At 40.0% G+C, this 133,637-nt stretch overlaps 7 protein-coding genes and 3 long non-coding RNA genes across 21 annotated transcripts in view; 3 read left to right on the top strand and 7 right to left on the bottom strand.

The window, feature by feature from the left end:
• Window positions 1-12,974: 12,974 nt before the first annotated feature.
• LOC137130550 (uncharacterized protein C1orf232) lies at window positions 12,975-17,277 on the bottom strand. Of its 2 annotated transcripts, none has more exons than XM_067510858.1 (4): window positions 16,932-17,277; window positions 15,625-15,702; window positions 15,376-15,482; window positions 12,975-14,296 (listed from the first exon to the last, which is right to left on the bottom strand). In XM_067510858.1, exons 1-4 carry the CDS (start codon window positions 17,010-17,012, stop codon window positions 13,933-13,935), a joined length of 630 nt encoding a protein of 209 aa, XP_067366959.1. In that variant the 5' UTR covers window positions 17,013-17,277; the 3' UTR covers window positions 12,975-13,932. The 2 variants fall into 2 exon arrangements, with proteins under 2 accessions (XP_067366959.1, XP_067366958.1); XM_067510857.1 differs by lacking the exon at window positions 16,932-17,277 and adding an exon at window positions 15,806-15,962.
• An 11,110-nt stretch (window positions 17,278-28,387) lies between these two features.
• On the bottom strand, window positions 28,388-32,573 carry LOC137131103 (interaptin-like). Its single transcript, XM_067511930.1, has 2 exons — window positions 32,226-32,573; window positions 28,388-30,790 (listed from the first exon to the last, which is right to left on the bottom strand). Exon 2 carries the CDS (start codon window positions 29,954-29,956, stop codon window positions 28,631-28,633), a length of 1,326 nt encoding a protein of 441 aa, XP_067368031.1. The 5' UTR covers window positions 29,957-30,790; window positions 32,226-32,573; the 3' UTR covers window positions 28,388-28,630.
• Window positions 32,574-32,790: 217 nt separating this feature from the next.
• LOC137131025 (uncharacterized) lies at window positions 32,791-36,255 on the bottom strand. The gene is made up of 3 exons (XR_010914938.1): window positions 36,117-36,255; window positions 35,121-35,230; window positions 32,791-33,861 (listed from the first exon to the last, which is right to left on the bottom strand). It is a non-coding gene; the product is annotated as an uncharacterized lncRNA (long non-coding RNA).
• A 6,914-nt stretch (window positions 36,256-43,169) lies between these two features.
• On the bottom strand, window positions 43,170-47,183 carry LOC137130730 (uncharacterized). Its single transcript, XR_010914889.1, has 6 exons — window positions 46,996-47,183; window positions 45,675-45,692; window positions 45,435-45,464; window positions 45,131-45,178; window positions 44,889-44,945; window positions 43,170-43,781 (listed from the first exon to the last, which is right to left on the bottom strand). It is a non-coding gene; the product is annotated as an uncharacterized lncRNA (long non-coding RNA).
• A 3,608-nt stretch (window positions 47,184-50,791) lies between these two features.
• On the bottom strand, window positions 50,792-76,371 carry dhdds (dehydrodolichyl diphosphate synthase). 2 transcript variants are annotated; one of them, XM_067511439.1, is made up of 11 exons: window positions 76,333-76,371; window positions 72,967-73,062; window positions 55,866-55,929; window positions 55,386-55,462; window positions 54,300-54,416; window positions 54,056-54,198; window positions 53,247-53,363; window positions 53,024-53,125; window positions 52,815-52,929; window positions 52,053-52,160; window positions 50,792-51,523 (listed from the first exon to the last, which is right to left on the bottom strand). In XM_067511439.1, exons 4-11 carry the CDS (start codon window positions 55,446-55,448, stop codon window positions 51,281-51,283), a joined length of 1,008 nt encoding a protein of 335 aa, XP_067367540.1. In that variant the 5' UTR covers window positions 55,449-55,462; window positions 55,866-55,929; window positions 72,967-73,062; window positions 76,333-76,371; the 3' UTR covers window positions 50,792-51,280. The 2 variants fall into 2 exon arrangements, with proteins under 2 accessions (XP_067367540.1, XP_067367541.1); XM_067511440.1 differs by lacking the exon at window positions 53,024-53,125.
• On the top strand, window positions 57,261-76,057 carry ago1 (argonaute RISC component 1). 3 transcript variants are annotated; one of them, XM_067511436.1, is made up of 19 exons: window positions 57,261-57,769; window positions 61,435-61,621; window positions 64,146-64,266; window positions 64,906-65,087; window positions 65,675-65,811; window positions 66,148-66,282; window positions 66,515-66,602; window positions 66,897-67,044; window positions 67,167-67,286; window positions 67,412-67,534; window positions 67,659-67,792; window positions 68,108-68,292; window positions 68,522-68,681; window positions 69,202-69,292; window positions 72,084-72,278; window positions 72,412-72,546; window positions 72,650-72,751; window positions 72,886-73,085; window positions 73,371-76,057. In XM_067511436.1, exons 1-19 carry the CDS (start codon window positions 57,745-57,747, stop codon window positions 73,477-73,479), a joined length of 2,577 nt encoding a protein of 858 aa, XP_067367537.1. In that variant the 5' UTR covers window positions 57,261-57,744; the 3' UTR covers window positions 73,480-76,057. The 3 variants fall into 3 exon arrangements, with proteins under 3 accessions (XP_067367537.1, XP_067367538.1, XP_067367539.1); XM_067511437.1 differs by having other exon boundaries at window positions 57,264-59,559; XM_067511438.1 differs by lacking the exons at window positions 57,261-57,769; window positions 61,435-61,621; window positions 64,146-64,266; window positions 65,675-65,811 and having other exon boundaries at window positions 64,948-65,087.
• A 581-nt stretch (window positions 76,372-76,952) lies between the features above and the next one.
• Window positions 76,953-108,654, top strand: LOC137130833 (protein argonaute-3). 2 transcript variants are annotated; one of them, XM_067511435.1, is made up of 19 exons: window positions 76,953-77,187; window positions 87,245-87,416; window positions 87,716-87,836; window positions 88,664-88,872; window positions 89,788-89,924; window positions 92,288-92,422; window positions 92,530-92,617; window positions 93,043-93,190; window positions 93,381-93,500; window positions 95,361-95,483; window positions 96,277-96,410; window positions 97,012-97,196; window positions 97,505-97,664; window positions 97,810-97,900; window positions 98,027-98,221; window positions 98,632-98,766; window positions 99,329-99,430; window positions 99,678-99,877; window positions 100,017-108,654. In XM_067511435.1, the coding sequence occupies exons 1-19, from the start codon at window positions 77,169-77,171 to the stop codon at window positions 100,123-100,125; spliced, it is 2,583 nt and encodes an 860-aa protein (XP_067367536.1). In that variant the 5' UTR covers window positions 76,953-77,168; the 3' UTR covers window positions 100,126-108,654. The 2 variants fall into 2 exon arrangements, with proteins under 2 accessions (XP_067367536.1, XP_067367535.1); XM_067511434.1 differs by having other exon boundaries at window positions 95,361-95,504.
• On the bottom strand, window positions 88,895-100,107 carry LOC137130836 (uncharacterized). The gene is made up of 5 exons (XR_010914903.1): window positions 99,966-100,107; window positions 99,759-99,854; window positions 96,990-97,191; window positions 92,527-92,627; window positions 88,895-89,891 (listed from the first exon to the last, which is right to left on the bottom strand). It is a non-coding gene; the product is annotated as an uncharacterized lncRNA (long non-coding RNA).
• Window positions 108,655-117,881: 9,227 nt separating the features above from the next.
• On the bottom strand, window positions 117,882-126,943 carry si:dkeyp-97a10.2 (uncharacterized). 5 transcript variants are annotated; one of them, XM_067510548.1, is made up of 6 exons: window positions 126,732-126,943; window positions 123,604-123,663; window positions 121,585-121,950; window positions 119,760-119,999; window positions 118,662-118,758; window positions 117,882-118,360 (listed from the first exon to the last, which is right to left on the bottom strand). In XM_067510548.1, exons 2-6 carry the CDS (start codon window positions 123,653-123,655, stop codon window positions 118,300-118,302), a joined length of 816 nt encoding a protein of 271 aa, XP_067366649.1. In that variant the 5' UTR covers window positions 123,656-123,663; window positions 126,732-126,943; the 3' UTR covers window positions 117,882-118,299. The 5 variants fall into 5 exon arrangements, with proteins under 5 accessions (XP_067366649.1, XP_067366648.1, XP_067366647.1 ...); XM_067510547.1 differs by lacking the exon at window positions 126,732-126,943 and adding an exon at window positions 124,103-126,301 and having other exon boundaries at window positions 123,604-123,660; XM_067510546.1 differs by lacking the exon at window positions 126,732-126,943 and adding an exon at window positions 124,103-126,299.
• Window positions 126,215-133,637, top strand: part of si:dkeyp-97a10.3 (uncharacterized) — a 14,594-nt gene continuing 7,171 nt past the window's right edge. For 2 of the 3 annotated variants that reach the window (XM_067510545.1, XM_067510543.1), the window contains exons 1-4: window positions 126,216-126,335; window positions 126,538-126,595; window positions 130,115-130,462; window positions 131,603-131,869. In XM_067510545.1, the coding sequence (XP_067366646.1) occupies window positions 126,556-126,595; window positions 130,115-130,462; window positions 131,603-131,869 (655 nt within the window). In that variant the 5' untranslated portion in view covers window positions 126,216-126,335; window positions 126,538-126,555. Of the gene's footprint in view, window positions 126,336-126,537; window positions 126,596-130,114; window positions 130,463-131,602; window positions 131,870-133,637 lie in introns of all 3 variants that reach the window. The other variant, XM_067510544.1, reaches the window with a different exon arrangement.

Genomic DNA, 133,637 nt, shown 5'->3' with positions numbered 1-133,637 from the left:
TGATATTTGGATTTTATGACAGCTTTAATTTGTTGTGGCAGTAAAGAGAGAAGGTGATATTATTTGCTCTGACCGGCGAAGGGCTCTGGATACCTGTGACAGAGGCTGTGTGGGTGGAAGTCCAACAAGCCTCAGGCAAACACTCGCTGTAGAGGATCGTCAGTGTTTGTTTTCACCTGCCAGGACTGCAGAGTGGCAGGTTTACACGAGGCTTTGCTCTGAGAAAGAGGAACATTCCCACCGTGGATTCTGTTTTCTCCCCATGTAGTGTCAAAGTATGATGGGAATTTAACAAACAAATTAGAAAAGGTGGTGAGTGGTTTAGTTCTATTTTGAAGAGTGGTGATGAGGCCAGAGGAAATCTACAGAAACCTGTCACTGTGGAGCTCACAGAGTGCACCATCTTTGTTATTAAGTTTCCTTCTGTCATATTGAAAACACAACAGTTTGCTTATATTGTTAAAGGAAGATGTTGTTCATTCAGTTTCGCTTCTTTCTTGTCTTTGTACAGACGTTTTCATTTTAACAGCTCTTTCTCTGCAACATTTTTTCCACAGATTATAGAAAGACAGTAAACATCTCAAAATGGTTTCTTCTGCTGTAGCGTTCACACTAGTTTGCAAGTCACGCTGAGAGCAGATGTTCCAAATAAGAGGAGAAGAGGGTTATAATAAAACTGTGGAGGTAAATCAAAAATATATGCTACGCCACATGACATCTTCAACCGGTTTTGATGATCATATGGGTGAACAGAGCAGTGAACCTACTTAGCCAACTTCATTTCGGTTACAAACGTTCTGGAGGGAAGAATACACCAATTTTTATGTCATCTGAACTGTTTTGGCATCTTGACATGCTTTTTTAAAAAAAATGTGTTTTCTACTCTTGTCAAAAACAAGCAAGTTGAATACACTTTATCTGATCTATTACAGTAACATCCTGGATCTCTTTCTTCACTGTGACAGTGTGATAGGCCACTGACTGGTGAGAAAGCATCTTAATCACACAGTCAGGTCTATTCCTGGTCGTGTGGGAAAACATCAGGCCGACAGCTGGCCCTCAATCCTCTTCTGCATCCACAAAAATGTTCATCCAAGTCCGGTGTTCGATACCCACAAGGTCGCAGAGTTCATTATCCAACCTCTACCATACTGTCTCTTTCCTGGTCACTATTGCACCCCTGTGGTTTTCATTTACTCCCTTTCACTTTCAGTTCTTGATGTTTTCACCGAAAGGGCTAAAAGCGTCTCCTGGGACCATATGTTCACAATGTGGTCCGGGTACAACCATTGACAGGCCGGCTCCTTTTTGGATGGCGGCTTTGATGTGTTCCACACTCGGTTACATTTGTTTGGGAAAATGTGAAAAGTCAAATTACCCACAACTTCAAATAGGATCATAGATTTTACCTTCAGGTCAGCAACGCAGCCATACCAGGTTATAGCAGGAGTCAAGACAACCAAGAAATTCAGAAAGTTAAAGGTAAAAAATAAAGCCAACTGTTAAATACTTTTACAAATTTTAATGTCAGGCCTATCCATCGGATAAAAATTTTTACTTCTCAGAGCTGAGACATCACTTAAAAGTCCCATCAACTGACACTACTGGTTTCAGCATTCACAGTAACTGTTAGAGTTGGCACAGCCACAGATGTGCGTCGTAATTAGGAAACTAAAAGCAAAAAATGAGTATTGTTAAATGATGGTTCTGGAGTTGAAACTTTTGTTATAAAACTCTTTCTCACTGATACACTTTTTTCACGTTTCAGCTTTTTTTAGTACAAAAATAATCTAATCAGACTGCTCATGACCTTTGGCTTTACATAAAAGTACAACAAAGGAGCAACATTAGCGATCAGCAGCACTTGACCGTCCTCCCTGGATGTGTTGGACTCCAGTCGAAGAGCATGTGTCTCCAGCCTCCACCATCATCAAAGCAGACCAGAGCATTTGACCTCACCCTTGTCTTCACCACATTTCTAGGGTTAGCCCTTCCTAATTTAACACCAGGGCAAGGGAAGGCCCATCTTCATGGCGCCACGTTGGGCAGGACCTCCCCTGAGGATTCGGCCAATGATAGTCCCCAAAAACCACAGAGGATCCCCACTTGACACAGCATCTTCTCTGGGACCTTACTGCTTTGTATGAGACAAGGCCTGTCAATCATGAGCAGTATTGGAGTTTTTTCATTTAAATCAACATAAAACCTTGTGTTTTTTTAATCCTTGCTCTATGTTATTATGTCATTGGCAGTTTGACATTTTTAATGTGTTGATTGGATATAGCCCTAACCCCTTCATAAAGTTTTTTTCTTTTTATCTGACTGATTATTAACACTAAAATAAAAGTTCACTTTACAAAATTTCACTTTAATCATTTCGAGTAACAGTATTATGAACAGTATATTACTTGTAGTGAAGGAAATGACAATGAAAAATCTTTGGCATTTTGTGCATCACTTGCTATTTGAAAAACACTTATCATTTAACAATGACCAGTGAAAATCTGGACACAGTTTTTTAATGGGAAATGCAGAATTGCTTTAAAGGTGACTGGAAATGAGTGAGCAATTTAACAGAAGCATAGGTAATTTTAATGGAAGGATAAACGCACTGTAGTAATTACTGTTGAGGTTAAATATCCACAATTCTCATCATAGCTGTGTGAGAAGACCCTTGAAAACGAAAGACGTGCGACCTGCCTGTTGAGCTAATGTGATCTAATGCAGTCTGTTTCCTCTAATTACATCCTTCAGTCCATCAACATGAGCTCTCATGACTTACCGCCAGGATTCAGAGTTACTGTGAGGAATGCAGCAACATGACGTACACGTTGTAGCACATCAGAGTTACGTAAAGGCATTTTAAGTCTAAGTTTTGTTGTTTATTATTCACTATTAGGGAGAAAAACTTAAAGCTGCTGCAAGCTTTGTAAAACTCAACACTAAAGTCACAGAAACATATTAACATTAATGTGGTGGTAATAGAAATCCTGTTGTGGTGTCTGACTGGAATCCAAATAAGCAGGAGAAATTTTGCAGTGTGGACTGAAGTCTTTTGGCTTTCATAAAAGAAAACATTTTCATAAAAACACAGGAATGTTCTCCTCTTTGAAGCCATTTGCTGTGAAAGAATTTCCCTATCATTTTTAGACAGCGTGAGTTAAGGCCACAGCTGAATTTCTAATTAAATGTGTCTAAAACATCATATAAACATCAGCTTTGGGACTGGGCCTGCACCAGGAGAAGTGTGGGTGATCCAAGTGCGACAAATAGTTGCTCCATTAAAGAAGCTCCCCTGGTTTCCAGAGGTGTTGAATGATCGGATTAAGTCTGCTGTAATTCCCCTTGATCATCTGCTAGATTTCCCCAGCTGTGTGATGACACATCGCGCACATCGCCGAGCACTGAAGAGACAAAAGCTGAAAGATGTCTTGGAATTGAGGTCAACTTTCCACTTCCATTAAAAAATGTATTTATTAAAATAGTAATGAAGTTGCAACATAATAGGAATGTTGGAGATCTCTTGGCATCTTTAGTTCTGACTCTTTTGAGATAAAAATGATAGATGAGCGAGATATTTGACATTTCTGCCGCCCTGATGAAAAATGCATAGATCTGCCTCTGACTTTAGGTTTATATTGGATGTGTTCTAAGAGGATGTTTGACACCTTTGAAACCTTCTTCATGACATTTTGCAATTGGGCATTTAATGTATTCTGTCAATATAAGGAAAACCAGGGACATTATGGTCTGCCAAAATGTATTTGTTATTACAAATTAATGCAAATGACTTTATAAAAACAGGGGTGTGTGGGCAGCAAATAATGTTTAAATGAAGAACTAAAGAAATATGTCTACACCAAAAGGAACAAATAGGCCACAAATTAATCGACTGCATCTATTCAAACACAAGACTGCAGCACTTGACTTACTGAATAATAAATCAGGAATAACTTCAGGCAAAAATGATGAGTTATGAGAACAAGATTCAGCAAAACTCTTTTTATTTATTCATACAACTTGAACTGCTTACTCAGCATTTCATGCTTTATGTATTCAATAATTATTTTTTCCCTTTTAGCCCTCATCTCAAAAAATACAATTTCTATAGTGTAATATGTATAAATATTTGTGTGTGGGTGTTTTGTTCCCCTGTGCCTATTCTATTTTACTGTGTTTACACTGTTTTTAAGGCAAGAAATTCATCTTTTCTAAGATGAAAACCCTTTGGCATGATTTTACAATGTGAAATAGTGTCAAACGACATTTTTATTTAGTTGTTTTATTGTCCACATAAACTCCCTTAAAAATGCCAAGTCCCTATTAACAGCCTTGTCCAACAGTACTCTTTCCTTCTGAGAGCCTCCTCCTTATCGTGTGGCAGTGTCTACCCACTATCTCTACACAGAGACAGGCTGTGATGTTCCAGGTTCCCGTGTCAGAAATAGAGATGGACGGAAAAAGGACGATGTTTCTAAAGAAAAGCAGCATATGTAAAAGAGAGCAGGAATTTCTCTTGAGAGGGGGAATCAAAAGAGCGACCGGCCGAGGCAGAGACGGAGGAGGCTTTAATGACATCCTGATGACAGCCTGAACGGGGGTATGCCTGGCTGCTGCAGGAGCGGAGGAAGAGAAGGGTGTAAGACGAGACATATGGGCTTGTGTAGCTGTGAATAGATGGCTGCTCTGTTACCCTGCATATCTCCATACCTGCACTCATCAAATGCACATGATCAGAAACAAGAGTACCCAAGTGTTATTTCCAACTTGACTATATGTACATTATGGTTCATAAGGGGAATGCAGGTTTGATTTTATTTATAGGCAGCTTAAAATGAAAAATGTTGTTTGTGTGCTAAAAGGATTAAAATGTTTATTCCCGTTCCACTCTGCATCAACCTGCATCTCTCACCTGTCTTGTAATGGGACTAATGGGCTTTTTCAGACAGATGTTGTTGAAAAAAACACGTTTCCGTGTGAAAGATAAAACGAGGGAGTGAGAGAATATTAAACCTTTGAAGGAAAACTGTGTTTCTGGAAAGCATAATCAAGCGTTGGTATAATAGCGACCTTGTGTTCACGGAAAGTTCTATTCTTGAAAGCGAAGGCTCATGAGGAAGAAAGTCTCCTGTCAGGGCTGATTTTTGGACAGTGTGCTGCAATTTTAGAAACAGGAATAAGACACAAGTGCTAACTATTTATTAGCACTCATCAAAATGCCCTCAAGAATAGAACAGCAAAGCTGCTAGAGATGGGCATTAATAATTGATCATTTTGAATCATTTTGAATATTTAAGTCAGTGTAGTTAAAAAACTAAAAATGTTGAATAAATTATATGATTGCATTTTATTTTTCACACAAACTAACGTTAAGACACACACAGAGGTCGTGGGCAGACTCAGCAAAACTAAGTGTTATGACGAGCACTCAATGTGTTGTCCCACTGAGTAAAACAAGTGCTCATCCTGTTTGATGAAGCTATGTTTCCATGGTTCTACCAGCAGGATCTCCATTATTTGAATAATCGACTTTAAATGCCTTGATTATTTAAGCTCAAAGATTATTTCTAATGCCCCTCCCTAAAAGCTACTAGTACTTCTAGATATCCTTCTTCTCAGATAACTAGTCATACTTTGGGATTTTTAAATATATTAAAGCACCTTCACATGTAAAACAAACACAGTCCATAAGACAAAGACATGTAACTGTTTTTGTGGCCATCATCCTTTTTGTACATTTTTTGATGCCTGCTCTACACTAAGCTGCAGTCTAGATGGTTCTTACGGTATGCGGTGTGTGTGTGTGTGTGTGTGTGTGTGTGTGTGTGTGTGTGTGTGTGTGTGTGTGTGTGTGTGTGTGTGTGTGTGTTTGGGCTTAGAGGTTGTAGCTACAGGTCGGGAGTAAAAAGCAAAGAACAACAACTCTAAACAGCTGCAGCAACAGTAACTTGAGCCTGACAGAGACTCTGTGGAAGGCAACACAATCGGCTGCCATACCAGCTACCACAACAATACAACACAAGGATACAGTATCCTGCATGGTGGCAACTTTATTTTATGACCTCCCACAAAAACCAGTGATCCAAGACAAAAACCTGAAAATCCAGCTTTGAAAGGCAGATGATTGATGCAGTAGTGCAACCCTCTTGCATATCTCTCCCTTAAAAATAACTCCACAAACTATAATTTCACAGTGTGACACATCTCAGCTGCTGAGTTATATTTTCTATGTCATGTATAGAAATTCCAAGGTCAAATCATATGTTTTGTAGGCTCAGCGCCCCTCTTAGTAGGTGGCCTCTGTTTTGTGGAACTAATCAATGCAGCCAATAACTATAAACATGAATCTAGGAAAAAACACACATATTGATGGACAGTGTGTTGGCTTTAGGTCATGGGACAATCCTCTAAGCCTTAAGCTCTTGTTAGAAAGTGTCAATAGCTGTATAAAAAACAATCTATTTTCAGCAGACAGCCCTACATTTGGAGACAGATGATCAAATTTCAACAAAGATAGAGATAGATGACGGGTGGGAGGGGGTGTGTTTCTCTGTTTGCATGCCTGTGCCTGTGGGAATTAGTGTTTTTGGAGGCTTGCAGTATGGCCAGGGGGGTGGCTCAATGGAGAGATAACCCATCTGCTGGGAAACAAAGTGGGTATAGGGGGCAGGTTCACATTTCTAAAGGAGACCCAAATCCATTACCAAAGAGTCACGAGACTACAAAATCTCTTTAATGCAAAGTGTGGGATGGAAGATTGTAGGTTTTTAAATAATTAACCTCCCGGCCTCCTTTCTTCTCCTCTAGAACAATATAAAACCTTCCAGAGTTGCACTGCTGCACCATTCGAGGTAAAAATCTGACTCTGACATTAATATTTTGTGGAACTGTAATGATATTCATTTCATAATAGCACATCCACCTTATCATTAAATATAAGGATCTATTTTAAACTTCATACCTTTAAAATATTAACATTAGACAATGAATCATCTTGTTTATCAAAACTGTGAACCAAACACCTAATGCAAAGCACTAAGAGAGTTTTAAGCCTTTAGCATACATCCACACATTAACACTTTATGGTTAACAAGGCGAGTTGCAAGACAGAGGTCACAGTAACCCTGAAAAGATTAGTCACCTCCTTCTTATCTCTGCAAACAGTGGAGATGAACACTGCGGAGTGCTTTGACTACATGTTTGTTTTGGGGATCTCCTGCTTTTTTCCGATAAAACTATCAGGGTGCTGTCTGGTGCAAAGGTGCAGCCAGTCTCTTACACTCTTCTGCAGTCATTCTAAAATCTCCAGTGAGTTCTTTTGTTTTTTATCCACGGGGAAACGGTGGAAAGACAAATGTCTGCTTTTTTCTCACCAATCAGAGAAGATCTTGTGGGTCACATGCTGATGCAATAGGGTATTTGTGTATATCTATGAGACAGCTCAACCTTTGACACATCAGTATTTGACGCTCTGGGTGGACTGACTTTGAAACTTGTGCTAATGATAGCTAGATTTCATTTTCTGCGACACCTCTCCATCCAAACAAAAGTTTACATGTCTCAAGACACAAAAAAGTGACGAGTTGTAGCCCCCAGTAATTGGTTCTAGTTTTTCTTTAGGGTGGTGGATTAGTGAACATGCTCAAAAGTAAAGTAAGATATTAGGAAAATTCTTTAATAAGGTTGTACAGTAATGTGTAAAAACCTTTTTAGTAACAATAAACTATACATGAATAATAATGTGTCTCTTCATTGTAAGAAATGTCAAATTTTGTAACATTTAAAATGTAATGTTAACAGATAACAAAAAGCAGGAAAGGTAGAAATTCATCTTTTGGAGGGACAATCTGTTTGAAACAGTTACAAAATTCTAATGTGACAAAACATGTGAAGACACCTTTAATAAACAGTAATTAAAATCCAATATTCCTTTCTCTCTTCAATCTTCACTCACCCCAACTAGTGGGGCTAGACGGCCTCCCACCCTGAGCCTGGTTCTGGCTCAGGCTTCTTCTGTTATAGGGAGTATTTCCTCTTTGTTGGGTTTTCCTTAGTTTGTAGTGTCGTGATTCTGTTTTTATTTTCTATGTAAAGTCAAATATCAACGGAATTAAATTCTTCTTTTGCTTAAAGTTCAACAGCAGGTACCCACCACTTTTTCACGCCGGCAGGGTAGTGCCACCTCTAGCCCCCCTCTGGTCCAGCCCCTGGGCCTTATGCAATAATCACTTGTTTGAAAAGATTCATAAAGTGGCACAAATATAATCCAGGCCTAAGTTTGTCCAGCTATACATTTGTTTAGAATTGAAACAGGGAGTTGCGTTGCTGACATCTACATAGTTTTCAATCAGTTAGAGCCTGATGTTTATGACCCACGGACTTCAGCCGACATTGATAAACAGTGTTTATCAGTACACAGTATCAGAGGAACATAATGAATGTGCTCAGAATGGGAGAAAATAACAATGTCATCAAGATAGACAAAGACAAACTAATTCAGCATGTCTACCAAACATCATTGACCAAGTTTTGAAACTCAGCAGTGGCGTTGGTCAGGGCAAAAGGCAACACTGCTGATACTGACCAAGTGGTAGGCATTCCAGAGGTCTAGCTTGGTGAAGACGGTGGCATATTAATGCGATTCTTAACTATTAAATGGTTTAAACCTCTGTAATCAATGCAGGGACAAAGACTGTCATCTTTCTTATCCGCAAAGAAGAAGCCAGCACCGGCAGTAGAGGAGGAAGGTTGGATTAGCCCTACGTTCAGTGCTTCTCTGATGTTTGTCCTCATCACCTCCTGCTCAGGGGGAGAGAGCGAAGAGACGGACCCGGGGTGGTGAAGCCCCAGGAATGAGGTCTGTGGCACAATCAAAATATCTGTGTGAGAGTAGGGATGTAGCTCGGACCTTGTTGAAAACCTCTTTCAGATCTGAAGAGATTTCTGGCACTTTAGATAATTCAGGAAAAACAATTTCATTTTTTTCTGAGTTACACACTGAACTGTCTTCCGGTTCAGGTGCGGCCTTTGGATCTCCAGCCAAGGAATTCCAATACCACTGGGTGGTGAGGGGAATGAATAACGATAAGTGAGATGGAATTCAGATCGTTATCAATAGCGAGGGTCATAGGGGCAGTTCTGTGGGAAACCTGATGTAATTGTTGTTCATTAAGCGAGCACACCTGGAAATACTGAGGTAAGGGAACTATTTCCACATTGATTCTCTGGGAAAAATGAGTATCAATAAACACAGGGACAGGAGTCCAAATGGGACCAACACTGATCTGAGCTGGATTGAGAGGATGGGAGGCTGCTGGTGATGCCAGAGATCAGCTCAGCAGCTCAGCACATTATCCGGACATTATCCTTCGAGCCCCTACTGCAATGTCCATATAATATGTGTGAGCCTGTGTGTAGCACGCTGCTCTGTTCCGAATCGTAAGGAGCTGTGATCAAACATTTTTTTTATTAGCACGGCTCTTACGTACTGTAAATAAAACAATAATACTAATACCAATATTATCCAGAGTCCATATGTGAAACAGGCTAAAGACTAGAAACCTGTGATAGTTGGTGAAAACCGTCTTAATGTGTTAAGTGCCCAGTCTTTGACAGTCTTTGCCTGTCCTTAGGAGTGTCCCCAGCTTTACTTAAGAATATTTACTGTATATAAGGGACATCATGGTTTTACCCAGTATAGATGGCTCTTAAACTCTTATCTTTCCACAACTGTTGGTGTTTCAGTTTGAGGTAAGGGTTGCATGCCTTCCCCACACCCGTTTCCATGTCCCTGCCTCGGGCAGGTGGGAAAGCTATGTATTTAAAAAGACCTCAGACGTTGTTTATGTGGGTACAACTTTGATCCTGCAGGTAGGTTTTTCCAGATGGGACGGCTTCTGGAGCATGTGAGTCACCATGTCTGCTGAGAAGCCTAACACTGTGTCGTCATACCTGACTGCTGCCAGACACGTCTGACAGTGAGGGCTTTCAGGTAAGAAATGAGTAGCTGACCTTAAAAGTCAAATATTAACTTTCCCGTTTGTTTCATACTTTCACGTGTAAATCTTCTCTCTAATCAAACTCTGATCTTGGCATGTAGAGATGAAAGGTAACCACTTTGAGACCAGAGTTTCCCAGATTTGGCACAGTCTGGTTCCGCTGGCTGCATAATTTATGACTTGCGTTGGCCAAGAAAAGTCACAAAGCGGCACACGATGCAAATGCAACATCAGCTTACAACATAATCACATGGTATGATGACCCAAAGTCATCGCACTGCACTGTGTCGCTAAAATAGTCCCACTGACTTCATGTAACGTTTTTTCTCCTAGTTCTTCAGCATACCAGTCGACTGAGGAATGAGTCTTGTGGATAACCACATTTCCCACAGAGGATTGAGAAAGCATCTACTGATAACACAAATCTAATTTTACTTTTCTTTTATGTTTGTGTAAACTTGCACTTACCATGAGCCTATTCAGAGCCCGAACACCTTTTTGGCTTTAACTTGTGTGTATTTTTTTTCCATTCATCATCACAATTACAAAGCTAATCCCACCACAAAAGAAAATCCTAGGCATAAACAGGATTACCTTGTTATTATCTCTAACGATCGTCTTCCCACAAGATCCACCAGAGAGCAGGAAAGCAATGGGGGCTATGTGCAACAATTAACATGATCACACACACGTCTTTGTGAGCAGCTTTTGTCTGAAGTAATTACAGCTTCTGGAACAGAGCCTCGGACAAGGTGTAAAGCGGCTTAGTCATCGCTGTTCATCAGCGGAAAAAAAAGGAGAGTCTGACTGTGACGTGTTGGCGTAGGAGGGGGGTAGGGAAATGTTTGCGCTACACAAGGAGCCAAAAGTGAGACAAATGGCAAAGGCCACAGGGACTGAGGGGTGAGGTACACACCTGTTGGAAATGAGTACAAAAGATAAAAGGGCTCAACACTTTAGGCCAGTGTCTGAGCATGTGTGCACGAGAGAGCTGGCTTTCTTTAAGGCTGCAGAGTTGGTGGTTTGATCCCCGCCTTCTCGTGACACAATTTGCAGTGTCCTTGACAGTGACTCCAAGAATGGCTCCTAATGTGTGTGTGTGTGTGCAAAAAAGAGAAGATGTAAGTCACTGCTGCATCTGCCAAAAAAATAAAACGAGGCAGATGTGAACTTGTACACACTCACACACACAGCCCTGGGATGAGGTCTTATCAGATAGAGTGAGTGAAAACACCTGTGGGGGTGAACCAAGGCCCTTTAAGATGGGAACATACCACGTGAAATAAGACTGATTATAAATTCAACTTGTACCAATAAATGACCTTTTTGAGATGGTGGAGAGGCTTTATTTGATTTGTTTCTGGGAAGTATTACTTGAGAAAGGCCTTTTAAGAACTTCATTAGGGAGCATTTACTTGCTGAAATGTGTCACTGTGAAAGGGAGAGTGTTGTGAATTATGTATGCACATTAATCATGGTAATCTCCGTCTGATTTACTGCCAGCGAATGGTTTCATTGTACTCGTCAAATGACAATAAAAATGCTGCAAAAGCTAATCAAGCAGAAACAGCTCAAATCCTCTGGTTGTTATTTATTTCCACAAAACAAATATAAGTTGCATATTGTGGCTTTAAACTACAGATTCTACAGGTTTAAGTGAGATACGATGCAGAGATCCACTATACCTATGGCTTGTTTAGTTTTTCCCTGGTAATGATCCAAACAAATTTTTGACCTTTCCACTGATGATAGAGACATATTAATGTCCAGTTGGGTCTTTGGGATCCACTACTGTTTGCCACTGGCCAAACTTCTAAACATCAGAGTTTTATTTTCTACAAACCCCATTTTCACTGAGTGTTGCTCTCTTGGTGTCATAAAACTCCAGTACAGACCTCAGAATTGCACACAAGCATCGCATAGTCAGCAGCATTCACCAGCTCTTAATAGTCCCTGACACAGAAACTGAGAGAGTTACGTAAATATGTCCAAAGAACTGAACATATTGTTGACTCGTGAGTGGGGGGAAGATCTGTTGTGAGTCAAACTGAAGCTGACAACTGTGGAAGACTGGAAAAACCTACAGAGATTTCAGAGTTTCACAGGATCCATGATGTCAGCTTGAAATCTGACTGACACTAAAAATGCATTGGAGTAATGTGTGTGTTTGTGTGTGTGTGTGGTGGGGGGGGCACCTAAAAGAAAAAAGGCATAACCCAAAACTTAGGCCACATTGTCTCACTTATTCTTTTGCTTTTATAAAGGTGCTATGTCAAATTAAAATAGAAATGTCAACTAAGGCTCCTTCATGTAAAAGGAAGGAGTGTTGTATCTGAGGAAACATCGCGCTGTAAGGAAGGACATGGGAGTATATGAGAGGAAAAACGGGAACAGGAAAAAAAAGAGGAGAAGCAAAAGAGATCAAGGAAATAACTTTGATTGACATGTGAGAATGCGAGAGTATTAAAAAATCGTTATTGGTGAAAATTGTTTGGTGTGGGTTTGTTTAAAAGACAAGAGCAGTAAAAAATGTTGTACTGCTAAAAAGGTAAAGAGAGCCCCCTGCTGGGTGGAAGAGAAAAATAAAGAAGGGGGACAAACGTTATTCTGATGTATGTTGTGGATTTTATCTCTAAAACGTTAAAAGTAAGAGCAAAAGAGGATCAGTGGTCCAGGCCAAGCTTAAGAAAAGCAAATACTCAGTGGATTGTAAGATCCAGGTCATCCCCCTAAACTGACAACATTCCCAGACTAAACTAATCTGAAACAAAATCCAGTGACTGTAAAATATGTGTCTACTAGATGTTGGTCATACATGTCACTCCAGCTTTTCAGAGTTCATCAGCTCAGGTGGAGCCAATCAGATGACAAAGGCAGCAAATATTCATTTTAAGAACCAGTTCCTGAAAATGTCGGTCAGTTCATTCTGCTTTTTTATTTTTGAGGAAAGAAAATTACACTTGCTCATTCGGGTTTTGTCAAATCTTTAAGTCGAATTGCTTTTATTATATGATACAAGCCACAAGAATAATACATACAACAAAACAAAGTCAAGATGTGAGAGGATAAATTCAAATGATCAATGTTGCAATTTCACACTTTGCACATTTAAGCTGTGGGTCTACGTCTTGGATGCAACTTCCTCAGGATGTGGGATGAGTTTCAGTGTAAGCTGACAAAGTAAAATCATTTCATACATCAGTTTCACATCACAGTGACACTATCTCACCACACACACACACACACACACACACATTCACACTTTACATATTTCGCATTATTCTGCAGCACATTTTCCTTCCCTGAAGTACAGGCAGAACAAATGTATTTCGTAAATGGTTACTACATATTATGTAATAGTTCTCTTGCACTGCCAAATCCCTCAACTTTAATCCTCTGCCCTCTGAACAGGTTAAGTGAGATAATCCTCAACTAATACAAATATCATTGCCTTTAATCTCATAATCCGGTTATTACTACACAGCAGATTAGGTGGAGTTGCTGATAGGTGTGAAGGGGCATTTACACCTTGTAGCAAACGCGATCCTGTGGTTTAAAAGGCATGTGGGGTGAAAAGATCCCATAATATCCTGTAAACTACATTCTACAGAATAATAAACCAAACTGTTCGTCTCGTATTGTGTTTTTAAATAGTAAAGAAACAGATTTGAGCTGTGGGCTGATCACAAAGCAGAATTAAATAAGTTATAAATTAGTCCCCGTGTGAATGAAAGGCCCGTCAAGTTTTGGTTAATGGCCCAGATAAGAATGAGTTAAAAGGGGACTTTCACAGTAGCTGTGCAGTTTAGCTACAGGACATCCTGAAATTTATTCTTGCCTAAACTTCCTCTGCTATCCTCCATCAAACATTTCTGACCCCCACCGGCCCATTTAAATTTCTTTCCCTTTCTACTGCCCCTCCCTTCATGAAAAGCTAGTTGGTCTTAGTCATGCTCTTGGTCTTCAACTCTGCCAGTTTGTTGGTGACAAAGTTCCACTTGAAGGATGCGTCCTCGCTGCTGCCTCCCCCCAGTGAGACGTATTTGGAGAAGCTGTTGTTGCTCTGTCCTCCACCTCCTTCACCTTCCTCTCCCCCAGTTATCTGACCATCCTGGTCCCCTCCAGCCTCTGTCACCTCCTCCTCACCCTGCTCTGCCGTCGCCTCGTTCGCAGCAGCAGCAGCGGCTGCGGCTGCAGCTTCTGCCTGCTTCTTGACGGCCCAGTTGGCCGCAAAACTATCCCAGAATCCTGCGCGCCGGGTGGGTCGAGGAGGCTCCTCTGGCTTTGCTGCAAGTGGACTGAGAATTCAGTGGTGGAGTTAGATTTAAGAGTTAATCAAGTGAAAGTAGGAGCTTTGAAGGTAGAAACCAAGGTAAATAAAGTTTGACTGCAGGAAAAAACACTGAGGGGTTAGAGAAGAGGCTCTACTACCAGCAGGCTAGTTAAATAAAGTTTAATGAGTAGAAATGGGGCCAATAAAGTCACCATTTAGTTATTAATTAGTTAGTAATTATTGTTAAAATTTAAAAGTCACTTCATACATGATGTATTCATCTAAAGTTTTAACTTGTGCACTTTCTTACATTAGATGACTGATTGATAAAACAATAGACAGATTAAGAGACAAATGTCCCTGGACACAGGCTGTTGTGGGCTGTCCTCACAACCTGATCATTTTGCGTCTCGTCTCAGTCATTTTCCATCTTTTTGCGGACGTTTTTATCTCTTTCTTGTCATCTTGTGTCTATGTTTGGCCTTCGTGTGTCGTGCTTTGTGTTTCTGTGATTATTTTTGGTCTGTTTTGGTCTATTTATATCTGTATGTGGCCTTTTGTGTTTCTGGGACAAGAAATATTAACACATTTTCATTTAGGGTCTCTGGCCTACTGACCTTTTGGGACTCTAGGCCTGTGCCCACCCAGTAATGTACCAATATATAAAACTGTGATGAAGCTTGAGCCAAAATAAAGTTTCCTGGCTTAGCATTTAATACAGCATAAATACAGTTTCTTCCCTGATTGCTGGCTTTCTTCTCTGTAGTAACAAAGTCAGATATTTGGCCAAATATTTAGCTGATTTCTCAAAACGTCCAACTGAATAAAATTGTTTCTAGGAAACGCTTTAAGAGTCACATTTAACATAGAAGTAATAAAATATTTAAAGTAATAAATATTGAGTTTCTACTAAATTTAGTCCAGATTTAACCACACAGTCTAATCACAGTCTCATTAGTTGTGGTCTCATTAGTTGTAGTTTTGGTTTGTCACTGAACTACTTTACCTACACAAAACTCACAGATGGTCCAAGGTACAGAAAAAAACATCCAGTCAGGAAGGAAGAAGCACAGATCTCAACAAAAGCGAAAGATTTCCACTCACTGATCAGCTACCGGTGGGCTCTCAGTTTCTTCTAGGAGCTGGTGTTCATCTTCTTTGTTGAAGAGAGCTGATAGTCTGTTCCAGCTTTTAGCCCCAGCCCCGTGCATCTGGATGCAGACACAGGGTCAAAGGTTAAACTGGGAGTACATTCAGGTGTTCTGGTCGTCTGTGATACCTTATCTCTAGGGTTCATGTAAATATTTTTTAGACATATTGTCCCAGAAGAGAGAGCTGCCAGTGTTCACATACTTTCTTTGCCAGCTGTGAGACAGCGTTGGGACCTTCATCCTCCTGAACTGGACTGGTTTGGTTCTCCACATCTGTGGGCTGCAGCAGCAGAAAAAAATAGTTCAAATTTACATGCAAATGACTTCAGAAGCAAAGGATCTGTGTAAATTAGTCGCCATCTAGTGCACATGATGGATATTACAACAAATGTTTTCCTCTTGCTCAAAAGTGAGTCCTGAGTGTGCTGTGCTGGCTTGAGGACATGACCACTGTTTGAAGTCGTCATGAAGCTGGTCTGAGTAAACCCAGGGGCCCTGGATCGGTCTCACCACTCTGTCAGTCAGTCCGTGGAATGCCAGCTAATTCGGTTTGTTCAGAACCTGTGCAGGAGGATCGAGTTTCTCAGCATACTAGAGATCTGGGTCAGCGCAACCCTGTCCCTGTTTAGCTGGTACTTTTAAAAAGATACTTCACTTAAGTAAAAAAAGTGAAACCATGTTGAATAACTCCTTTATAGATGATAATTATGAAATGATAAATGTAAAATAATTACTGATGCACTGGCTGAGCTGCATGTTACGTTTACTGCTGGAGTAGTTTTATCTACTTTATACATAGTTTAGTTCATTGGTTCCCAGTCTATAGGTCACACTACACACGGGCCTTAAACTTTCGAATGTTTTTTTTGGGGGGGTTAAATATTAGTTTTTTTTTCTTCTTTGACCTCAAAACCACCATGTCACAGTATTAGAGGTAAAACAGTATTTGGAGGAACTACTAAAAACACAGACGTTTAGGTCATGGCAGGCGGCTGAGTTTTTTGTTGTTGTTGTTGTTGTTGTTGTAATGGACAAAACCTGCTTTGATTTTAAAAAATATGTTGTTTTTTTTCTAATGATTTTGTATATGTAAAATATGAATATATCAAATTTTGTATAAAGTAGCGTAAAATGGAAATACTCAAGTATTTGAGACTTGCCACTCTGCCACTGATTAAAACATTTCATGTGACTTTTCGACACAGTGTGCAGCACTTAAGACTCCTTTTAAAACAAGGAACAACAATAGACCTGCTTACCAACACTAACACGCACAGTTTTATTAGTCACTGATGAAAAGATACTCAAGAGGAAGTATTGTATTGTGTAGGTCTAAGCCGCTTAGCAAGCTCATCTGACCCTGTGATGAATAAAATATGGCCAGCAGAACCAAACCTGGTGACCTTCTGACTTCCGTGTCCACTGCCACATCAAATTTGTAATACTTCACTTCAACAGAATTTGAATGATTTTAGGGAACAAAGACGCAGAAAGGTGTCACTTTTGTACCTCTTCAGCAGTTTCCTCCTCATACTCTGGGTTAATGGTCTTCAGCACTTTGCTCTTATAAACCTTCCACATAGGATTCATACTTGCACAAACAGATGTTCGTTCTTCGGAGTAAGACCTGTGAAGAATTCTCTGTGCCTCTTTAGACCACCCCCCACCGAGTCTCCACTTCCAGCTTCAGCTCGTCTCAGTTGGGCCAACTCTGACCACTGTCCATGTGTAAGGCTCAGCAGTTTAGTGGCTCCGGGAACCCGTTCAGCACCGAGGCCCACGTTGTTTCATAGCGTGTCTCCTGCTCAGGTTGTGTCTGTCTGGTCCAGCTAACTGGGCTGACAGCTGCTTTCGTCACCACAGTGTGTCTGTACAGGTAAAGCTGTGGAGCTGTGCTACTTGTGCACACACACACACACACACACACACATTTTCACAAACACACATTCACCGTCACGGTTCTGCCTTTGTTACCTGGAAACAGGTGTAGATTTCCTCATTCATATTTCAAAGGATCTCTTTTCCAGAGCCAGAGGTCCATTGTCAGCCAGCGTCTGTAGGCTGGCTCCTGTGTCCCTGGTACATATAGATACATGCACTGTATTGACATGTTTCTGCTTATGAAGGAAGATGATTTCTATTCTACAGGATTTCTGTGCTCCTCAGTTTTGCTCTGTGCACAAACAAGCACACAGCTGAAGTGCCTTTCTTTAGAAATCTGCCTCCATGATTTGCCATCTGATACATATTTAGCTATGAAATAACTCTACAAACCCACATCCATGCCTGCACTTTATTCATGGAAACAACTATTTACCTCCCCACCATAAAACCCACTTATCTTCCACTATTACCTGGCCACTTCCTCAACATCCTCCTCTCTGCTTTCGATTATTGCAGCAGCTTAACAGCCAAACGCCAATCAAATTTCAGGTACACCAGCGGGGTTTCCTGTGACTGGTCGCTTGGCGACCGGAGGGGGCCCATCTAGTGTGGTGTAGATAAAGAGAGAGAGGCATAAAGCTTTGATGACTGATTGGATTTCACCAGGCCCATAAAACAATACAGATGGTGCTAGAAATAAACAGTGTGTGCTTCTTTGACTCAAGGTATTATCTCAGAAACAAACCGTAATGTTGACGAGCCTTATCCAATTTATCGCCATGGTGATGGAAATTGCAAAACTCCATATTGACAACAATACGTCTGATCCATGCTACACATTTGTGTAAAGCTATATAATAATGTTGAATATACACTAGATATTTGATAAATCCTGCCTCATATCTTTCCTGTTGTGGTTTTGATGAACTTAAAGTGTGACAGTAGTGAAACTGTAATGCTTCATTAGCTCAGCGTGGATTACAAACTCAGTTCCCTATGTGTCTGTCCAAACGGACTGACAGATGTTAGTTATCTGAATAGCAGCCGGCGTGGTTGTGGCTGGTGCAGCTCGTGTTTCAGTGTGGAAAAGACACACCCAGGCCTGCCAAACCAGACTTATCACACCAGCAAGGAGGTTGTTGGTTTTGAAAGCTGTGCAGTGTTTCTTTCTTTTTGTTTATTCGCCTGTGTGTTTTTGATTGAACAAGGAAAAATAAGTAACATAAGCACAAACCCAGTGTAGATTTCATAGGTTTATGAACGTAACATTGATTAGGATTATGGCTTTTCTCTGAAAATAATCTTTATTATTGTTTCTGCCATGTTTTTAATTAACTATTTTGAACGTTTGGCTAGTACATGTACATAAAAGCTATTAAACATCCCTCTGACTTCCCTATATCAAAATATCTCTCTACATCTAGCTGGAAAATGCCTCCAGATGACATCACTCAGAGGAAACAGTACATGACTATGGAGTTTTCCAGAGCTCCCCCCAGATGAAATCATGTGAACTCCTAAGGATGAAAAACTCCTCTGGGTGATGTCATCTGGAGGTTTTTCAGCTATAAGCAGAGAAATAGTATTTAATAAAATCACGATGGGATGAGGTTGATTCAGCATGGACTCAATCTTGATCTAAAGTGCGAGTGTGTGTTAATGTATTATCATCTCACCCTCACTAGAGGTCAGTAGAGGCTCTGCTGGGCTGGGTCAAAACTGCAGCACCTGTCAATGATCATAAAAATTGTTCATGTGTGAGACCTATTTTTGAAATAAACATTCAAAGGTCAAATTATATCTAAAATACAAAGTGGGACACAACACGTTTATGTACTACACTTTCCTGATAGGACTTTGCTTTGATGTTTTCTCCTTGACTTAGATTCTTGCTGCCTTGTACATCACTTGTAAGTCACTTTGGATAAAAGCGTTTGCTAAATGTAAATGTAGATAATCTGGCAGCTTGGTACAGGAACTGAGGAGGTATAGACATGAGAGAGTGAGAGCAGGTGAAACTGATTAACATTTTTGCAAAACTGTATAGTGCAGTGAAACAACAAAGTAGCAAAAGATATAAATACGCAAATAGTGTAAGTTCTATACTTTAGTAAATTTACTCATTTACTTTACGTTTTCGGTATGTACAGGCATCCTTTTCATGTCTGTAGTTTCAGGTGGAGATTATGCAACGCCAATTCCCAAAAAGTTGGGACGATGTGTAAAACGTAAACAAAAACAGAATGCAATGATCTGCACATCTCATCAAACGATAATTTATTCACAATAGAACATAAGCAACGTATCAGATGTTGAAAATGAGACATTTTACCATTTCCTGGAAAATATTCGCTCATTTTGAATTTGATGGCAGCGACACATCTCGAAAAGTCGGAACAAGGGCAACAAAAGGCTGGAAATGTAATTGCCACAAATAAAAAAAAAATAAAGAAGCATTGGACAACTAATCAGGTTCATTGGCAACAGGTCAGTAACATGACTGAATATAAAAGGAGCATTTCAGGGAGGCAGAGCCTCTCAGATGTAAAGATGGGCAGAGGTTCACCAATCTGACACAGAATGTGTCTACAATTTCAGAAAAAAAATTCTCAGCATAAAATTCCCTGAACTGGCCGCCTGCAGGCCAGACCTGTCAGCTATGGAAAACATTTGGCATCTTAAAATGAAAAACTCCAGGACTTTTGAGCAGCTACAATCCTGCATCAGACAAGAATAGGACATTTCTCTCCTGAAACTCCAGCAGCTGGTCTCCTCACTTCCCAGACGTTTACAGGCAGTTGTTATAAGAAGAGGTGATGCTACACAATGGTAAACATCACCATGTTCCAACTTTTTTTGAGATATGTTGTTGACATCAAACTCAAAATGAGCTAATGTTTTCCATGAGCTGGTAAAATGTCTCAGTTTCAACATCTGATATGACGTTTATGCAAATGGTTGCACTCTGTTTTTATTTAGGCTTTACACATTTCCCAGTCTCTTTGGAAAAGGGGTTGTACTAACTAATCATTAATATGTGGTTAAACAATAAAAGCTAAATTAAAACAATAAGCTTTTATTATTAGTTGATCATGATTTTGTGTGTAAAGTGTTAAAGTAACAAATAATTATGGCTGTCAAATAAATGTATTTGCTCCTGAAATGTAGTATGTATGTATGTACTGTATTAGAATAAATGTACTCAGTTGCACCACTGACTCTTTTTTACTCTGAACGCACTGAATGTTGGTGTGAATACACACTTCAGGGCCTCCATAGACACCACTAGCTCACATCTGTGCTCATCATTCTTCTGAGCTGTGACCATCTGAAGTATGTTGACACCTCCCCTTCCACCAGCTCATGTAAACTCGTATTCACGTCACACGTCCATTTAAAACCCTGTTGTCAAACCTCCTTTGGTGCCTGGGAGTGGACAGGAAAATTCCACCACTGTCGAATGGACTTGGTTGACACATGAGAAAAAATGCTCACCGGACAGAAAGCACCTCGGAATAGATGCGACTGTAAAGGCCGAGCCCTAGGAAGATGAAAACTGTCTGGTCTGCAGACACAACATGAGACATGGAACCTGCTGCACTCTGCTCTGTGCTGTGCACAGCTTGGAATATCTGATTAAAATGCAGCAGTGTTGGAAGGTCGAGCCAGAATTTCATGTCAGAAACATCTGACTTTGTCTTTAAGGCTGTGATCAATGTGGTGACGCACACACTTTTCAGCATGCAGGTTAGTGGGTCAGACTGTGGGACAGCTGCTTGTTCAACTTAGCAGGAGCTGTTTGTCCTGCTACTTTGGTAGTTTTCATTCCACTCGTCAGTTTATGTGATGCACTTAGGAAAAACAATGAACCCTAATGCAACAGGCCTTTCATTAAATATTCTTAAAGGACACCTTCACCGATTTTGAACTTGCCTCTTGTGGTTCTGGTTTGGGTAGTAAATGTATATAAATGCCATTAAACTTCCCTTTATCAAAATATCTCTCTACATCTAGCTGAAAAATGCCTCCGGATGACAGCACTTGGAGGAACGTTCATTTCAGATTAGGTCATGTCGTCCAACTAATGATGAAAAACTCCTCAGAGTGATGTCATCTGGAGGAGTTTTTCAGCTAGAAGCAGAACATTTTTTTAGTATAAGCAAGTCAGAGAGATGTTTATAGTACATTTGCACTCTAAACTTAAAGCCATAGGAAGTTGAAAATTGGTGAAGTCGGCCTTTAAACTGAGAAGCTAATGGGTTTGTAGCTCAAGTACTTCAGTCAAATAAATCCATAGCATCACTGTAGTTAAAGGTGGGTTTTGTTGCTGTCAGACAGAAGAACAGACATCAGAGTGGTTGTGATTTAGAAGGAGTTATAATTTTGTGGCCAAGTGCATTTTGTTAACTGTGGACAGATCCAAAGCTAAGCTATAAAACAATTGGACTGACTTTGTCCAACTGTAACATAAGGTGGATAAGTAATATCCTGCTGAGATTTTTTACAGATTAAAAAATAGAATTATGGATAAACGCAAGCTGTTCGATTCCTTATGCTAAGCTGAGTGTCATCTGCTTTATGGCCCACATTCAACAAGCTGAGGCGAGAGTGCAACTGTCATGATGCACGTCTGGAATTTTGGAAGGCTTTTTTGGGCCTTGCTCTCTTCTGCCCTCTGGTCTGTTTAACATACACAAACTACAGTCTCTGCTCACACACACACACACACACCCTCTGTCTCACTCAGCTCCACCCCTTTCTTTGTTCAGTTTCCCTTCTCTCAGCCTGGCACGACTGTTTTACGTTGACCACTCACCTCAGCACTATTTGAGTTCCTTGTTTGCAGTCACTCTTTGCTGGGATATCTTCAGTTTCTACTGTGTTTTTCAGCTCCATGTTCCATGACTATCCCCACCTGATCCCCGTATCACATGGCTACTACTCATCTGTCGTGGTTTGTTATTTTATTCTATAATAATTCACATTTATTAAAAACAATGACATATATTGAACTTCTTATCTCACTTTTCTGTATGAAGCAAATTACAATATCCCTCTAAATTAAAGCTGCATCCTGCTTTGTCTTTATCAAGCATTTATTTAACGAAGTGGATGTTCAGAAACGAGAGATTTGTTTTCCTCCTGTGAGACGTCTTTTCTATATTTCTTTTTTAACTTAGACCTTGACGTCATTTTGAGTGTTTGCAAATCACATGCGATTTGTTTAGGCAAAGGAAAACATGGCATGAAAGGAACTGAATGGTGTTTGTAACATGTGGTGATCTGCATCAATTTAAAAACAACAGTATCTCACCACATACTGAGTAAAACCTGAGAAAGCATCTCTAAATCTCAGATGCTTTGTGGATTTGCCTGAAAAGGTAAATGGTCACATAGACACCAAACCTCTGGAAAATGTCACTTAATTCTGACTTTGACCTGGATGTGTGTGTGTGTGCGCACGTGTGTGTGTGTGTGTGTGTGTGTGTGTGCGTGTGTGCGTGCAGCAAGTAGTGACATAATGCAACAGTGCACATTGCAGAAACACTTCTGCTTGCACGCATTCTTCTGTGTTCGTGTTTTACGAGGCCCTGCAGACATATGACTTGCACCGCTGTTGCTTCCTATCGTGCCAACTGTTGTGTAACGTCCAATAAAATGTCCATTCACACCTCCTCTTGCCATCCAAAATGGGACTTTACTGTTGTGTTTTCATCATCATCTTGGCTTCAGAACCTGGTTTTACATAAGAAGTCTCAAGATTATAAAACCCAACTACTTGGCAACATGCATTACAGTATTCACAATTTTTTCTAGAGCTGAAAAAACTAGAAGGTTGGCTGCGTATATGGTGTTTTTATTTGGTTGTGGTTATCTTCTCATCACGTATTATAGTATGCACGAGTAAACAAACTGACCCTTCTCAAGACTATGTACTTCCTAAATGAGCCTTATTTATTGAATTTTCCTGTCATTTAATCTTGTGCGTAAGCAACATTTTGAGGATTTAAGCAGATTTCGCAGTGTACAGGCCAAATCAACAACACACTATATGTCTTGTAATTTTACATGATAAACCGAAACCCGTTAAAGGTCAAACCAACTGACTAAAGTTGACCTGGGGACCTCTTGATATGCAGTCAAATGCTACCACTGAGCCGACACCACTTCCTTCTTTATTAAGACTGCTACTAATTAAAGGCTACGTTTCTGCTGAGAAGAAATGAAATGGTTTTGTATATTGAATGACAGCACAGTGGTGAAGTGGTGGTTTTTGAATCTGTACACAAGTTGAACTTAAAAGGCCTCAACATTTTAGATTTATGCAGAAACCATGTGGCACATGTGGACTAAATTTGGACTAGGCTTTCACACTTATGTTATCAAACAGCATCAAGTTCCAGTACTTAAAAACAAAATAAAAACGTTAACTTTTTCCGATTGATGCCCAAAGAAATCAATTTCTTAGTCAGGTTTTTGTACTTGTGCACTTACATTTAGAGTGTGCACTTAACACTTCACCCTGAGCAAAGGATTTTAAGTTGTACTTCTACTTGTAGTGGAGTACTTTTCAAAGTACTTGCACTTTGACTTAAGGGTTAGGTTTGTGTATTTCTGCTACCTCTGACCATATGTTCATCCTATCAGCTTTGCACTCTGGCATGGACTGTCCACTTGATGTTCAGGATTACTGGCATGACTACAGAAAGCAGTATGGTGTCCGTGTGTATGTGCAAAGTCAGTTTTGGTGTTGTAATGTAGCACAAGCATCTCAGTGGAATGTGTCTGCAACATGACACAGGTGGAGACTCAGGGGTCAAAAAGATTGACAGGTGAGTCGCGGGCCCTGTGCAATCCACTTGCTAGAGAATAAAATCGAAATAACATGCTTGATTGTTCTGAAGTGTGTTATAATATATATCCAACCCTTGCTAAAAATGTATCTGTGATTGCATGCTTGTTTGTTCACTTTGTCAGGATTTTGTCAGCATGAAGCCTGTTCAAACTGGCTGTGAAGGATTTACCAAGCAGGATTTTGCTGCACGGCTGGAGGCAGTTCCCTGCTGTTTCGCTCAACAGGAATTTAAAGTTCAGATGAAGAAAAAACACAAACAGTCACACAGAGGATTTAAAACTTTGTTGCTGGACAGATGTAATAAACTTAGACATTCAAGGATTCCCAGCAGACAGGAATCTCAAATGATGCCTCCATGTATAGAAGGCTTCAAACATTGAGTAAACAAACGCATGTGTAGCCAACACAAACAAGTAAATCTAACCCCGTGATACAAACCTGCTAAAAGAGAAAAGCAATGCACCAAAAACATCACTGACATGACATGAACCTGTCATGTAATTCATGAGCAGTATCACTTGTATCTATACATGTGTGCAGGAACATGAGTGTGGGCATTTTAGTGAGGAGACATGATGTATTTACACGACAGAGCCATGAATCAGGTTACGTAACAGAGTCAAATGGCCTCAGCGGCAGTCGCTCAGAGCCTAACATCTGCATTCTCATTAGTCGTCAAGCTTTGGCTTTTGTATCTCAAGTGAAGGACAGCTCTGTTGACCAATGAGGAGCCACAAGGGTCAGCTAGTAAACACAATTTATGAGAGTGCAGTGGTGATTCCGGCCAGGTTTGCAGTTTCACAGCTTATGACCAGCAGCAATGTGATGCACCGCGGGCCTCAGCAGGCTCCGTTCTGAGTCTCCTGCTTCGAATGTTCACTCCAAAATTAACCTGGCCTGGCATGAGTTTTGTCACCGAGAAGAGCCAGGGGGAGATTAGATGAGATGGAGGCATTTAGTGCGATGGAGGGATGACAGGGGATTAAAAAGCAACGGCTATCATTCTCCTCTGAATTCTCTTTACTGAAGCCTTGGGTGTCAAGTTCTGAACCAGCTCCTGTTGTAACTTTGTGGTGGGTGTTTCACATGGACACAAAGACGTCAGGAAGCCAAGTTACATGTCGACCAAGTTACAAGTTGATTTTAAAATTGCTATGCATAGAAAAAAACACTATAACACAGCATGCGAGACACTCGAAGCAGACCAACATCCTGACTTGAGGAAAAAATTCCTATTTCCAACACTTAGTAAATTAGTGATTTAAGGACAGTAGCATCCACTGTCCAAATGCTATTGAGCACGATGTTTCTTGTCAAACATGAGCTGACAAACACTCCTCCACTGTTGAGACCTACTGACTCAGGCAGTTCATGCTGAATATTGTCTTTGTTTGTGCACGTACTGAACTTGGCTCAGAGTCAAACACAACGTGTCTCACAGGAGCAACTGACAGAAGTATTGCCAGCAAAGGTGTTATTTCACATAAGTGAATTTCATTAGTTTTGGTTTTGGCCTTCTTGACTTCTTAAACCCTCAGGGATTGTGAATGGGTGGGGTTAGTCTGAATGAGAAAACACTTGCAGCAGGATGTCAATCATCACATGAAACCAGCAGAGGTGGATAATTGGAAAAGACAGGTGCAAGTGAGCACGCAGTACATGACAACTCATCGAAGATGTGGTTTACTGCTGAAAAGTAGTCCACATAGTTTATAGGCATAACATGATATATGTCAAGGTCTGACAATGACATGAAGGAAAGATGATCTTTTCCTGTCAATCACAGATAAGCTCTAAACAACTCAGAAGAAAAGCTGAAGTTGAAAATAGTAGGAGACAAGAAGAAATTTATGTGATGAAATTCCAGAAAAAGAGAGCAGCCATTTACAAAACCTGCATAAAACTAAAACTGCAATTATTCAAAAAACTCAGAAGATATTAGAAAGTGGCCAAATACATGGCCAATTGCTCAAAGTTTGATTGGTCTCTCTGGGCTGAAGTATCAAGTATGAAAGATCACAAGTAGCTGAAGTCTCTCTCCATTTATTTGAATGAGAAAAACCTGCTAAAAAAGTTGAATATTTTATAACGTATAAAGGATATTAAAAAGCTGAATACTAAGCTCCGCACACTTTCTGAACCTGGAAGGCCTGTTTCTGCCTTTGCGTTCCCTCTGGACTCAGAGACTGAAGTACTCATCGCTTGCTTCTTCACACTGTAAAGAGCAGAAATCGGTGAAAGCTACAGCAGCTTCCATTTAAGAAAGGTATTGCAGACATGTGTCAGAATAATGAGTTATAAATAGGACCAAAATACCCTCACAAGCAGAAACATTTTCACTTGACTCTTACTTACTTCAGACTACTATGGCAATTCTTGAAGTGTTTTAGTGTAATTCACAGAATGCACAGCAGCTGTATAATAACACACATCTGAGTATCACAATTTTTGGGATACTAATTTTAGGAGGCATACAAGGAAACCTGTAAGTCACCATTCTTGAAGGATTTCTGAACTGTGTACGGATACATTATTCTGCGGAAAAAGTCCACTGACAGGAAATAATGTCGCCATGAATGGAGGTGCTTGGTTTGCAAACTTTAGGTAAGTGGTATTTGACAAAGCAACGTCCACATGAATTCCCGAGTATCGCACTGCATCCACCACCTTGCCTGCTTCCCACAGGTGCATCCAGGTGCCATCTCTTCCATAAAAAAAAAAAAAAATGCACAAACACCCAGCTGCACATGTAATCTATTGACACTCTCTGACACTCCTGTGTCCATTGTCTATTTATTTTTGTGTTTGTGTCTTTATTTAAAATTTTTTTTTTCAGAGTAGGTAAATAAGCTTTTGCTAATCTGATCACATTGACCACGCTGGCTGTAATGTTGTGGCAGGATGTTAGTGATCGGGCGCGAGATTTATACTCTTCCCATGCAAGCTGTGCAAAAACAAATATTACAGTATTTGGTTTTATTGGGCTACATATTCCATGTTTATTATTTCTGTTAGGAAGTGATTCATAAATCAGTGTTGTAGCCACTAAATTTCTCTGCATTAATTCTGATGAACTAATAAATATTATGCATTGGAAAAGTGTTAACAAATTATAGTTTATTGTTAGCAGGACGCAAAGTCAGTATAAATGTCGAGCAGTCATGTTAGCTGTTAACGTGGCAGCCTGTGCCATGTGGAACAGTTCTCAGCTATATTTTGCAATTATAATACCCTTTCAAGTTAGTTAATAGTAATTTACATTCTAATTTCTTTAAAATAAATATTTGGTTACAGCAAACAGGATTTAATAATGAAACTAGGAGTTGAAAATGTGCCTACTCCAAAATATTTAACTAACTAACCGGCTGCACACATTTCCTTTACCATAGGAGTTTTTCATCCTGATAATCCGCTTCAAATTAAATCCTAATGAAAAAAAGCCATAGGGAGATAGAAAAACAAAGCTGAGTGAGATTATGAGACAGAACATGATGTACTACATCACTGACCTGGGAGGGTAAAGAGCTGAGCTGCACTACAAGTTATAGCAAACCTTTTACACATGGGGTTTGGTCATTGGGGGTCACAAATGTATTAAGAAAATCTGATGTTTGAATGTGGCAGCAGACATACATGAATGCTGCTGATTGTGCTGCAAGGTGGAGACGTCTGACATCTGAGAGACATTTCTCTCACTTTTCTCTCCCTCTCCATTCATTTGAATGAGAAAACCTTGCTGAAAAACGTTGAATATTTTAAAACGTATACAGGATATTAAAAAGCTGAATACTGAGCCGCGCACACATGTCCTTAATAAGCTGAACATTTTGAAGTTTGAACGGGGTTTTAAATGCATGCTGACTTTCTGAACCTGGAAGCTGGGTAACATCACTGGCTTGGGGATCACAGTGGCCCGTTTCTGCCTTTGCATTCCCTCTGGACTCAGCACTGAAAAGACACAAGACACCTCTCCCTCATTTCATTCATTGATTTTGATAAAAACACTGCCGCAGCAAGTTCGCCAAATGTTTGTGTGCTTACAAGCTAAATGCTTCGCCTGAGCTAAAAGCTACTATTGATGACTTGATGCACTACTGCAACTGTATTTCCATATCTGGACCGGACTCAGAGAAATAAGGTCCCACATTTGTCCCCACGCTTAAAATTAAAAAAACATCTTTATTACAACAATATTTGTTTTATTATGACATTTCGAATAGGTGGACGTCAACAATCAAATCTACACAATATAAAATAGGGACTTTTTTTTTTCTTTGTGGGAGGAAACTGGAGCACCCAGAGTAAACCCACACAGGTTGTTTCCTATCAAGACACTTGTGAAAAGGTTGACTTGCACTACACACTGTATTGACTTACAGTACAATGGGTGAGGGAGTGAAGTCTGAAAATAAGGTCAGTCAGCCTCAGCTGAACTGACTGACTTCACTCTCCTTTACTTCTTCTCATTTTACTTTCCCTTGTTCTTTATCCCCCACGATGGTTTCTTCAAACGCAGAAAATGGCGAGCTCTTTTCCACAGCGACTTGTTTTGTGTTGTCTTTGAAAAGACGCCATCAGAGGCGTCGATTGTCTCTGTGGGGTCAGGATTAGGGATTCCGTTGGTAAGGGACCTCTCTTGCTTACCTAGTTCAATCTTGTGCATATTCTCTGCTTTTCCTTCAAACTCACCTTCCTGCTGTTCCTCACACTCAGCAGTTTTTCTTTCAGGAGGCAGATCCTGGTCCGTCTGAACACTGGTTAGAGCCTCCAACGAAACCTCAATGTTCTTCATGGGTTCAGGATCAGAGTCAGCATGACAGGACTTCATGCCAGTCTCCATCTCCTGTTCCTCCTCAGACCTTTCTTCCTGCTGTTCCTCACACTCTGCGGTCCTTGTGTCAGTAGACAGATGGTCCTGAGGTTCAGCTGTGAGCTCAGTGCTGAGCTCGAGATTAGGTGAAGTCTCAGTGTTGAGGACTTCTACATGAACCTCAGTGGGTTTAGGCTCAGAGTCAACTTTGGGGAGGGATTCTTCCTTCTTGAAAGAAATATTGTGTTTAAGCTGAGGCTTATCCTCATTTTGCCTACATTTACATCTGGGCATCCTTCTCTCAGCTTCCATCTCAGCTTCCAGCTCAAAGTTGAGTGACGTCTGAATGCTGAGCTGAGTTTTGAGCTCATCTAGTTCTTTCAGAAAAACTGTTTCCTTATCAGCAGTGTAAAACCTCAGGTCTTCGATCTCGCCTGCCACGTTTTGACAAACAGTGTCAATCTCATCCCTCAGGTTTTGAATTAGAAGCGTGTCGTTTGCCTGTCTATCAGTGTGAGACTTGATTTCTTTCTCAAGCAACTGTTGAAGGTTGTCCACCTGCTGCTTGGCTCTTAGGACAGCAGTGTCATACTTTAAGCTGACCTCTTGGTATGACACTCTGAGCTGATCCAGTTCTTCTTTGAGAGCCTGGGTTTTCTCATTCTGTAACTGGATCTCAGCTGTAAATTTCTTCTGGCTGATTGTATAAGCCACTTTCAGCTCCTCGTAATCTTTCTGGAGGAGCTTCTTCTTCTTCTGCTTGATGTTGTCCCTCACCTGAGCCGCGATCTTTGAGGTGCTAAGAGTCTCCGCATTAGCGTACTTCTCCATCCTCTCCAGTTGACTTTTTAATTCTTTTCCCTTGTTAATGTGCATTTCCTTCAAGGATCTCTGATGAGCCAACTGTTGTTTTGTTTCATCCAGCTGCTGGGAAAGTTGCGTTCTCAAGTTTGTCTCTTTGTTCAGCAGGTCGTGGAACCTCATGACTGCTTGATGCAGCGGAATGTCCCTATCTGCTGTCTCTTGAGAGCTTCCCCTGTTCTGGACTCTGATGAGCTTTCCATGTCCTTGTTGGTAGAAGGACGTAAAACAAAAACTTTCCAAAAGTGCCGTTTGTCTCTCAACAGATATCTTCTGTGTTACTCGCTAATTCCTCAGAGTAGTGTGCAGTGTTCGAAATGATAAGACTGTCTGGAAAGACGTTGCTTTATACAGTGATGTTATTGGGTCGCCATGGAATCGGTGCTTTGATGTTGATAATGTCAAAGTTCCATTTGTGCATATTTACATTTAGAACCTGTCATTCAAATGTGAACGTGGAATCGTTGCTTTGATGTTGATGATGTCAAAGTTCCATTTGTGCATATTTACATTTAGAACCTGTCATTCAAATGTGAACGTGGAATCGTTGCTTTGATGTTGATGATGTCAAAGTTCCATTTTTGCACATTTACATTTAGAACCAGTCATTCAAATGTGAACAAATAGGTTGTTACAATATTAACATTAAAACCTGCTATTAAAGCTACAATAAGCAACTTCATTAGTTTTCTGTCATTTTCTATGTATGTATTTTTATTGTATTCATTAAAAATCAGAGGTCTGTGGCAGCAGATATACATTAAATGCTGCTGATTGTGCTGCAAAGTGGAGACGTCTGACATCTCAGAGACATTTGTTCTCTGTGGTCCGCACGTTGAATGCCAGTCACAACAGTGGCTCCCCGGGCACAGGCAACCCCAGAGTGAACCCACATCCAGCACATGTTGAAGCCGATCACGTGCATGCTGCCATCTGCCAGGGATGCCAAGCTGTGACCTAATGCGTGCACACAAACACAACCATGAGATGCTTTTCTTGAACATTTTATTACTTGCACTAATATTAGCTGCACTGCTAACAATTACACTGTCATAGAGGTCGGCTTTCGCCTTGTTCCTTCAGGGGATGATTCAGCATGATTTTGCTTTGCGCCGGATGTCCTTCCTGCCGCAACTCCCATGTTTATCCGAGCTCAGGACTCGGGACTGGCACCTTGGCTGGACTGGAGCGGTCTGATTCGAACCCCTGTCCTTTTGCATCCCAACCCATTGCCCTACCACTGATCCACCAGGCACTCCACACTGTCTTAAAGGGTGATTTTGAAAATAGATCAGCTTGCAGCAGCAAACAGTGCTGCTTTGTCGTTTTAGATGTCAGTTTTAGCAGCTAAACTCAGATGTTCGAAGCTACTTTTTGACTTTTTGATTCTAACTCATCTTTGGAATCAGTAAAACTATTGTCCAAACATTTCTGATTACATAATGGTTAAGATGGACACAGGACACTGCCTTCATACATTTTAAAGATTAATCATGCAGATACAAGCTGAACATATTTATTATAATTGTTATGACATGGTGTGAACTCAGTGACTGGAAAATTAAAGGTGACGTGAGAATGAGCCTCACAGTCCTGTTTGTGTCTCCTGTTCACACCTGCACTTTCACATTCCTGAATAAGGGTTTTTACAAAAAGCTTCCTTCGCCTCAAGGCCGTTTCATCTAGGAAAGCTTACATGGCTTTGACTGTTATGGCCATTTCGTCTCTTAAACTCCTTTAGCTAAAAATAGTTGGCATAACACAAAGTGAATAAACCCCCAACCCTCATCCCAAATAATGATCCTCCCATGCACATTCCCCACCAATGACTTTATGTCCATCCTTTTGTCTCTGTGGCTCAAAACCAGGCCACATTTTGTGACGCATTAAAGATAAGCCAATGGGCGCCCTTCGTTAGGGCCGTGTCCTAGCATCACTGACAAACCCAAATGATATTTTTGCCCAGTGATGTGCGACGGCAGAGGATTGGGTAGGCGATAGGGAGGAGCTTGTGGCGTGGCCAGAAGGACACGTGGCGCACAACGAGGTCTCAGGCTGTCACAGGGGATCACATCAGCCTTGTGAGCAGGCATGCGCATTTTCTAAATTCCACGCCCTGTAAGACAAAGGCAGAACCTGCAGAAAAACAAATCGACAATCTGCCTCAAACCTGACTGTGTTGCAGGGAAAATGGTAAAACATGTAGCGTGTTTATGTAGCGTGTGCAACTGAGGACATATCAATCTATTAAACAATATGAACTTTCATGAATATTCTTTAAGAGCAAGAAAATGGCTGCCACATATAAATCAACTGTTATTGAAAACGGATTTTTCCAGAACTATACCTTTGTTATTTTACCATCCTGAGAAATCACAATAAGGCACATTACCTAAGCTTGGCGTTCATTGCGTTCTCTTTGGTTTTTCCACTTCACTCTCATTACTTAGGTATTTTTAACGTGGAGAATCTCGGTTGTGCCTATAAACCTTTGATCGTCCGTGTCTTTCCTCATAACACTGAGATGGATCATTCCAAGCACCAGTTTACAACCCAACATGCTGACAGAAGATTTGATGTCCCAGATTGATGTGCAGGTTTTCCTTGCACCCTGACTTTCATTCCTAACATGGCTATTGCCATCACAAAAAGGCCTTTACCATTTGCTTTTAAGTGCATTTAAGTCACAAGCTTTCTACTCTGACACGCAAGCAGCATAGTCCTCTCACCGCATGTTGCTAGTTGGCACGCTAGGCGGTAGGGAGCAGAAAGGCTATCTCACTTATATGGAGACATAACGTGTGAAGAGACCAACCACTTCCTGTTGTGTGCAAATGACACACAACAGATTCTCTGATGCAGGAAATACTGTGCCAGAATCTGCTCAGTTAAAGTTTGCAGATAAACTGTGTAGGATTTATCTAGGCAAGCTTTCAGACAATACCACTAAGCACCAATTTTTATTTGTTTTAAAATATTCACATCTTTATTAAATCATTACAAAATAAAGTTTTACATTCAATAAAAACAAGACAGATTCATGAATTTTGCTTTTAAAAGTATTCACAAGGTGTTCAGATGGTGCAGAAGGGGACTTTAACAGAGTGCTTATCAAAGTAGCCACATGTTATTAATTATTGGTCAAACAAAGGTAAAACACCATGTTAAAAAAAAAAAAGTTAGTGTGAAGGCCTTTGCATCTACTGTAATGTTTAAATATCTGTAGTTGTGCAAATATTCACTGAATCAGACACCAAAAACACACATTGCACAATAACATATATACATGTATATTGACAAGTTGTACTGTTTTTGATTTGTTCACAAAGCTCTGCAAGGTTTCTAGAAGAAAACATAAGAGCGGAATTAACTTTTCTCATATCACATTTCTCTATGCTCTGGGGTTGACATCACTTCATTACAAAGTACAAGTCAACTGCAGTTAGTTACTGTTCGCATTATTTAACGATATTTGGACTGACTTACTGCGTGATGGCAAAATTCAGTTATAAAGACTACTACACCCCCCCCCCACTTCAGAGAAGTATAGCATGTAACTTTGCAATGACTAATGGTCATATTCAGTTGAAAATAAGCCGGTTCGATCACCCACCCAAACTCAATAAATCCATAAACCCAGTCCTATCCATGACAGAGCCATTCCCGACATACGCCACGACGTCCTGACCACAGAAAGTATACAAGAAAGTTAGAAACACCCCTAAAATGGTAGCTGAGGATCCACAGAATTCATTGTTTGAGTGTGACTATTACTGGGAGGTGAGAAAAGTGAAATCAAGTCCAGTCTGCTTCCTCACTCCACCCGATATCCTTCTCAATGGTTAATTCATGTTCTCCGCAATCTGATTAGTCCAGTCTGTTCAGGGTGCAGGCTGGGCCTGGACCTTCTCGGTCATCTGTTTGGCACTGTAGTAAGACATACTCAAGCCAATGATGGCCAGCATCATGGCTATTTGGTTGACAGCACGGTCTTGTGACTGCATCTGCACCTCACCAGCAACTTGCCTCTGCAAAAAAAAAAAAAAACAAAGACAAAAGTCAGAGGTCAGTAGAGAAAAAAAAAACAAAATAGAAAAGGAGCAGCCATTTAGAGGTAAAGGTGCTCAATCCTGATCAGCCAAACTGTAACAAGCACACATTCAAATATTTTGTCCTTCTTCCATGTGACCAAAGCTTTAGCCAGAGCAGTGATTAAACATTCGGGATAGGAGAGATTTTAGAAAAAGGAGGAGAACACAATGTTCTTCACACAAGCCTGCCTGCGTGTAAACCCAGCCACCTTCTTTCTCTCCGGGACCCCTCTAGGGCCTGGGGCAGTGACATAAGAATGTCAGCATTTTAAAAAGGTTCAGAGACAGCTGCCTACACTCTCCAAAATACCCTCTTCATTTACCTGAAGTATACATAACACTATGTCTGACAAGACTTCTGGTGAGACAGGTAGGACAAGCAACCATTTCACTGTGCTAATAAAGCCTACGTATGACGTGAAAGTTTTCAGGACCAGTGCCCTAGACCATTAAATTGGTTAGAGCTAACAGAAATTAAAGAGCAAATTAGCCATCCGCACCTTCAGAAACTCAAAAATGAACAAAAAAAAAAAAAAAAAAACTGAACTAAACAAAAAGCTTGAGCCACGTATTGTGTGCACACATTTAAATCAACTGAAACACAGCCCTTGGAACTAAGATTTACACATCAATTACTCTGCAATAACAAAGCGCATTTGCTGGCACTCTGCATCAAAGCTTATGTAATAGCCACTGACTTTCCTATAGTTAGAAAGTGGCGAAGTGACCCATTTGAACCACTGTAAAGCCATATGAAGGGCCAGTCTTTGTTTTCAAATACACAATGGATCTGACATATGGAGCCTCACTGCTGATGAGCAGATTATGATGATGGCAGAGGGAAACTTGGAAAATTCTGACAATGAGTAGTGTCACCTCTAATTATGTTAGAGATGAAAGTGGGTTATGGGTCAGAGGACAGCAGTGGCCCCGTCCTCGTCTGAAGCCAATTCAGATTAGGAGCAGTGTTAATGCCTTTGCAGCAACACTAATGGACAGGCTGACAGCAAAACCGCAATTTACAAAAGTAATAATGAGACGTGTGAAGCTTCTTGCAAAACAAACTAGAGATATTGTGAACTAAAGTCACTCACTGCCCTCATTAGAAACAAATACTGTGTGTACTGTACGTCTCCTCTGACCTGTTCACTGGAGCCAGTCGGGTTGAATTTAAGCTGCTGAGGCAAAGCAGTTACCTGGAGGAGTCGGAAGTATCCAGGCGTCAGTCTGCCCAGTCTGATAATCATGTCCACTGAAGTGTGAGGTGGTTTTGAGACCGAGGAAAAGCTGGGTTGGTTCACAAGACCTGCAAATAAATAAGAGATTTAACTTCGTTTTCAGAGGAGGAAAATACTCCAGGAAGACGTGATGACCAGAGGCTAATATTTCTAGTCCCGTCTTGAGTGAGAGGAGTCCGGATATTAACTCAACTTTTTCAATAACTTTTTAAGCCACTGCTGCTAAAAGGAGGAAGAGCAAAAAAACTAAAACCATCTGATCCACACATAAGGAAGGAACATCTCTCGCCTGAAGCCATGCTACAAAACTTCATGCTGCACAAACCCAATAAAAAAAATAAAAAAATCAGAATTCAAAAGAATCAACATACACATTCACATCTGGGGGTCAGGTCTGACCTACTTGGCAAAGTTTCTGCCTGGATTGCTCCTAAACCCCCTCCTGTTATTATCTTATGCCTTAACCAGAGTTGGACAGGAGCAACAGACCCTCTATTTGTGCTGCGTCATAAAGTGATTCAGCAAAGAAAAGAATGTTTTTCATTCATATGAGTAACGAATGAGAAACAAAGAAAGAACGTGAAACAAAAGTATGTGCAGAGATAGAGGTTTGTCCAACGCTGCAGGAGAACCCGAGACTATAACATTTTACTTGTGCGGTGATGAGAAAAGGGTCTTAAATGGCATCCGAGCAGGAGTAGATGAAGCTGAAGAGGATGTGCATTACTACCTATAGTGTTCAGTTCATAAACAATCGGGGGGGGGGGGGGGGGGGAGGTCGATCATTGAAATTGACAGTAAGGTTCCAGGGAAGGAAAGGAGGAGGTTAGTGGAGAAGAAACAAAACATGAAGTCATTCTGGTTGGAGTTACACCCCTTCACAAAGATACGAAATGCAGTCCAATCTTAAAACGTTGCTCCTTGTAAAAAAGAACACAGCTTGGGATTCCTCACCTGAAAGTGCCGGTCCAACTTGTCAGCTGGACCTTCTGCTTCCCAACCACGCTGGATATACTAACAGATGCCAAACCGGGAAGAACCTCAACTATTGAGAGCTTCTGCTCTGTGCTCCGCCTTTTTATACAGCCCTGCTCTCACCCAACCAGATCCGCGGGCTCACCACAGCACACACCCACTCTCGCATGCATACACACCACTGTCCAAACACATTACTCTCAGTGGGTCGCTGTTCCAAAAAGTAAAAAAAAACAAAAAACAAACACCTCTGCTGTCTCCTTCCAAATAAAAATAAAACCCTTTGTGTATTTCTGGCTCATTTGGTCAAGGCACAACACATAGGAATAATACAAGTCAAGCCATACAGCGTGCCAACGTGATCCAAGAGCATGTAGGGTTACATAACCAGCCTGATGTGTCCATTTAATCTCAAACTGAGACACAAATCAAATGTCAGAACTCAGTACTGTTCATCAAGAACCTGACAAACATGGGACAATAATTATATTTATTGTAGTTACCTTTTTACTCGCTCCAGTCGCTGTTTGTGTTGTACAATTCATTTTCATCTCGCTGAACAAATAATTGCACTCTCTAAGGATCTTTGCATGAGACGGCAAATGTCAAATTGCATTTGACCTTTCATTAGATTTATTAAACAGGAAATTCAGGGAAATGCAGCATGGGTTTATTAGACAGAGTCACAACTTAAACAACTAGAGAGAGAGAGAGAGAGAGAGAGAGAACAAAACACTAGAGTAGCTCCAAATTTGTGACTAATTTTACTTTCAAACTGGAATTAAGAAATGAACATGGAAAGTTCATAACTGATACTTAGATTATTAGATTAACTCAAGCTTTATATGCAACTCCCAGCAAGTCTGTAGTAGATACAAAATCCCTCTCACGTATGCAGACATAAAAAAGGTGTCAGATATTTTAAGCTGCCTTTCTATATTTACATTAAGTATTGTCAGCATATTTTACACACACACTATCACAGAAATTGTGTGTAAGCTCACACTGCAGCAACGATATGAATGTTTTCGTGTCTTTCTGCTGTTGTCATGTCGGCCAGTTAGTTGACTGTGCTGTTAACGGTTGGAATCGTCGACCTCGCATGTCAGGTATCCTTTGCTGTGAACTGGAACCAATCACTTTGTTGGTCCACAGAAATGTTATGTTGCCTATACAATCACTAGTTGTACACCTGTTTGCATTTGCTGAGTGCTTCTCAAATGCTCTAAGTGCATCACACATACACACTATTTCCACTATTGTTCATAGATTTTTACAGCATGAAGAAAACAAACATCAAGCCACAGGGGATTTTCTGCGCGCAGCAGATAGTGGCAGCTGATTCAGCAGCTGAGGGATTGTTGTGGGGTGGTTCATGACTACATGCTCCAGCATGAGTCCAGGTAAAATTACCTATGAACTCCAGTGAACCAGCATGAAAGCAAGGAAGTCTTTCACATTTGTGTGAGAGGCAATGCTTTGTAAAACAGAGGAACTATACACGTAGATGTCTAGAAGAGAGGTGTCCTTAGTTTGGATTAAAAAATAAAAATAGGGCTGAATTTATTTAAAAAAAAAAAAAAAAAAAAAAAAAAAAAAAAAAACTCTAAACACGCAACTGGTCCTAGTCTAAATTGCAGGGGAAAAAAACCCAACAGGAAAAAAGGGAACAACTTAACATTTCCAACACGACATGCTGAGCATAATGTAAAATCCCAAGGCGGACTGGATCAAATTTTTCTTCACTCTTACAGTGTAAAAGAAAGAAAAAACAAAACGCAAAACACACACGCATTACAGTCATGTGTGCACCAGGCACGTAAAGGTGTCTTAGGTGCAGTGTGTACCTTACACAGAGGTACCTGGTTGCAGGTAAACATGGCAGACTACAGCCTTGGCCAGAAGCAAAACATATTAGGAGCAAGTTGTTCATTTCGGCAGAATTAAATACAATTGATTATCAAAGAAACAGTCATTGTTTTAATTTGGTGCAAATTAAATTGTTTTTTCCCCAAGATAGTTCAGGGACAAGTTAAGTTCATGTAGTACATTAAGTACAGACTGAAGCTTTGGGAATTTCAATGGGGCAGGTCTCAGTTTTGTGAATTAGCATTAAGTTAATTGTTTGTCCATCTGCTAATGAAGCCGCCCACTGAGCTGACACACGAGTGCAAATCTGATCAGGGAAGTAAAGGTGACTTAAATGTCTAGACTGTAAATCAGTGAGATGTAGACGACAACAACGCACCAACTAGTAAATGCAACGAAAGCAGGAAGGGAAACATGTTCCGCTTTAAGTGTCTGCGTCAACCATCTTCATCCATATAATAATAACTATCTAAAGATCAAGAGCTTTTGGCCTGTCCCTTTATTTGGCATGAGTTTTCACACGGGGTGCCCTTCCTGTCGCAAGCCTCCCATTTTATCCTGGGTCACAACCTCCACCAAGGTGGCTGGACGGGAATGGTGGGATTTCAGACCTACGGCATTCTGCATCCCAACTCAAAGCTCAACCACTGCACCACTAGGCCCCCATAATAAATATCAAGAGGTTTATCCAAAAATCAATAGTCTCTCTTCACTCCAAGCTCAAACGGGCTGCTTCAAGAAAACACCTGTAAATGACAGGGCGGGTACGTTTTCCACTGGGCTGCCTGTAGCACCAGGGTACAAAATGACGACCAGAAGGAACAATACAGAGGAACCAAATGCAAAAATCAAACCGTTTTAAAACAAGTAAAGTCTGAATAGCTTAGTGATACACAGTCTATTAAGACACAGATATTGTAGTGATAGAAATAACACAAAGAACGGAAATGCAGCCTCTCCACAAAGTAACAAACCACAGAAACTGTTTTTGGGAAAAAAACAAACAAACATTTTTTAACAGGACAGGGAAACTTCTTGTTTAGGAAAGTTAAGAAAAAAAAAAAAAAAAAAGCATGTCCATTCCTTTTTTTAATCCCGAGTCCAGTTCACAGTTTACAAAACCCAATTAATTCCGGACAGGCAAACTTTATTTCCTATGCAGCTGCTCACCTCACGCTTGGCCCTTTACAACTGCAAAAAAACACGTGGCCAGACTTATTTATTTATTTATTTTTCTTTGTTTTGTTTCTGCAATTTTAAACCGAACTGAACCGCATGATCACAGACACTGTGGACAGTGACGGAGGATAAAAACATTACATGTGAAGATAAAACGGGCAAACAAGCCACGTCAACTTTGCCCGCGGACACACTGGGACTCTTGTCTTTTTGAGCCGGGTCTTACTTGTCGCGAACTCCGCTGTTTTCTCCGATCACTTCTTCAAAGTTCCGAGTGAAAGTGTGCGCGCTTACCTGCAGCTGGACCGGGTTTCTGGACAGATTGTCGGTGGGGGGACAGACGCCTGCGATGAGATAGATAGTACACTGTGTGCACGCTGTAAAGTCTTTATAGGAAGCCGGGACATGTTACTATATGGAAGGGGGTGGAGGTAGAGGGGGTGGGGCACATGGTGTACCGTCCTGCAACATGCCTCTCTGCACGTGTGTCACCTACCGACCCCCTACATCTGGGCGGAATGAGCTCTTCCACTCGGTGCGCTCACCTGTGCAGTGCGCCACAACATTTAGTCTTTTCCCCCCTCTGTTGGTTTATTTCGATTTATGGTAAACTACCAGAACACAGGCTTTTTCTTTTCATACATGTAATGTTTAAAGAAAGCTTCACCAAATAAAACCGATGAAGTCAATGCACGTGCGGGCTGCATTGACCAGACACAAACTTAAAGCTGAAGAAATCTAATCAGATGCCTGAAAAGGTCTTGGTAGGTGTTGGTATTTCTTAAATAGTCACTATACACTTGGAAAATACACCGTGGATTCAGTATCACTATAAGATGCCTTTGGTGTGTCCATCTGAAACCCTCAGCCATCATGAATATAATGTGAAATAATATAATTCAGATTTTTATGTTATTATTTTAATACAAATTCGGAGGTTTTATCAGAAATGACCAAACATTTACGCACACATCAGTACATTGATCTGTGTGATGTGTGTTGACAAGTGATCATTGATGATCATTTACATTTATTTTTTCATAACAATATTACATTTGTTTTTTTGGTGTGATTCATAAAAATAAACATTAATTTCCAAAGTTAGGAAAAATGTCTGTGTGAATTCATGATAAATACATGAGAATCAAAAAGTGCATTTGGAAAGTTTGTCCAAATAAAATAAAAAAAGAGACTATAACAGATTTCAGAGGGAAAATTGCAATAACTGAGCTGTATTATTGAGAAGGGGAAACTTTCAGTCTGAAATTGTACATTTTATAACATAACACATGAAATGAAAGTTCAGTCATGGCCTTGAAAAATGCAGCTGATATAAATAACCTCAGCACAACATGCACTCGGTGCAATTCACAGCACAATAGTCCAGATTCAGAGGGCGTTTTATCCATGACAGCTGCAAAGGGCTCAGAATCATTCAGTAATTGAACTTGGGGAGAGTTGAGACTCACTGTTTATTAGGACATTACTAAAGCAGATGAGCCAAACCGTTTCTGCACAATGTCCATTTGTAGCAGGTCTGAAGCTTTCAACTTTATCACTTGTACTTCGTCAACAACTGTAGTTCCCTAGTTGTTACATTTTCAAGAAATGGAGCATCTTGAGGACATCGTGTACCCGACAGAAAACAATAGTAAAACTTTTCCAAAAGCCAAACGATAAACCAGCCTTTGACCTCATAGCTGTGTTTTGTGTAGGCAGCATTACCTTATCAAGATGTAACACGTGCTAAATGAAGTTCCATAAAACAATTTGGTAAACTTGGTTTTTTGGTACTGTGAGGAACCAGTATTACTGATATCACAAGCAGAGAGAACTGAATAAATCAAACAGATTTCAAAATATTTGAACATGAACATCCTCTGCTGGGGTCTGTATTTTATGTTTGTTTCTCTGGAGGATTAAATTGTTATATTCCAATATCTCATTAACCAACATCTGTAAAGTATTTATTGGTGGGAAAAGATAATAAAATGCCCTGACAGCTGTGTAAGCTCGTTTAATCACAACACATGTGGTGGGATTGCTTTGTCAATTTCTGACATCAAGGACCGACAGAGCTGGAAAATTCATAAATGCCTTCACTTTACTAACTTGTGACCGATGTGTAGCATATGGTTGGACTGTGATCAGACCCATTATGTAGTCAGGCCAATATTATGGCTGTAGAAATTGTTATTCACATCGGCATATGAACAAATTGATCAATATTATACAACCAACTGGAACCAACACCACATAGGCGTTAGTGGGCTTTACAATCTGCTCCACAACAACACACTCTGTCCTTAGACCCTCAACCATAAGGAAACCGTCCTATATGAGCCCACCAGGGTTTCCTCTGTTTCTTGCTTAGGTTGTGTATTGTATTGTAAGGTTCATTGGATTAGGAGGTATACTGATGATGGCATCATATGATGACATCATATGGCTTTGATGATTGCCTTTAGAGTTTGTCACCCAGTTGTCAAGGAAACAATGCATAGCAGTGGTTTGGTTACAAGAGTTCAGCTCGGCTACTGAAGGGAGCAGATGTGGAAACGGTAACTGGAGCGAAGGAAGTGACTACATGGTGGGGACAGCAACAAGGTAGTAGTGAAAGGAGGCACACGGTTCCTTGTGGGTTTAGCCATACTTTGAGAAACTTGTTTGACGTGTTTTTGAGATTACTATTTATAACCTTGTATATACAATCATTCTGTTATCGGCTAAGTTGAGAAACAAGTACAATAAATGTTCAGTATTCATTGTATAACAATCAATGGAGTGAAGAACTGCCTTGTTCTTTGTATGGAACCAGCAGTTCTTTTTGTACTTATAATGTGCTACTGCTCTCTGCTGGTGCTACTAAGTAAAGACACTGAGGGTTTTGCCAGAGGTGCACATCTGGTTCTAGAGTGTTGCATGTTTTAAAGCAGCAGCACCTTTACTTGATTCATTTTTCAAATGTATTGACCGTTGTGGCAAAATGTTTCCCGTTAGTCAGACCCTTTGCTGTGGCAATCTGCATCCTCCTTGACACTTGACTGGAGACAAAAAGCCTGTTTTGTTCAAACAGTTATCTGAAGAATGTCATGTTAAAGTTGTGGTGTTGTATAGAACAAGAAGCCTATGAAAGCAGTTTCAAATCTTTCTTTGTTTCCAGGAGCACAGTGCCTTCAATAATAGTGAAATGGAATCCGTTTGGAACCAACAGATAAGAAAGGCCTTGGTTCTTCAAAGAGAGCGATCATCTCAGCAACACTCAGCTTGTTTGGAGTTTGCCATACAATGAGGAAAAGAACAATCTGGTCTGATGAGGCAAGTGTCATAGCAGTCAGGTAAATGTCATAAAGTACAATATTTCCCTCTAAAGGTGAGCTATGGCCAAAAATGTACAAAGATCGCTAGCTCAGAATGTAGTTAAGCTTTTTTTTTAATCAAAATCTTTAAGCCTAAAATATATGGCGACTGCAGAACAGTACCTGAACCAAACACAATACGCCAATATTCCTTGCATCTACTGTGAGTACATTTGCTTATGTAGCTTTACTTAAATGGTAAATGGCTGCTTAAATAGCCACACACCCCTACTAGCTACTCTCACTCATGTATTAAATGATGGCATTTTCTAGGTCATATTTGTGACGTTCATAAAGCCATCTTTTACATCTAACTCACTGCAAAAAAATTGCACTTGACAAAGTACTTTTGGTTATTTTTCTGGATAAAATGTGTTTTTTATTCCTAAGCAGGTGATCAGGAGATTGTGGCGTATTTGTTAACATTAAAATGTTGCTTAATCTGCTGAAGTACTTGAAAATGCTAAAGTAAATGTGTCATGGACTGATTTTGCATTAAGTACTTAATCATTTTCAAGCACTGAGAAACAGTAACACAACACATTAGACTAAAACCTAGTTACAGTATTAGGTTCAAAGCTTCTGCTACTTTTGCTCTTATTTCACATCAAAGCGGAGGCAAGAAGACATTTTGATTTTTTTTTTATTCAAGAACATTTAGATTACCCACGGAAGTCAGAAAAGAGTCCTTTCCCCCAACAGAAACATAACTTAACAGAACTTTTAATCAGATGACCTGATTCACATCATACCCTTTTTGGGATGTATTAACCTTTTGACCCAATAACAGAATTTCTTTTGCTGTGGCATTTTTACATGTTGACAGTGATTTAAAATTACTCTTATTAGTTTAACATTAAAATACAGGAGACAAAAGGCAAAATTTTATTTTAACAATAATCCTTAGCTGCCTTTATAATGTTTAGAATTAGATTTATAATCCACCTTTTGAAAAATATGTATTACTCAGCAGTATACAATAAAAAAAAGAATTAGACACTAAAATGCCACGGCTACATGATATGGACGGTAATATTTTTAAAATGGATATAAAACGGATATGAATGTGAAAACAAAGTTGTTACATCAAGTGCAAGCCCAAAACAAACCTATAAATGACATTTGTAATATAAAACTTGGTAAAAAATACTTATTTAAAACTGTACAATCACCAAGTACACAGAGTGAGCACATCAACCATTATTCATTTGGCTTCGGCGGCTTCAGCCTTTGGCTCCTGGGTACAGAAAACAAGAAAGCTATGTTACATGCGTTGCATTTTAGGCAGAGTGAAAGTAAATTAACTTCCACCAAAAGGGAATACGTTTTTCCCCCCATCAATATAACATTTATTTGACATTAAGCTAGTACAACTGTATCTTTTTAACAGAAATAATGTTTTAGTGCATAAAAACTATAGTAAAAATAATAAAAGTGATGAAATTTTCTCTGGGTACCATCTGATTTGTCCAAGTCTACCAGATTGCTTGGTTATCTCCCATACGCAGCCTTTTACAAATGTATCCACAGGTTTTCAATTTTTATTCTGGGTAGACCATGATAAGGGTTTCACCCTACGCTTTTTCAACAATTCCTGAGCTTTACCTTGTGTTTTGGACTGTGTTGTTGAAGGAACAACTGACTTTTTATTTTAGCTATTTGACTGATGGTGGAAGACCTTTCTTTAAAAAACCTGATATTGGGATGGATTTATTCTTATTCTGCACGTTCTGTAGAGATCCAGGGCCCAATGCAGCCATACACCCCTAATCATCAGCCAGCCTCCCCATATGTGAATGCAGGAATGGTGTTACTCTATGCATAGGCGGAGTTTATTGTCCTACCGCACATAACTGAAAATTGTGACCAAACCACATAATCTTGTTCCAAAGCGAACTTTGTTCACGTTTTCTTTAGCATACTCCAACAATGCTGTCTTATGTTTAGAAGTAGTGGCTTCCTGCATTCGCTCTGCCAAACAAACCAGACAAAGCTTGATTGGGGAGATGTGGAATTTTATTTTATATTCCTCTAAGACTTTGTCAGGTCCCTTGCTAATTGTCATGGATTCTTATATAGCTCTTTTTACCTCGTCTTGGTCTTACACTTCTTAGAAGAGTCTTATTGTGTAGAGGCTTTAGAGGGACCATTTGTTACTTATGATCAGGAACATTTGTTGTACTAGTATTTGTACTATGATTTAAATAAATAAAATTATTTTTTTCCACATTTGAACATAAGGGGATGCAAACTTTTTTTTATTCTAATGTATATTGGTTTTATTAAGCAATACTGTGTTGTGTTTGAGTTGTACTGGAAGCTTTTCCTTCTAAAAGATACAAACCTCAGCCTTGGTGTTGCCATTCTCAGCTGGTTTGGCCTTCTTTGCTTTGGGTGCCTTCTATAAAGTAACATGACAATAGCTTAGTTTATTTTCACATGCTTAGATTTAATAAACATCATCAAAACAACCAAAACATGAAACCCAGCAGCCCAACTCAAGCAAATTTTATTTCTCTTTCAAGACCATGAATAATAATAAGTCATTGTCAATTCTGTGGAGGTCTATATCAATCAGTTTCATACTTTTGCAGCAGCTTTTTTCTTAGCCTCCACTGGTGCAGGTTTAGGCTTCTGCAAAACAAAAATGACATTTCAAGTTATATAAATATAAAACATCAAGCTACACAACAGTAGGAGACAATTGGCTTCAATTTAAAAAATATAATTGCTAGCACTGAGAATATTATTCCTTGCTTTCAACTGTAACCACAAAGATTGATAATAGATTTAATTACTGAGTCATGTTACAAATATAATATAAGCATACAAAAGACTTTTTAAAAAAAAATACAACTAACTGATTACTAAATCGTTTAAGGGGACTTACCAGGGCCAGCCGAGGGGAAGTTCGTCTTTGCTATAGAGGAGAGAGAAAATAAAACTTGAGTAATAATTATAATTATTACAAAATAATTGTCCAATAATTTAGAGGCCTAAATTGAGGCTTGAGTTGCTTGCCCTGTCAAAATTAGAGTAGAATTAGAGTACTAAAAATTTGAAACATCTCTTAGTGAGCAAACACAATTATACAATATTGTGGCAATAATCTTAATTATTTGTTACTAACCTCGGGGGGTACCAATTGCTGAAAAAAGAGAGAGAAACAATGCTTAAAGTAGAATACCACCACACAACAACCAAAAACATTTCTGTAAAGTTTTAAAATAATTTATATCAAGATTGTTTCGATATTCCTTTAGGCACAAAGTTGACCATAAAAGACCCTATAGGCAATTTCAAAATTGCCTATTCTGAACTTCACACTGAGCTTCCCGCGCTTATTTGAATTCAAATTTGGACGGAGCTGTCACCATGACACCGCTTTGGCGCCTTGACAGCTTCCTTTGTTTTGTATCATTGCGCGCCGACAGACAGCTGTTGGGAAACGGATAAGATTACTACTTTACTAATCTCTCGCTATCCTCAAACTATAAAAGGCACCTAAACTGAAGCCGTCAGAGATTGCATACAAACAAAATCACGTTTACGCTGAGATTTCATTAAGAAACCATTTTGCATTGATTAATATTGGATTTGATACGTTAAATTGGTGATTTTTTTCCCCCTTTCTTAAATGCTACATCTTGCTGCAGAGTCATCTTAAACATCCAACTAAACGCAAAAACAACCCTGATAATAGAATATAACGTTAAGTTACTCGTCGAGATATAAAACACATTCAATGTGGCTGCATTTGCATAATCAATAAGCATGAATGCAAATAAATGCCCGCCTAGTTTGATATTTAACTGCTGTTTAAATTCCAACTGGCTGACGAATTATTGAACCGGTTTAGAATCAACATGCATCGACTTTTCTTATTCAAAACAGTGAAAAAAAGCCACATCCCCTCCCCCACTCCTTCCTTAATTTTTGGGATGTTGTGTTTAAAACATATTTTGACTGCCCGTGCAATAATAGCTACATTTATTAAGAACTCGTTTAAGCGTTTTGACGCGGCGGCCAAATTATTTATAGTGTGTATTTAAAGTTTGTCCGTGCGTCTAACCTGTCAACATTTCCCCCGCAAACGGCAGCCAAGGAGAGAAAACACAGACCGTGCCAGAAAGCTTGCACAGCGCAATGTCAACGCTGCACTAGGGAGCGCTTTGACGCAGGACGCTAAATTATTATGTAAGCTTTAAGTCGTTGTTTAAGTGTTTGGGACAGATATGTTATATTACTAGAAGGGATAGAATTTTTTTTCTTTTCGACGAATGGGAGGATGCCCGCACAGGTTTTCTCTGTCAGACCGCCATTGCTGTAACGTTTGTTAGGGATGATGACGTTCCTCTGATGCACAAATATAAAACACAGCCTATCGTTAACCTCGAGTTTGCTCAAACTAAATGCGCGGAGTTAAAGTAAAATTAAAGGAAAATCCTTACCTTCGTTTTGGCCATGTTGCTACTTGCAAATGAACAGAAATTTCACAAAAATTATAACCGTAAAAACTGGCTTTTTTTTCGGAGAGATAACAGACGACAACCGTCTACTCGGTCTGTAAAATGGCGAATGTATAATGCAAACGAATGTTTTTGTAGTTTATAGACTGAAATATAAGAACGAAACCGGTTTGAACCAGTTTTGGGTTTCGACGTTTGCCATTGGCTGTCGACATGTCACGTGGCTCCAGGCACCACCCATTTTTTAAAGAGGCAGGAGGCGGCTAAACAAAAAGAAAGGAAAAAAACGTATCGACCTGTCCAGCAGGTGGCGCTGCAGCAGTGGGCCCTCGTTCATCTTGGTTGAATTCGAAAATGACGTTAAAATTTACATAATGATAACATAATAGTCGTCAGTGGTGGGGGAGATACTCAAAATTTTAAGTGCACAATAGAAACGAAATGAATCAAAAATACAAATGTGCCATTGTAAGTACAACTCAGATGCAGATAAATATCCCCTATGTATTATAATATTTGACAATATATAATTTCATCACCACATTATTAACATGCAACAGTTTTTTCTCCTTTATTCAGGGTACTTTCACTTACAAGCTGTATATGTTAGTGGATTATTATTTTTTTCTTGAAGTCTATGCAACATTTTATTGTTATAGTTGTTCCAGGTTCCAAGATAGGAAGTGGCGTTCCAGAAATTCAGAAGAATCTCATTTAGCCTGGAAAAACAGTTTAAAAATGCACAAAAAAGCTCTCCGTGATGCCAGAACACCATATTATTCATCATTAATAAAAAAAACAAGAACAACCCCCGGTTTCTGTTCAGACCTGTAGCCAGGCTGACTAAGAGCCATAGTTCTGTTGAGCCTACTATTCCCTTAACTCTGAGCAGCAATTACTTCATGACTTTCTTTATGAATAAAATTGTAGCTATTAGAGAAAGAATTCACCCGATCCTCCCGCCAAATTTTAAAGATAAATCTTCATGTTCAACATTGCTAGAATCATCAATAAGGCCCCAATCCCTGTTAGTCTGCTTTTTACCCATAGATCTCGCTGAGCTAACTTCAATTACCTCAGCTAAACCAACAACCTGCCTGCTAGACCCTATTCCAACAAAACTGCAATAGGAAGCTTTGCCCTTAATAGATACGTTCGTATTAGATATCGTCAATCTATCTTTATGAACAGGCTATGTACCACAGGCCTATAAGGTAGCTGTAAATAAACCACTACTTATAAAACCCTGTCTTGACCCAGTTGAGTTAGTCCATTACAGACCAATATCTAATCTCCCCTTTACTTCTAAAATCCTTGAAAACGTAGTTGCAAAACAACTATGCAACCACCTGTACAGAAATAATTTGTATGAAGACTTTCAGTCAGGATTTAGAGTTCATCATAGTACAGAAACAGCACTGGTAAAAGTCACCAACGATCTTCTCATGGCCTCAGATAATGGACTCATCTCTATACTTGTTCTGTTAGATCTTAGTGCTGCATTTGATACCATTGATCACAACATTTTATTACAGAGACTAGAACATGAAATTGGGATTAAAGGAACTGCACTAGGTCAGTTTAAATCTTATCTATCAGATAGATTCCAATTTGTTCATGTTAATGATGAATCCCCCATGCGCACAAAGGTTAGCTATGGAGGTTCACAAGTCTCTGTGTTAGGACCAATACTTTTTACTTTACATAGGTCTCCTTTAGGCAACAGGGGCGGCTGTAGCTCAGTTGGTAAAGGTAGTTGTCCATGGACCACAGGGTGAGTGGTTTGATCCCCGGCCGTGGCTATATATGTTGAAGTGTCCCTGGGCAAGACACTGAACCCCTAACCCCTAATTAGAAAACAATCCATTGCTATGCTGATGATACCCAGCTATATCTAGCTATGGAACCAGATGAAAAAAAATCTGTTAATCAAGCTTCAAGCATGCCTACAAGATGTCCCACAATTTTTTAATTTTAAACTCAGACAAAACTGAAGTCATAGTATTTGGGCCCAAAAATCTCAGAGATTTGATGTCAAACCATATTGTTACTCTAGATGGCATAAGTCTGGACTCCAGTACTACTGCAAGCAGACACCCTCTCTACTTCTATGTCTAGGCTTAAAACCTTCCTCTTTAATAAAGCATATAGTTAGTTATAGTTATGCTGCTATAGGCTTAGACTGCTGGGGGACCTCTTGTCTCTCTCTCCTCTCACCCTACATTTGTCACCACTGTATGACATTAACTATATTACACTTTCTCCCGTAGTTGTCTTTCTCCTTCTCTGTCTCCCTTTCTCTGTCCTTTTCTGCAGGTGTGCCCGGCTTTGAAGCTGTGTTTTCCAGTGTTCAGCTACTGGTCCTAAATCACTGATAAAATAAAAGCATTAAAATATCAAGACCAAATTCCAGATGCTGACAACTTAGGCAGTCTCACCATTCCCATGAATGGTGGCTTTGTCAGATGTTTACCTCAGGGTTAGTGAATTGTAACATATGAACAATATTTTGTCCTATAACCAACTGTTAGTCTGAAGCAAAACAGAAATGGGAAAAAATAAATTATTTAATGTACCATTGCAGTCATAGCCTCATCATTATTTCATCCTTATAACAGCAGCTTAGTTGATGTGAAAAGCAGATTGCCGAATCATGTATAAGTCAGTTTTTACATTTAATAATTTGGTAAACGCTTTTATCTAAAACAACTTACAGGCTTAGCGCTGCCATTTTTTGCAAAAATAAAATAAATATCTTGGGCCAGTGTTACTAGTTACCTCGCTAGTTTGTTGCCCCGCTTATACATTTATAATATTGTCATCAAAAAAGGACATGGTTTTCAAATATGTTATTAAAGCATTTACTACTTATGCACGGCTAACTGGAGTGTTACTCCTACCAACCTGCCAGATGTTCTGTTGTTGCTTTTGTTGCTCTTTTTCTTTTCTCTCTTCACTTTCCACTCACCCCAACCGGTCAAGGAAGATGGTCGCCCACCCTGAGCCTGGTTCTGCTGGAGGTTTCTTCCGTTAAAGGGAGTTTTTCTTCTCCACTGTTGCCTAGGGCTTGCTCCAGGGGGAAATGTTGGGTTCTCTCTATACATCTTTATAGTCTTGACTTTATTCTGTAAAGTTCCTTGAGATGACTATGTTGTGAATTGGCGCTATATGAATAAAGTTGAATTAAATTGAATGTGTATTCTGCATCTTACTGTTAATCAAAGTAGAACTAATGGTAACTCATTTAAACATTGTTAAGCAGTTATATGTAGTTATTTAGTCACACTATGGGTCCCCATCACTGCATTTCTTTGAGTATGTTAACCAGATTAAACCCATCTATTTTTGTGCTATATTGAAAGTCTCTTATTGATTACATATATTTATAGATATTAGGCCCTGTTAGAGGTGGAGGTTTTATTCAGATTCTTACAATTAAAGCAAATAAAAATATAAAATACTCTGTTACATTAAAAATGTTACAAGTCTTACTGGTAATTTATCAATAGTACAAACTACAGAAAAAGAAAAACTTCAGCATGGCCCATGTGAGTGTGACACGATCCAGGTGTGCGGAGCATTTTAATGTCATACACTTGTTAAAGTAGAGCAGTAGAGAGTACTCCTTTACCTGCTATACACTGTAAGACTATAGCATAAATACAATACTTGAGTAAATAGATGTGATATTTTTCTGTAACTCAAGCTTACACATTAGATACTGAGGGCCGTATTTAGGCAGTGCCATCTGGGAACTCATGACGTGGTATGCAAGGAAAAAAATTAGTCATCGTTTATTCATATCTAACATACAGTAATCGATTTATTCTGTTCAAAAACTAGTTTTAACATCACACTCAAGACCACTGTTTGTGGGGCTCAACAAAAATACAAAACTGTACTGATTTATCTTAATCAGGGTTATTGCTTTGGAAACATTTCCAAAACAAGTGACCCATGAGTTTCACTCGAAGAATATGATCTTTCAAGCAATTGCATGCATTTAACATACAATGTACAATTATTTAACTACATCTTGAGCAGATGTTAGTATTAGAGTTTTTAAATCTACAGTCATAAATATCAATTATTCTACAGCCCCATAGGGGTAAAATTGCCCTCTCATCTTGTACAAATCAGCAACAAATTGAAAGCATTGTCAGTCACTGTTCACTCTTCCCTTTTCCACAGAAGCCCTTTTGGGAAGAGGACAGGAGAGGTTTCCCCCCCAACTTAACATTGTAGGTTTTTTTCCTTAAAAGCATTACTAGGTTAGGACAGCTTTGCTACATAAGTCGGTGAAGAAGGAGTCTCTCTTGTGCTTGAGCAATTGTACAAATTCCTGAACGCGTTCTTCCCGGCAGGCAGTGTAGTGCAGCAGTGCTTCCTGTCTTCTCTGGGCATCGACAGGTTTTCCATTCCCATGATGCTGCAGGTGTTCTGCAACACAGGAACGATCCGCCTCCAACTGCTGAAGGGCCTGATGTTCTCGATAGAGGTCTCTGGCTTTCTGAAATAAAACACGAGTAACACTCCAGTTAGCCGTGCATAAGTAGTACATGCTTTAATTACATATTTGAAAACCATATGCCTTTTATTGATGACAATATTGTAAATGTATAGGGAAACTACAACAGTCAGTACATGCACAACAGACAGCGAGGTAACAAACTAGCAACACTTGCCCAAGATATTTTTTTTATTTTTGAAAAAATTCTTCTTCTTTTTTTTTATTAATGGCATCTCACACTTCTAGTGTCCCATGTGTATATAAACTTGTTGAAATGTGGCAAGGGCAAAAAATGTCATGTTTATGTGTTGCAGTATGACGAAAACCCAGGAAAACTGGATTGTCAAGAGTCACAGATTCTCACTTACAGTAGCTCAAAAGACACCTATGAGGATATCTGGTGTATGACATTACAGGAGAAACAAGTTAAAGAAATACCTTCGACAGAGGCACAAAAAACATTAATTAGCTAACTTCTTGCATATACTTTGCAATGCGGATTTCTATGACAATCAAATCATATCTTTACCTGAATAGATTTGTGATTTAACTGATACTGGAGAATGGCTTCACACAGGTTCCAGAAAGAGTACTCTGGCCACAGAACTGACTGAAACACTAGACAAGAGTGGGAAGTCTGCAGCATGCAAGATAAAAGAAAATCAATGCCTCAGAGGAGAAAGTTTAAGGTGTGAGAGATTATAATGCTTTTGCAGTTGCAATTATTACAAAATGTAGTCTATTAGATCTATACAGTCCATAATAAATGTATTTCTGCTTTGGTGGTTAAAACTTATGCTCATAAAGGTATTTATAAAAAGAAAAACTATCACTAAACAGTGACAGAAAATAAATACAGTTAAGCTATAAAAGGTATTACAACATTATAAAATGACTGCTGATTATTTTATTATAAAAATCCATCATTCACTTCTCATCTATGATTGATGCCATATTTCATATTTTAAAATGTTACTGCTCAACCTTTCTAAAGCCCAAAGATTGGCAAAAAGTCTTAATGAGAAATAAACAAATAATAGACTTGTACATTGTTTGATTCACATTCCTTTCACTGGCTCTTGCACAGACACATTTAAAACTTAAAGCCTTGTTTTAAATATTGTTTTTGAGGTGAAAACTGCCAATGTTAAAGTTTCTTTAATTTGAATTACTAAAAACTCAATATCCCCAATATGATAAACATGAATTTTTTCAAAGTTTAAGGGTGATCGCTTAACAACTCTCATTTTTACTTCCTGTAACTTTTCCATGCACTCACTGTCAAGCTCACCTGCCAAAGGAGGAAGTCGCTGAGGCGCACCTCTCCAGAGGTGCGGATGAGCAGATCAGGATTGGGAGAGTTGTTGCTGTACAGACACTCACTTAGCAATGCCTCTGAAACATCACTGAGTATCACAGAAACACACAGACTGCTTGTTTAAGCAACACCATGCTAGAGTATTTTTTTATGTTCTATGTCACAATTAATGTATTGTTAACCTTGCTTTAATCAGGCCCTGCTCCACTCCCCAAGCCATTTCCCTGACTGCATTAGTGATTTCATATCTTGATGTGTAGGCAAAACAGACATTCAGGAAACATCTGCAAAATAAGCATATGTAGAATTGTAGATAGTTATATGTATGTAATATAATCCGTTTTTTTGTGTAGTAAGGTGGTAAATATGAGTCACTAAAGAAGCAGAAGTATAAATTAAACATACTTATTGTGGGACCTGGTTGTGATCACAGCTTTAGCAATCAGCTCTTGAAGGTCAAGTGGCAGCATATTCAAGTCACCCAGCACCCGGATACACACACCATGCTTCTCCAAATTGTCCCTACAAATGAAGAAAGACAAAAGGCTTTTGAGGAAAAAAAGAAAAAGAAAAAGTCCACATTTTCCATCCAAAGACAAACAAAGGTGCCTCCACACAGAAAGTTATACAAAGTAACTGGTGAGTCAAAATTTTAAGTAGAGACATTTTGTACAGTGTCACTGAGTGTTTTGAAAAGTGCCTATAAATAAAAATTATTATTATTATTATTATTATTATTATTAGTAGTAGTAGTAGAATAAAACATTTTTGATATTAGGATTAATTGATACTCTCAGATTACTCAACGTGTCACTGCACCACCACAGTCCACCACATAACACATGTGGAATTACTTATTCAAGTAATTCTGTTTTCAGAATTTCTGCAAAAAAAGTTATAAACATTACCTCCAAGGCAACATTTATGTAGTGAACTTAGCTACTGTACTGTCTTTTGGGAAAGCAATAACTATAAGTGTATTTTATTCAAAATGCATAAGCAATCAGCACATGTTTAACAGGTGGTTTGATTCATTTTTGAATCTCTGAAATATAGACTTTTTTTTTACCTACAAAGCAGTACATGAGCACTGCATATGGTTCCATTCAAATTAAGGAAGCAGTGAATCATATGAGGCATAAAATATGACTTATCCCATGAGCAACAGCAACACATAAAAACATGTAAAATTATTATAACTCCTCGGAATTCACCGTTCCTCCAGTAACCGCTCAAATTTCTGCCTTGCCAGCTCCATCAGTCCATCAACTTCATCTTGAGTGCGCTTAAAATTCTCAATGCTGAAGGCGTACACGGTAACCTCTTGGATATTCAGATGCTTACACCAACGTAGCGTCTGGTCAGAAAGGGACAATGGGTTACACATACGTGACCAACATATTTAATCCTCACATGATGTGTTTGATAAGAAAAGCTTTAATCCCAATGCAAGCTCACCTCAGCCAGCTTGTCAAAACCTTGCATATGCCCTTCCTGGCGTTCCATGTTCTTCTTACGTGCAAAGCGACGGTTGCCATCCATGATAAAGGCCACATGTTTAGGCATGGGTCCTGCCTGAGAGACACAATGAGGATCAGGATAAAGATATTTGAATATACTGTTGGAAATGGTGCAATTTTAGTCGTGCAATGGTACAAATATGTCAATATCTTAGAAGTAATCAGGGAACAAGTGTCATCATTGACGAAGTCATTTTTAACTCTTTGTCAGGTGAATAAGCAATTTTAAAGGCATGAAATTGGGGCTTAAAATGTATGAGTTTACAGAATTTACTGCCATTATATACACATAAAATTAAAAACACTTTAAATTGATAACTACAGATTATGATCCACAGGGTAATCTATAATGAGAGTAAGTAGCTATGATAACTGCTTATGGGTGACAAACAATGCAGCATTGTAACATTATACCACCATTTTAGTTTGTGCCCTTCAAGTTTTACCAATTCACTGAGATAATCATTCATATTACAAAAATACGTGAACAAAGTTATGTTTTTTTAAAGTCTGCAGGCTTCAGAAGCTTGTTCATTTGATAAACACAAAAATAATAATAATGTAATTTGCCTAAATATTAGTATATACATTTTAAAATCCTTGAATCCTGTTGTTAACACTGTTTTTAAAGTAATCATAAGAACCCTTAAAGATTCTTCTGACCATTTGAATAAGTACAAACATCCCTTTAAAACAGAATAATTCATATAAGTGATACCACAAAAAACATTGTATTTTTGTTTCAAGCTATAATGCTTGAGCAGATTTATTTACTTACCCTACCATTACTGTGTTTGCTTGGCAGTGGTGGTAGGAGAAGGGGAATTTGTCCAATTGTGATTTGCACAATTCAACATTTCTTCATCTAGCGATTCAGAGCCAAATAGTCTATGGGGAACTAGGGTTAAGTGTCGATTTTTCAAATACTCCTGGGTATTTCTTTTTCAGAAAATACTGAGGTGATTAAAATGCAATGACAATCTAGCCAGATGGGTGAGACAAGACTGGACGAATTGAATCTTACCTTTAGTACGTTGGCGGAAATCTTTTCCAGCAGGTTTAGTTCACCTTCCCTTATCCACGACATTTTTAGCCTTTAAACTGTGTGACAATAGGTGATTAAAGGGGGTTTAATCATTTTGTGAATGTCAGGTGTAAAAACCCCACTAAGCTTGTCAAAAACAAAAATTGAAATTAGTACCTAACATTTATGAGTGTAAAATGGACCGAATGTCACGAGACTTTTTGTGGCCATTAAAAAACGTGTCATTTTACATGCAATCTGATTGATTTCTCCGGTAACAGCCAGCCTGGCTCACGAGACATGCAATGAACTTAACGTTAACAGCTATGAGGCTGAAAAAGCACAAATATACGGGGTTCGAAAGGTCCACAAAACACCTGCTCTTCGTGGTGCTTCTTTCATTCAAACTATTACACTACACGACTTTTTACTCACAACATTACTGTCATTTTATCACATTTCACAGACCTTCCAACTCACCGCTTTTACGATGACGACCTCTTCCGCATTGAACTCAACGACGTTCCGACGTAATGACGACTTCCTGACAAAGAGAAGTTTTTCAAAATAAGTAGACTGGCTGAATATCAAATTTCCTCTGGATTTCGTAGGCAGTTATTAGTTATTAGGGAAAAAACTGCATGTTATTAGGCCAAACTTATAGCTTTACGGCTAACTTATTATCTCATAAGAGTACTAAAAACTACAACTAAGTGCAAAATCACCAATCTAAAATTGATCACAAACTAATTCAAAAACAATAAAGATATTCAAAAGGACCACAAAAAGACCCATAGCAATAACTAATGTCCAAAATGACCACAAACACTAAAAACAGCCACAGAGATGCTTAATGGCTCTGAAAATTTGATTAGGTCTGTTAGGGCTACATCGGCACTTTGGAGTCACTGGGGTCATTGTCTGTATATTAGCACTAATAGAGGTAAGGTTCTTTTTGTTTGTTTGTTCGTTTGGCTTTTTTTAAATGAGTGTGAGTGGTGCATATGTGTGTTATAAATGAGTGTGAGTGGTGCATATGTGTGTTATATGGACCTTTTACCCTTAAGTCTGACTTAAAGTTTATCTTCAAACTCCCACAGAGAGTTGATACAACCAAAACAGACTCACAACAGCCACTGGATATAAACTGACATATTTGTATTTCACTTGAGTATTGCCCTTTTTTAAATAGGCTTTTAAATACTTTTAGTTGAACAAATAAGTAATAAATTCCTCTCTTTGCATTTTGGCTATTAAAAGATCCCTTCTCAATACTCTCTCAATGCATTTCAATTTAAATGAGGAACAAAATGCGCTTTCCTCATTTTGTGCAAAACTATATTTAATTAGAGGTTAATAACAACAATAATAATAACTTTTTAAGATCTTTAGTAGAAATATGCTCTAATTTTCTGTGTGAAGAGATGCTGGTAAAGGCTCAATTCTTGAAAAATGCATAACTGACCATTTGTGTAATTGTAATCAGCAAAATATATATGATATAGTAATTACAATAAACTCTATCAGTAGCAGCTGCACTATTAAAGTGATTTACACTATAATGAATCACCATTTAGGATCATTATCTTAATATAATAAAATTTTAAATGTTTGAAAATCCTTCATTGTGCACAATTTGGTCTTTTACTTTTGTAATTGTATGTATATTTTGCTGATAATACTTGTATTTTTACTCAAGTAACAATGAATTAAATTGCTTAGAAGATAGTTTTTAAAATGTGGTATTCCTTCCTTTGCCTAAGTCAAAGAAAACTCTGTGTATTTGATTCACTGCTGTTATATTAGGCTTATTACCTATTAGCATCTCTGCAATGCAGTTCCCTATTTAACCTCTGGGGTGTGACAGTAAGTTCATCAACAGTCCATTTGCACTTTTTAATGGCAAAGAAGAAGTTTCAGATTTTGGGGGGTGAGGGGCTGGCCTTTTTTGTTCCGCTGGAGAATCCTGCTTGAACGGTGAGCAGGAGCACAACAGACCGACAAGAATTCACAACGCCGCCGACAATCGGCCAAATCACGGCGGCAGGAGAGACCACACTGCCCCGGGTAGGAAGAGCAGTTCGAGATAAGACGGTATCGCCCTCTAGCTCTGCCGAGACAAGCTCCAGGGTCAACGGGCAGGCAAGCAGCTGGCAGCTATCACCGTTAGCCTCAACTCCTCTGCGGGTCTGGGGGGTTCTGGTAGGGGCAGGGGGCGGGGGTACACCGAGAAGAGAGGAGACTACACGCCGAGAGGAGGGGGCTGGAAGTCTGAGACGCTTCCAGCCTGAAGGGGCCGGCGGTTTGGCCACAGTACCCCGGACTAGCTTGCTTGTACCCGCGCGGCTAAGTGAATGGGATGGAGCCGGGACCGTCTGGCGCTGGTAGGTTATTTTTACTTGAGATGTTTAACATACGATCAGTCCGGTTCCCAGAGTTATGGCTGCAGATGTACGCTGCAGCTGACATAAAAAAAGGAAAACGAAGGCACCGTAGCCTGGCCCTTAGCATCAGGGGGATGTACACGGAGGCTCGGTGACAACCTCGTCTGTTGCATCGCAACGTTTGGAGAAGAGAGATTAAGAGACGGAGGGTCCTCCGGCTACACTTTGTAGAAAACGCTATTATTTATGCAGATTTATAGCCACAGACAAGCCTTTTGAAGCGCTGACAATCTCCTCAGCCATGCGCGGGGGCAGGGAGGTCGTGGGAATCTCGGTGAGGAGGGACGAGGTGAAGCCCGCCTTCAAGCAGCAGCAGCAGCAGCAGCAGCAGCAGCTGGCTACACCCCGCAGACCTGCCTCCCCTTTCTCTGACAGGCTTGTGGTTCCTCACACTGTACAGGTGGTGTTTAACACCTACACCTTACATCCACACAGCAGGGACACGAGGATAGGCCTAACATCTGCAAAGACAGATGAATTATTTATGTGGAACCAAAAATAATCTTCAATGGTGATACCTGCACATCTGCTGTTGAAGATGACTGTATCTGTTTTTTTAAACATGGGGGAGTGAAAAGCATGTATTTGTATGTGGAGTTTTGCTCAGCCGTCTTAACTTTCAGATTTACAGCCAGTGCTTATCAGTCCAAGAGATCGTCTTTATTTGTTTTCTTAATGACACAGAGTTGTGGGCCAGCAAGTTCAAAAACAAACTAGGTCGTGTTTGACTTTATGCCCAGGACTGAAGTCCACCGATTGTTGACGATTCGGAACCTTGGTATTCATAATTCAGCCTTGAATCTGTCTTACACATTTATAAGGCTGGGTTTATGTTCAGAATGCTGTCTTTTTTGTACACGGGTATTGACAAGCACTCTAAGGCCTTACTGTTTTTGAATTCTCTGAATATCTTTAAACTGTCTATACTTGCACTCATAGGCCTGAGATTTTAATGATGTTGTCATTCTAGCTGCTAAACATTGAAGTCAATTCAATAGGCTTGTTTGTATTTACTTTCTTAACTGGGAAGAGCCCCGGGGCCCCTCATGTCAGAGTCTGCCTTTGTTTTGTAAGTGTCGTGATTCAGTGTGTTATTTTTCCAAGATTGAGCTGATTGCCATGTTTAGCTTATGGTCAAGAGCCAATTATTCAAAGAGCCAACTAGATTGGCCAAAAACAATTGGTGCATAATTGGCTGTTCATTCTCATTCATGTACTTGGCCTGATGTGATCTCAGAGTAAACAAGTAATAGTTTTGAGAGATTTTTACAATTTCAGTGTGTACTGGCTTTTGAGTTTAGTAGCTCTCATCTATGGACATTAGCTACACACACTGTAGATGTGCTAAAAGTCAAAATAGAATTGTTTAAAAGTTTCCTCTGGATGTTCAGAGACGTAAGATGAAATGTACTGTAGGTTGGAGTTTGACAGAAGGATCCTACAACAGGCAGGTTTTCCAGTTTGCCATTACTAAATCAAAATAAAAGTGCATGTCCCCCTAATAAAACTTGTAAGTGGCCATGTCCGTGTGACTTGGTCTTATTGCTTGTTATGTCATTATGAAGAGCGTAAATAGTGAGCGTCTTCATGCTGTGATGCAGCACCAAAGCTCTGCTTTAAGTCTTACCGCCAGGGAAAGACTACTATTGTCTTGGGATATGTGAGAGCGCTGGCTCTGCTTCTCACCATCTGCCTTTACTGGCACGAGGGCGACGTGTGTGTCATTTTGTGTGAGTGTACACTCGCATATTCTCTCTCACACACACACACACACACACATAATTTATTTGCACGTAGAGTATTATACCTAGTGCCTGTTTATCGTGTTTGTCAGATGTGTTTTAGCCAAGTGTGATTCTGCACGTAGATACACACCCTAAGACCACAGGACGAGCATCTTTCTATTTTATTGGCTAATGTTACTGTTCTTGTCAGTTTGGCCTTCTGAAGGCTTAGTGAACGTATGACTGACTGGTATGTTTGGCCCAAGGGTGTTTATAGGAGCTATTTTAAGTAAGACTTTTTTCAGTTGGGATACCCAGGGACCTTAGCCTGATGTGGGAACATGCCTAGTGCAGGGCCAAAAAGGCCAAGGTCTCTTTAGCATGACCACAGTGGCATCATACCTCCTCCCAGTTTCAACAGCCCTACACACACACACACACACACACACACACAGGTCCCCTGATATCCATGACAATGCTGTGTTGCCGTGGTGTCTCCATGGTGAGGCTGGGAATGTAGAGGGGGGCCCTGTGAGTGTGTGTTCGCTGTAGCAATCGCGCTCCCTCTGTTGTACACCCGTGTGTTTGTGTTTGTGTGTGCGAGTGTGAGATGGAGGAGCAGGGCAGCTGGGGTCTTTGTTGTGGTGGAGGAGGGCTGTTCTCTAGGGACCCAGAGGTTAAGGCACTGGGCCCCTTTCAGGCAGGAGTCACAGCGAGCTTCACATCAAGCACCCAGTTTAGGACCCCCTCTGTTTTAGACTCCTGACTTGCTCAGACTTGTTTTTAAGATGCTAGACATGGACACTGATAATCTCTGATCAGTGAGATTAAAGTTTTGTTCTGTGGGTTACAGGCTCAGATGAAGCTAATGCACACACAACACTGAAAAGTAATTGCTATATAAAATGTGTGTTGGGTTAATAAAATTTCAGCAATTATGAAAATAACATTTAAAAAAGCCATTATATATTCCCAGACACCTTTTAAGATTTTGTATCAGTGCACCTGTTGAAAAAAATCTTAACTTCAGTACAACAGAAATAAACAATCCTCAAACAACCTAGTAAATGTTTGCCATTTTTGCTGAGTTAATTATTTAAATGACTAATAATCTGAAGTGTACAACTGATATAACAAAACTGGAGTTTCTGTCCTGAAATGAAGAGGGTCATTATAAATTGCATGTTGAAGACTCAGACTAACATGTTATAAATAACCAGAGCGAACACAAATGAATCAACCGTTCCACCACTTTGTGTAACGCTATAAATTTAATTTGTGTCAGTGCTACATCAAGGCATTTTATTCTAATGTGTCCCTTTCTTCTCCCTGGTGTAATATCGTCCTCCCCCTCTCTCCCTTGTCCATCCTTGTCTGGTTATTTTACCGCCTCATTTTTTTTTTAACATGTCAATATCTTCCTCCATCAACTCTATATTTACTCCCACATTATATCGCCCTCCTTTTCCCTGGCTCCCAAATGCAAACTTGCTGCTTACCTTTTTCCTTTTCATTGTTTTTTGTCTTAAATATCCTTTCTCTCCCTCTTCCTGCCTTCCTGTCCCTGACGCTCACCCTCGTATACAACTGTCATTTCCACTTGGCCCCTGCCCACACTTCCTTCCCAACTTATGCCCACATTTCTCACTCTCTTTGGCCTGTCCTCTGCTGTTCACAACCACTTCCTTTACCACCTCCTCACTTAACCACTGTTTATCTCTCATGCCCTGCTTTTTCTGTGCCCTTCCTCTGCTTTAACTTGTTCTTTGTCTGTCCTCGTTTTGCCTTTGGGCACATCCACTTTCCTCTTTCCTACTCTTTTTGCTCTATACCTCGTCCGCTCTGTGCTTGTTGATGTCTCGTCATCCCCTGTGCATCCAGTGCCCATGGGGGTCTTCCCCCCACCCCTGCAGCAGGTGTTCCATGCCCCCCGCCGGCCAGGCATGGGTACCGTGGGCAAGCCCATCAAGCTGTTGGCCAACTACTTCGAGGTGGAGATCCCAAAGATGGATGTCTACCACTATGAGGTGGACATTAAACCTGATAAGTGCCCACGACGAGTCAACAGGTAACCTGTTTCTTTTTTCCCTTGTATGTTAGCTCTCATGTTAAACAAGCAGGTGAAATGTTAAAACTGGATAATGAAAGCCCAACACCTTAAAGTTATTTTCAGGCACTGAACCCCCAACAGCTCATCACCATCCCCAGCCGGGGCGCCAGTCCCAAATCCGGTAGAAATCTGGGAAGTTTGCGTCAGGAAGGGCATCCGGCTTTAAAGCTGTGCCAAATTAACATGCGGACATACTGTGGCAACCCTGAACTTATGCAATAAGCCATAATGACCAAAATAAAAAAACAACATTTAAAAATCAGTATTTGCTACTTTTAACATTACCAATGCAGTTAAGATTTACTCTGCTTTATATACAAGCTTAAAGGTCTGTCATCATCTTTTTCTAAATATTTACCAGAACTTAAAGTTGTCTGCTAACATATAAATGAATGAAAATGTGTGAAAGCCAGGAAAGTATTGAAGTTCGATATCCAGCCCTAAAAATATGTCATTTACACAACGGACTCATATTATAGTTATTGGACAACAACGGAGGCTTATGGCACAGATGAACAAGGTACCCTTTGCTACAGACTGACCCACTGAACATATGTAGAGTAGGGACATTGACGATTTTAGCAAATATATGAGGACTGTGGTATGATTAGTTTAAAAATGTAGCCTATAAGCTTCTGTTAAAATCATACAAAAACATCCTTTCCTATTCCTACTTTGAATAACAGGAATACAAAGTGAAACAAGTCCATGGTTCTGTGCAGAATCAAGCTAAAACACTATGGCACGCCGTCATTTTGAGTCTATAAAGCAGTAGGAACCTTCCTCTTCCTGCAGTAGCTGTGCCCAAGTGACCAAACTGGACAGATGGCCATGTCAAAAGTGATTCTAATGTACTGACCCTTTCAACTTAGCTGTTGTCTTCATGCTGCAGATGTGCTTTAGGCTCTTGCATTAAATAGTTGATTCATTTTGTGTGTAATTTATTTTTAAAATCTGTTTTAGAAGCCAATGATTTGAATAGTTTGAAGATTATTGAATGGAATAAATCCACTGTAAGTGTTTTTTCAGTCAGTGTTGTGATATGATGCAGGAGCTAAATGGAGATTTCAGAGAAAAATAAAACAGCAGGAAAAACAAGAGGAATCTGGGTTTTAGGCTCAGCTTCATTATTAGCTTTATTTCATCTATTAGACCCTAAATGTTTTTTACTGGCCCTGTTAATTGTCTTTTCTTGTTTTATATGTTTTATCATATTTGTTTCACACTGTCATGAAGGTATAAATGTAATTTTCCCCCTTTGCTCAAAACTTTCTCTGCTTTCAATTCCAAACCTTAAATTTAGCACTGATGCTTTTGGCTGTGACTGGCTGTCAACAACATGTGATTGCCTATCGTGTTCCATAGTTGTCTTTTGTGTAGAGTAAAGCGTCAAAGGTGGGCCAGGGGCTTTTCTGGCACCATCCCTGTCTGTCAGCTGTCAAGTTTACAGTCCCATTGTGGCTTGTGGTCTGTTGAGTAATTGTAAATGGATAAAACTGTTATCCATGTCGCTATCCAGCTAGGAAACCTGGATTTAGCACTACCTGAAAAGAATAGCACTGGTGTATGTGGAAGAGTTGCATCTGGCTGTTTGGAGCTAGATATTTCCAAAAATGCAAACATGCTAATAATAATTTAAGATTTGTGAAACTTTTATGCTTTATATGCTTGAACTTTTTTTTCATATTTCCTGAAGGGGAATTGAGTTTTGATCTCCAAACTTGAAAGGCATAACTTGTCATGTTTTATTACTGTGTACTAAAGCAGTCTCAATCAGCACAGAACTAAAGTCATACAATATTTTGTTGAATAAACAAACACATTTTTGTTCCAATCCCTGAAGATCCACCATCAAGGGGAGGCCCTTATGCTTTATTCTTCTAATTAAGAGGTTGTGAACAGAAACAGAAACACATAGCAATTCTGTACTCTCCTGTTTGTAATTACGCACAATTGGAGCCCTCAGAGAAGTTGAAACTCTCAACGAGAATCTCTGAAAATCGCAAATGCTTGTATTCTCTAACAATCAGAGAGGAGGCTTTGAGCTTCAGTCCTCTACGACTTTAAAGTTTGATACAAAGGTTCCAAGAAGGCATGCAAAGGTCAAGCCCCTTGACCTTTTCCTCCTCACATCCCCCACACTCATATGAAGGGCGAGGCACTATGCACTGAAAGGCGCCCCCCCCCCCACGCCCTCACTTTTTTTGTTCCTGCCTCTCCCCCTGTGACCATGAGATATTGCTCCTACCAGCTGTATCCTGATTAATCAATATTCACCTCAAGTACTGCTTCCCCTTCCTCCGATCACAATAGAGCATCCTGATCGGGGTGGGTTTAATTGGCAGGGCAGAATCTTTTTGTTTTTGATTCACATTAATTCCAAATTTTGTGGGTGTGTATGGGTGTGTATGGGTGTGTATGGGTGTGTGTGGGTGTGTGTGGGTGTGTGTGTGTGCGTGTGTGTGCGTTTCACTTCCTATAGGGAGGTGGTGGAGTACATGGTGCAACACTTCAAGCCCCAGCTCTTTGGCGACAGAAAGCCAGTGTATGATGGCAAGAAGAATATCTACACGGTGCTAGCACTACCGATTGGAAGTGAAAAGGTGATTTGGTTTTGAAGCTAGACCCTCTGTTTCACTGCTGGATTGTACCATAATTCCCAACTAATTCCTCCACAGGGATCAGTCGGGTCTATCTTAAGTCCTGTTTGGACCCCAAACTGTATATCCCAGGGGAGAAAGTGTTGTTAAACTCACTGAGTAGCATCCAGCATTGCTTTTTAATCTCCTGCAGAGCCCATATGTCTACCCGAGAATGACTAACTACAAACAGCTACTGTTTTTGTTTGGCTTTTATGGTATTGGTATTTTTAATACTTTTACCTCCTGGTTGGAGACTTGTAGGTTTAGTGTATATATGTGAATAAGAGTTTTTTTTTTTCTCTTAATATTTGAAAATTTCCAGACTACTTACTTGCTTTTCTGCTAAAACAGGAGATTAATACTTTTCTTACATCTGTCTGGAAATTTTAGGCCTCAGCCAGAGGCTAGTTAGCTTAGCAAAAGTAATGAAACCAGGAAAATGCATAGTCTCACAGTGTCCGTGTAACAGTGACGATTCTACACATTTTGTGAGTGTCTGAGAAAAACAGGTTAGCTGTTTTGCCCACGTTCATGAATATATTTATCTTTCTTCTACATCCTTTTTGTTTAGTTTTTCTCATTGTTTCTGTCCTTGATCAGGTGGATTTTGAGGTAACCATACCAGGCGAGGGTAAGGACCGTATTTTCAAGGTGTCTATCCGTTGGCTGGCCAAGGTGTCATGGCGCCTGTTGCAGGAGACTCTGATCAGTGGACGCCTGCAAGTTCCCCTGGACTCGGTTCAAGCCTTGGACGTAGCCATGCGCCACCTGGCCTCTATGAGGTAAACCATAGGAATTTTTTGTCTTAGTTATATCAGTACAGGCACAAACACACATGCAGTAAAACACCCCTCTTCTGTCTCAATTTTTTTCTAAGACACATGCATGTATGTCTTGAAACCAAATTAGAAAAGCATGTTCTGTCAAGTTGAACGTGTTAGTTGACATTGTAAGTTTGCAACTTAGCGAGGTCAACTGGGTTGTTACATTCATTAGAATCAGACCATCATAGCTTCAGGGGCCAGGCTCACTAAACCAAAGATGCCTTTTAGCTGAGAAAATGTGCACAAAACAATTCCAAGTAATGGAATAACTGTAACTGATTACTTAACTTGAGAATGGTCGAAATGGAAATCTTTAAGCCACAGAAAACATTTTAAAGCTTCTTTAAATGGCTTTTCTAGTAAATATAATACTGTTCCTTCCTTCACCCATATTTTGTTTTTCTTATTTTTTCTAATGTTTACCAAGGGTTGACTTATTTTAAAAGCTCCTACATTAGAAAACTTGACTGGACATTGAGTCATTCTGTCAATTCAATCCGCACATTCAGTATTTTCATTTACACCTCCCCACTTCCTCAAATTAGGTACACTCCAGTGGGCCGTTCATTTTTCTCCCCACCTGAAGGATACTACCACCCACTGGGTGGGGGTAGGGAAGTCTGGTTTGGCTTTCACCAGTCTGTACGCCCCGCCATGTGGAAGATGATGCTTAACATTGATGGTGAGTCAGAGACGGCAAGCTCACCAGAGAGCGTGTAGTCAGTCAGTGATCTCAGTGTGTTTTTCCTGACACTACATGACTAGGTGGAAAAAGCCTGAATGAAATGTAAAGCCTACTCTGTGACCAGGAAGAAGTAAAGAAAACATTAATGATTTTTAAATATAATTTCACAAATATAGGCGTCTGCTGTCCTTTCTATTGGTGACATAAATCTTGCCTTAAATACTGATATAATTATTTGATATTTGTTAATGGTCTGGACATCCATTCATATTTTTTTTCCAAGTTGCTTTTCTGAGTTTCATGAATTTATTCATGCTCTCTGTCTCCCTCTAGTGTCAGCCACAGCCTTTTACAAAGCCCAGCCTGTAATCGAGTTCATGTGTGAGGTTCTGGACATTCGCAACATCGATGAGCAGCCCAAGACTCTCACTGACTCGCAAAGGGTCCGCTTCACCAAGGAAATTAAAGGTGAACTACTGGACAGTACTAAAAATACCTTTCAAATCTCAACTGAAACAGATTGACTGACTTTACACCTGGCAGTTGCAGTTCTGTCTTCCTAGACCTTTAATCGTTAATTATTGCTATTCCCTATTTATTTTATTACAGTAGAAACTTTAAATTGCCTATTACTCTCTTGTCTGTGTTTCTGTATCTGCATGTGGCAGTTATTATATGTTATTAAACTTATTGATGGCAGGTTTGAAGGTGGAAGTAACTCATTGCGGTCAAATGAAGAGGAAGTACCGTGTATGCAATGTAACCCGACGTCCTGCCAGCCACCAGACGTAAGAACACAGGCCGCATCCAATTTCATTCCATAACATTCATTTAGTAGGATCTATGGTAGACCTGAACTCATAAAGGAATGGGGGAAATATGCAGCATTGAAGGATAAAGCAATTGTTCTTCTTAGTTACCAAAAGTAAAAACGGGCTTCAAATCAGGAGTGTGAAGGTGATGCACAGTAAGTCTCAAAATCTGTAAATCACTGAGGCAAAGGCAACATCTTTGTCTTTATTTTCATATGATACATATATTTATGTTCCTCATTTATTTTTATTTATTTATTTTTAAATCAGGTTTCCCCTCCAGCTTGAGAGTGGGCAGACAGTAGAATGTACAGTGGCCCAGTACTTCAAGCAGAAGTACAATCTGCAGCTAAAATACCCCCACCTACCCTGTCTACAGGTGGGGCAAGAGCAGAAGCACACCTACCTGCCCCTGGAGGTGAGAAAGGGTTCTGAGTTTATCATTTAGATAGGTCGGTTTTAGGTACATGTAGAATTTGTACACAGGGATAACTGACACAAAAGTAATGAAATAAATTCATTTGGATTGACTCGTTCCAGGTGTGTAACATTGTAGCAGGTCAACGGTGCATCAAAAAACTGACAGATAATCAGACCTCCACTATGATCAAAGCAACGGCTCGATCTGCGCCCGACAGACAAGAGGAGATCAGCAGGCTGGTGAGTTGTAGAGGCAACTGGTGGGTGGGGGGGTCAGACAGTTTGTTACATGGTATAGAAATGTGTGACTCATTGATTTGAAGTGTAAGTTACCAAGGAATATATATGTCCTTCACTCTTTAAAGATGAAGAACGCTAACTTCAACCTGGACCCATACATCCAAGAGTTTGGGATCAAGGTGAAAGATGATATGGCTGAGGTGACGGGCAGAGTGCTCCCCGCCCCTATCCTGCAGTATGGAGGACGGGTAATGGTTCACTTATTAATATCATTTCATTTGTGTTTCAAATACGACTGCGAGAGTCTAGGAGAAGGGAGTTGTCTTTTCAAACTGTGGTGTGCATCACTTTTCTGGTCCCTTTCTTCCACAGAACCGTGCCATAGCAACCCCAAACCAGGGAGTGTGGGACATGAGGGGGAAGCAGTTTTATAATGGCATTGAGATCAAAGTGTGGGCCATTGCCTGCTTTGCCCCCCAGAAACAGTGCAGAGAAGAGGTGCTTAAGTAAGTACCAAAGAGTACTGGGAGGGAGGACAGTAGTCAATGTAGAAAAAAGTAGTGTATGTAGAAAAAATGGGTCTCACACTGTACATAACTGTGATAGACACATTCTTTTATTTATATTTAACCCAAATACAGTTTTTCATTTGACATTTCAATCACCACTATCGTATCATATTGCATTCCTATTAATATATTTCCTAACAACTACTTCTTATAAATGCAAAGTGAACAATTAACAGTAAAGTGATCACTAATCTTAGCTAGCTTTAGATTGGTTTGCTGAATTGGGTTTAAATTGCTTTGGTTTCCTCTTAGAAACTTCACAGATCAGCTGCGTAAGATTTCTAAGGATGCTGGGATGCCGATTCAGGGTCAGCCATGCTTCTGTAAATATGCCCAGGGAGCAGACAGTGTTGAGCCCATGTTCAGACACCTGAAGAACACCTACTCTGGACTGCAGCTCATCATTGTTATCCTACCAGGAAAAACCCCTGTCTATGGTATGTTGTATTTTTTTTTTTTTTTTTAGATACAGGCATCCTCCTCATTTTGCGCAGAAAAATAATTTCATTACATAACGATTTCATTATTTTAGGGTTCCAACTCTATTAATAGAAGAATGTTGTGTGGGTTGATCATTAAAAGCAATCAAGAAGCATTACAACTGATTATTGAAGCTGTGAACCACTCAAGATGCTTCATGTGCCATTTCCAAAATTTCACTTTCAGCTGAGGTAAAACGTGTAGGAGACACTTTACTTGGTATGGCCACGCAATGTGTTCAGGTGAAAAATGTAGTAAAGACATCACCTCAGACCCTCTCCAACCTCTGCCTCAAGATTAACGTGAAACTTGGCGGCATCAACAACATCCTGGTACCTCACCAACGGTGAGTTCCTTTCATAAGCATTCATGGCTTTTGTTTTCGATGACTGTGAAAATCTCTTGCAGCATGACAAAACTCAGAAGTGAAATGATAGTTGTCAAAAACACTGACTGACTAAAACAAGGCTAGTGCCACAGTTTCTTGGTCTTCACTTAAACCAAGGATGCAAAAATACATTAATGTCATAGATTTAAATAAGACCTTCCACAAATATATGGTGTAATTGTATATATTTTAGAAATATATTGGCTTTTATTGATAAGAAGGGGCTTCTGCAATATTATTATCAAATTTTTTTAGTGATATTTTTATTTAGTGTCCTTATTAAAAGTTTATATATGCAGCAGCTTACAGGGTGCAGTGAATGTTGACGTATTTGAAGCCCAGTAAGTCCCCGTTGGATGAACTACATTGACACTTCTCATTATTTCTGCTTGTAAAGATAATTTAACTGCATGAAATCTACCCTGCACTGCTTATGACAAAGTGTAATTTGCATCTCCTCCTCCATTTACTCTCTCAGGTCAGCAGTGTTTCAGCAGCCAGTTATCTTCCTGGGAGCAGACGTCACACATCCCCCTGCCGGAGATGGAAAGAAGCCCTCTATTACTGCTGTAAGTCCCTTAAAGAACACCCCTGTTGTACAGCACAAGCACAGGAAAAGTGAGGGGGAAAAATTGTTTCCCATAGAAAGCCAGGCCCTTTGTTAAATATGGGGGTATAACGTAAGCCAGGGTGTTAGTAGCTTTAAATCTGGAAAGTTAAGGGCGTGAGCAGAAAATCGAGATATTTTTTCAAAGGCTCAATTATAGATTTGCCAAGTTGACACACTTGAGACAAAGGAATATTAGCTTTTAGGACCCGAAATTCTTAAATTTCTAGCTTAAGACAGAAGTATTTATCTCAACTTCACCAAAGCTACTTACAAGTAAGGAATACACACCAGGGGCAACTTTGTGTTCAGTGTCAGTGTTCACCTTTGACATGTGGCCAGGAGAAACTGGGCCACAACGGAACCAGTAAACCTGTGGTTCAGAGACAGCCACTGTAACAACGGTTCCATAGCTGTCATAAGCTGAAATACTTGTTGAAGTTAGGAGTTGGACCTATGTCATCTGGGCTCTGACACTGCCAATCATTTAACCAATAGAGATATAACTGCACAACCCAGTTGCTTTTCTTAATAGAGTATCTGTGTTAGTGTCCATTACAAGAGTAACAGCATTTTAAGACACATTGTTGCTCTTGGTGTAAATACACTGACAATTGAAAGAAATGTATAAACTTCACAAAGTTTGTCAGCATGAGTGTTTGGCAAATTCTGTCCACTGCTCAGAAGCATCAATACTGCAGCTGTATCAGCCTCATCAGAACTATATCTGGTGAATAGTTGCCTTTAATGCAGTGAATTGTTCAACACAGGAATTTAAAACTTAATCTGTTTGTCAACCTGTTTCAAAGTTGTAAAATCTTTAAGTATATAGCTGAGAGAAAATTAAAAACTAAAGTGTTTGCGGTCAAAACAACAATTGTACGTATCGCCACAGTTTGGTGTGATCTCTTTGACGGCAGCCCACATGTTACGCTCGCACAACCACTTTTTATTGGTAAATCAAAAAAAAGATCACGCACATGTAAATGATGCAAATGACTATGACGCCATAGATAAGCAAACGCACATCATTGTGGTTGCTTAGTGATACTGCCAGCAGTGCTGGAAGTAAAAGCCTCCCACAGCCAAGTATAATTAAGGCAGAAGTGCTTTAACATTTGATTCCAAAATGAAAGAAAAATAATAAAAACACTTAAGAGCAAATATGACATCACAGATCATCAGTTTGACTGAATTCAGTAGATGACTGTAGATGAAAGAAGGGGAAATGAATATATTGATGAATAGAAGAAATTCAACACCTTGGGCTCTGGTAACTTTGTAAATCAGTTTGAAATTTTCATTAAAATGATCAGTACCTGTGTACTCGCAGGGTGACCATAAAACCTGTCAAGCAATCTAGAGAAAGGATGAGAACATCAGGTTTTTTTATTTTCGGATTACATTATTGGTAAAAGTCCTGATGCGCCCTGTTTCAAAAGTAAATTTTAAAGGAGAAACGTCTGCAGTCAATTTGATGTTCTGTTTGGGGGAAAGAGTATTAAGAGAGGAGTTAATGCGAGATAAAAGGAAACAAATGGCTCATCACTGACTCACGTTCAAAAAGGAAATGACGTCAATTCCCGTCCGCCCTTGACCTCAGCTTGGCTATGGTTGGCTGCGTTGTTGCATAGCAACTATGACAAACGCTTGAGTCACACACAAAGAAGATGGGATAGGAGAGTGGGTTTCTCTGTTTTCCTGACAGAAGAGAAAACTGGTGAAAATCATTATTGTGGTGCAGCGTAAGGATTTTAGGGAGAAAAAAGAAATGGTTGATGTTGAGCTTCCAACATTTCCCAATCAAAACCTTTAGGGGATGCTAATGTGCCAGTATACACACACACACACACACACACACACACACACACACACACACACACACACACACACACACACACTAGGACAAACCACTCATGCCTGATATGCAGAGAATAAGTTTTTAGTAGATTGATCACGTTCATTGTTATGAATATTTTTATGATTTTTTTAAGTCTGTGGGACCTATGTTTGTCCGGCAATATCTCAAAAACTACTCATGGTAACATGATGAAACTTTGTGATTAGCTGTCCCATGATGAAATGCTTCACATATTACAGTGTGGTCTCTATAGCGCCACCATCTGGCCAGTAGTAGATGTTCTTCCACATGTTTATTTGACATGCTACTCGATCTACACGCTAGAAACATGGTTCCAACTCTGACATGTTAAGCACAGTGACAATTGTAATGTCATAATTGTTATGAATATTTGTATGAATTTTATTTTGAATGCCCGTCTACGAGAGCTATCTTTACACACCAATATCTCAAAAACTACAAATGATACTGTAAAGAAACTTGTGTACAGCTGCCCCGTCGTGAAATTATTCACATATTACAGTATGGCCTCTATAGCATCACCGTGTGGCCAATGATAGAATTTGCAGCGTCAACAAAACAACCTACTTTCATGAAACTGGTCATACGTGTAGGTTTCCACTCTGCACACGCCTGTGCAATAACATACAGGTTTGCAACTAGGGGGCACTACAGGCTGAAGCCATCGCCTTATATCTCAAAAAATAACTGTCAAGAGTAGTGAAAGTTGGTACGCAGTTTTCTTTTACATTTGTTTAATTTCTACATTATTCCGTGCTTCAGTTTTGCCAGCAGCGATAGGAGCATAGCGTCACCTGCTGGAGAGTTATGGTGCTGCAGTTGTTACATTTATTTTGCATCTGATTTCACTTGGGTTCCCCTTCTCATCTAGGTGGTAGGCAGTATGGATGCTCATCCCAGCAGATATTGTGCCACAGTGCGAGTCCAGAGACCCAGGCAAGAGATCATTGAGGATCTGTCATACATGGTGCGTGAACTGCTAATTCAGTTCTACAAGTCGACCCGATTTAAGCCCACCAGGATCATTTTCTACAGAGATGGAGTTCCTGAAGGACAGTTACCGCAGGTATGGTATCGTGTTGGTTGAAACTTTCATGTTGAAACATGTTAAAATGATATGTAATATTAGTGTATTATAATTTTTCCACATAAATCTAATTTTATCAGCATAACTGCTAAGAAAATTACTTTGTATGTAGATTCTCCACTACGAGCTCCTGGCCATCCGAGATGCATGCATCAAACTGGAGAAAGACTATCAGCCAGGCATCACCTACATCGTGGTGCAGAAACGCCACCACACACGCCTCTTCTGTGCTGACAAGTCTGAAAGGGTTGGCTTTGTGTTTTCAAAACACAATTCTTTTTGAAATCATGTAATTAGACATAACTGTTTTTTATGTTTAATAATAACCATATTGTGTTTTCTTTTAATAGATTGGAAAGAGTGGGAATATTCCTGCAGGAACTACAGTGGACACCAGCATCACTCATCCCTTTGAGTTTGACTTCTACCTGTGCAGCCATGCAGGCATACAGGTAATACTAACAGAAACTAAATGCTGTAGTGCTCTTGGGTAATTTTGGTCTATAGTTTACAGAAAAGACTAAAGAGTGAATGATATTGATTGTTTCACATAAGGGCTGTGTGTGTGTGATCGCTCTGTCTCTAGGGTACCAGCCGGCCGTCTCATTATTACGTCCTTTGGGACGACAATCGCTTCACGGCTGATGAGTTGCAGATTTTAACTTACCAGTTGTGCCACACTTATGTGCGTTGTACCCGCTCGGTCTCCATCCCTGCTCCAGCCTACTATGCTCGTCTTGTGGCCTTCCGAGCCCGCTACCATCTGGTGGACAAAGAACATGACAGGTTAGTGTGGTTATAAAAGACATAATGTAGAGACTCTATGAAATATTGATAGCCTGTTACTCCAGTTTTGGTTCACAAACATTATATGACGCACAGCAGTTACAAACCTTTCACGTTGAAATATGGATTTAAATATGGCATTAGCCTTCTTCTTTAAAAAAATAAATAAATAAAGTAATTAAAAACTTATTTTCTTTCTTTATCACAAATGTATGAAATATAAAATGTATCAGCATTAATAATTTAATAATCAGTTCATCTTCTCTCCCTGTCATCTCTCTAAAGTGGAGAGGGCAGTCATGTGTCTGGTCAGAGTAATGGTCGGGACCCCCAGGCACTGGCCAAAGCTGTTCAGATTCACCACGACACCCTGAGGACCATGTACTTCGCCTGAGCCACACCAAGCATCACCACCATCTATCCCTCCCACCTCATTTCTACCTGAGTGAGCAGAAAGCTCACCAGCACCACCTCATCCTCATCCCTTATTCCCAGTGACTGCCCACTACACTTACTTTACAACCTTGCCAGTCACTCACCCAAATCCAGGAACCATAGGCCCTTCAGCTGTACGGCAGAGTCTACAGCCTCATGCACTCAAAAGGTTATGAATATTCTTATTGTTGTCATTTTGTTGTTTTTACTTTACCAGGACTATTGTTCTTTTTATGTTGAATTTTTAAAATGTGGGTATTATTATGTATTGTATTGTACGCTACCTTCACACTCCTATGTATGTAAGTATGCAATATGGATAGGAGGAAGATGGGCGTTAAAAAGAAAAAAAAATCCTGAAAACTTTTTTAACTGCCACCACGATGCTGCCTCTTTACCTATCCAAGCGCCAGACTCCAGTGTTCCAAGCCCCTCGAATATGGGGATCCTCCAGAGGGGTGGTACTGAGCACGCACACTTACATGTATCATTTTAATGTTGTCATGAACTACATTCATGTTTTTTAATGATTTTGAATAATGTTGTTTTTTTTAAACAGCCTTGAGGAACCTGAGGTATGGTACATTAGCACTTAGTGTTAGCATGTAGGTGCCACCAGTCCTACACAAAGAGTTAGTACATGTGAGGCTAGCCCTCCAGTCTTTATATTAGCAAAGACAGAAAGAGCAGGTGTAGCATATCATAGACACAGCAGAGAAGTCCCACCGCACTCTCTGTGCTGGTTGGCCAGTCCCTTAGAGATTTAGCCTATAGCGGCAAGCTTAGCATAACAATAGAGGGAACATTTGCATAGAGTGTATCAAATATACTTGCACCCCATGCACCTAAACCAGCATTATTAACCAGCCAAACATGATGCCAACCAATAAAAAAGGGGCACTTAAACAGGAAGATAATCTTTGATTTCTGTATGCATTGCTCCTTTAGGATACACGAGGCACTTTTTTTTTTTTTTTTTTTTAGTTATTGATTTTTGTTTACTTCAAAATGGTGAGACTTGTCCTTAGGCTTGACACTAACACTACCTTGACGTTTTCACACCCACACTCTCATAGCTAACAAAGAGGTAACTAAGGCAATAGGCAAGGTCAACACTCCTCTGTAGATTTGAATACAGGCAAATATAGCCTGTGATCACTTAAGTGCTGCAAAGCTGAACTCATATTCAGCAACTGACCTTGCTCTGATCATTCTGAACATTCCAACATGTATCAGATGACGCCAACTTCCACCCACGCACTTCTTTGCGTACCTATACAAACCTATTCTGCACCTATTCTATTCCATTCCATTCCATTTTTACACAGAGCTCTTCCCTCTGCAGGCATTTACTGCTCATTGCCTGGATAGCAGAAGCACACACACATCTTGTGCCCTCTTAGTCTCTTTTTAAGCACGTAGAGACCAACCTCTTCAAATGCACTTGTCCACTCCAACCCTGCCTAATCCATCCCCCTGTCCATCATGCCCTTCTATCCTTCCCATTTGTTACTTTTGACATGCAGCATCTCCTTCAACCAATCCCCTAGATTGTGTTAGCCAATTTCCATTGGTGCTCTGTGTGCATGGGCGGCACAGATAGGGGATTGCTACATTGGATAAGATGGGCCAGTGTTACTACTACTTAATATGCCCATTCTTTACATCTAGTGAATTTCTGGATTATTGAAAAAAATGCATGTAATTATTTTTTATGACTGGATATTCTGAGCCACCTTATTTGGGTTTTCTTAGAGGTAGGAGCCTTGCGCTCACCACTGCCTGTCAGTCGTTTTGCCTCGATTGTGTAATAGTTATAAAGACTGCTTTTTTTCTTTGTCATTATTAATATGAATATTGTGACTTGTGTCAAGAGTGTATCCTCTAGAGGGCACTGTGGAGACAGTCTCAAAATTCCACCTCAGTTGCCCTTTAAAGCGCCTCAAATCTTGTCTGACGGTCAGGGCCCCTTTGAGATGAAAGATCAGATAAGTTAGATTTTTAAATCATGTTTATGAACGTGCATAATCAAAATGCCTTTGTACACCGTTTTACTGATCCTTCATTGTGTCCAAGGTGATTTGTATATATATAATATTAACCTGTAATGTATTTTGGCCCACCAGTTGCTGGGTCCTTCACAGTTGGGGGACAGTGTTCTACCCCTCATTCTTTGCTTAAAACAAACTAACTAACTAAAAAAAAAAATCAGTCTGGGATCATTTCCCAGTACAACTGAAACCAGATGCAGTTCTTCACTCACTGAAGTCACAAAGCACCTTGCAAAGGGGGAAGACGAAATGGCAGTCACCCTGGAAATGCATCATGTGGACACCGGAGAGTCCACTCCTCTCCTCACATCCTCACTGACTAAGCAATATTGAAGCCACTGATCAAGAACAGTCCTTGTCATAGCACTTCCCAATAGATTTGAATGAAATGAGATTGAAGCATACTATTTTGGCTCTGTATGTGATAGTATGGGAACTCTGTTGGGGAGGGTTATTTTTTAAATAAAATAAATTTGTTTTTTATTACTCCTGGTGCCTATTTTACTTGTTCATGAAATGTGCCTTTAGGATTTTGAATGGAAATACTTTTACATCATCTAATGCAAGTCAGAACATAGAACAGAATGGAATTTAGCTAATTAGGTTCATACATTTTACAATAAAATAGGCCTAAAGTTCCCCAGACTCCCATTAATACAATATTTACAGCTAATAATTTATTCATTGTGATGTATGTGAGATTTTTGAAATCCATGTCATCCACTAATGTATTCACTGCATAAAGTGAGCGTAGGTTTTACCTTTTAGGTGAAGGCGGGGTTGATGGTTCTGACGTCCGGTGACACAGAGCCCACCTCTTCCTGTCGGTGTCAGAAAGCAACTTCACCATATTTAGCTGGCTTACCGAAGCTCCGCAGAGTTGATCTGTCAACCAGGCTGAAAATCCTGACACGTATCGGCGGATCCAGCCTGGTGTTGACAGCTTAATTTTCGCACTGGGATATAATCTACAGAAGAGGACGACGTTGGGGTACCGTGCTTGGGGAAACGAGGCCGCGTTAACGGCTCTTTTAACGCGATAAAAGTAGTCGTCTGTCAGAATTCCAACTATCCAACAGCCGAGCTAGTCAGCTAACGCTAGCTAGCTAATAATTGTAGCTACCCCGACGGTCGCTGTGCCGTAGATTGGGATTCATGTTGTTTTCGTTGCTGCTTTGCTGTCGGTATGAATTCATTTGGACTCGGTGACCCTGCTGTGATGATATCCTGACAGCTACTCTGGTCCCTTCTAGTTACTTTCGTAAGCCTGGCTAGCGAGCTAACTTGGCTTAGCTAGCAGGTTTCCACTGGCACGGCATCGCGTTAAGCAGCCAGTCGCTTTTGCTGTGGCAGTTAAATCCTATTGGATAGATTGAGCGAGCGGCGGTGTGCGGGGAAGCCGAAGACCGCCGGCTGTACCCAAGGACTCCTTTTGACAGTACGCATAAAAAAAGCAGCCAGCAGCGATCAGGGTAGTCGGCCACTCAGCGCTGCAGAGGCGGTGCACTGCCGAAGGAGAAACCGGATTGAACGGAGGAAGAGTCCCCAACGTTTGACAACTGTGATCCGGGAAGTGAACCGGGCAGGGACCTCATGAATGGAAATCGGAACTACAGGTAAATTATTCCACAAAATCAATGTACTTGGTGATCGTGTAATAGGAAACAAATGTTTACTTTTGGTCTTATCAGTTAATAGGCTTAGACAGCAGAAGGCTTGTATTTAGCTGTGGTTCTCAAGAAAGGGTGAAGCTTGAAGGTGTAATGTTAAATCGGAGTGTATCCGCCTTTCCTATATTTTATCCTTAACAAGAGTCACATTTGAATTGGTGTCACTGGGTAACACTCCCAGTCACATGCCACAGTGAATCCAGCTTCTTATAGAATCTCAGTTGTAAAATGTGTGGCTGTTGTCATCGGTTCGTGAGTACTTGGGAGTAAGTTCTGGAGATACCTAGTCTCTCGGTCATTGTGGCAGTTAAACTGTCTGAACCGCCTGGCTTTGTCTCAGCTGTAACGGAAGCTTTCCACTTAATACGACCCTAAAGCAAATGCCAGGTACTCTTGATCACTCAGTGACACATGATACAGCAGTTAGTCCTTAACCCAGCCCTCCTTCTCTAGAGGAGATCCCTCTTTGCTGCTCTACTGTCTCATTAGTGTCTCTGCTTGCTTCGGTTGGGACACTTTCCAGCCTTTGTAGCATAAGGGAGCTTGAGGTGTTTTCCCAGTAACCAAGCACCTTCAGTAATGACAAACAGCCTTAAACATTTATATATCATTGTTGGGGCAGGTGTTGGAGTTAAGCCATGTGTTCTCACAGAGAAAATTGTAAAAAGGGGTTCTTGAACGTTCAATTTTGGCATAGGTTTATTTTGCAGACTCAAACACTGTTGACTGCAGCGATTTTTGTTGTGTGATAAGATTCAAGCAGTCATTTAAATTTTTCTTATACAGCAGCATTAGTTTAGTTTTGCAATATTTCACTTTTAGCTTGTTTTGAATAAAGTGGTATCCAATTTCACTACAACTTTCAAGCTTCTTGATCAATGGAGGCTGAAACAAATAGACCTGGTGAGTAGCCATTAGTGTTCGCTTGCAGTATTTTGCATCAGTCAGAGTACAACTCGGATTCAGTTTCCATTTGTGTAGTAAACTGCCTCTTGGACGTAAGTGTGCTATAGAGTCTGGGTGATGGTTTTAATTAGGAAGACAATTATGCATTAATAAATGCAGAGGCAAGCTTAAGTTTATAATTTTTTGCTTGTCCATGAAAGTTCCCGCAAGGTCTTTATATTGTGCAGCGGTGGTGTTGGTTTATAAATTCATATCACTTACCACCACCAATGAGCACTGTCTGGGAGAATGATTAAAAGGGGGGGGCATCCGACAGGCAGTGGTCCCTAAAGTGTCGTGAGAAAATGCTAATTGATTGCACAGCCCATTAAAAACTGACAGTCACTCTTATCCCCAGCAGTAGTTTGTGCACCAGCTCATCTAGCATGAAAACCATGGCCAGCTTTGGACAGCTTAGCACCAGGAATATAATGAGCGAAAGGCTTTTAAACCTTAAGCAAATCAATTCCATTGTGATGTGCTAACCCGGTCGCATCAAACAAACAGCTTATCACTTGTTATAGATGTGATGTTACATTATAGCTCGGTTTAAAAAGTCACGATTTGTCAGATGTGAGCCTAACTTTTTGAATAAGTCTGGAGGCATTATAGTTAAACAAAACCTCAACTAGAGACATGTATATGTTGTTATAGCTTTTGACTTGTAGGACTAAACAGAATTTAGTTATTAATAAGTCATGCTGGTTTCAGTGGTAATTCTACTTTTAAAGGAATAGGTTGACATGTTTGGAAAAGCACTTATTTGCTTTCTCATTAATAGTTGCTGGCTTTAACTTAATCTTGCAGGCATGAGGATGATGTCAAACTTCTAGTACTTGAATCATATTGTTTATAATACCAAAGCTCCTGTCCCAGCTGAGCAGTTTGGATAGTTAACCTATGATTATTGACTATGCAGAAGTCTAGAAGAAGTCTTTTCTTGTCAGTATACAAATTCATCAGAATGGTGACAATAACTGTATAAATGTACACATAGAGAGATTCAGCTTACTAGAAGACCATGAGATGGCAGATACATTACACCTGTCACACTACACTTTGTAACCAGGTGGCATTTGACTTGGCTGAAGGTGACTCAGCTTTATATGAATGGGAGCCATGATGGAGATGGGTCTTGCTGCATAATGTTGGTATGTATTATGTATGTTAGGAATTATGTTAGTTTCATAAAGACTATGTTAGGGATGTTTTTGTAGATGTCAGGAATTGGCTTCCTTTCTGTTTGTTTGTCCTGTTTATGTCCCCTTCTTCTGCCTGAATGTCTCCCCATTTTGTACCCCCTTTCTTCATTAAACTTCTCTTTCCCGCTCTTTTTTTTTTTTTTTTTTTGATTCAAAGACAGTTGCCACCACCCCCGAACCCCTTCTTTCCATTCCTTGATAACTGCTTCTATTTCCCTTTCTGTGCCTCAGTGGGAAACTTTGCCTTCCCCGTCATTCTTCTTGTAGGTCTGCTCTTTGTGGATTTTGTACAGACAGAGGCATCGGCTTTTAGGGAGGGCTTAGTACTTGATTTGCAGTCTGTCCCCATAATACACATTTCATTCAAGCAGCCAGTTGATAATAGACTACCCCCGTCCGCAACCCCAGCCACCCATAAGACTATCCATGGGTATATTGTTGTAGGTTTCTATGGAGAAGGCAGTTTGCCATTGCTCTTTAGGCTGATTGTGTTGGAGAGAGTTTTACCCTTGGTGTTATTTTACTGGAGAAAACCACTTTTACTATTAACTCTTCTTAATATTTTTAATTTTTATTTTGTCTAAGTAACTAATTTGGTCAGTGTTGGTATTAATACTCAGTTGAACAAAACTAGTATTTGGGACTAGCTCATGCGATGTGCACTAAATTATATACATTTCCGAGTAATTAGTTTCCCTGCTTGTCAGATATTTGCTTGTTGTAACAGTACAAAAAGTAACCAATAGCTCAGATAATCAAGCATCATTTCGGTGTCTTTCACATTTTAAAATGTAAAAGGGTATTCGAAGCTCACCTGAACAGGTATTGTTAAATCCCGGCTGATGTCCTGCATTCAAGCTCCTTTATAAGAGGAAGAAAACTTGTCATGTTAGCCATCACTTTTGGTTTTACCCAGCTGGACTATAGTAAACTCCAACGAGTAAATTCTTCCATCATGCTATGTGAAATTAGTTTGTATATTGTATTTTATTGCACTGAGACACCTGTGGCCCTAATGTGCATATGCCTTTTTTATTTTCCTGCTCAAGCATGGATCTGTAGTAGACTGAGAGGCAGCAGCTGGCTGACACATGCTGCTGTTAGACTGCAGAGCTGATAGCAAAAAGTTTTGCAAATAGGCTGGGTAGACAGAAGGAGAACTTGGTGGGTATGTGTTTGTTTGCGTGCACTTTTAATTGTTACCTAGCTAGGAGCCTGTTTGAGTGTTAAGACAAGTTTTTAGGGTTAGAGGTAGGGTAAGGGGCTAGGGACTGCATTGTGAAGGGGGCTGGTACAGAAGAGTGTACGGATGAGAATGAGGGGGAGAGAGGCTGGAGGTTGTGGTGTGTCACAGAGATTACAAGCGAGAGCAGCCAAATCACGCTTCTTTCCACCTCCTCCTCCATTTGCTTTCCCCTTCCTGAGATCTGTTTTTTGGGGGACCTGCAAGGGGCTCATTTTAGGTTATGGACAGGAAGAGAGGGAATTTGATGGGAAAGCCTGTGTGTTTTGTTGGGGAACTCTGTGGAGGAACAGACAAAGAACTTTCTGTTAATCTGTAGCTGAGAGAAATTATCTGCTTTTATGCTGTTCACTACAGTAAATAACAGCTGTTCTACTACATAAATCATTATCAGTAAAGTGTTTGTTGTAATTATAGTGCAACCATGCTTTTTTTTGCCCCTGTTTAGGAGACAAAGTAAAACAAGAGTGGGATAGGGACTATTCAGGTGAATGTTATGTCCAGAAAGACATGTAGATAATAATTTTTAATGCTTTGAGCCAGTGCAAAACCTTACCTTCATTCGTGATAAGGCATTGACATGGAAGGGGCTGGAATCAGAGTATGACTTGTTGGTTTCTAAATAATTTATTTAAGTGCATGCAAACTGTCGGATTGACAGGGCCGTCATCCTGCCCAAGTCAACATAAAAAGTCAACAACCCCTGTCCACTATTCCACTCGGGCAGCACTGGGAAGATTGAAAACAGAAGGCTCCTTTTAACATGCCCATGTACAATCTACTGGGCAGTTGAACAGAGCTAGTACTTTGTATATGATGTATGTTTTTAGGATAAGTTGTGTGTGTATAAATCTATCACCTACCTACTCAATAAGACTCATAATGCCATTGAGTCATTACTGGTTTACTACAAATGATTGTTAACCCCCCTTAAAATCCCCCCCACAATCACCATTATCATCCACCAAACTATTCCCCTGTCATGTACACTCCTTTACTCACTCTGAGCTTAGTTGTAAGAGGGATTTGTACTTTTTATGCATGTTTTTTTTAGCTGACCAGGTCCTTATCTGCTTGTCATTATGTGACTGCCTGCTGGTGTTTAACTGTGGCAAAGAGTAACATTGACTCCCATGGGTGCCAGTTGCAACACTTGAGGTTGTTGAGGGGAACAGGAAGGAGGAGTCTGGCCATGTGTGACGTTCATCAGTCCTTCCTTACAAACTATCACTCATTCTTGGGTTTTTGTGAGATCCTAGGTTCTGCCTGCTGTGACTGACGCCATTGTGCCTAGTTGCCACTGAGCACTCTCACTGTTCCCACAGTTCAGGCCCCTCTGGATTAGAAACACAACAGCTGTATTGTGTGTATGTGTGTCGTTGTGTAGGCCTGTATGTGTGTGAACATGTGCAGTGTTTGGCAGTGTGGATGTTTGTATACTGGTGTGATGTGACTGAGGAGGTCAGCAGGCACTGTATGTCAGTCTAGCGACTCACTATCCAGTTATTTTGGCTCCTAGCCCACTGTGGTACTGTGTGACAGTGTTGTGTTGCAAAGCAGTGCAGTGGAATGAGTTCACATTGCTGAGATATTTTTGCACGGTATTTATTGCTAAGAAGGACATTTACTGTGTTTTATGTAATATTTATTAGAATGTATTTATTCCATGTGTGCTGGTACAGTGTTGCAGTTGTTCCACTCTACCTAGATTGTATCAAACAGCTTTATTTAAAGTAAATTAACAAAATTCTATGTGTGTGCATTAATTTTGCATTTTTGTATATATCCGTAAAGGATATATAGAAATCTAAAAAGTAGGCTATTTAATGTTACATTCATTTACATGTGGATTTTGAAGAATGAATACATCTTGGAGAAGAGTGAGGCAATCAACCATTTACTACTACGTAGTAAATGTTTGATTGTGCCAGAGAAACCATATGTAACTCTGATTAGTGTGTGAATATGTATGGGGGAAATTAGATGTTTGGTTAAACTGCCTCCAGTTCTTCACCTTGTTTGTTGACATGTGTAAAAGGGATCTGCCAACAAAAAGTGGCCGAATATATATTTAAATGTAGGGTTGCCCACTAACCGCATAAGCAACACACAAAATAAACACTGTGCACAAGCAAAAAAACTGAAGCTGTTTGTTCAGGATTATTTTGGCAATCGTATGTGTGATTGGATCATATTGGGCCCACTGATGGACGGTGGTAAAGAAGATTATGTTGAAGGACTTGTAGGGATAGTCTGACGTGAAATGGTCTTACGTTTGGAGTGCAGTGTAAGTGACATACACTGACCAAAGTGTGGCTGTTCGCTGGAACAGGATATCTAAATACGGATTTTTCTTGCCAAACCTCTTTAATGTTTGAAGAATAGTAGCAGCATTAACATGCTCTGTTTTATTTCCGCATGAATATATACTGCACATGAAATTCCTGTATTGTGTCCACATAAAATATTCCTTAAAATATATAACTATTTTCAGTGTCAGTAAATGGGGGATAATTGGGTTGGTAGTATCTTCAGTCTGTAGTCAGTTGACAAAATAACTAGAATCTTTGGCAAAAAAAAGCTGGTTTGTTTTAATGCAGAATGGGACTTAAGTTATAGAATCAGTGATTTGCTGCATAGTATAAGATCACATGGTTAAGTGTTAATAAAAATTAAGCTTCTATTTCAGTGGGACACAATACACTTGAGCAGCAATTTCCATTCACACATACTACAGAGCTATTGCAGTTTTGGTGCAGTACACTAATAGAGTTGAGTTGACTGTCTGAATGTACAGAGTCAGGAAATGAGAAACTTACTAATAGTAAAGGGGAGGAATAAATCTTCTCTCTTCTGTTTGTTAAGGCATGTCCTTCCTGTAATTATCTAAAATCGCACATGCATGCACTCACAGCCTATTTCAACTCAACAAGGGGTTTCCTTGAACTCTTACACTGACTGCAAAGCCTCAATAAGCCTTTTATGCTACCGATTGGTTTGTGGTTGAATTTTCACTATTTGTCATAGCCAATACATCACCTACAAGCACTGGAAGCCATTGTGTTTCTGATGGGTTCTTGACTAGTATTCTGTGTTTAGTCTTTGGAGTTTGGATGTTCCTGTAAACTCAGGCAAACATTTCTGTGTGCTTGGGGTTGTACAGCTTCCCGCACACCTAATGAACACAAAGTGTCGTTTTGACTGTCAAGGTCTTGGGCATCATAAAACAACGACCTTGCTTGAACATTTGGTTTTCAGTAATTACTAAATGGCTTGTCTTGTATTTCTGGTAGGCTTATTATGTCTGTTGAAGCTTGAGACTGATGTGTCCCTCCTCAAATGCATATTTGGTATAGTATTTCTCACCTGATATGTGCAAGAAATGTGTTTACAGCACACAGTAATCAAAGGGAAAAAAAATTCCGATTGCTTAAATGGATGTTTTATGTTGATTTCTAACAAACAGTTTTTTTACACATCTGAGTATTGTCTAATTTTTGTCAATTTTAACTGATAAAACTATCATGTAACCTTTCAACAAAGTGAGAGATTAGTTTTCTGGAAGAAATATAGTCTTTCTGCAATCAACATTTCAAAGTGAACGTAAATATACAACTTTCGCAAAGCACTTCTGTAAGAGACAGAATCGGCTAAAGGTCTTTCAGAATCAGCAGAATTCACAGGAAACTGAAGAATGCAGAGGCAATTTAGCTAAATATTATAGTGACAGGGCCAGTGTTTGGATGAGACCCACACCAGTTGTTTATTTGTGTTGGCTGTGTGCATCTTGTCAGATTACCAAGAGTCAAATCCAGGTCCTGACCACGAGCGATAGGTTAGTAAGTGCAATCAGGTACTTTTTAAAGATTTTGAAGATTGTGCTGTGTCATTTTCTGACAGTAAAAACTAATAGCAGTTGTCAGTGTGTGCATGAAACTGTTTTGAAAAATACCAGGGACGATGTGTGTGCGCGCAATGTGCCAGAAGTAATAACTCTGTGTGATATGAGAAATATAAGCCCATTCTTTCACTGTGACTGTGCAGTGTCACAGCTTCAAGTGACTCCATGATGTTGTTTGTGGGTTTCATGCAAAATGAAACGGAGTAGCTGCACGCGTTTGTTTGCAAAAGTTCTTGGAATAGCAAACCCTGACCCTGTGTGACTGACTAGGTGTTTTTGTCTTGGCTCTTAGTTTTCTTTTTTCTTGCTGTAAGACCTCATTAACGCTCTTGTAAATCATACACTGTTAAATCCTGAAGCATGATGCTCCACAGTTTGTTACTCTGCCTGTGGCAGCTGTGTGACTCATACAGAATGGAAGGCAGTACAAGAGGCAGATGAAAGGCGGAAAACACCAGCCCCGCCCATTACCTAATCCCGCCACTCCCTGCTATTCTCTTCCTGCATGCCAGCTTCACTGGAATCATCACAGCATTGAGAAAGGGGCTGAAATTTGTGAAAGACCCTTTTTAAGTTTGCATCAAGCAGTTCTTGAGTGAGTTAGGAGAGCTTACAATTTGTGATTGTTGTAGCATTACCAGGAAGTTATGAGAATGTGTCTCCTCCTTGTTTTCTTTTTTACTTTTGTATGTGTGAAATTGGGCTAACTCCCAAGGTTCACTTGGGGTCCGAAAGGAAATACCCCTTACAAATATTTGTGGGCACGTTTTTTGAGGGCAACATCTGTGGCAGAAAGTTCAAATGTTCCTGTCTTTTTCATCATTTTATCCCAACATGCTGTTTCAAAGGCCTTCACTTTCCATTAACCCCGTTAGCCTCCACTACACAGTACTACAGAAGAACCTAAAAAAACAAGCAGGGCAAACCAAAGCCCTGCTGTAAACAAACAGGGTTGCTTGGATTGTCTGCAGTTACCTCAGAAACTTTCAGGTTTCATTTTAGAGAGGTTATTCTGAACTCCCCCTTCCAGAACCCTAAACACCAAAATCCCTTAGGCATGTGAGAGCCCGTGAGTCAAATCACTGATGAATCACACCCGACCATGGCTTTCGTTTATCAATGACACATTTTGGGACATTTTTTTAGTAGACGGGAGCACCAGGTCTATGGCTATGGAACCACAATGAGACAGTTCACTAAAATTGGAAAAAGTAAAGGCTATGGGGGCTGAAGGGGTTGTTTCCACCTTCAAAGCAACACTTTCCTGGCAAATGGTTGGATCTAATCTGAGTTTTTGTGTAATCATAGTTGTTTTATAACAATAGCAAAACACAAAATAGCATCATACGTTTAATCCAAGTATTGCATTGGCACATCAGCATTTGTTCTCTCCAGTGTGATCTTGAGGACAAAGACAAAGCAGAACCAAAAATAGCCCAGACACATGAGTGTGGCATATTAAGTTGAACAGAACTCACTGTTTCTAGATCAAATTGACTCATGTCTAAGACATTTTGTGTGTGTGTGTGTGTGTGTGTGTGTGTGTGTGTGTGTGTGTGTGTGTGTGTGTGTGTGTGTGTGTGTGTGTGTGTGTGTGTGTGTGTGTGTGTGTGTGTGTGTGTGTGTGTGTGTGTGTGTGTGTGTGTGTGTGTGTGTGTGTGTGTGTGTGTGTGTGTGTGTGTGTGTGTGTGTGTGTGTGTGTGTGTGTGTGTGTGTGTGTGTGTGTGTGTGTGTGTTCTGAGAACTGTGTAACTCACTAAGTAGATTGGTCTACACTATCACATAACAATGAATCAAGAAAACTTTGTTTTATAACATTAAAAATTAGGGTTTTTTTGTTGTCTAACAGAGTCACATTACTTATCTTAGGTGTTTTCTGACTGTCTACATGTTCATGGCATTATTAGAGTGGCAATATTGCTGTTTAGTTAATTTCACTGTCCTCAAAGCTACTTTATTTGCCAAATTTTCCACTACCTGTTTCAGATGTTGCAAGCGTGCTCAGTCAGTACATGTGTGTGTATTTGTGTTTACAGAATACCCACTGCTCTCTGTTCAATGTGTGTGTGCAGTTTTTGCTGTCGAGCTGTTGGTGCACCATTAAATGTCAGGGGTGCTGTGGTGGTAGGGTTTTTCCTCACGGATGTGAACGGTTAATTTTGCAAGTGACTTTATTCTCCAGATAAATTTTTATATCTGGACTTTTTGCGTGAAGAAAATTATATTTAAATAAAATTGTGACAAGTTATTAAGAGTGTGGGGTGTGCATGCGTGTGTTTGTTGTTTGATTCAGATGTGAAAATGTGTTTATTCATGTTCTTTTGCCCTATACAACACTAAATATTTGGAATATCATGATATTTCAGTTTTTTTTTTTTTTTTCCCAACGTCTGACATTGTGTGTTGTGTTGAGTGCACACAAACGTGTGTGTGTGTGTGTGTGTATGCGCGCACATGACCTTTTACCATTAGGTGTTTGCAAACCACTTTTACAATAGTTCAAAGGAAGAGAAACTGTATTGTACTTGACATCATAGTTTTCCTTTTTATCTTTGAAGGCAACAAATGTTTTTGACTAATATCAGTATCAGGAAATTTAATATTGTTTGATGACAATTCTCAACAAACTAGTCAGTTATGTCAATTTGCTTAATATGACATGACTTGCTCACTTTGCTCTTTCTTTCTTTTCTATTTTTTCTCTCCTCTCAGGAGCCGTTGGGGCCCAGTCCCTGTTCTCCATGCCTCGGCGGCCTGGCTATGGCACCATGGGGAAGCCCATCAAGCTGCTGGCCAACTGCTTCCAGGTGGAGATTCCCAAGATGGATGTCTACCTCTACGAGGTGGACATCAAGCCTGACAAGTGCCCACGGCGAGTCAACAGGTAGAAGGGTCCTTCTGGCTATTATCACTGAAACTTCTAAACCTTCAGTCAGGCCATTTAGACTAAGAACATGCATTGAAAGGATCTCTATTATAGAGCAGTGTGGAGTAAATGAGCACACAGGGTTGTAGTGCCTTACTGCTGGATTTCAAAGTAGACGTGGATATTAGGATTAAATCAGTGACCTCAAAATTAAAGCTGGTCTAACTAATGAGTTGATTTGTTACATTCTCTGTCAAGTGTTAAATATGTCAATATTTTACAAGATACAAAAAATGGTTTTTGCATGTGTTGTACAGGGAAGTCGTTGACTCAATGGTGCAGCACTTCAAGGTGACAATCTTTGGGGATCGCAGGCCAGTCTATGATGGAAAGAAAAGCCTGTACACAGCAAACCCACTCCCTGTGGCACCTACAGGGGTGAGCTGAAAAAAAAAGACAACAAATGCAAACACACACCATAAGCCATTTTCCCATTTTAACACTACAGTGTCTGGAGAAGTTGTCCTTTTAAACATCACACACAGCAGGAGGTTGACTTTGAGACGTGTTCACATGGGGAAAAGCTCTGCTTGGTTTCAGTAAGGGTAGCACCTCTTCAGAATGTGCAGGCGGCAACGCACGAGACAGAATGCATACTGCAACGTTTGGTTATAGTACATCGCAGCAGCACTAACTGGCTGACAGACACATTAGACAGGACAAAAAGAAAAACTCACTGACTTAGTTAACAGAAGGGGAAAGAATGTAGGCGTCAATAAATGGAGTAAGTCTTTAAGTGGCTGTTAATTCCTTTTAGAATTTTTATGTGAACGCAAAGACACTTAAACACAGAGCAGCTCCAACATTAATACCAGCCGGTGGTTTTAATTAACAAATATTACGTTTTTGATAAAAATTCTAATGCATTGTTAAGGGTTTACCATCTGTAAACCCACATAAAGTGGTTACAACCAGCTCCACCTTTATCAACGGGGGTTTCTTATTTTTTATTAGTTACTGTACGTATGTGTTTTGCCATGATTATATAATCAGTGTTATGTAAAATACATTGTTTTCTTTGAGAATTACTTCTATGTTTGTACTACTATGTAAATTGTAGATACACTGCTTAGTACTTTTACTTGCTTGATACACAAACAGTGTTTTCAGATACACAAAGTACTTAACAAACGCCACTAGAAACCTATTTTCAGTAAGTGAGCTAACCTCCCCTGTGCTCTCCTGCTTTTTCTTCCCTGTCAAAGGTGGACCTGGATGTCACTCTACCAGGCGAGGGAGGGAAAGATCGTCCCTTTAAAGTTTCCATCAAGTTTGTTTCTCTGGTCAGCTGGCACATGCTCCATGAGGTGCTGACTGGCCGCAGCATGCCTGAGCCCCTGGAGCTGGACAAGCCCATCAGCACCAACCCCGTACATGCAGTTGATGTGGTCCTGCGACACCTTCCCTCAATGAAGTGAGCCAATGATGGTTTTGTTTGGCCTATTTTTTATTAAATGTTCATATTTCAGTATTAACAGTTTTATTGACAGGAGGAGGCAAAAATCTGAGGATTTATTGTGGCTAGTAGATCATTAGTGGCCGTGCTAAACAATTATCTTGCAAAAGCTAACCTAGTTAAGAAAACTGCCCGTTTATCCTTGACTTCTTACTAAAACCCAATCTTAAGTTTAAACATAAAGTTTAAAAAAAAATTGAAAAAGAAACCCATCAAAACAAATGATCTCTCCAATACTCTGTAAATTACATACAAACACTTTGATCCCAACAGAAATCAAACATAGCTTATGTGGGCTCTCACAAAGTGGCATATTTGACTTTAAACCATTTTCCACACCATTTGTCACTCAATTCCCGAACCCAAAGGACAGCTTAGTAGAACACAATATCACCAGCGCTTTAATAAAATACTTTTTCAAACCAATATTAAAATATTTTATGTCGAAACCTTTAATTTGGCTTGCAGGTGCTCAGTATTACATTGGCATCTTGACACATTATCAATCTAGGACTTGCGGAGAAAAATGTTCCCATCTACAAATAATAATGTGTCTCTTGGGAAGAGTAATCAGAGATTGATGGGTCCAGGCAGTTTCAGCACACTCTCATTTCATTGATGTAGTTTCAGGCCTTACTGAAGAGCAGCTGAATGCCACATTGTGTAAGCACATATTAACCTACATTTTCAAATCAGGATGTGTCAACTGGTTTTTAATTTCCTGTCATCTCTTATGCCCTTTGCTGATTGCCCCGTGTGCTATCCATTGGTTTCTTGTGTCCTTAAGGATCTTTGATTACTGTTACCTCCTCATGTTCCTCCTCCTTAATTCTCCGTGCTCTTTTCTCATAATTGCCACTTTTCTCCATGTAGGTACACTCCAGTTGGTCGATCCTTCTTCTCTGCTCCAGAGGGCTATGACCATCCCCTGGGGGGTGGGAGGGAGGTTTGGTTTGGCTTTCATCAGTCTGTGCGCCCTGCCATGTGGAAGATGATGCTTAACATTGATGGTGAGACCCAAATTACACTCTTTTCCTTGTTTTGATTTTGCTGCTGTGGCTCATCAGAGCATTATGGCCTCACAGCTTTAAAAGTGTAGTGTAAATATAACAGCAGTTTTCATTGCTTACAGCTTTAAAAATGTTCAAATATGTTTATTTTTGTAGATATGGAAAGCAAATGTATCTTCTCTTGTACGATCAGAAATAATTTTGAGAGAATTGAATAATTAAATGTATAGAATTGAATGTCCTGGAGCTTCCATAATACCAGCTATAAGCAAGCCATTTATCATAAGCATACCATTTGCAGATTTGTTTATGATCAGTTTACTCTCGTTTGTTTGTTTGTTTGTTTGTTTTGCTTGTTTTAGCAAATTTAATAGATATAAATGTAAGATTACAGTTTCAGCGAACATGTGAAAGTTATATTTTATTGGAGTTGAATAAGGTGTGGAGTTTACTCTCCAGGATCTTGGAGCCTGAAGTTGTTGTGCTGTGCTAGGGGACCAGATCATTTTTTTATGAGGCAGCACTACAAAAGAGAGATTTTTTTTTTTTTTGAGGGAGAAGAATGTGCTTTACCATATACATGCTACAGTAGGTTGTTGGACACCAAGGCTGTGTTGCTAACAAGAAACAGTTTGTGATAGTGTCTTAGAGAAACTTGGGGGAAGGTGGGTTCTTGGCTGGATGGAAACTAACTTGTCGGTTGCTGTGGAGACAGAAAGCAGCTTGTGTTTGTGTGTGGTTGTGTTGGAGCCTGCATGAGTGAGACTGGTGGGTGTTGCTGGGGTCAGGAGGGTAGATGTGTGGAGCATTTCCTTGAGACGGCTTTTGTTTATGTACAAATGCTTGAAGACTGCACCTGAATCATTCCCTTTTTTCCCTGAATTTCTTTTTGTCTGTTTTTCCCACCCTCTCCTCCTCGCTTCAAAACATATGTCTAGCTTTTCAAAAAAGCAAACAATACAGAGCGTTTGTTTCTAAATGCTTCAGTACTGCATTCTGTTCTAGCCAAGCAAACTAGTAAACCCATTTAAATTTATTCACTCTGCCTTCCACACTCAACATCATGAGTGGATAAAAGGACCTATAGCTACACCTTAAATAACTGTTTTACATTAACACGACTGACTCATCGACACTTCCACACACACAGAAAAATAACACGCAGTGTTTGGTTAGGAAAATTGGGAGTGATGTCACTTCCTGTCAGTAGTCCAAAGCTCTCATGTCAGGCTCTCGGGGCAAACTAATGGTCTAAAAGTTTGTTTACAGTGACCCCGTTTAAATGGACTTAAGTAACCAGGTTACAGTCAGCTTTCCTGGGAAAGCTGAATTCTTAAGTATCATGTATACAGGAAAGCTGGTTTCCGAAATTCGGGGTATGGGATAAGGGAAACCTGGTTACCCCAGGTAGATTTCTGTCAGAGAGCGCCAATTACTCTGCCATGTATGCATGAAGCAGCTTTCTAATCCTCTTTCTCCAACTGCGCCTGTGCCAAACCAAAAGCTGCAGAGTGTAAGAATGAATGAAAGGAGAGATCATTAACATGTTAATGGGGTGATGCCGCCTCTTTTTTGAAATGAAGGTCTGACAGAAAATTGAATTTACACAAATTGTCTGGTAGAAGTCTAAATAAGTCCATTTACCCAGTGGATTTCTAAAATTCAGACTCTTGTGGATCAGCTTCATGTGTCTTTCGTTTCTCTCCCCCTGTGCTCTCACTCTGCCGTCACACAAATAGACAGAGAAAGAGAGAGAAAAGTCAAAAAGCATAGTTTTCCATCAATATACAGTTAAATTCTGTGCACCAGGCTTCTAAAATAAGGCCAAGGTGGAGGAGAATTCAGGTTAATCTTCTGCTGCATGTATACGCAGATTTCCCATAACCAGGTTACTTGAGTCCATGTAAATGCGGTTAATGCAGCCATCAGCCTTTGTGTCAGGTGTCATTTAGAGATGTGTGCTTGCAGTGTTTCTGACAGACAGGACCTTCCTCAACAGCTTCCTCAACCTCTGAACTGCACTCCCTTTATCTCTCTATGCCCTTTTAGGAATATTTTTTCATCTTTCTTTGTGGTCATGCCATAGTATCTTAGAGTTTAATGTTTTTTTTTTTCATGTTGTATGTCTTGAAATACTTTTTCATCTATTTAATTTAGTTTATTGAAAGCAAGCATTATTTCTAATAAAGGGGGACCTTCCTGTGTTTGACATGTTCTTTTCAGCACAGATTTTGCACTGCTTGAATTACACTTTTTTTTTTCTTTTATTTATTTTTTTTAACAGAATCAAGTAGTTGTAATTCAGAGCAATGTGATATCTGTGTGTGTGTGTTTCCTCAAAATATCATTGCTTTATCTTGCAGTGTCTGCCACTGCTTTCTACAAAGCCCAACCAGTGATCCAGTTTATGTGTGAAGTGCTAGATATCCACAACATAGATGAACAGCCTCGCCCTCTTACGGACTCGCACCGTGTCAAATTCACCAAAGAAATTAAAGGTAATGTCAGGAGGTGTTTATTTGTGTGTGAGAAAGAAGGAATTATATCAGATGACTTAAGAAGTTGTGCTGTTAATGCTACTCCAACACACTATATTACTCACCAGGTTTGAAAGTAGAGGTGACACACTGTGGAACAATGCGGAGGAAGTACCGCGTCTGCAACGTGACCCGTCGACCTGCTAGTCATCAGACGTGAGTCAACCTAGGGTGGGCGAAGGAACAGGAGAATCAGGGTGGGCTATGTGGATGTGATGGGAGTAGTGAAAACTGGCCACTGAAAATGCAATCGCTAATTAACTATAAAAACAAAACCCCAAAAAAACTGATAGTAGCTGACTCATGAGTCATCTGACAATGATGTGGCAAACATTAGTCATCCATCGTGAAGTAGCCATGCAGAGGTCAAAATTGTTCTGTGTAGAAAACCATACTGTTTGTTATTATTGATATACCTTTGTCACCATGCAGCCATCCAAATGAATGAGTCATATTTATGCCAAGATGCTGTTAAAAATGGTATGCATAAAGATATGTAGTGATGTTTAAAAAGTGATTGCGATTTTTGAAGGTAGATGGCAGTAAGGCTACATGTTGACAAAGTATTGTTTTCTCTGCAGGTTCCCTCTACAGTTAGAAAATGGCCAGACTGTAGAGCGCACTGTAGCCCAGTACTTCAGGGAGAAGTACAACCTGCAGCTTAAGTATCCACATTTGCCCTGTCTACAGGTGGGCCAGGAGCAAAAACACACCTACCTTCCTCTGGAGGTGAGAGAAAACACCCTCTTATTTTTTTATATTTTACCTTTTTGTTAGATTAAACATAACTATGAACACACAGGTATGATGAAAGCTCCCAGGTGTTGTTGTGTATCAACTGCATAAATATGAAGCAGAGCACCTGCAGAATAAAGTAAAATTATTTCAAGTGTATGCTCCAACGTCTGCTTCTTCTCAGGTGTGTAACATTGTAGCTGGCCAACGGTGCATCAAGAAGCTGACAGATAATCAGACCTCCACTATGATCAAAGCCACAGCTCGGTCTGCACCTGACAGACAGGAGGAGATCAGCAGGCTGGTAAGTTGTGCAGACCCCTTCCCTAATCAGGTTTAATAGAGACAATGCCATAAATGTAATGTTAGTATTGATTAAGCTGATTTTAAAAAAATTATTTCCTAACAGACAGACAAAACAATTTAGTTTCTTACTAATATACCAGCTAGAGATTAAAACTGTTATTTTAGTCAGTTGTCATTTAGTTGCATATGGGTTTTTTTTTTTAATTGACTTCCAGATGAACCAGAAATAAATTGCTTCATTAAAAGCACCGTAAAAAATTAGTAGTCTTGTGTTTATTGTAAACTGTATGTTTTGTTGCAAATACACTTAACATTTTGCATGTTTAGCTCATATTCCTGCTAAAATTCCAAAAATGTTTTGCCAGCTTATCATTTAGAACTACGAAGAGCTTTATCAATTATACTACATGCAATTAGTACCATGTTAAATGCTTCCTTTGAAAAAAGGTCTTTGTATTTGGAAAATAATTGGAATTTATGAATCTGTAAAATAAAATGTTTACTGTGTTATTTGTTGTTTACTGTAAAGTCACAGTATGCAACTTAAGCTGGTGGTAGCAGCAAAATTAATGCCACTCCACCAAGCCGTCCCTCTCTCTGCTCCAGTATGTACATACTGCCACATGCTGCAAAGCCCTTTCGTGTATTAGTCATTATCAAATTCTACTAAATATTAATATTACAAAGCTTAATGTTTAAGTGGAAATCGTTAAGGTTCTGATTGATTAGAAGGGAGAGCACTCAAAAGAATTTATAAGATAATATCTCTGCACTGCTGCCAGTGCCGTTCAATGAGTCTGACTTCATGGGACGCATTCAATGCACCTCTCTACAATGAAACATATTTTGGAACACGTTTTTACCTAAATTTGTTTGAAAGAAATGATTTTTGTGTTAGTTTATTAGTTAATAGTTATTAGTTATTAGCATGTCTGCATCTTATCAATCACATTTTAGGGATTACAACACATAACATCTACTCTCATGTGTAAAAAAACATGCTCTGCATAACACCCCCCACAACTGCAGCTTCACTGTACGCCAGCTGCAGACAAATACATTATAGTCATATGTGTGAATGTTAAAAAGCAGAAAAGAATGAAAAAGCTCATAAGCTGCATTTGCCAGAACTACAGCTGGGCTGAATGTTTTTTTTACTTTTTTGATAGGAAGCACATTTACATTACGTTAGTTAGCTGGTGCTTGTATCTAAAGTGAACAACAAGATCAACACAACGTTTAGAGTCTTGTGCAAGCACAGTTTGACTTGTGGACCGGAGGAGACGGGGAACAAACTCTGCACCACAGCAGGCTCAGAACCACAGCGACCCAATTTGTTTTGGCATGTTGCCAATTTCTCATTCCATTTTCTTCCTATATATAAACATTGTAGAATATAATAAAAATTGCATATGGAAGTGTAGTATAAATGATAAGAGTATTTAAAAAAACAAAAACAAACACTTGGCATAGTGATAAGCATTGTCGAGATCATCTTTTTTTATATATAATGCTCATTGAAATACTGCTCAACTTGTTTTTAAGAGGATATAGAGCTGTGTCATAGCAAACCAATTTTGCCTTCCTACATAGCAATCACAAAATAATTGTCCATAGTAGTTATTCATAACTATTTAATAAAGACAGTTTGCTTCATTTATAAGTGTATTATTGTTCCTCTCATCTAACTTGAGGCAAGAAAGCAAATTTGCTCGTTTTACATAAAGCTTAGCACTTTCAACTAAGAAACGAATGTGACAAAAGACACATAAATTGAACAAACGGCAGCACAATATAACATTTTATTGCACAAATGGCCTGACCCTGTCTCTAATTTCCCCACTTCTATTCCTTGCAGGTGCGCAGTGCCAACTATGAGGCAGACCCATTTGTGCAGGAATTCCAGTTCAAGGTGCGCGACGAGATGGCCCACGTGACGGGGCGAGTGCTACCCGCCCCCATGCTGCAATACGGCGGCAGGGTGAGCACAGAGCACTTTATGGTACCCTTCCTTTAAATCACGCCCATTCTATCTGTTTGTCTGACATGCTTTCCCCTTCTTCAGCCCTTTTCCCACTGTCTTTAAGGGGAACTAACTCACTGGCTTCTGTTTGAACTTCATGGTGTCTGTCCTTTTCACTTATTATTTGTGGTTGAGTCTCAGCAACACAAACTTGTATTGGCCTTAAAGATAATTTCTTTTTCAAAGAAAATACCTTTAAGACAAAAAATGCTTTTAGCCATCTGTTCCAAGGTTAATTTGAACATAAAATTAGAATGGCACACAGGTATATCCAATGATTGCCAGCACACCTCTTGTTTATATGTTAATGAACAAGAGGTGGGTGGGAAATATCTTTTATTATTTTACATCTGAGAAGTGTGAGAACTGTGGCACCATTATGCTCACTATGCTGACCATGGCATAAACATCATATTTTATCATTCTGTAGATTCCAATACACAGTGCATCTAAATAGCTTTGCAGTAGCAATTAGTGTTCATTTGTTTGAAAGATGAAGGCTTCACTGAGAGGTGAGGCTTTTTGTAAATGCATGTTTCTTTTTCCAGTGTGAATTTGTACAAACATTAGTTCTAATAAATTTTTGTGTGCGTGCGTGCGTGTGCGTGCGTGTGTGTGTGTGTGTGTGTGCGCGCGTGTGTGTCCACTTGTGTTTCTGCCTGTTTAAGTGTGAGTCTGTTGGATTAGTTTGAATGTGAGTGTTTACCCACATAATCTGAGTACATGTAGTGAGACTGCAATGTTGTTTCAGAACCGCACTGTAGCCACACCCAGCCACGGGGTGTGGGACATGAGGGGAAAGCAGTTCCACACCGGGGTGGAGATCAAGATGTGGGCCATAGCCTGCTTCGCCACACAGAGACAGTGTCGGGAAGAAATCCTCAAGTATGTTTACTGTAGTCTTCCAATATTGTTGTCGTTGTTCTAGATTTAATGGCATGGGTTAAAAAACATTTTTTATAATGTTATTCAAAGCACATATTTTGCTTTCTTATTAATATTGATGTTATGTATAATATTGTATATGTTATAGAAATTCAATTTTTTTATCTCTACAATTTTTAAACTGGTATGAATTATAACTATTGCAAAAGTTATAAGAGAAGGGTCTCTTCCCTCAGCAGTGTTCAGAACGATGCGATAGCGATGTTTTTTAGTTTTTAGTTAATACCAGTTCACATTCATGAAAAAATGACTGTGGCATTGAAACCTACCCTAAAAGGTGCAAACTGCTGTATGCTTTGCAAACACATTGGAAAATGTCATGATACCTCTATGCACTTTCATGCTGGCATTTGAAATACTAAGGCATAATTTGGCAGCTTTAAAGTTTTCAAAATGTAGAATGATGACACCATATCAAAGTGGATATCGCACCGTAAACACTTCACAACCTTAGTGTAAACAAGGATACTGGCATTAAAGTGCATTTAGCAACGTTTTTATGATTTTATCCTTCCTTACCCTCTGCTTCATCCTTGTGTAGGGGTTTTACAGACCAGTTACGGAAGATTTCTAAGGATGCTGGGATGCCTATTCAGGGACAACCGTGTTTCTGTAAATATGCCCAGGGAGCGGACAGTGTGGAGCCCATGTTCAGACACCTGAAGAACACATACGCAGGACTGCAGCTCATCATTGTCATTCTGCCAGGAAAGACTCCTGTCTACGGTTAGAAAAAGAATAAAAAATTAATTTAATCTCAATATGGCTGTGGTAAAGACACTGAGAGAGCTGGTGCAATATTCTATCTACTACATCTTACTAATACATGTAAAAAAATAAATATTTTTTTTTGTAGTAGGGTAATTACTTTTCTTAATCTCTATGTTTTTCTTGGAGTGTGAGCTTTTTTGAGTGTTTGTTTGACTTTTATCATTTATTCAAAACTAACAAATACAGAACAAATTTTGATGACTTTTTTTTTTAAATTCACTAAAATGTGTTTAATCTTTTTTTTTAAAATCACGAACCAATAGCTGAGGTAAAGCGTGTGGGAGACACCCTCTTGGGCATGGCCACTCAATGTGTTCAGGTGAAAAATGTAGTGAAGACGTCGCCTCAGACCCTCTCCAACCTCTGCCTCAAGATCAATGTGAAGCTGGGAGGTATCAACAACATCCTGGTGCCTCACCAACGGTCAGTCACGCTCCCTTTCATCATTATTGAAAGTGTTCCAGATATGCTTTTATTTTTTTAATTCCCAAAAAGATTTTGTCAGTTTATAAATCTGTCATGCACATGAATGTGTCCTGATATTGCTTCTACTTCTTTCGTTCAACAGACCATCAGTATTTCAGCAGCCAGTTATCTTCTTAGGTGCAGATGTTACACATCCACCTGCTGGAGACGGGAAGAAGCCTTCAATTGCAGCAGTGAGTTTTTTCTTCATTCTCCAACTGAAACTTTGTCTTGCTTGTCATGTTGATCAGATTTCTCCTCTCTGCAATCTGTCATCAGTCCCTGCTCACTGCCCTCCCTCTCCCTTTCTCGCTCACCAGGTGGTAGGCAGTATGGATGCCCACCCGAGTAGATATTGTGCCACTGTGCGGGTCCAGAGGCCCAGACAAGAGGTCATCCAGGACCTGGCCTCCATGGTGCGGGAATTGCTAATTCAGTTCTACAAGTCAACCCGCTATAAGCCCACCCGAATCATTTTCTACAGGGATGGCGTTTCAGAAGGCCAGTTCAGACAGGTCAGCTCCTGCATTTTTCTTTTTTTGTTTTTTTAAAAACTAATTTCACATAGAATTGGTTAGAGTTAGTGTGAATTGAATGCCAGACACCAACCAAAGGTCTGCTGAGTTTGACCTCCAGAATTTTCTATACTTTTTTTTTGGCCATAAATAGAAGGATTGTAGGATGTTAGTGCTCACACAGGTAGGTACAGTATGTGCATATTCCAAAAATATGTTAATTATAGATGATTTATTGAGAAATATTTTTCGGTGGGGAACAACATTTCCAATGTCAGGTATTTGATCAGCCACACATGATCCTACAGACAAACTCTGGCAGAGATGTCATCCCTACGCCTACACCTTGTATTTAAAATGTCCCTACGATACTGTGTATAGAGAACACAGATTAAATCTTTCTTCCTCAGGTGCTGTATTATGAGCTGCTGGCCATTCGTGAGGCCTGTATCAGCCTGGAGAAAGAGTACCAGCCAGGCATCACCTACATTGTTGTGCAAAAACGCCACCATACACGCCTCTTCTGTGCCGACCGCAACGAGAGAGTAAGTTGCCACCACACACAGGGATGTTACCCAGTACAATGTGTTATGTGTCGGTCCATATTCTTTTTTTACGTTCTGTGCCAGTACGGTTAAGTACTTGAAATGTGCCTCCTTAATTACCCTTTGTTGTCAATTGGACTGTTCAGCCTCCTAACCCCTGTAATTGCATTTGATTAAAGCATTAGGGCCCAATGCAAACCGAGAGCTCTAGAGTGGCACTCAAGGCCCCTAGAGTAAGAATCAACTAGTAACAACCTTATTTTCAGTGCAAGTGCTCTCATTTGAAGTATTAGGCTCTCTGGGGCATTAGGCTTTTCATTGGGTGATTTGGAAGCACTTGGTGAACCTTTGCCTGGGTCGGTCCATTCTTTTTTTTTTTCTTTTTTTTTTTTAACGGTTAGAATTTTAATCTTGACAGCGCCAGTGCTTTTAAAGTTATGTCTGCTGTTAATGTTCCACTGCATTTTACACTTTATGGACAGTTGTTTCTTTTGTTTTGATGCGAAATGGATAAAAATAGTCAAACTGCAGTCAATAACTGTCCTAATTTGGCTTTTGTCAGGTTGGACGTAGTGGAAACATTCCTGCTGGTACCACTGTGGACACGGATATCACACATCCCTACGAGTTTGACTTTTACCTCTGCAGTCACGCTGGAATACAGGTCAGATCAAGTTCAGAAATAAGTGTTTTTTTCTTTTCTCATGATTATCTCAGTTAGATAGATAGGATCTGCCTTTTTTTCGTGGCGATTTTCCACCTTTACTTTGTGTTAAATAAACAGCAACATGTCTGCACCAACCAGCTAGACAAAAAATGATGTACTGGGACCTATAGTTTCTCTCATGTCTCATAAAGTGGTGATTAAGCAAAGAATCTTAAATCTGTATCATTTAATTGTCTAATTCCAGGGCACCAGTCGCCCCTCCCACTACCATGTACTATGGGATGACAATTGTTTTACCGCTGATGAGTTCCAGCTGCTCACTTACCAGTTGTGCCACACCTACGTGCGCTGTACCCGCTCAGTCTCCATCCCTGCGCCAGCCTACTACGCCCACCTGGTGGCCTTCCGTGCTCGCTACCATCTGGTGGATAAAGAACATGACAGGTGAGCCGAGTAAAAACAGGCTCTTTGTTTTCCTAGCAATTGCCCTGAGTTACTTGTAGAAAATGTGCCTATTTTCTTGTATACATGCCATTGTTGTTCGTCAGCAGTCATAACTGAATCTCAGCTCTCCATTCTGCAGTGCTGAGGGCAGCCATGTGTCTGGTCAGAGTAATGGTCGGGACCCCCAGGCGCTGGCCAAAGCTGTTCAGATTCACCACGACACCCTGAGGACCATGTACTTCGCCTGAGCTACACCAACCCTCCCCAACCTTTGGCACTCACATACACCGACATACACACAACCATACACACCTGGCTTGCCAGTCAAGGAGTCCTCATAGGTGCAAGTCCTGCCCCCCCCCCCCCCCACACGCCTAGTCAATCCGGACCTGACACTGTGCAGAGGAAAGCAGGGAGGGGAGGAGGCACCCCCACACTGGACTGAGGATGCACACGCTGCTTTAAAAACAAACAAGAGAGAAACTCAGCACTATTATGCAATATTAAACCAGCCAACCAGTTTATTTTTACCTTATCACGGCCCCTGTTCATTGCCCCTCCTATCTCCTCTTCCCTGTTTGTCTTCTTTACTTGTGGCCTAGTAGCTGTTTGTTTTTACTCCTCCTGTTTTTTTTGGCACAGTTGTTCTTTCTTTTTAGTCCACTAATCTGCTCCTTTGCCATCTACAGTACCTCAAGTTAGTTTGAGCAGCAGCACTTTGACATTCTGTCAGTTTTCCTGTAGTTTGTTGTTGATATTCCCCCCGTGTTTGTTTGAAATGAAGGAGCAGAGAAGGAAGGGTCAGACTCTTTAGTTGTTAAAGTGGTGTCTCATTTTCTTTTTTGGATGTAGTTATTTCATTGGACGAGAGGTCCTCCCAATTGCCACTTTTTCTTTGTCCTCTTGTTTCCTCTGTTCTGTCACTTTTCCACATTGTTTGAAATCACCAGTTGTTTGGAGCAACATGATCTTTTGAGCACACTGCCATCTATTGGTGACGGGGTATTAAAGCCCTCTTCAAGTCCCAACGAGCGATTGTTGTCTAATAAGGTTTTAGATACGTTTTGATTTATCTTTAACAGTCAGCTGTCACTTTTAAACAGGGGCAGTTTATATTGACTGATATATCAGTTGCAGCCATCTATTATTTTATTTAAAGTATAACACTGTTTAGACTCTCTGTGAAACATTTTTATGATTCTAACTTTTTAAAAATCATTTAAGCTTGTTTTTATTCTTAGTAGTTGTCATGAATTCTCTTCCCTCAGTACTTTATCTCACATTTCCCTCTCCTGAGTTTGAGGTGGTGGTTAAAAGAGATCATGTCAGTGGTTTTCTGTGCAATAATCAGCTGAACGAATCGATAAAAATTTGGGGGACTTAAAGGACTCAGACGGTTACACAGTCACACATTTCATTTGAAAGCAAGTGTCCTCGAAAAGTTTGCTACTTGCAAGGCACTTTCATGTATTCCTCTTCTGAAAATGATTGAAAAGCATGTTTTGTTAGTTTGCCCTTGCTGTTGGGCAAAAATGGTGCAGTTTTGATGATTTTTTTTTTTTTTTTCATGTTTTTACTTGAATTGAAGGATTTCATGCGCCTCTGTGGTTTGAGAATACTTTATCATCAGCAGGTATAATTTTAGAATTCCTGATCATTGATTTGCTAATGAGGCTGATTTTCTCAATTCCTAATAATTACCTTTTTGGAGAATAAAGCTTTTCACCTGACAGCAACAAGGTGGAGTCTAAAGGCCATAAAGAGGTAGTATTCAAGTGCCTGGTGGGAGTGTAAGCGTTTGATGGTAAAAAGCTGCATAATTTATCATAAGGGCCCTGTTTCAGTGGGTAAAAGAATAAAAAATATATTCCAACAAATGGACAGTATAAGACAGTTTGAAGAAAGAAAGTTTCACCTGATGCCTCTTCTCAACAGCCGTCTACTGACTTTTCTATACATCTCATTCAGATCATCCTAAGATCAATATATATTGTGTTTGCCTATACAGCAGTGTTAGCTGTTGACTGCTTCAGAGCAGCATTCAAGCAAAGCAGGCCAAGTTGTCTTTTTGCTTACTATTCACCAGACATGGATCCAGCTGCTATTGTGTGTGTGTTTTGTACCTAAATGGTCAGTTTCATTGGCACAGACGCTACCTGGATTTTTCATTGGATCCAAGTCCATGACTAGGTCTAATTCCTGTCCATGTGACCAGCCTAGACCTGGGCCTGACTTCAGAACAAAGCAAGGATTCAAGTGATGACCAATCTTCGCAGTAAAAGTACAGCTGACTCGATATGTAGTAAATGCTTATCTGGGTTATGGTCTAGTCCCCACTTATCACCTCTATGCTGCTGATGACCTGAAGCTTGTCCAGGAGGTTGTTTTTAAAAGTAAAATGCACTAAAAGAAGCATGTGTTTCGGAACTGAACACAGGCATGGTGCTACTCTGTCTGAATTAGAATCTGAAGCTGAACCTCTTTATGAGCAGGTGGGTAGAGTAGGAAACGGTAAACCTCACTTACTGAAAAAAGGAGAAGTTCCCATTGCTGTGGTTGGTACAGGGAGACGTAGGATTTCCCCTAGTAGTTATGGTACCTGTAAACGGTGCATTGGCAGATGTTCCCTCGGACAGTGAGGTATAAAGTAGAGTCCTGCATCCACTGACTGCCTTTCACAGGCTAGCCTTTCAGTGTGGAAGCCAGTGGCTTTGAGCCTTCATGATTTCACTAATGTCTGAAAGCCTTTTTAAAAAGCCAGATTGAAAGTATATTTGTACATTTTAAATTATGTAATGCACACCACTTATTTTTGCTAACAGAAAAAAAATGTAGTCTAATTATTAAGTTTAGTAATAAATGTATCATGATAAGTAATGGTTAAAAAGGTATAATAACAAAGTTTTATTGCAATAGACTGTTGAGTTGTTCTTGTGTCACTGTTTTAACGTATAGTGTATGTGTGATCAGTGGTGGGGTGTTGAAACTAGTGATGTCTGTTTGGACTATCACACTGTTATCGATAGGGATGTGGACCGCCTCTTGCTTTGCTGTTTGGGGGGAAATAAAAAAGCTGCAAGACGTTGAATGCTTATTCCTCTCCTTATTATTTTATTTAGGTGTTCGTACAATTGAAGGTTTGTCAAAAGGGAGAGAATCTCAAATATTAACATACTGTTCTCCGAAAAGCGTTGAACTAAGACATCACATCCCTATTTTCACAACAAATGTTTGAATAGAGGACAAGTTGGTTTATATATATATCGAGTTTCTGCTCTTGAATGTCCTTGGGTTTTCTTCACGTGGTGCTGACGCCTGCTCCTTATCGAGAAAGGGAGTGAAAAGGAGTAGGCAGGTGGTTTTGAAAGTGTTGTTTATCCATTTCAGGGACATGTGTGATCAAAGAATAAAGTAACAAGTGGTAGTACTTCTCCATTCCTTTTGTGTTAGAGCCCGGGGGATTTACGCTGGATTGCAACTTCTTTTGCTTTCCTCAGACTCTCTCCTTTCCCAAGCCAATTCATGCGCTCACAAAGTGTTGGCCTCCCGGTAAATCTGCGATGTGACAAAACTTGTAATCTTACTGTTGCTGTTGTTCCTCTTTGCTCCCAAACATTTACTCCCGTGCGTACATTCCACGGCCGTACAATCCCATCCGATCCCCCTGGGAGGCGTAAGAAAGATTTGAGCAAAAGGACGGTGTGGTGGAATCCAGTGAGTCCTGTGACTCTTTCAAGTATTGTGTGTGTGTGTGTGTGTGTGTTTGACAGTGAGAGAGAGATTTGGAAGGAATCAAAGCTGGTCAGTGTGTGGCAGGTGATTTTTGGAAGTTGAACAAGTTGGAAGGTTGATTTTGAGAATTGGAACCCATTTCTTACTTGTTATCTCTGCTGTCTGTAATGGATGTTCAGTTTGTGTATAGCCTACACTCTTAAGGGCAGTTGAACACATGTTTACATAGCAGATGTGTTTGCCTACCTTAAAACTGAAATGTCATCAGCTCTGCTTTGCCAATGTGAGCTAGCGGAGATGTGACCCAACAAGAGCAAGGTCATGTTGGGCATGTGGAATTGAATGCTTGAAGGGATACGAAAGACATTATTTGTCTGGCCAATTTTTCCTCAGCAGACATCTACGTTACATCGTGGGGTAAATGCCTTGTTTGTCCTTCCAGTTCTATTAAAAGTACTTGTGGGATTGGATTGAAACGAATGGCTACATTTATCTCACATCTAGCAGCTACCTGTGGCCTTTGGCTCTCAATTAGGATTACTAACAATAGTCTCAGGTCTTTTTATGGGAGCTGAAGAACAAACGGCTTACCCACCAAAAATGTCTGGTGAAGAAAAGTAGCCAAACTTTAACACTTTAAAAGGTCAGTTTCTCCCTTCTCAAGTGAAAGTAAGGGTGTATTCCATTTTGAGTAATCAATCAACATACCTGGTTTTGGTTGCTCTCCATTTGTAGGGGAAGGTAGCAGTGGAGTGAGAAAATGTCCACAGAAAGTGCCTTTTCTCTTGATGGTGCTGTAAATCTGAAAGAAAATGTAAAATCAAAGAATCTCCTTTTCAACAACACATTGCAATGCAGGTATGGCTGCATTTTACACAAGCGCACGCACGTGCACACACTCACACTGAACTACTTTTTGGTTTTGTTTTGTTTTTTATGTAGAGATGGCAATGCAAACTCCTGTTTCATGTGTTTAGACATTAAGCCTACATAGAAATAAATTATATGCCAAGTATCGGGTTGTGGTTAAGCTTTCGCTTCTTAGTGCATTTAGTGTCTTGGACAAATGGTGTTGTTGGTACAGTGGGTGGCGGGGTGGTTGGGGGTCATAGCTGACACTAGTGTGGTGTGACACAGCCCAGCCCACGAATGACAAACATAGCACAGCACTTTACGGACTGCCGCTCTCACTCAGACACGTAGCCAAAAGGTTTCAATCTCTCCACTCCTTTTTCTTCCCCCCCCCCTAAAAAAAATAAATAAAGGAGGAAGAGGATGCACACCTCAGTGTAAATGAGGAGTCGAAGGGATGTACAAATGAAGCAGTCGGTGATTAAAAGTGTGCCTCATGCTCTTGTGACTTTGTTGTTGGCTCAGTTGAGTCAGCCCGCACTTGGGTGGTGGATTCCCTCTGGAACAGCAACTCAACATGTTGGTAAAGCTAGGGCTGGGTGTCAAAATGGGATATCAGCACCTCCCACAATTTAGGAATCAAAATTTTGAAGCTTCCTGATGTTAAATCTAAACAAGTATCCCAGGAGTTTTGAAAAGAGTGGATTTTTGCACTGACAAATTAATAGAATCTTCTTGAAGGGCATTTTTACTAAGGAAGGCAACATAAGTCGGTTCTGTGCAAAAGCTTGGGTAGTCTTTCACGTTTTTGCACTTGGCACAATGTGAATTTCATTTGAAACATTTTCCCACCAATAAACCAAAACGACAAAGAATTTAAAAAATCCTTGAAAAGGAGAGCAGATCTTTATTTTTAAGTAGAACTTAAGAACTCAACGGGAGATTTCATTTGGCACATTAAATTGATTTAATTCCAAAAGGCACACACCTGTTTATCGAAACGCCCACGATTCAGACTGCGTACCTGAGCATAAACCAAGCAACAAAGTATCCACAACAGCATTTTATGGTGACGGATAGATCAGGGCAACGGTATAAATCTATTTTTAAAGTGTGTATTTCCAGGAGCAGAGCTGTCTCAATAAATGTAAAATAGATGAAGTTTAAAACAGGAGTCTAACTGGCCAAACTGCTTCTGAGCAACAGCTCAACACCAGTGATTGTAGCAGCATCATGCTTCTCAGCAGCAGGGACAGAGAGAGACAGTGATTAGGTTGAAGGAAGGATGAACGCTGCCAAATACAAAACGAAGCAGCACCACAGTGACCCAAAGCATACAGCCAAGAGTGCCTTGAGTGGAGAGACCTGTAGATGGCAGTTCACATATACTACACATCCCATCTGATAAACTTGGCGACGGTCTCCCAGGAAGGTTAGAATGAACTACCCAAATTCACACGTGGTAGTACGGAATTGATGGTGTCAATACTTTTATAGAGGAGAATTCTAATTTACATTTTCCCCTGTAATTACGGCTCATTGCACGTTGATTGGTGGGAAGTAATAAATATATATATTTGTTACAATTTTATGTGCAAAAGGAGTACCCAAACATTTTGCAGCAGGAAAAAAAAGAAAAACGTGACAAAAAAAATCCTTCAGCCTGTTGTGCAGTTAAGTGTGTGACGATAGACAAATGTTGAGATTAAATTGACAGAACCAGTGTCAGTATTGAATCCTTTCTCACGATGCCCAGCCCTAGTAGCAGCCCATGGCATTTTGTTTCCACCTTAGTGCAATGCCCTGCCATGTGTCTTGTCCCTGACGGAGGGAACGTGTGCCCAGCAGTATCCCTGTCTTGAGCTGGTTGGGTGTCGACTAAAAACTGAGGGTGGTCTGCAGTTCTGTGGGTACCTTTTCAGTCCAGGGGGTGAAATCTTTCTATTACAAGAGATCTCAAAAAACACTGCACCTCACTTACCTTGGTATGCTGCATATGTTATACTACATAAAAAGAATACTGCAAATTGCTTTTATTATGACATATAATGCTTGAGTAATGCCTGATTGCGATATTCTTATAAGTAACTATTTTAGAGTCAAAATACGTATAACTGTAAAAATATTCTCTGTTTTGTCTTAAAACGTATTCGATTTTGAAAAATTGTTCTTGAGCCGAGTTTTATTTTGTTGTCCTATTTAAATGTGTTGTTCTTTAAATATATATATATGAAATATATATATGCGGAATATTTTATGGTGTATTTATTGAGAGTGCATTTAAGCGGCTGGAGTCTCCGCATCATATTGCAACATGGTTGGGGTGCGGAACCAGGAGGATGAGGCCTTTTAGTCCCTCTCCCTCCATGTTGACACTTTACTCTCCTAGACACGCAAGCACAACAATATGGAGGGGGGGGTGCGAGGTGGAGGAAAAGCAGGAGGTGGATTTGATGAAGTTCTGACTTTTACGCGTCAATTCCCTCTTCTCCTTTTCTTAACATTCTTTACCCTCCACTCTTCTTTTGCGACCTGAGAAGGCCAAAGCCAACCCCTACATGTTGCAGCTCATCTCTGATGAAGGGAACCATTTCTGAACCACACTGACTTAAGTGTCAAATACCTGACCTTTTTATTTTTTTTTCCCCCCAACCCAAGCTGCTAATTGGTACGTGAGCTATGTAAATTCCCCGAGCCAGTAAAGGCCAGGTAGGAGAGCTTTTAAAAATAAATAAATAAATAAATAAATATAAAAAAAATACCAGGGGAAGGAAGGAAAGATGTTGGAAAGGCTGAATAATTAGAATTGGGGTGAAACATGTAGCGTAGGTGTCGCTTCTTTCCTCTCCTGTCATGATGTTTTTTTGTTTTTCTCTTGTGCCGGAACATTTTACAGCAGGAACAGGTCTCATTCCAAGAGAAATGACATGTCTCAGCCTTAAAAGTGTTCTTACATGATCGTCACAGTTATGTGACCTCGTACTGCCTGTGTTAGGGGGCTTACCTGTAAAAACGAGCCTACGTACTTGATCTGCCCTCCTTTTCCCAACGGCGTCCTTTACTCTTCTCGTGTAAACCACTAACATTGTTACAGATCTTAGTGAACTCTGGTGTACGAACAAGTGTAAGCATTCGAAAACAATACTGTCCATTTATACTGATGTCAGAACAGAAGCAGGTCTGGGTCAAATGGCAATTGGAAACGGTTCTTGGCAGGTGCTGCACCCAGATGAGCAGCACTTTACTAATTCTGACATAGTCATAAATTCTGACATGAAAACGTGTGTTACACTGTAATTTGCATAAACGTATCAGTTGTTGTTGTGTTGTCATACAGTTAATTGCTAATCCAAAGAACAGTGTTTTCAGATGCAGGTTGACCCAGGCCTGACGAGAACCAGGAAGTTCCCCAGAGTCCTGTATTACAGAGACCTGTGCCTGTATAATGAACCATGGATGAACTGTGTTGTGATGAATTGCTTTTTTTTCTTTTCTTTTTCTTTTTTTTTTTTTTTTTTTTTTTTTTTTTTGGTTAAATTTCTGTTGGTTGTCCCTCACCCCAACGGAGGATCAGAGACATGGAGCTTTTGAGTGTTGTCACTCCTGTTCCAAAGCAAATGTGCCCTTTTTTGCCCATTAAACCAAAATATGTTTGGTTTAGTAAAAGTTTACTGTGATGTTTACTACCATGGCTGTTTAACCATCAGATGTTTAACCTGTTTTCATCCCATTAGCATTCCGATAACTACTTTGAACCAAATATTGCTGAAGAGATTAGGCTCCTGATGCCGACATTCGCTTGTATACACAGTGGTTTTTGAAGACAGATATTTGACATTGGCCAAGGATTTAAAACCTTTTATGTGCAGGCTGATTGTTCAGATCATATTTTTCCAGTGTAGCATCACTCATGTCAGTCTTATTTCAAACTAGTGATCTTGGGTTCTGATACCTCTGAGCGAGGCACCAGCAAACAGACGTACACGCTGAACAGTGAACCTTCACCACCGGATGATCCACGTCTCAGTCTCTCTGTATGTTGCAAAGGCTCTGTTGTACCAACAGCTTGATTCCTTTCAGTTTTAATGTCTTTCTTTTGTAACTCTCTTACAGGTTGTTGGCATTTTAGTGTTGCTTTGCTTCAGTTTGAAGTGTATCTTTTACTAATACTTGCAATAAAATGCTTTGCTTTATCATGGTTGTCTCAGTGGGATGATGATGATGATGATGGTTAAAATGAATATTTTTCTGTTCACATTTAGTTATTTTTGTCACAGTTCTATGAAATTACAGACAATAGAATCTAAACTCTGTCTCCTTACTGATGTTGGAGTGTTCACTCCAGCTCACTAAGCAGGTCGGTCTAATTCTACTCTGTATGAACTACTTGCTAATCATCAGAAAATGAAGTTTTATCAGGTGATGTATAGAAGCATCTGCCACAGTCTCCATGCTGACCCCTGTCCACCACATTTAAACCCCCAGCTGTTATTAAACTTGTGGCTGATTGGTGAATACTAGCAGTAAATGAGTTTTCTAGTTTTGGAGCCATTTCATCACAATCCACATTTTTCTTCCTTTTCGTCTGTGGGCAACTCTCGTTTCCTCTCCGCACTCAACGGAAAAGAGTAGTGCATCAACGGGGCCCTGGAAAACTGGGCCAGTTTCAGCATGCACACTATTTGGTTTGACTATAATAAAGCTTGAAGGTTCAATCAGGAAAACAGCGGACACAGGACATTGGCTCTTGGTTAAACCAGCCCGATTTTTCCACATCATCTTGTTGCTGTCATTTTTAAAACTGTTACTTTCACTGCTGCCTTTCAGTGTCAGAGTGATGCAACCCTCCTCCATCCATTACACCCCCGGCCGTCTCTTCAGAACCAGTATCTCTGGGTCCTTTCACAGGCATCGTACGAAACCCTGCTCCACTTCACATACCTCCAGATCATCAGAAATCTCTCACCTCCTCCAGCATCTGGATTTTGCGTGGACTTTTCAGTGCAGCTCATGCACTGACTAGCCATTTAAACCCCACTGAGACAATTTCTTCAACTTTCATGCACATTGATTTTAAATACTGCAGACTCATTTGTCTTTAAGCCTTGCTATTTTCTGTCCTTATTCAACATTTTCTTTAATGTGAACTCTCAAATTCTGCTTGCATCAATATGCGGCTTGTACAGTGTCTGAAAGCGATGGGATTAGTGCTGCAGGTATTTGGTCATTAACCAAAGTCATTTGATGTCTGACGATCACGAACGTCCCCACAAAATGTCACGACAATGCATTAGTTAGTTTTAAGTGTTCCAGATTGACTCAGTTCATTCACTTTACAATGCCATCTTGAGATCCCGACTGAGCATGGCTAAAACTAAAAGAAATAGTATTTTTATCTCTCATATTAGCACTTAAATCATGGCCACTTAGGGCAATATAACCCCCACATTGGATGATTATTTGACACCCTACCCCCAAAAAAGGATGCAGGTGCAGAGTCAGATTTATTAATTTCTTCAGGTAAGATCCCATTTCATTTTCAAATCCCATCAGCAATGCTGTGTTATAAAATAAATAAAATAAGGAAGGTAACTGTGACACGCGATGTTTGATCAATTTGCACAGTTTTATCTTTCACTTTGAAATCAGTCTGAAGTTTCTTGCATTTGATTGTTGCGTTGGTCCTTGTCTTGGGTCATTGAAAGGCACATGCAGGACCTCAGGAACTATAAAATGGCATTAGAACTGTACAGTCAGCCAGTGATTTAACACTATAAGCTATAATGAGGAGCTCCTTATGGACCTTTAACAAGTGAGCTCAGCAAGTTAGCACACACTGTCACTGGTAAAGGAACACCTGATTTATTTTAGAGATCGTCTCACTATGTTCCCAAACACCTGCACATACACACATGCTGCAGTGAAAACGCCAAGCAGGCAAACTGACACACTTCTCCAGAGTGTTCTTCTCACTAATGACTCAAGTGTTCACAGGTGAGATATCTGGGTTAGAAGGGAGCAGGGCCGACCTGAAGAGTAACGAGAGTGAGTGGGTCTATTGTCAGGACTATCACACACACGGCCACCATAACACTTTTCCCTTTTTCGCTTTGATGACACTTCTTTAACTGTGGCTTTGTACAAACTGTGATATTCACAGGCCATGACAAAATAAACCAACGTTATTGTCTTTAGTCCACAAGCTCCCATATATTCCCACACGTCAACCTGAGCAGAGATTTAATCAGGCACAGTAACTGAAAACACTCGTGTGAGTGTGTGTGAAGACGCCTTGAAAGGAAACCTCTTTATAGCAGTTGTGTGCACAGGTTTTTATTAGAAGAAATGTCAGATATGCTGGACACAAAAGGGCTGAAGAACAGAATTTATAGGCTCATACTACAGTGCTGCCTAATTTTATACATTTTTAAAATTCATTCATTCATTTTTAAACTCCCCCAGACTCATGCTCTTACTTATAGGCTTCCACATATGCCCAGAAAAACCAAGTCCAGAGATATTAGACACTGGGATTTTATGTGATTTTAATGGGAGCAGTTATATTTTTATTACTTGTTTCAAATTATACCGTCTAGATCTGTAATCTGTTGATTGATAAGTCTGTTGATGGCAAAGTAATAATTATTTTAATAAATGGTTACTTATTTTTGAAACCTGTTTAAGACTAAATATGTTAAAAATGGATCAGTGGCAAAACACCATTGAGCTCTGGGAAGTGTTACTCCTGTTAGTTAATTGAGAAAACAGGTGAATATCATTATCTTCATTTAATAATGTTTGCAATGTTGTAGCTTAAAGAAGAGATGAAGAAAAAAAGAAGAAGAAATTAAATATAATGAAAAACCACAAGCATCCACATTTGAACTGCTCTTTTTTTTCACACAACAAAAACAAGTGATGAGGTGACAAATAGCAGAGGTGCTGCTTGGGTTCTGGCAGTAAAATAATGACAAAACAAAAAGAAACAAAACACTTTGGAGATTTAATTCAGCGGGATTGTTCTCAGCTTTTACACATTATCTCAGTGAAGTTTGTTTTCACACAAATACATAGTCTGTGTTTTATTTAAGCTGCAGTGCCCTGTCTACAATGGTACACAGCATCCTTTATAATCCAACATCGACATTTTTGCAAGGAACTAGGGACACGTTAGGTAACAGCACAGTGTGATGATAGAACAATAACCAACAGCAAACGATGAGTGCTGAGCAGCCACACTTCCCATCGTTAAAAACATGGAGAGATTTCTGCTCTGTGAGAAACCAGATGCTCTGCAGGGTGGGAGTCAGCACTGATTATGTTCACATCCTAACTGCCAGAAACAGCGCGGTCCCCCTGCGCCCAGATGCACCCAGCCGACAAAATGATGGTGTTAATTTCCGTACATCATTTAAATAAGAGAGAAGCTCTGCTTAGTCAAAGAGACTTCTCTCTGTGGGACTAAATGGAGCTGCCAGTTTCCCCCCCCCCACCTGCCCGAGAGCAACACTCATCACTCATGATGGTGCCGCAGCACTGTGACGAAACCCACTGTTAAAGGCTAAATCAACACTAAATCACACGGGACACTGACTAATCAGTGAAGTCAAAGCGGGTTTCACCTGTAAAAAGTGGTAAATGTAGATACACGCATAATGTCAGGCATTTGACAGGAACCATTAAACACCTGTTGCTGCTTGTTGGGTTGTACTTTACGTTTTTTTTGCCACCTGGGGGCAGCAGAACGAGCTTTAAACACAAAACTGACAGTTGACACGGAAAACAGGCTGTTTTGCCAAAGTGTTGCCTGTTACATAAATTTGCACATTGCACATGGATTTTCATATTTGTCATGATAGTCAATGGGCTTTAATACAAGGCTTCCTTAGCAGCACTTGTACATATCAATGTACTGCTCAGGTGTCTCTCATACAGCTGCTTAGGTGCCTAGAACAGAAAGGGAAAGATCTTTCCATTTCTGATAAAACCGGTTGCTTTTACTGAAAACTTAATTAATATAAACCTAAATTAAGTAAAAATAAATATGATCTCAATTTTAACCATTTGCCTTGTTGATGTTCTTTAGTTCATTTGCTCTCCTTTAAATTGTTACAAGCTGTTTTGTTTTTATTATTGTTTTTTTTATTTTGTGCACTCAGAAACCAGCGAGAAACAATATCTCAAATATCGAATATTGAATCTTTTTTCCCCTTTCCTCTCTCTCACCCTTATCTCTGCATGTCTTTATTAGGTAATTAGCTGCATCTGCAGCACCTTGACCTGGCAGCTACACAAGGAGGAATTGTGGGAAAAGCGTGTAGGTGCTTTGTCCAAGGTTGTCTTTGTTATGTGCTGCAGTGATGTTTCTTGTTAGAAGTTTCTGCTTGTTGACATTTGGAGCATTGAAAAACATTTTACAATGAGTCCATGTTCCTAGTCCTTTTGTGAAAAATGAGTAATTCTGAATCATCGTTGCGTAGTGGCCAGTCACGGTAAGAAGCTTGGGAATATGTTCTGTGATCCAGCAGCATGGTTGTTTACTTTCCCAGAACAATGATATTTGGGTTTCACAATCATCTTTGGCCAATATGAACATTGCAGTTTTACCTCTGACCAGGAGTGGGAGCAGTTCACCAAGATAAAAATAAAAAATCTTTTGTGAGGCCTCCAGTGCCACATGAACAATACAAGGCAGGTTAGGGAAACTGAAAACAAAAATGACCAAATGATAAAAAGCATGTGTTGACATTGAGGTCTATGGGAAGCATCTGGTCTGTTGTTGTGATTTCCAAAGTATTGATTTTATGCTTTTAGTTCAGACTTTCCGTTTGTATGTCCGTCTAACTGGGACGTCTTCATTTGACCTCTGATCTCACTGTTTCTGTCAGGAGGGGGGATGCTGCACCTTCTCCGTTTCATACTGTGGATGACAAATGACCTTGAGGCACAGGGAATGATCACAGATGTCAACCTGCAAGAGCTGATCTCCCAGCTGCAGAAGCCCATCCCAGCTCAGGACTTGGCATCTGCCACACAGTCAGCAAAAATATTGATTTAATAACACCATGATCTTTGTGTGTGTAAGCATAGTTTGTGATTGATCGTCCACTGAGAAAATATCTTACAGCTTTGTGGGAAGTGATAAAGTCACTGAAATCTACTTTGCTGCGCTTTGATTAAATTCCATGAATATTTTTTTAACTTTCAAGCCAAAATGACAATACCTTAAGGAATAATTTGATATTTTGGGATGCATGCTTAGAAGATCTGAACTGTACCTCCCTGCTGTAATGTCCACCAAATAAATGGCTACAGCCAGCAGCTGACCATGTTGCCAGATTAGGTGGTTTGAAAAGAATAGTTCTTATATTTTAGTAAACCTGTTCTTCCCTCCTGAGACTGACAGTCCACTAAACTTGAATGGGCCTACTTCATAAAGTGCATGTTTCAGTTTTCTACTACTGTATGCTGAACTAAACTAAGATAAGCTACTGTAAACTAAACGTAGCTAAGCTCAGCTAATTTTCCCCTGGCTGTAACACTCAGTTATGCGAGTGTTATCTTCTCATCAAACTCCCTGCAACTCTCTACAAGAGGGAAGATAAGCACATTTCCCAAAATGTCAGACTATTGCTTAAAGAGCTAAGAAGCTTACACAAAATGTTCCGATTATGAAATTCCCAACTCGGAGCCTCAAACTATAAATAGCCCATCACGTTTATCCTCTAATCACACCCGGCCACCCATTCTCCTTTTGTTGGCCCCTCACTACTTCCCATTTATGAGCATGAATACGTACAGTTCTGGCAAGGAAATCCAGCTGTGATAAGAGTAATATGTCAGGAATGCAGAGAGCGAGAGAGAGAGAGAGAGAGAGAGAGAGAGGTGATGAATAGGTGAGGGTCAGCAGAGGGAAAACTGCCTGCTGTTGTTTCTCATGGATGTGCCATGAATCTGTGCACGGGTCTTTGTCGGTTCATTGGAAATCTGTGAGGAATTTCCCTACTTATAATTACAATGATGTTATTGATAAGAGGAACCTCTCCATTATTTCCCCAAGCAAAACAGTTAACTAATTTCACATTAGATAATTAATGGTGGACTTCTGTGTCAGCTAGTTTCATCCTGACTAACAATGGATGAGTTCTACAATTGTTTGCAACGTTTTAAAACTTTATCTGGAACTTATGAAGAGATGCTAGTAAAAGTTATTTTAATTAGCACATCCTAACGAGTGGAAATGTGTGACACCTCATCATTTAAACATCAGCATGTTCTCATGGTCATAGTGCAAATGTTAGCAAGCTGTGCCATTCTGCAGTAATGTATGGCTCATAGAAGTAAAACCTTTTTCTCTGCAATAGCTGGTCGAGGCCACTTCTACTGCAACCAAGAAATCTGTGTGTGTGTGTGTGTGTGTTTGTGTGTATATATTACACTACTCCTTGGGGACTAATGGCTAAAGGAGAAGATGCACAGTTAAAGTTTTCCTCCCAAAAACCACATCTTCCCCTTCTATATTTTCAGACATCCTGCCTTACTTTCGTTTCCAAAAAAAAAAGCTGGGGACTGTTCTGCTTATGTAGAAAACTTGAACAGTAACATTTCAGCTGCAGATACGACGTGCAGAGTATTTATGGCAGCAGGACGGTGAATGATGGACTGATGAAAATACAATGACAGCTCCATCATAGCGAAGATGTCACCCAGTGAGGTGTTTTTTAATAGACAACAAAGGAGGTGCTGTGACAGGAAAAAAAAAAGCTTAATCAGGCTTTAGCTCCAAAAAACAAGTTGTTAGGATCAGTCCGCTGTTGGTTTTGGTGTCGAATTTGTTGACTATTTATAAATATAGAACATCACCAGTTGTATTCTTTAAGATAAATGCCCTTTGTAGGAGCTTTAAGATTTCTTGAAACACATTTTTCTTTGTGAAACCCAGCTTGGGGCCAGCTTCGGTGGAGGCTCTGCGGCTTGCAGGCTCCGCTCCACATGATGGATGTGCCTGTGCTGCACCTCCATCTCCTCTGTGGACTGAAGGGAGGCAGATGAAAGCAAAGGAGCACAGGGTAGACTAACAATACAACGGGAGCAGTGCTAATGGGCTTGTGACTGAGGGGATTTTGGCAGAAATCGGAGTTAGGAAGCTGCTCTGCCCTCGTTTCATACTTACACTGTCAAAAGTACTCTTGAGAGGTATAATCTGCACATGATGATGTATATGTGTGTTATATATTGCCTTCATTTCCAACTTCGAGGCCTCGTGTGAAGCTGATATTTATGTTTCCGATAGGACAGAGGCATTGGAAGAGCAGGTGCATGTACTGACTCTGAGCAACAGTCTGACTTCAGCAGTGAGTGATGTATATTCCACTCCTGTCACTTGATTTTCATAATGTTTCATCATTGTCTTTTTCCACTTCAGGATAAAGCCTCAGGGAGCTATGAGCTGTATCTACTATTCTTGTATCTGTTTTAAGGTCGGGCAGTATTGAGGAGTTTGGAAGCTGCAAATGGTGTGACTTTTTTTTGATTTATTAAAAGATATCACCGTAGAAAGCAAAGATGATCCTCCCAGAGGCACACCTATACTGCCATGGCAGATGTTCAATTGCCATTTCCTCCCACACCCGATGTAACTTGTCCTCCATTTGACCTCGGGTTCTCTGACTCTTTTTCCTCCATGTGGTCCAATGCAACTCTGTGGAGCATGGCTACATCAGTACAGTGGGTTAGAGAGTTCATCTCTTATGTGGTGTGATGGGTCTACTGTGACAGTTAACATCAGTGGAGTGCGTGATAATGTATCCAGTGTTATCTTTCGCACACAATCTGCAGTGTCTGGATGAACACCAAGAACACTTTAACAAACCAAGGGAGGGAATCAAAACACAACCAACATTAACAGGGATTCTAGGAAATGCATTTACCCTCAAAATGAGATGAATTGAAAACACAGCACATGTATCAGCTTGCTTTCAATGCCAGATCTGCAAGAAAAGAAGAAAAGAAAAATAGAAGGGGGGTGGGGGGCAATACAGAGGAGATTATGTTGATCTGCATTACAGCAACACACAGCCAGAAATATTGGAAAATAAGCAAAACGTGGACAAATTGTAAGAAAAGCATCGTTCGCATGAGTAAAACAGGTTGTAATCATTGGCATCCTGAGACAAACACAACCAATACAGACAAATAGACATTTTTTTCTGAGTATTTTATGGGAGATTTGAAAAGTGTGAATCGCTCATCAAGCGAAGAAATGCTGTGACTGTGACCTTTTAGACAAACAGTTCATCACATCTACAACAGAAAATAACTCGCTGCAGCAGAATGTGGCTCCTCCGTTAAGCCAGACATCAATAATTGATTTATTTTTCCCTTCTGAGAAATTCTGAGCAAATGTTCTGCACATAATTCAGGTGACTGGTGCAAAGTGTTCATGGACTGCATGTACTGTGCCGTCCATGCCTGTCTGTCAAAGTAGCACACACAAACTTTGTGAACGGGATACTTGCTCATCACCAGATTATCACACGTTCTATCTGGAGCATATCAAATCTCCAGATTAGAGCCACTTTGATATTAATTAAAAGTGAGGTTAAGATGCTCCCTTTACATGATTAATTTCATAGTTTGAATTCTGCACATGGGGCTTTTCTGGTGTCAAACTTTTTCATGATATTGCAGACAAGGTTCTCGATTTCTATCTGTTATATTACTAACAATCATCTAGGATTTAAATATTCTTAAACTTCCTATCTGTTCTGGACAAATTCAAATAATTAATTTCATCTTGCAATGTATGGTATCTGATACTATACATATGAAGTGAGTATTGATTTAGTATTTGTCCATGAACAACACATTTCACCTGTAGTTTGTAGTGTAGAAGTATTTCATGGTGTTAAAGCTTTTGAGTACTTTTTCCATCCCTGACACTGTGCAGAGAAATCGGAACTATTCCCGTAGCCAGCGGGTCCATAGCAGGTATGTGAAACAACTGACATAGCTCACTGTCAATCAATATATCAACATCTCCAACCTAAACTCCCATAAAATGCTCTGTGCCTCTCATGTACAACCCACAGGTGAACCCTCCTGACAGCTGCCAAGATCTGCTGCTATGGGTTTTCTTTGTCATGGAAGTATCAGAAACACCAGGTTCTGTTTAAGCTGATTACAAATGGGTATGGTTTGTAAAGGTTTGGCTTTTCTAGTAGTTGATCCACAACCGGTACAGCATGATTACAAAACATTAGCCCCGCAGTTCGATCACTCGTCCATAATAAGCTATGATGTCGGAAAACGTCTGAATTCCGATAAAATGCAATTTGCGACATATTTTTCTAAGTGAGCCCCAATTACATGTGGGTGTTACAGGGTTATTTATTCCATAATAAAACCTCTGATGCATCTCTTTACATAAAAAATCTTTATGTTCAAATAGTTTTTGTTATTCGGAAATACAAACGGGACATTTGTCGACCCAGACCACAAGCAACATTTCTACACCAAATTTGTCACATCTGAGGTGCTTAACTTAACTTTTGTCATGTTACTTTTACTCTTGCAGACTTTAACTGTTGTCGTCAACCTTTTAACCAGTGATTGCAGAGAGGTGATCAACATCTTGAACAATATAAAAAAAGAAAAAAAAGAAAGAAAGCGGCTCAAGGACATCAGGGTCATTCACTTCACAGTTCACTCTTCCCATTGTTCCAATGCAGTAAGGTCACACTGCTTCACAGGGCAGGAAGTTCCACCCTCATAGACCAGTCCAATTCCTGGTCTGTCAACAGAGATGTCTCAATAACAGGGATGTGTGTTTTTTGTTTTTAGATGGTGTCATCCAAGTGTTCACGCAGCCTCTCTCCTCTGTTATTGTGCCTGTGTCTCCTGAAAAGAAACAAAGTGTGCAATTTAGATCAAACGGCAGCGACGAACCGAACACTGCCTCAAGTGAACATGACAATTGCTTTGTCAGCAGACACAGCCTGGTCTGTCTTGTCTCATGTGTGTCACATATATTATGTAGGTGGACACTAGCTCTATAGGTTTTCAATGTTTTATTTCTCTCCTTTTAAAGCATGTACCAACAGCATCTTATTTTCTTTTCTGCATATGGCTTTATCGTCAGAGCGGAGCCCGAAATGTGATTTGCGTCCGGGCCTGACAGTGTCTGTGTGAATTACTCTACCTCCACAGCAGAAATGTCAGCACTCCGCCGAACAGCAGCAGGAGGACGAGACAAACTACGGCTGCCGTTGTCCCTCTGCCCTCTGTCTCGCAAGGTGCTGTCAAGTAGGAAAAAGACACAAGCCGTCTGACATGGCTGCCTAAAAGGCCGGAAAGGTTCAGAGCAACAAGTCTGCACAGTTGCTAAACTGACTGGAACAGTGCGAGCAGAGAGGAGGTTTCCTAAAATATCCTGACTGTCTTTGGATCATCACACCTCTTGGCAGACACAAAGAATTGCATTTGTCTTGCCTGTTTAGCAGCAGTAGCAGTAGTGGCGGCAGTGATTTATTGATTGTGCTGTGGAAAATCCTTTATCACTGAAACACCACCAGTGATACAATACACAGAACACAGAGGAATTAGGACACGGCTCAGATAGACACAAGTCACAGTATAATGCAGTCGATATGTGAATATTCATGACACACAGAGAGCTGACGCTAAATAAGATGTCAGTAGGCATAGCCAAATATCCTAGATACAAAGGGATCAAAGATGATGTTCGTAATGTTTCACTGGTGAAATAATGATTCAGACCTGTTACGCAAGCTACGTAAATGTATTTCTCTCAAAAGTATTCTACTACTTTTTATTCAAACGTATTCTTTGGATATGATAGAAGAAGTATTTTATTATGTTAAGTCATTATTAATCCTGTATCAGGTTGAAGGCAACATTTGTAGTGATGTGTGATTTGCTTTGATTTGATTTCATTTTATCTTGAGTAATTGAAACTACTTTATATTTGAGTCACTCTGGGCATCACATGTTGTCATGCTTAACAAATGTCTCCCTATTGGCAGGATACTACAGACATGGAGCAACATAAACATACACTTGGGGAATAGTTTTGGTTTCGCTTGAAGCAGATGAATGAAGCAGATCAGTAAAGGTTTGTGTGCACTAAAATACTCAGTGAGTCTGAGGGGAAGTAGAAAGTCAGGAGTAATCACTACTGCTACTGCTAATAAACCAACTGATACCATATAATTATTAATTAGGGCAGCTTTACAAGTATGTACTACATTTCAAACATTTCCAAGCTGTATTTTTGTACCTGCAGTGTAGGTTGCAGAACTGTGGCCCAGTTTGTTGCTAACCATGCAGGTGAAATGGCCACAAAGAGGAGTCATAGTGACAAACAAGGTGGTTCCATCTTTGGAGACTCTGCCCACAGTCTCAGTGATAGCCACTTGCTCATGGAGCCAGTTGAAATGGGGGTCCGTCCCCCAGGCCTCACCGCACACCAGCGAGGAGTGAGACACGTTGACGCTGACGGAGACGTGGTGCACTGCCTCTGGAAAGACAGATGAACAGGAGTTAGGATAAGTGTGGAAAATAGGTGATGAGTATGGAGATGAAAACTGAGAAACAAGAGGAGATATGTTCAGCTGTAGGCACCTCACGGTCATTAAATAAGAATAATGGCGCATGGCTGCTGAAGAGGAAGACTCATAAGAGATGCGTCAGAAACTGGCTCGGTTTCAGAGACGGTAATCAGACTAAAGAGTAAGAAGTGCATGATGGAAACTCGGGGAGCGGAGAGAGCAGATGTGGAGAAGAGTGGTGCTGATGAATTGACACTGTATGGAGCAGACAGATGAGAGTAAAACCAAAGAAGCTTTGAGAGAAAACTAGAAAGATACTGTGGGACCAAAATAATCTAGAAGCACAGAAACAAAGACAGAGACCCGGGGAAAAAAGGCCTATAGGCAAATTTAGTGTTTCATTATTAAATGGCACATCTTCATCAGAAAGAAACAATGCCTGCTGGTGTGAAATGAAAGCACACTCATTAAACTGTTGGTAATTATTGAAGTTAACACTAGAGAGGCCACGACACAGTCAGCTGATGGGCATTTGAAATCTCTCTGAAGTTTGGATTGGTAAAACTGCCACTGTGGCATTGGCAGAACTTTGCAGGACTCAACAGTATTGACGACGTTTATGTTCACCTCTTCCCACATCAAGTGTTACTATGTTGGTTGCATCGAATGGCAACCATCCAGTGACCTTTGGCCCTAGTCCGTGCCTCTGTGGACTCCTGTCTAGTAAGAGCTGAATCTAATGAAGTGTGATACTCGTTATCATGAACCTATAAGCTGAGTTTGTGGTCATCGAATAAGGAAAAATGCCAACGATAAAAAGTTTAAAAATTGAAATGGATTTAAAATGATTATTGTGTGCGCGGTTTCAAAACAGGACAATGTCAACGGACTTATTATGGCAAGATTAGGACTTATTTATTATTAAGGTTTTAGGATTTTCGATTTATTCCACTTATAAAGGCTAATTATGTAAAAGCTTATCTGGACAAAAGTATTAAATGGTTTATTTCAAGGCCTCCTTCTCCCCGATCCCACTCTGTTCTGACTGGCCAGCTTACAGAAGTCTTCCTTGTTAGGGGGCATTGTTAGGTCTCACTGTGGACCTCCATGACGGCCATATTTTATGTTCTCAGGCATGTTGGGGGAAAAAAACAAAAATGAGAAAACCCCCAAACCAAACTGAGAAGGAAAACACACATTTACCACAGGCGTCTGGCCTTTGAGAATAGTAAAATAATAAATAATAAAATAATCATTTAAGTAAACACAAATGTTCTTAAGATGCTCAGACGTCTTTTGATTGATAAAATCAAAGAGCATCTAAGGTTAAACACCCTCCTCCGTACATTTAAATAATGAATTGTGCATGATGCAGCCTTGCCTTGCTTTGGGTGCGTGATGCCATAGATACTCTTGCAGACAGGATAACTGGATTTTCTCTGGTGAAAGTAAAGTAAAATAATTTTCTAGCTGATGTTACCTTTTTAAAATGATTAATGTTTTTCTAATGAACTTCACAGTAATTTCCATCCCATGCTGTATATCATTCTGTACCATATTCCCTGACGATGCAGTGTGCAGTGGTCTTGACTCCTGTGTGATCTGTCACAGTCACAGCGTACACGCCGCTGTCCTCTCTGCTGTATCCATTAATCTGAAGTGTCGTCTCCTGCTGCTCCATGTTCACGTGCACGTTTGGCCTCGTACCAGCGCAGTTGCGGCTTCCGCCAGGGCATGTGGCCAGTGTCACGCTCACAGGAGCAATTCCAGTTTCAGGCTCCCGTTCCCAGGTAATTACGGAGACCTCTTCTAAAGGTCCCCGCTCAATGCGGGCTTTCAGAACCAGACTGGAGCCGGGGATTACATGCACCGGTTGCTCGGTGAGGACGTGCACTGACATACACTGGAGGCCACATGGCACTGAGGACAGAGATTGGACCAGTTGTTATTTCATGCTTATCAGCATCCGGTGCTTTTATACTTACAGTATCTATTCAGCTGGCCAGAATGACCCAGAGTATTTCATATTCATCAGGTTTGACCTTTTGACTTCTGGAGGATTTGCATTATTTGGGCAGAGCAGCACGCTAATAAAGAAAGCATTGGCATAATACTTCATCTCCATCCTCAGCATGTACTTTATGAATATTTATGGCTGCTTTCTGTCAAACAATGTCAAACAATGATTTATACTGCGTGGCAGCCATGCTTAATGTGATATCAATCAAACCACATCAATATCTTAAAATCTGTGTCAGAACTTCAGTGGACCTGGTAAAGCCTGTGTGCTTTTACTACTAGGGGTATTAATCATGCGTCCTAACTTGACAGAAAAAGGATGGAGGCGATGTAAATACAAATTAATGCAAAAGGCAGTTTACAAGCATTTGTTTGCATTTGTGTGTCAGGGTGCAACATTTAAAGGTTGTTGTGGTTTTTGTGTTGCGCTCTCAGTGAATTAAAGGGTGAGTAAACCCATTTTTAAGTCTATTTCTACAGCGGTCAGGTGTTCACACTGAAACAGGTTTTGTTTATTGTAAACTGAGCATTAAAAGATTCCCTGCTAATACATTTATGGTACCACCCAGAGAAAAAAAAATTTTGTGCTCAAAAGTTTGCTCTTCTACTGCTTTGTGATTCTCATTTTAGTTTCAAATTATCTCACGCTTCCTCTTTATATGAGGTGAGACAGGGACAACTCATTTTTATTTTCATTTTGAGAAGAAAAGGAGCAGTTTTCTTGTTTAAAAGAAAAAGGCACAGCACCGAACATTATAGTCCTCATGAATGGAAGGATTTATTGCAGGGCTGCCGTATTATACTTCATTAGTTTTATCTAAGTATACCTACAAAATTGGGAAGTAATATAAAGTAGCTCTTATTTTGCTTACTTTCTTATCTAAAGGGAGAAAAAAATTAACCATCTCCCTTTGCCTCGAGTTTGACTCCTGTTTTACCTCTTTCTCATAGTGAATTTCAGGAGAAAAATGTCACACAAAAGCTGAGAAATCTGAAATAATGCAGAAATTGAAATCACAACTTTCGCATGTCTCAGAGCAGTAGATAAGCAATGAAATTTTCCTCTGGGAAGAGATGAGGACAAAATATGAAGTCTTTGTTCAGAGGTTAATCGTATGTTCAAAGAGGCTTCACCAGTTCCTTAAATAAATTAAGAAGATATCTCCTCAAAAGTCCTTTTTTTGTCAAGCTATCTTTCCATTGCCGCTCAACGAGGAAACACTGTGAGTAACAACACAAAAAGGGAAATGTTATACTATAAATATCTGTCAGTGCTGACCGCTGAAGCCTCACATAACTTTAACCCTTGTGCTGCACAAAAAAGTCCAAATTCAATGTCCAATATAAACATTAAGAATGATTTCAGTGAGAAAGTGACTCATTTCAGTGTTCATTTGGGGTCCTGACTGTTTGTTTAAGATACAATTATGAGCCCACACACAGAATAAAATCAATAGACAGAGAATGTTAGAAAATATAGTTTTCTTCCTGTTGTTTGAAGCAGTTTCTGTTTACTCGAATCATTAAGCTGCTGGTTACAACAAAAAGCCTTACTCAAGAGAAGCAGTGAAGCAACTCTCCAGCACAGGAAGTACTGCTGGTCCATAACACCTGCTGATGTGGGAAGAGAACAGAAAGAAGAATGTGTCCGTGACCTCAACAACAGCACACCATTTCCTTTATACATAGGCAGCAGGAGAACCACTACAGCAAGAATAATAACACCACCTCCGGAGAAAAAGTGAAATTAAAATGAGACCAAAAAACAATTAAGGCAGCATGTCCCTGTATTACAATGCAATCCAAATGTTTGGGGTATTCTTCTTATCCTTAATTTATTTGTGAGGTTTCCAAAGAACAGCAGTATTGGCATTGCAAATGGGTGTGCTGCCAAAACTAAAATGAACCCCCTCAAGCACAGCTGCTGCAACAAAACACACAGAGAGGAAACTCTGATAACAGTGCAGGAACACAACCCAACCCAAATGCATTCAGTATAACCCGGAATTCCTTTTGCAGTTTACCTTGAAGTTTTACACATGGATTCACCTACCTTTCTAAAGTTGATTCGCACAATACGGTGAGGCAGAGCTCTTCCACTGCGCTGTCACTTTCCCAGAGGTTAAGGTGCAGTGCAACTGCAAATCTACGTGATTAGATTTATGGCCCCAAATAAAATAGTACGTTCAAAGCAGGTGCCATTGCACTGTGAGGAATAATCTAGTAAAGATGACCGAACCCGATCTGCAGCGTCACTGCAAACAACGGTAAATGGGAGTGAAGCTAAATGACTTCTTCTCTCTCTGACTTCAGATGCAGTCACCTAGGCGTCACCTCGTTTCAGTTTCCTCGCCCTCGACTCCCCCTCTTCCTGTATAGCCAAGTAAACTTTCCATTGTAAAACCAACCCCTCCTCTCTCTGACCTGTGTCCAAACAAACGCTCCCAAAACAATAAATCTTACATTTTGAATTTTCACACCACTGTTGTCGCGCTGCTTGTAAACAGAAGGGAAACCAATGACAATGTTGGACTTCAGCTGTATAAAAAGAGGCTTTGTACTGCAAGCTTCTTATCCAGCATGAACACTATTTGCCCCACAGACACAATGCATTGTCTTGGCTGGGGATTGTAAAGAGGAGGTAACACATGAATTTCTCTATTCTTATTTATTTTGTTTTTAGTAATTGTCCCTTTCATCCGACTGAGAAACACCTTCAAGGATGTAAAGGGGAAAACCAGTGATTGTCTTCCTAGTCCCCTGGGAAAGTTTGTGTAAGGGGAAAAAGTGAACAGTGAGTTGCGTGCTAAATTAGTGCAGAAATCTTAAAATAAAATCCATATTCTGGGGCTTTCTGACACATATTAATCCAAATTTAAACCTCAGCTGCTTGCAAAAAGTCAAAAAATAATCTTTGATCACACAAGATAACATAAAATAATAGGCAGCTATGAAATACAGTTTGAGATGAGATTGTTTTGTCAAGTAAACACCTTCATTTGACTAGAAGTGCAAAAATAAAGGCATCACTTATTTCAAGCTTAGCTCTGCATTTTCACACTTTAGGAATCGCATCCTGGGGCACAGATATAACGAGTGATTTAAAAGTGATTATAAATGCATTTGTATTTGCAGTGGGGTTATGAATAATCTTGGGACTCACAGCTGTGGCTCCCATGGTGTTCTTTGTCTACAGAGAAGTGCTGTTAGCTGGAATTAACCAGTGGGTGGCACTAATACATCAGCTGAAAAATATCAACAATTGGCCCTGATGTCAGCCTCTTTTTCTCCAGACATCATCTCGTGCTTCTGGGTCCATATGCAAAAATAATTAGTGTCTGCTTTTGCTTAACATTAATCCATATCATTGCACAACTGAATATATTAGGCAGGGAATTGAATGTGTAAAGACGCTGCTGCGTCACATAATTGCTTCATCACATCACAGCTACCATGTAACAAATAACCAGCACTCAACAAAAAATGACCTTGAATCACGAATGTCAAAAGGAGCAATCACCACTCTGGGCAAATAAAACGATTATGTTCTCTGATAAATGTGTGCACTGCATCTCATTGCCTCATCCGTGTGGATTTCATTGATCTCAAAACCTCTTTGAAATAGTTAAATGGATGAAAAAAAAACGAGATTAAGCCTACTGTGTGTGCTGGTTCTGATGTTGGTTATGGTTCTCAAATGTGGATTGTGAAAAAATCCAATACTTTGTAGGATTTATTTTTGGTATCCCCTTCAGGAGTATCTTTGAATACAGTAGTGGAAAGAAACAAGGCGGATTTATTCTAAATCTAATTATTAAAGTGACACCTTTTTAGTATGGAGAGTAGGAATATCACTACAATGATGCAATAATTAATTATGTCACAAATGAATGCATCCAAAATCTAGTTTAGCTACTGTTTGTTTAGTCTAGTGGATATTAATAATATTAATTATTGCTAATAACTGTCAATGTAGGGAGCATTTTACTGTTGTGTTGGTCGAGGTGGGGTTAAGTTGGAAGCTAATTCTACATCATTGCTCTGTATTTAGTTCTTTTAATTATGTTTTTTTACATTTTTTAAGTTTATCTAACCTTTTACTCTGATAATCCAGTATCGGCGTCAGCTACTGTACATATACAATGGCCGCGGGCCCTTTAAGCGAACAGGTGTGTCCTCGACAGGTAATAGTTTAGAGTCCGGAACAACAGTAGACACATTAGTGGATAGACAAACTACATCTCAAACTGATGTCGGCGCAAAAATGAAGGGGAGCGCACGCTTTAGTAAGTTTTATATTCTTCTTGTCCCTCACTAGGAGACAATGTTGGTTGTTTTTGTCAAAGTTAAACTTAATTTAAAAGAAAATCCAACAGCACCGTGATAATCGCCAAACGTCTCGTTAAAAAAGGGGCAACACACTGTTAGAATGAGCAGGCATCACGGCAGAAGTGATTCTGTGTGTTAACGAGTGGAATCTCTCTGCAGATCGGCCTGAATGACGTCATGACAGAACCTTCGCTCCGAATCTGTGCGTCACTGGCAGGTAAGTGCTCAGTTTGTCCTAATGGTTCAAACGGTTATTAAAGGTTTTCTAAATGGACTTTCGGTACTGTGGGAAACACACAAATGATAGAAGAGGCGTGGTTGTATTCTAGGCACGTTGGTAAAAAAAGACCAACTGTATTTGAAGCCGAAAGTTTGTCCTCACTGCTCCCCAAACCTGCGCGGCTGCATTCCCGTCCGTGCGCCGCCTGCTGAGTGACGTGATGCCTTCACGGAGGCCTCCCAGGCGTTAGATCCCATAGCGTGGGAGTTTCTGTTTTCCTGTAGGTATGTGTTTCCCCTTCACCTGAGCAGTGTCTAATGATGCTTTACCTGACCCCAACATTATCACTACTGTAACCCTTGGCTACTCCTAAGACTTGGAAACTTCCCTTGACCCTCCCACATTTGAGCCTTCTGGCTGAGTCACAATGGGTGTGATGTTATCAAGGCTATATTTGCATAAGAGTTATTGTTTGTCTAAGGGAAAGGGTGATACTGCAATGTTTTAATGCATTGGTCTGTGTGCATGAATGCTTGGCTGTTGTTTGTGAACATATGACTTTTTAAGTATTAATATTCAGTCCAGGTCAGCCTGTATTTAATAACCAAAACCAACTTGTTTGTATAATACAAATACATCATGGCTGCTTAAGTTAACCCTGTGGAACATGACACATGCAAAATAAACAAGTAAAAGAAAAAGAGATTTATTTAATTGTATTTATCTTATTAAAAAAGCATAGCCAACCAAAACAACCTTAGAAATTTTAGCGTCTGCACAGCCAAAGGCAGATGTTGGATATTCATACTTATATTAGAAACATGGGGGAGCATTACAGCCTATTTTAAATTAATACAACTTCGAGCTTTCTGCTGCCGGAAAGAGCACAAATGGTGGACAAACTGTAAAAAAAGAGAGAAGCTTGTTCATTTCTGGTTTTGGTCTTTTCATGGGATTTGCTGACCATAACATATTAAAAATAAGGCTAGCCTTACCTTTTTGATAAGTGCACTGCATTTTTTAATCTGTGAGGATCTCGCGTAATGGGAACCCAATGAGTTGTGCATTTACTACTGTGGTATCAACGTTATAATCCAAAATGGATTATTACACCTACCTACGCATAAAAATCCAAATGATCTACTGTTGTTATTCGTGCGAATTCTGCAATATGAGCAGTGATAATTAGTGCCAGAAATGCAAATTATACTTTAATTAGTTCACTAACTAAAGGTTGTTGTTCATGCATGAAAGATAATAATTAAAGTAATACGCAGCAACAAATTTTTATATAATGATTAATTTTGTTGCCGTCTATTCACAATTGTTATTACACAATAGCGTTTTAACCAACACTGTGTATGAAAGTGTTTTGCTTTTTTTTTTTTTTTTTAAGCACACCCGATTTGCTGGATGTGTCTCTGACACAGTGATTTATTTTTTATTTGCAGAAGAATAATTGTGTAAATCAGCAGTTAGACCTTCACAAGCCTTACATTCAGTAATGGAAAGTAAACTTTTTCTGGCTGCTTCTGGAGCTCCCAGTTTTATCATCTCATCACTTTTACAGCTGTTGGCATGACGTCTGGGCTCTGTGCCATCGTTCATTGAAGGCACATATCTGCAGCTTTATCACTTGTTTAGTTTTAGGGCCAGTTTCATAGTTATAAATCAGCTGTAACAGATTTAATTCTGACTCTTATGATCATATTTACAAGAGATGATTTACAATACAGTTCCCGCTCTAAGCTGTTAAAGACAACACGAGGGTTGTAGTGTAACTCAAATACTAACTTTTTGTTGTACTCGTGTTCTGGCTTTGTAAAAACATCCCAGTGGCACAGGAAGATGATTAACCCTGCACTGCATCACTCATGGGGGCTTGCCTTCTGACTTCTGACTCTCTCCACTGAGAAAGCAACAAAGCCGCTAATATTTGTAATGGAGCACTAAAACACTTATGTTGTCCTTAACAATTCAGTGTGGGAATCTGAACGCAGTCCATCTCGCTGTTGGCTCGTAACACTTTGGTCCCCTGTGAAGATTGTATAAAGCCATTCCAGTGAGACTGATCATGACCATATTGATTTGGTTTACTATAATTTATTGGCCCGAATGGTCTTGTAACTTTATGTGCCAATAAAAAAGCGCATTTAATATTCAGCCTGGGTTTTCCTGCCTGTATCTGTAACACCACCACAAACAAGACGGAGGACTGGCAGCCAAATACAAAAGCACAGACAATTTTTTTTCCTATTTTCACTCGCATGCATTCTACAAATGGACAAACACAATACAATAGTTAAATGTCTGACTGTGTAAAATCCGTTGCTCTTTACAAAAGTGTTTTTGAAGAATTGCCTATGCACCAGAGAGGAGAGACGGCAAACACGATTTCAGCTCGGCTTACGTTAAGTCAGGCTAACAAAAACACAAAATAGATGTTTGCTTGGGATCACTTACAATGAAAAAAACATGGTCTGAAATCTGCAAGGAGGGAAAAGAGTGTGTACCTTACTAATGGCTTTTTACCCCTTGAGTCTTGTCTGTGTGTATCTATAGATTTTGTTCTCTGCAGTACACAAAGTAGCAGTCAGATCCTTCAGTAAAAGTACAGAGGCATTATAATTATAAAAGTAAAAAACGTACTTGTGCAAAAGAGTGACCCCTGTAATATAAATGTTATTATTAATTGCATCAACAGAGTATTAGTGAGGTCGAGGTGCAGCTAGTTTTAATTACTGTTTGGGGTTTGGTTTGTTTTTTTGTCCAGTGTTTCCCAACTTAAATGTGGAGCCACAAGACCCCCAGGAGACACAAGATAAATCTGAGCAATCCTGGCAGAAATAAAGAAAACACAGAGTCTTTCTGCACACATTTGTTTTTCTGTGTTTGTCTCTTTGACTCCCGTAGGTTGGGAGGTTTAGTCACTTTAAACAGTACTAGCAGCATCGGATGGCAGTGTTAGTTTGTCAGTCACTTGGTTGATCACATGCGTGAGTAGTGTAGCGGCTACTGGATGGACTGTCCTGTAATTTGATAGAGGCCCGTCGGGATGAATGAACTTTCATCTTATCACTTCGAGCGCGTCTTATTCAGTGCGTTCATTTTGCAAGTATTCTGGTCATAAACTAATAACGTTCCCATGAGCCTCCGCTGATGTTGTTAGAACAACTGTGCCTGCATACAGTTGCTGGCATGACTTGAATTCTTAAAATTGTTGCACAATAAGTGAAAAATGTTACCTGTTGGGGCCTTTTTAAAGGAAATGTACATGAAATATCCAGATTAAATTACTGTACTTTTAAGGGAAATGGAAACTCTTTTTGAAAGGTTGACACTGTGTTTTTCTAAGTGGTCATTTTTTGGTAAATAAGTAAAAAAAATCTACAAAATTTCCCACAGCAGTATAGTGGAGTTTAAGCTCACAGTTGTATAAAATGGAAGGAAAATGACTTTACTCAGTACAGTACTTGAATAAATGTATGACTCTTCCTCCATCTGTTCTCTGTTTAGTCCTCCTGTCTGCCATCGTGCTTGCTCAGAACCCGGTGTCGATCCAGTTCCAACCAGACCCGGTGCAGGTTCAAACCAGTACTGACATAGTGTTAACAGTGGTAACGGTGCCTCAGGTCTTGTACATGACATGGCTGTACCAAGGAGTCACTCTGGGCTTGTGGACTGGTGGAACTGCACAGATTAATCCTGTTCCACAATTCCTGGGCAGGGTCACCATCACTGCCACCCAGCTCCGAATCGGAAACGCTCAACTGCAAGATGCAGGAAACTACACGGTGCAAGTGACCCCCAGTGCTACCACAGGCCTGGATCCTAATTCCAGAGCAGTACAAGTGAGGGTGTACGGTAAGAGATAAAGAAGCGTTCACTTAACGGAGAAGAGAAGGAGGAGGGAAGGGGAGGTGGGGGAAGGGGGACTGGTGTAGTGTGCAGGAGAGGGTGGTTTTGAGGGAAGTGATAATGTTAAGGAGGAACAGAAGGAAGGAAAGAAAGTAGCTGGATGATTTGGGCAGTAAGAGAATTAGTCTGGGAGGTATAATGAAATTAGTGACCCATAGTAGGCGAGGTAAAATTAATGAAAAAGGAGGAGGGGATGAACATGGCTGAGGGCTTTATGCTAATTAAAACTCATTTGTTATGCAGTGCTCATGCTCTTAAATGTTTGATATTGTATCCGCCTAAATGTAGCGTTACATTTACATACTGTAGCCTACATACAGTACACACAGCAATCATTTACATTTAGTCCTGTAATGGAGCCAGAACAGTTGAGTGGCTCTTTTCATTCTCAGTCATCCGCCAACGCTAGAGGGATGACGTACAGTCGCTCTCCTTTCTCTAACCAGCAGTGCTGCTGGGGTGGCAGGATGACCAGAGTGTTAGAAGCACTAAGCTATTATTGCCGAAAGGTCACATCCTCCAAACTCCCAACACGTAACTCATGTCATGGAACAGCCGATTCCTTGAGCACGACTCTCAGCCTCCCTCCTACTCATAGCTCACTCTGGATGAGGGAGGCAACAAAAATCCTAAAATATCAAAATCTTACTACTGAGTCACAGGGACAGAGCCTGTGAACATACTAGTGAGGAGCTATTTGCTGGGATGCTTTGGTTTGTTTGCTGCTGCTGCTGCTGTGACTCTCTCTTAGTCACAGCCTCCTCCTCCGTCCATACTGCTCCTCTTCTCCCTCTCCAATTATTTAACTTAGGCTGCCCGCCAAGAGGCAGTTCTTCTACCACTCTCACCGTCTGCCCCCTTATTCACCATCTGTGCTACTATCTAAATTCTGTCCCTACTCAGATCTCACTTGCTTTGATTACAACAAATTATCCTCAGCAGATACATAAAACTGCCCCGTATTGTTCTGTCACTCCAACTTTTAAAGTGCTCTCAGTCAAGCTCTGCATGCCCTCAGAAACATTTCCTTGGTAATTGTGCTTACATAGCTTTAAGGTGAGATCTAACTGTTGATTCCTTCTATAGAGCCAGTGTCCGGGGTGAGTATGCTTGTCCCCTCTGTGGCGACGGAGGGGCGAAATCTGTCTCTGAGCTGTAAGTGGAACACTGGGACACAGGTGACGGTCCAGTGGGGCAAAGACGGTGCAGCTGTCATCGCCAGCTCCAGGATCACCATCTCAGGTGGCTCTCTCCTCATCAACCCAGCCAATCGGAATGATTCCGGGATGTACACGTGTACCGTCAGCAACCCCGTCAGCGCCCAAACCGCCACACAGAGCATCACTGTCTACTGTGAGTTTGCACTGATCAAGAAAAGTGGCAGCTAATCTGCTGTAGCCACCGCAAACAGCAGCATCTTATCTGCTTAGCCACATTGCACTGCACAGTGGGCTGGATTGCACAGGGCAGTCCTTCATAAGCTTGGTGTGCTACATCAAGCTTTGTCTTGATCACATCATTAATTCTGATGCGACAGTAATATCCCACACTGCAATGACTATTCTCCACATTTCTCTAATGCAGGTTCCTTTACCCAAATAAGACTTCAGATTAGGGTGGTGGGGTGCCAAAGTATTTGCTTCTGCAAATCTAAGTGCTTATAAACAGTTGATCTAGTATTCATCAGCAGAATTGAACTTACTATTACAGGTTTTTTTTTCTTGTTTTCAGACTGCAGCTTTTCGGGGGCAACTTCAGTAATAATGTTATGAGTGATTCATTTCTTTTTTTTTGTTTTTGTTTAGTTTTTTCAATTAGTTGCCCTGTCACTTATCAGAAAATAGTGAAAACCCGTGTTTATACTTCCCACAAGTTTTGGTGTCATGTTGAAATGCGAAGAGTGTTTTGTCTAACAGCCCCAAACCCACTGACATTTAATTTACAATAATATGAAACAGAAAAGCAGCAAATCCTCACATATCAATTGCTTGAATGAATAATTGAAAATCACTTTGGGACAGCAATCCCCAAACCCAAAGCTCACTGATTAGCGTGTTATATCTTGTTTATTTAATCTGTATTAAATCCAAAGTGTAAAAACACACTCTGACAGAGGTTGGCAAATAATAAATGGTGACTCCATGAAATCATTAAATAAGCATCTTTCCCAAAATCCTGAGCTACTCCACTATTATACATGAGCAGTTGTATTTTTTATTGCCTTATATAAGTGAAAGTCATGCTGTTTTTTTTAAGACTAGTATGTAAATTCCTGTCTGACTAATACCAAACTGTGTTGAGCAGTGGGCTGCAGTAGCCTGTCTGGCAAGTGTCTCCTCATTATTCTTTCTTGCCTCCCAGTACAAGATTTGGAATTCACAATTCTCCTCACCTGCCAATCAGAATCTACAGTAAATACGGAGTGTTAATGTTGATTCAAGAGGTGGCACTTCAGCAGCCAGTGGCATCTTAGCTTCAAAGTCAAACCAGAAAGAGCTCATGTTTATTAGCCGCAATGGCCGGACAAGATCGAACGGGGCTCATTAGTGTGATATTAGCCAGACGAGGCGACTGGTACGGAAGTACAAGAGTAGCTAAATAATTTTTTTAGTCAACCAGGTTATTGCAGCTTTTATGGCCGTTAACTCAACACTGAGTCTTTGCAAACATTGCACAACTGACATTACATCCAAAATGCTGTAATCAAAAAATGTCATGTTTCAGCATCAAGTTGTTTAGCACAACACTGACATTTGTCGTCCATGAAAACTGTCAGACGTCACCGACTGAAAAATATTAACAACATGTGACTTTATGACTCTGATATTTCCTTTTATTTGGCATAAACCAACTTAACATTATAATGAAAAGAGGGACACTTGGTTACCGTGTGGATTTTACCACATTAGTTTCTCCACAGAATATAATAATATGATTACATTGGCTTTCTAGCCATTTGCTGTATAGAGTAACAGTAATGCAATACACAACTATACATATTCATTATACTTTGATAGTATTTGTATCTGATAGGCACAGATACAAATACACCCATTTTAACCTTTCTGCCTTTTCAAAACTGGTTTACTGACTGTAGCTCCTCTATTCCACCTGGGAAACA

Source organism: Channa argus, chromosome 7 (assembly GCF_033026475.1).
Source record: "Channa argus isolate prfri chromosome 7, Channa argus male v1.0, whole genome shotgun sequence".
In the NCBI taxonomy this organism is placed as follows: domain Eukaryota; kingdom Metazoa; phylum Chordata; class Actinopteri; order Anabantiformes; family Channidae; genus Channa; species Channa argus.
Note: the sequence above shows the minus strand (reverse complement) of the source record. Positions and strands in the feature narration are given on the sequence as shown.

What these genes read in the sequence shown, in the direction of transcription:
- LOC137130550 (XM_067510857.1), bottom strand. Translation starts at nt 15,889, where the DNA reads ATGACGACTTCAAACAGTGGTCATGTCCTCAAGCCAGCACAGCACACT. An exon ending in GCAAGAGGAAAACATTTGTT is followed by an intron (nt 15,703 to 15,805) that starts GTAATATCCATC and finishes CTGCTGCTGCAG; the next exon opens with CCCACAGATGTGGAGAACCA. An exon ending in AGCCCACCGGTAGCTGATCA is followed by an intron (nt 14,297 to 15,375) that starts GTGAGTGGAAAT and finishes CTGAATTCTCAG; the next exon opens with TCCACTTGCAGCAAAGCCAG.
- LOC137131103 (XM_067511930.1), bottom strand. Translation starts at nt 29,956, where the DNA reads ATGAGGTTCCACGACCTGCTGAACAAAGAGACAAACTTGAGAACGCAA.
- dhdds (XM_067511439.1), bottom strand. Translation starts at nt 55,448, where the DNA reads ATGTCGTGGATAAGGGAAGGTGAACTAAACCTGCTGGAAAAGATTTCC. An exon ending in ACAACCAGGTCCCACAATAA is followed by an intron (nt 53,126 to 53,246) that starts GTATGTTTAATT and finishes CTTATTTTGCAG; the next exon opens with ATGTTTCCTGAATGTCTGTT. An exon ending in GCGACTTCCTCCTTTGGCAG is followed by an intron (nt 52,161 to 52,814) that starts GTGAGCTTGACA and finishes TGCATGCTGCAG; the next exon opens with ACTTCCCACTCTTGTCTAGT.
- ago1 (XM_067511436.1), top strand. Translation starts at nt 57,745, where the DNA reads ATGGAGCCGGGACCGTCTGGCGCTG. An exon ending in AAGAGGAGATCAGCAGGCTG is followed by an intron (nt 67,287 to 67,411) that starts GTGAGTTGTAGA and finishes CACTCTTTAAAG; the next exon opens with ATGAAGAACGCTAACTTCAA. An exon ending in GTGGACAAAGAACATGACAG is followed by an intron (nt 73,086 to 73,370) that starts GTTAGTGTGGTT and finishes ATCTCTCTAAAG; the next exon opens with TGGAGAGGGCAGTCATGTGT.
- LOC137130833 (XM_067511434.1), top strand. An exon ending in CGACACCTTCCCTCAATGAA is followed by an intron (nt 88,873 to 89,787) that starts GTGAGCCAATGA and finishes TTCTCCATGTAG; the next exon opens with GTACACTCCAGTTGGTCGAT. An exon ending in TGTCGGGAAGAAATCCTCAA is followed by an intron (nt 96,411 to 97,011) that starts GTATGTTTACTG and finishes ATCCTTGTGTAG; the next exon opens with GGGTTTTACAGACCAGTTAC.
- si:dkeyp-97a10.2 (XM_067510548.1), bottom strand. Translation starts at nt 123,655, where the DNA reads ATGGACCAGCAGTACTTCCTGTGCTGGAGAGTTGCTTCACTGCTTCTC. An exon ending in CTGCATCGTCAGGGAATATG is followed by an intron (nt 120,000 to 121,584) that starts GTACAGAATGAT and finishes CTGTCTTTCCAG; the next exon opens with AGGCAGTGCACCACGTCTCC. An exon ending in CTGACATTTCTGCTGTGGAG is followed by an intron (nt 118,361 to 118,661) that starts GTAGAGTAATTC and finishes GTTTCTTTTCAG; the next exon opens with GAGACACAGGCACAATAACA.